A 144179-nucleotide genomic window follows, 5' to 3' on the forward strand; every position below is an offset into this window, starting at 1 on the left:
AATGCCAGGGTAGTACAAGGCAACGGAGGAGGCTAGCGGTGATTTAGAACAGCCAGGGGGGTGCCAATCACGAATTGGGGGGCGCCATTTCAATTTTCACCTCAGGCAGCATGGTGTCTAGTATTGTAGATTAGTTGTAGCCCACCCTAGTCAATTGAATAGGACAGAGTTGCAAGACAGACATCACATGGACAAGGGTGGCACGGTCTTAAAATCTTTGTGATTGGTTGGGGTTCCAGTGGTTGACATGTTTAAGTACAGAACCCCTTTACATCTGCTCTGTATTTCATCAGAGCAGACATTGGGGGCAATAGATCTAGGCATTCATGTGTTTGTTACATTTGGGATATCCAGGGAAGAATACATACACAATATTCCACATCATTCGCTTTCCAAGGACGCCCTTTAAAACAATCACACACAATTTCAATACCACAAACCTTACTCATTTAGGTATTTGAAAGTTTATTATATAAATGTCTGCATTTTCTTTAGATGATTACAAAACTGATTAAGAGAAATGTACAAGCAATAATTACCATTAAGAATCGATCATAGTGGATACATGTTAACGGTTAAATTTACTTCAAGGAAGGTGGCGAGAGATATTCTTACATTACTTGTACTATCACATTGTATTCTAGTTTACGGCAATGGAAGCATTGATAATCATCTTCCAAAAATGTATGGATGGCAAAGGGGGAAATTTAGAACTTATACTTCAAGTATTTCCTATTGTACTGACATGCCATGCGTAGTCTAATATAAAGAATGATTGTACATAACTGTAGAAAAATATTCTCTATGATTTGTATTAAAAAAAAAGTTACACTGCCCCTCCCAGAGATACAGTAACTGCAAAATAATTACATCCCTTTGTGTACAATGTCCCTTTATTCTGTGTTGGAGTAAAGTCATAATGCACATTATTTTCATGAGAGAAAACAAATTCGTTATACAACGCAGGCTAATCACGATCATCTCCTCCCAAGACTTTTGCTTTTCAGTGATTATAAGGAGAACATAATGTAAATGCCAAAGAGAGAAAAAGAAAAGAAAAAAAATCACATATTGGCGCGTCAGTTAAAAAAATAATAATATAGCTATATGAAGTCCAAAAATGGATGGTTGGGGGGGGGGGGGGGTAATGAAAAAAATAATAAGTGGAAAAGAGCAATAGGAGGAAATCTTTCACCACTGCAATTGATTTAATCTAGTTGAAGCAGCCGTGCTTAAGTATGTTGTTGAAATAAGTTCGGTTATATCTCGGTATATCATCTACCGACAGCTTCCCTGCCATACAACCAGACCACAGTACATTTATTACCCATTCTAAAGGCTTAGTTAGATCAGCAACTTTCATCATAAAAAAAATCTCAACGAATGCTTACTTGTTCTATTGCTTACTTATCGTACTACACAGAGGTGCAGTAATATAACAGAACTTGTCTCTCTCCGCTACTTCCCACAATGGGGTAGAAAATCTGAGGTCACCCTGCACACTCAGTGGATAAAATATGAGCGGTTCCTATTGAACTCATTTGAATAGCATCATTGCTCATATATACAGAAGAAGTGGTGGGTTATCTGTATGGCAGGCTGCACAGGAATTCTCACATCACAGATGCTGCAGATAACTTACAAGAAACTCCAAGATCGGCTTTTATCATCCCTGCTTACACAACGGAGGCAAGGCATGGTTGATTTGAATGTCGTCTATGCAATTTGCATAACAGCTAATGTTTGGACTACGTTTTAGAATAAATACATAGCTTTTAAGTGGCTATGTTGAGCCAAAAGCTTCAAGACATTTAAACCCAACATGTACAAATATAGTATACTATAAAAAAAGGCAGTAAAGCATGAACCTAGCAGGATAATGACATAGGCTGTACATGATATCTTAAGTATTGCTGCTGTAATCATTTGTGGTAATTCGTAGCACGCAGACCGATCAATATCATTGACTGCCATTTCTCTGGAGGAACAGGCTCATATTCTCCAGTAAGTGTTGGGTCATATTACATTCAGATGCAATGACATCGCTGCACTAATTTATTAAAGTACACACAGCCAATAGTGGACCGATGCACCGTCCCGAAACGTACTGGACTACATTTTGAAACCAATACAAGGCATGTGAACAAATCAATAGAAAAAGAAATAATAGAGGTATATTGGAGCACAATAAGAAAACAGGCAACAAATGAAACGGCCATGACCTAAACAAACGTTTGCATGGCACAGAGTACGGGGATTTAAGGAACACCGCTTTGAAATCAAGTAAGTGCTCAAAATAAAGAGTGCATATCTACCACTCGCTGAGATGGGCGACTAAAAACTCTCCCTATATAAAAAAAATATTGGTTGCCATTGTTTCAGTGTATTCTTCATGCTAGGAAGGAGAAAAGTCTTATTGCTCCGCTCTGATGGAGGACCAGCCTTTCACTTGTATAATATTAGACTGGTCATTCGAGTCAGTAAGGTAGAAGGGTTGCCATCAACAATGTTAAGAGAGAACAGACAAAAAGCAGCAGCATTGATGGTGAGCCGGCAGCGAGCAGGTGCCTGCCGGAGTGTCTCTTTTTGATATGTGCTATCTCTGTTGGCTTGGTTTCGTCAGCTCGTGCACTCTGTAGACATACGAGTTCACATTCACAGGGCGGTGGAGGTAATCTTCTTTATACCTCTTCTTTGAGCGAGGGTGGAACGGCCAACAGGTTCCAGCACAGGAGACAATGGATTGAGGTTTAAAGCAGAGTATGTTGCTGCCATAGCTCCCTATAGTGGAACAAAGGATATATCAGTATAGACACAAGAACGACAAGACACTTCATACACAAGGTGCCCATACATCGAATGTATTGTCAGTACGACCAAAAAAAGATGATCAGTAACCATTATCCTTATGTATATGTTGCTAAATCAATCAATTTTGATTGGTGGACAAAACCTGTGTGTAAGCCTAGCCCAATGCATCATGATTACTAGAATGTGGGTGTCCCGATTATTTATAGAACATGGAACATACAGCAAAACGCTTCAACATAAGAGCAAAATTATTACATTAGATGTAAAAAAAAATAAAAAATTAATGTTGACCTGTTGAAAAAGTTTGTTAACAACACCTCCTCACTGCTAATTTATTACCAATAAGAGACGCCATTGGCAAGAAATTATCTTATATTAGAAAGGACAGACCGGATTAAAAAACTACCAGGGTACATAGAAGAGGGGATGGCCCAATAGCAAAGCTCTAGATTGGCCCCCATTATGGTGCAGTGTTTTTCCACCCAGGACGGTAGGGTCTGGCGTTTCATTTCCTCTCCTTTACCTTTCCAGGACACTTGGGCCAATTTGGCAAACAATGCAGTTCCTCTGGAAAGAGGAGTTCTGCACAGGTTATTTCCACGCAGTATCATAGTGGATTGAACTATGGCTGGGCTCCATTTATCCAAGTGCCCCATAGCAGCCGAATAGCCTGCCCGTACGGTATTTAAATTCTTGGTGGAGACAAAAACTAAATGAGAGATTCAGAATTAAAAATATTTTGTAAACAAACACATGTTAATTGTATCATGTTATAAACCGGAACTAATTTGTAGCCAGATTGCGCTAGAGATAAAAATGTTTCCAGCAAGGAGTCTTCTTCACATTACTTATTTACGATGGTATTTAACCCCTTAATGACCGGGCCATTTTGCACGTTAATGACCAAGGATTATTTTTTGTTTTTCCACGGTCGCATTCCAAGAGTCGTAACTCTTTTTTTATTCCGTCGACATAGCCGTATAAGGGCTTGTTTTTTCCGGGACGAGTTGTATTTTGTAATTGTACCATTTTTAGATGCTTATAACATATTGATTAACTTTTATTAACTTTATTTTAGGAGAGAATTGAAAATAAGCAGCTATTCCAGCATTAATTTTCACGTTATAAATTTACGCCGTTTACTATGCAGCGTAAATAACATGTTACCTTTATTCTATGGGTCGGCACGATTACGGGGATACCAAATGTGTAAAGGTTTTATATGTTTTTTCTACGTTTGCACAATAAAAACCCTTTTAGAAAAAAATTACTTGTTTTTGCATCGCCGCGTTCCAAGAGGCGTAATTTTTTTATTTTTCCGTCGATGTGGCCGTACGTGGGATTGATTTTTGCGGGACAATGTGTAGTTTTCATTAGTACTATTTTGGGGTACATAGGACTTATAGATGAACTTTTATTTTATTTTTTATGGGGGGAATGGGAGGAGAGAATTTTGCCGTTGTTTTTTGCGTTTTCTTTGGACGCCGTTCATCCGGCGGTTTAATTAATGTGTTCATTTTATTGGTCAAGTTGTTACGATCGCGGGGATACCATATATGTGTATGTGTGATTTGTTTTGACCGTTTTATTAAATAAAACCACTTTTTGGGGCAAAAAAGTAGTTTTATTTGACTTTGACTGTAATTTTTTTTTTTTTTTTTTTCACAAACTTTATTTAACGGTTTTACTTTTTTTTTTTTAGTCCCACCAGGGGACTTCACTATGCGATATGCCGATCGCATATATAATGCTTTGGTATACTTCGTATACCAAAGCATTATTGCCTGTCAGTGTAAAACTGACAGGCAACCTGTTAGGTCATGCCTCTGGCATCGCCTAACAGGCAGATGCTGAAGACAGACCTGGGGGTCTTTATTAGACCCCCGGCTGTCATGGAAACCCGACGGCGACCCGCGATTTGTTTGCGGGGGCGCCGATCGGGAGACAGAGGGAGTTCCCCCCTCTGTCAAACACATTAAATGCCGCTGTCACTGTTGACAGCGGCATTTAATGGGTTAAACTGCCGGAATCGGCGCGTGCTTCGATTCCGGCAGTTGCAGCAGGAGCCAGGCTGTGTATAACAGCCGTGCTCCTGCCGCTGATCGCGTGGGTAAACTGTCAGTACCCGCGCGATCACAGGACGGATATATCCGTCCTCCTGCGCGAACTAGCAGCTGCTGAGGACGGATATATCCGTCCTTCGGCGTTAAGGGGTTAATACACAGACGTCAGAACACATACGACATATATACATGACCAATGGTAGCATGAGAGTGATACCAGTGGTTCATTTGGACAAGAATCTGCACGGCAGTGTATTTTGTCCTGTTCATCGCACCAGGACGACAGTGCAGGTAGTGCTTCTGCCTTTACGTTTCAAAGAAAACTCAGCTACTTATCCTCACTTCAGGAGAAGCTACTTCTAGCTGGTAGATATATAAAAAGTGAATCTGATGAAAGTAACAACGTTTTTGTGCAAGTGTCACAAAAAACATCCGTTCTGTTTAGATCATCTGTAAGGGGGGTGACCGCTGTAAACAATCCCGCTTTACTAGAAGGGTCTCCCCAGAATAAACTTGTCACAGGGTGCTCTTGTTGCTGGGACCCCCCTACAGCTGTAATTTGAGGGTGAACCCAGCAGAGTGTTCAATTTCCTTGCAGCGTTAACACTGGGGAAATTACGTGGATAGCCCATTGATTTCTGTCTAAAGCGTAATGTACAAACATGCCAGGACCTCCAGAAAGAGAGGACCTGTTTGAAGTTACTCCCCCACTCTGGCTAATAGATGATGGTTCTGAGTTTATTAAATTTAGTCTACACAGCGCTATTGGCCACAACACAGGTCGTGCAGCCAAAGATCTGCATCGCAGGCAATGAAAGGCAATGTGGTCGCTTTGCAACCTGAAAATTACCGCGACCCCAGTCTCGCAGAAAATCCAAACCCAATTCACTTCTTACGACTGTGGTGCTGCAGCAAATTTTCGGGTCGCAAAGCATCCACTGTGAACGCAGCGATCTTTGGACACGCAGCCTGTGTCATGGCCATGGTCACTGCAGAGCGTCCTAACCTTACTCAGAAAGCTTTAATAGGGAATTAGCGTTAATGAAAAGTAAGAACGGCTCCTATCCCTATATATACCATTCACCCCAGTGTAAGTATTACATAAATAGAAAGATAAATGGTCTCCGTTACCTTAACTAGGTGAGGCGCATCCTGCCGGTTGAGCTGGAACTGAGGCAGCTGGTCACAGTGTACTATCCAGGGATGCTTTAGTACCTGGGCTGCTGTTAATCTTTGATGTGGATCCACGTGAAGCATTTTTGACACTAAATCCTATAAAAGAATAAAACAATCTTCCAGTTCATGGTTCACATTTGGGATAAATACAGGAATGGAAACAGATAATCACAGACAAACGTCTTCACATGAACATCACATTTTATTTCAATAAAAACACATGACAAAGCTGAAAGTTGAACATTTGTGTTATTAACTATAGACTTCTGGGAGTGATGTTACAAATGTTTATATGGTACCTAGGGTATCTTAAAAAAACTAAACTCTGAATAGTGTCACCAGCCTGAGAGATGGGGCTCTCAAATTCCTTGAAGTGCTGTCAGCTGCTATAATCCCCTACAAACTGGATGCAGATTACGACTGTAGTAAGAAAATCTACTACTTGCAGGAAAGACATAGAAAATGTAAAATTCCCTGCCTTCCGGCTGCTAATGGACGAATTCATGTTACTAACCATTTATAAGAGACTCTTGTATAAACAATTTCCTAATCTAGTTCGAAAGGCTGAGGTACATTTTAATAGTCTATTCACTGAAAGCACTCCATTATACTAGATTAATTTTCAGACAAAGCATTTCATGTTTTTTTTTCTTATTTCAAAACTGCGGTATTGGAGAAGGCCAGGAGTAGGGGACCCAGCAGGGAAATTATCGACTAGTGTCCTTGGACCCCAAAAAAACAGGAAAGACGGAAAGGAATATATTTACTAAGCAGAACATATCGATCAATAAAGGAGGGAAGAAAAGACAACAGACCTTAGCAATATCGGAAACTGAATTCCAGTAACCACCACTTAGAGAGAATTTTCCGCTACCTATTCTTGCTAATATTTCTTCGGGAGTATCATCAGGTCCATTTGCGAATGGTGTATATCTGTGAATCAATACATAGAGTACATTTGAGCTTGTTAAGGTTAAGATGGGAAAGAACAAATTAATACAAATCTTATAAAGAGAAGCACATGGTTGGTCTCTAATATACCAAAGCATTTATGTAAACTACTGATACATATTCTGGATGAAAGACCCTTTATGTACAGAAATATCATTAGACATCTTTTATACATACACTCACCCAGTAAGCATAGTATAGAGGAGAACACCCAGGCTCCAAATATCACATGCAGCATCATAACCCTGACGCTTTAAAACCTGAAAACACAAAAAAGTATAAATATCTCATTAGCAATCATTTAGTCATTTTACATATGGATTTAACTAGTAATTGCTTCATCTGAGGAGGAAAAACAACAAAGCCAAAAATAAAGCAATTCAATTTCTCCCTTGAGGAGACTGTGCAATATGGCCCCTAAACCAAAAGGGAAGCGCTTGCACTGGATTTCACCAAATAATGTAATAAGCATTTTCAAGCAATTCAAACAAGTGTTTTATGGAAGTCAAAAATGGACATGAAGAATTCAGAGTTCCCCATGGTTAGTTTTATTGACTGCAGATCTCAACTTCAAGCGGAATTGAGCAAAAGGTAAGAAAACAACATAACGGCAGATGAGAAACGTATCCACCTCAGACAACTATAGTAGGGTAGACAAAATCTAACCATGTGAATTGACAAGTTAACCAAGACATTGGAGTCCAACACTAAAAGCTACGGTGAACTATTCTAGTTGACATGCTGCTGCAGATTGGTGCCTGAACGGAGAGCTCCGGGATTAAATCGAAATACAGTGTTTATTTAGCATGGCAACCTTCATATTGAAGGAGTTTTCCAGGATATAACATTGATGGTCTATCGTTAGGATAGGCCATCAATATATGATCGGTGGAGATCTAACCCCGGTACTCCAGCCGATCAGCAGAACATGGGGGCATGGAATGACATGGCCCCTTCAGTATCCGGCACAGTGACGTCTAACAATAGTGTGGCTGTGCCTGGTACTGCAGATCAGCTCATTCAAGTGAATGGGGCTAAACATGGTTCATGTGTTGTACCAGGCACTGCATTTCCATTCAGTAAAGGGGAGGTGGTACTCCCACCTCTCAGACATTGATAGGTCATAAGTGGTATATCTGGAAAACCCATTTAACCTTTATCGCTAACAAATCTCTGACCAAGATGCCCTTTGTGGTTATCCATATCCAGTAAAAACAACGATATAAGGGCTATGGTTTGTACATGATACACTGATCAAATGACTATGGAGAAGACCAGAAACAAACATGAACCCTTTGTAAAGTAATAGGTACTAGACAGTTACCTCAGGAGCAACAAAGTTCGCAGTATAACAAGGAGTCATTAGCAAACCATTCTCCGCTCGGAGTTGCTTTGCAAACCCAAAGTCACAGATTCGAATAGACTCCGGATTTCCAGACTCGTCCACATAAAGAATATTGCTGGGTTTTAAATCTCTGTGGACCACCTGAAAAAAACAAAACGGTATTGGTTGAACTAACAATCACCAAGTCTATAACTTAAAAGACTGTTCATTAATCAGATACAACTAAACAAATACGCTCATTTGGTATGCATTTAAGAAGTTTGTTGGTGTATGACTACACCGCATAATGCTAAATAATCCCTCACTCGGTGGTGTAATCTTGTTACCAGCATCTTTCTATGGGTCTGTAAGACCATCATAAGTAGTGATACACGTCACAATAATGTGACCGCTTAGTTACTCCCCTCCCCCGAACAGATATTTTGTTGGGACAAATGGTGAAGTACATTGATAAATATGGATAACATTTCGAGTGCCATATTTGCAACATAAACCTTGCAGACGTATTGATACATGAGCCCTGTATTTACTTGAGTATGGTTAAAGCGGCACAATTCTCCCACTTTATTCTAACTCTTCATACTGAGCATGCTATACATCTCTACCCTGCCTTACAAATGATCATAAAAATATTAGGTCTGCTTGAACGGAGAAACAATAAAGAAGCTAATGGTTAAAAGCAATGTCTGACCTGCCTTGAAGAAAGACTCCAATTATTTATCTACTCCTTACCCATTGTGAATGGAGGTATTCTACGGTTTTGGTTATAGTGTGCAGCACGGCGCTTGCTTCCCTTTCTGAGAAGAACTTCTGCCGAAGGATTTTGTCTAATAGTTCCCCTCCTTTCATTAGTTCTGTTACTAAGTATACGTACTTTCCATCATCATAAACCTGAAAAATATGACACACGTATAGGAGTACGTTTCTCAATCAGAGTTGACATGCAAACACGGTTTCCAGGAAATAAGGGTAAAAGCAGAATACTTTTTGTAAGCAGTCACCTTCATCCAGTCATAGACAGCCTTAGATTGATTGTCATTGAGACATTTGCCCACCATCTGAACTCCTGCTGTAAAGTCGATCTTTTGGCGATTAACTATTAAGCTACCCATACCCATTTGACATTGGATGTAGATGAAGGCATCCAGTCTGGGCCGAGCGTGTATGTTTAAGTGGAGGTCGGGGGATCTTATGTTTACGGCCAGCTTTAGGGTAGAATGGAAATCCACACAACAAACTCGCCGCCATTCCACAACGTCTGAACATACCCGAAGTGCTTTTAATTGTCGGAAACTAATTAGGATCAGATTAAACCAGGGAAGAACCTTGGCTTTTCTTTCACTAGGGGTAAAGACAAAGTTCTGCCCCTTTCTCACAAATTACATACAAATCCCTGTATGCGAACATGTATGCATTGGTCTGTAGTTAAGCGTACCGCCTGCTCTGTCCCGGAACTGCAGCTGCTGGGTGGCGATTATCAGTCTGATCATTGGATCAGGTAGAAAAATTTAGGACAATTTATGGCCAGCTTTACACATGGTTTACCGCATTCACTCGACAACCTATATTATACTTATCAAGCAGCACGATAAGATGTATGCATTTACAAGTCGGAGATAATGGGGCAAATTGTGCCAAAAGTTTCAGAATGGTGCAAAGGGCATCTCGCTAGGCATGTTAGGGTACATTCACACCACCGTAGCCCACCCACGACGTAAAACTGCCGTTTACCAAGGTGGACCCGTGCGGGACACGTTGTCACAGATCCCCCCCAGACTACAGTTTATGGAGGAATGCGTGACACGCAGGAAAATAGGAGTGTTGTTTTAACGGCAGTCACACGGACGAGATTCACGTTCGTGTGAATGAGCCCTAGGGCACATTCGTCTTCCTTATGTCAAGTTTTGGTCAATGTAAATATACAACAAATATGTGTCAAAAAATGGTATGCAGCTATAATAAATGACACACACTTTACGGCTATTTCCAGTCCACCCTGTTTCTGAACACTTTTCAAAACGGTCAGGGGATAGCGTGTCTAATACACAATAAATTTAGCGCAATTTTGGACAGTATTTGGTCTCATTTTGCCAAGCATATCTTCCCCATTATCTCTTTTCTTCAGGCACCAGCAATCTCAATACTTTTCCCACATCTATCCTTATGGTTCTCTTCAATATACATCCAAATGATACAATTTGATGGTTGAAAATCTCAAAAAATAAATTTGTTACTGAAATCTTTGTCTGGATCATATTAAAGAGGCTCTGTCACCAGATTTTCAAACCCCTATCTCGTATTGCAGCAGATCGGCGCTGCAATGTAGATTACAGTAATGTTTTTTTGTTTTTTTTTTTAAAACGAGCATTTTTGGCCAAGTTATGACCATTTTTATATTTATGCAAATGAGCCTTTCTTAAGTACAACTGGGCGTGTTTAAAGTTAAGTCCAAGTGGGCGTGTATTGTGTATGCACATCGGGGCGTTTTTACTTGTTTTACTAGCTGGGCGTTGTGAATGGAAGTGTATGATGATGACGAATCAGCATCATCCACTTCTCTTCGTTAACACCCAGCTTCTGGCAGTGCACAGACACACAGCGTGTTCTCCAGAGATCACGCTGTGACGTCACTTCCTGCCCCAGGTCCTGCATCGTGTCGGACGATGCAAAAAACCATTACTGTAATCTCCATTGCAGCGCCGATCTGCTGCAATACGAGATAGGGGTCTGAAAATCTGGTGACAGAGCCTCTTTAAGCTTCAGAACAAATATTAATATAAATGCATTTTTCACCCAGCAATACACCATAGTTTGCGTTGGTGAAATATAAATATAAATATATATATATGAAAAAGAGCGCACATTTGTATAAACACAATCCCACTGCAATTCACTTACATCTTTCAATGTTATAATGTTTGGATGCTGTCCATAACGTAGCAAAATCTCAATTTCTTCTGTTGGATCTCGCTTACCCTTATCAATTATCTTTAAGAGAAAAAATAAAATGAAATAATGTAACAATATTAAAAAAGGTTTGTAGTAAACCATAATGTTATGAGATTTTATAAACATGTACCGTAAGGGGATAATTCCAGCTAAAAAATGTATGGCACACCCACGGGAGGTGCGCTAAATGTCTGATATATGCGGCTCGGAGACCCACACCTATCACAAGAATGGTGGTGACCTGACCACCATCCCACAGTATGGAAAGGTGGCTTACTCCATTCATTTCTGCGGGAGTTATAGAAACAGCCAACGTGCATCTAAGGCTGGGTTCACACAACCTATTTTCAGGCGTAAACGAGGCGTATTATGCCTCGATTTACGCCTGAAAATACGGCTACAATACGTCGGCAAACATCTGCCCATTCATTTGAATGGGTTTGCCGACGTACTGTGCCGACGACCTGTCATTTACGCGTCGTCGTTTGACAGCTGTCAAACGCCGACGCGTAGAATGACTGCCTCGTCAAAGAAGTGCAGGACACTTTTTTGGACGTAATTTGAGCCGTTCTTCATTGAATTCAATGAAGAACAGCTCAAATTTTCGGCCGTCAAAGACGCCTCGCATAATACGAGGAGGAGCAATTACATCTGAAACGATGGAGCTGTTTTCTCCTGAAAACAGTCTGTCTTTTCAGACGTAAAAGCCAGCTAGCGTGTGCACATACCCTAACAGACATTTATGACAGCCTGTGAAAATGCCTTCAATTGTTCAAGTTGGGAATACCCCTTTTAGTAGAAAACTTACTAGCAGAAGACAAAAGCAGGTAAAGATTTTAGTTTTAAAGGTAACAGTTGCAACTGGGCTTTATCCTTGGGCCACTGACAGACCCGCTGTCACTGTACCCCTGTACGTGGTTGGATGGATACATGCTGACATATAAGGATAATTGTATCATGCGCCACATAGCCATCTCAGCAGCAGAATTGTTAAGTCATCACCAGTTAGGTGCTGGGAGCAGGTATGGGCTCTGCACTGGGGCACAAGTACATCTAGTTACACCCGCTTACATCTCAGATAGAAAACCAATATGTATCAGTTTCACATCTGATTCAATACATGTCAATGGGATCCATTAATGATCACGCAGGGGAAGGGATTAGAACCGTAACTTGCTGATAAGGTCAAAGACCTAGAAATAGATACCAACTGAGATACACAAAAAAAAAAAAAAAAATCCCTCTGAAGACCATTAAAATGAATGGGCTGCTCCAACTTATGCACTTATCTGTTTTGTTTTTTTTTACATAAAAAGAAAAACACAGGTGGGAATATATCCTTACACAGCAAGAAACTGGAGGTGGTAATGTTGCTACAACATCCCAAGTCCAATGTTTAGTCAGACAAAGGCAAAGCAGCTTTATTTGGCGGTAATAAAATCAGTTTCCTTCGCGGTTTATACATTTCTTCTTCTTTTAAAGATGTTTGTGTTTATGTTTCAGCTAAGCACAGGAACTGCTTAAAAGGAACGGCTTATCAAATACAAAAAAAGCCAACTATACCCCATATACCATCAGGACAAAAATTTTAGTTGGATGGAGAAACATTACCTTTACTGCATACTCCATATTGGTGGCCTTGTGAATGCACCTTTTACAGATGGAATAGGAGCCAACCCCAATATCTTCCTTCAAGTCATAACCGTCCGTAAACTGGATGCTATTTCTGTGAAGCTGAAACATATATATGGCTATTAGTAATTCTTAAAACAATTGGAAAGAAACACAAGCGCTCTATAAGGGAACATGACGATGACTGCTTGCCCCATAGAAAATCATAGAACTATAGAGAACCAGTTCTAACCACTTCAAAAAAGTCACAGTAAGGCCTCATGCACACGACCGTAGCCATGTGCATGGACGTGATTTTCGAGTCGGCCGGCCGCGGAGTGTGACCTACCCACAAATTGCGGGCCGTGCACAAGGCCGCGTCCATTATTTTCTGTGAGCCTGGACCGCAGAACACGGCTGTATTAAGACATGTCCGTTCTTTCTGCGTTCCAGGCTCGTGGGGAAATGCACGGAGCGTGGAAACCACGGTCGTGTGCATGGGCCCATAGAAATGAATGGGGCCGCAATTCTCACGTGTGTGTGCATGGGGTCTAAGACTTACCAGGCTAATTAGCCTTCGTTTCTGTACTATGGAGCAACGATCTTCATTTCCCCCACACTACGTTTAATAAAATCTAAAGTCCGATACGGGTAAATGGTTTACAGCTACAACGGACATAAAAAATCATAAAGATAAATGAACACCAATGATTTGGAGACCAGAAAATAAGGCTCAGTTTACATTTGCATTGGAGTCTCCGTTGCAAATTCTGACACATTTTGGGGAAAGAATAGTGCTAAATGCAGTGCTACCCTTGGCGACCAAACAACAACTTTTCTGACAGACCCCATTATAGATCAACGGGGATCATTGAGCACTTGTGGTATCTATTGTAGGACAGATCTGGCACTACCTTGTGGCTTTAGTTATCAATACACACTTAAAAGGGGTTGTCCAGCAAAATAAATTGAATGGCCTATACCCAGGATTCGGCCATTAATATTTGATTGGTGGGGGCCCGACTCTCTGCGCACCCACAAACCAGCTGTTTCACTGGGCAGCGGTGCTATGGCAAGAGCAGCTTTACTTTTATTGCGTACACAGCTCCACACTGTGCAACACTGACATATTCGTAGCGGCGGAGCACATTATTACAGCTTTCTCCCATTTCCTTGAATAGAAGGAAGCTGTAAGACTGCTCTGCCACTACAAGTGTGTCGATGTTGGACAGTATGTGTAAGAAGTTATACAGTTAGGGCCAGAATTATTTGGACAGTGACACAATCTTCATGATTTGGGCTCTGCTGCCATCACATTGGATTTGAAATGAAACAACTGAGATGCAATTGAAGTGTAGACTTTCAGGTTTAATTCAAGGGGTTGAACAAAAATATCCTGGGAAACGTTCAGGAATTACAACCATTTTTCTACACAGCCTCCTCATTTCAGGGGCTCAAAAGTAATTGGACAAATTATCATTACCTTAAATAAAATGTTTTATTTTAATACTTTGTAGAGAATTCTTTGCAGATAATGACTGCCTGAAGTCTGGAACCCATGGACATCACTAAACGCTGGGTTTCCTCCTTTGCCCGGCCTTTACTGCAGCTGTCTTCAGTTGTTGCTTGTTTGTGGGTCTTTCTGCCTTAAGTTTTGTCTTCGATCGCGCTGAGATCTGGTGATTGACTTGGCCATTGCAGAATATTCCACTTCTTTGACCCAAAACATACTGCAAAAGCAACCCAGGAGTTTTTTTTAAGACATTGTACATCTGTACTGTGAAGCGACGTCCAATCAACCTTGCTGCATTTGGTTGTATCTGAGCAGAAAGTAAATCCCTGAACACTTCAGAATTCATCCGGCTGCTTCTGTCTTCAGTCACATCATCAATAAACACTAGTGACCCAGTGCCTTTGGCAGCCATGCATGCCCATGCCATCACACTGCCTCCACCATGTTTTACAGAGGATGTGGTGTGCTTTGGATTATGAGCCGTGCCAAGCCTTCTCCATACTTTCTTTCTCCCATCATTCTGGTACAGGTTGATCTTCGTTTCACACTGTTCCAGAACTGGACTGGTTTCTTTAGATGTTGTTTGGCAAAGTCTAATCTGGCCTTTCTATTTTTGGGGCTGATGAATGATTTTCACCTTGTGGTGAACTCTCTGTATTTGTGCTCATGAAGTCTTCTCTTTATGGTAAACTTAGATACTGATACACCTACTTCCAGGAGAGTGTCCTTCACTTGGGTAGATGTTGTGAAGGGGTTTTTCTTCACCATGGAAAGGATTTTTTTTTTTCAAGCATGTACCAAACTGTTGATTTGGCCACTCCTAACCTTTGTGCTCTCTCTCTGATGGATTTCTTCATTTTTTCAGCCTAACGATGGTCTGTTTCACTTGAATTGAGAGCTCCTTTGACCACATGTTGTGGGTTCACAGCAACAGCTTCCAAATGCCAATGCCACACCTGGAATAAACTCCAGACCTTTTAGCTGCTTAATTGATGATAGATTAAATGAGGGAATAGCCCATACAGCCCATTAATTACCTTTAGAGATAATTGTCCAATTAGCTTTGGTCCCTTGAAAAAGAGTCAGCTACATATTAAAGAGCCGTAATTCCTAAACTCTTCCTCAAATTAGGATGTGAATACCCTCAAATTATAACTGAGAGTCTGCACTTTAAGCCCATATTAATTATATAACTGCATATTCAATATGTTATGGTAAACAGCTAAAATGCCAAAACTTGTGTCACTGTCCAAATAATTCTGGACCTAACTGTACATTTCATATACATTTTATAGACTTTAAAATACATTTTGATCTTGGGTAGTTGAGAGCAGGTCTAGACAAATCCCAGTATCTTTTAAATTATAAAATTCCAACTGCCTGCAGCCTACACTAGGGGGAGCTGTATAAATAAGTACACCATTATTCTTACCTTGCAATGGCTGCAGATAGAATATTGTCATAACTTTATGGCTGTGTGAAGAGAAGCAGGGGATTTGGAGCGGTGTATTACATTAAAAAAAAGCTCTGACCCCTTAAATAAATATTCTAAAGCCACTGTGCTGGTATTACTGTATATTTGGGGGAGGGGGTGTGGCTCTGCTGGCTTGTTTATGTGCGGCACATTGCTGGCACTATTGTTCATGGAGTGGCGGAAGGGGTTCTGTTGTACAATGCATATGAATCGGGTTATACAAAAAAACAAAACACAGCATGCCCTAGTCGGAAGATTTCCAGTGGAATTGCCACATATTTCATGAACTGTATTGAAGCCGGTGTTAAAATGCACATGTAAAGGTCTGCCTGTACTAAGAATCCATAGGGTGTGAACATGCTCGAATACATGAATTAAAAAATAATGCAGTAGTTCAGCCCTTGAGACCGGACCCTTTATAACTGGCTCCTAGATCTCAGTGGCCTGGTATAGAGGTAAACTAGAGGCTTGCCATACTCAAAATCTATTTCCAATTAGTTTTTTCCAGTGGAAAATCTGACATCTGTTAGTTCTAGGAACATTTGCTTATGCTTCACATCAACACACATATGCAGCTATTTTTCCTGCTGACATAACACATTGATTCTGCTGTTGTAAAGATGCAGATTAATTTATATTTGGTATATTTCATATTACAACAGCAATAACCTGCCCAGGATAAGATTGTAGATAACGGGTGTATTCAGGATATATATATATATATATATATATATATATATATATATATATACACACACACACACACACACACAATCTAGATTTTTTTTTCAACACGTTGGGTGATTTTCGATTTGAATCCCGGTTTCTTTAACAGTAATATGAAAAGCTAATTTAATACATTTTCTTTAGATAAATAACTTAACATATATATTGTACGTAACTTCACAACTTTGTAACCTCTGCAAATACTTTTTTTTAAAATTATAAATACAATTTTAAAAAATGTCTATCTAATTGACTATAACTTCTGTGTTCCCTGGCAGGGAACAGGTTAACAGAATCTATAATCAATTATACACCGCATGCACTAACATCCAACCTCTGCCAGTCACCCCCTTAGCCGGTCTCCGACATTGCAGATGAGCAGTTTAAATTGCAGCAGAGCCAGACAGATAGCACCGAACGGGCACTCTGGGGCAAGGTTATATCATCGTGTCTGAAGTGTGAGCAGGACCGTGTGCTGTACCAGCCCCACGATGGGGTTTTAAATAAATTACATTAAGGCCGGATTTCCCAGCCCGACCACGGTACATGTGAATGGGACTCCTGGCATCAGTCATTACAGCCACACAACAGTGACAAAAAGATGGCCATTAAAAACTCATCAATTGTCAGTTTTTCATGTCCATTTTGTGTCTCTCCAAATTCTCATCCATTTCCAGTCCGTCTGTCATGGCCGCTGAAATTAATCTTTTTTTTTTTTTTTTTTTATCAGGGTTTTTTTTTTTGTCCCAATCCCCTGAAAACACCACAGTGCCCATGTAGATAGTGCTGCAATGTCCCTGTAGATAGTGCCACAGCGCCCACATGCAGTGCCACAGCGCCCACATGCAGTGCCACAGCGCCCACATGCAGTGCCACAGCGCCCACATGCAGTGCCACAGCGCCCACATGCAGTGCCACAGCGCCCACATGCAGTGCCACAGCGCCCACATGCAGTGCCACAGCGCCCACATGCAGTGCCACAGCGCCCACATGCAGTGCCACAGCGCCCACATGCAGTGCCACAGCGCCCACATGCAGTGCCACAGCGCCCACATGCAGTGCCACAGCGCCCACATGCAGTGCCACAGCGCCCACATGCAGTGCCACAGCGCCCACATGCAGTGCCACAGCGCCCACATGCAATGACCGTGCCAGTGTCCACATGCAATGACAGTGCCAACAAAGTGCCACCCCCCCAATAGTGCCACAGTGCCCATGTAAATAGTGTCACACCCCTCTTGTAGATCGCAACCCCCCTCCCCCCTCCGAAGTTTCACTATGCGGCCATCATTACTGATTATTTCACACAGATCCCTGCGAAAAACTCTTCCATGATGCTTGTATCATGAAAATATCTGCCACCTAAATCTGAACCACGAGTGAGTGCAGACTGTGCATGGTCCCAAAGAGGGACATCTAATGAATGCTACAGTCATACAAGTGATTGATGTCTCTGATCTTTGCTCATCTATATTCACAAAATGTTGCAAACAAAAAAAATGACAAGATGTTTTCCAAACTGACAGAAGTACCAAGATATCTGACAAAACATAGCGCAGTAACTTAAGCCAGTGTAATGTAACACAGGAATAAGTGGAGAAGATCCTGATCGTCAGAGAAAACTAAAGTACAAGCAGTCCAGGAACTTATGAATGTGGTAAAAAGGACATAGCGGAACTTAAATATATTTAGAAAAAGAGACAGATGCAAGTTTTAGGAACAGAAAGGAGGAAATACATATTTACCAGTGTAAAACATTTCAGCACATAGAGTGTTATCGCAATAAAGGGTTACTCCAACTGTAAACATTTAACCACAAAGAGTTTTGAAAGGAACAACCAAGAACACCTCATAAATATAAAATGGCCGGAGTAGGTAAATATAAAGAGTGCCCGGTCCCCTTTAAAAGCAATAAAAAAAGGCTCAACTTTACCGCTCGGATTGCCAGTAATGCAAAATAAACTTTCTATTTGAAGACGCACCATCACCATCACCATTAGCAGTAGGTTAAAAAAAAAAATAAAAAAAAAAAAGCTATGGATAATATGGAAGCTGCTCCTAGCAGGTATAACTGGATTCCTTTTATTATTTCCCCCAGAACATTTTTTGCGTGATCCTCTCTGTTGAGCCAGAACCTGAAAGTGTGTTAAAGGGAATGTGTCGCTAGAATTATTTTTTTTTTTAGTTAAACAATTATTATTTAAGCGATTACACGTTCTTTTAATTTTATTTTATTTTTCACAAGTCAGGAAATATTATAAAATTAGATTCTAATTTATAACATATCCATGTGCTGAGCACTTCGCTTCCTTGAACATATGGCCGGAAGCCGCGGCCAGAAGTCGTCATCTTACTGTCTGGCAGCGGCTTCCGGCCCACATGAAAATGGCGCCAGATTTCGCTCTGCGGACGAGCTTCATTTTGGTCTGTGTGGAAGCGTACGCTTCAGAAAATGGAACGGCTCCCGTTCGCATTCTCTATGGGGTTGTATGTGCCGCATTCCATCTCTGTATGTGTCGTTAATCGACACATAAAGAGATAAAAAAAAAAAATGGCTGGCAGCCCCCATAGAGAAGTAAAAGTAAGAAAAAAGTAGAACATGAGAACACAAATAAATAAAATGTATGTTAATATCATATTAAAGGCAATATGATAAAAAAATAATAATTTCATGACACCTTCCCTTTAAAAACAGAGGAGCACCGTAGGGATAGAGTTAAGAGTCTTATTTATACTCACAAGAGTGTAAAAACCACAAGCGTCTCAATATAAAAACATGCAGCACACCAGCTCCTTGCCGGACGGGGCTCCGGAAATAACCGGTTAGGGGGAACCCAGGGTCAGGCAAGGGACTGGCGTGCTGCATGTTTTTATATTGAGATGCTTGTGATTTTTACACTCTGATGAGTATAATTAGTCGTTTTTATTTAACGCTATCCCTACAATGCAGCTTTGTGTTTTTAACACTTTTTAGGGTGCTTGTTCAACAGAGTGGATCCCGCAAAAGGTGTTCTTGAGAAGGAAACACAAAATCCAGTTCTACTGGCTGGGTTTACCCTTCATATTACCCATAGCATTTTTAACTTCTACTACATGGTGTGGAGAGGAGGAGTGTATCCAGCAGAAAGTTCGGTTTGCATTACTGGCAGTCTGAGTCCATTTACATTTACCCAGGAGACAGGTGATAAATGTTAGATCGGGGGGGGGGGGGGGGGGGGGGGGGGCAACTGCTGGGACTTTCACCGATTGTTAGTCTCCCATCTAACCCCACTATAATGTGAGGTTTAGCTTGAGAAAAGGATTGTATAAGGGGAATTTAGTCATTTATACTTGCTGAATATTTGTTTATTTTTTTAATTTTCAAATGTTTTTGTTAATTCATTCATAGAAAAAGGAATTGCCCTCCACAGAAGGGAGTATGAGAATAGTAGATGCACCACCATCCATGGGTGTCACAGTGAGATAACGGCATATGGCTCTTTGAACAATTCCCGAAAGAGTGGGTTTTGTTTAGGTCTAGTCTAGGTGTCAGGCCCAAAAGTTAGAAGCCAGCCAAAACACACCATAGACTCATGATCACACAAACACTTTGGGGGGAAAAAACCCCATAGAAAACTATGTGATAACAGAATGGCACCCCCTTTCCATCAAGCAGTCAGAACAGGGCCCCCCTCTTCACCCAGTAGTCACAGCAGTGCCTCTTTCCTAGATAGTCACAGCAGGATGGCTTCTTTCCCCCAGTAATCACAGCAGGGCTCCTCTCTTTCCACCCAACAGTGCTTCCCCCAAGTGCTCAACTTCCACTATATGCCCTCTTGCTGGTAGGAAGCTATACGTGAGAAGCCTATTCTAGCTGCTGCCTGTAGTTGCCTATTCCTGCATCAATCTCTGCTAACACAACGAGCGACAGCATAAAACGTATGTAACTGCAGGGAGAAATACCTGGAATAGTGACTGGGTTTTGTAGAGCCCCGGTTTTGCCTGAAGATAAAAATAACTGAATTAATTACCATGGGGCACATTTATAAAAAGTATCATTGTGGTGTCATTTTTCAATCAGTAAAAAACGCTATTGAACGTGTGCCATATTCTTGAAAACAAGACAAGAACTATTACAAGTACTATATCACATCACACCAAGAATCATTCACTGAAGTAGGCCACACAGCAATGCCATAAAGGGGCAGATCTAATGCCATAAAGGGGCAGATCTAATGCCATAAAGGGGCAGATCTAATGCCATAAAAGGGCAGATCTAATGCCATAAAGGGGCAGATCTAATGCCATAAAGGGGCAGATCTAATGCCATAAAGGGGCAGATCTAATGCCATAAAGGGGCAGATCTAATGCCATAAAGGGGCAGATCTATCATGCCAGCTATGACATTTCACCTCTTATGAAAAACTTTGGCTGTACACCAGGTTTATCCCGGCATTAGCAGACCAAAGGTTTTTGGAGCAGAAAATACTGCTGTCCCTTTATAAACTTCCACACACTCAAACAAATAAATGTTGGCCATGAGAATAAAGGGGAAACCCGTTTAGATGCTATATGAATATGGCACACATACTTGCACCATATTTTACTCCAAAATACCCTCTGCACCAATTTTTATAAATGTTTTCCCTCTTCCTACATTGCAGTGGAGGGTAATGCTCAGAAGGTATTAGGAGAGCAAGATAAAGTGTGTCAGCTGGCAGAATTCATGACTTGTTGGAAATGTTCCAGAACAGAGACGTCTCTATGTAATATAGGTGTAATTCTAGAACGATGAGATTTATATGCGCAAATACAAAATTTACACTCCGCTACGTTTAGGAAGTGCATCTAAAACCAGTTACAGGATGAGTTAAGCCTGATCTATGCAGACAGCTTTTCAAAGCACATGCTTACCGGAACAATGCCGTGAACTCCAACTGTTTGTATAGCCTGGTTTTCTTCCTCCGAAGAAATAGCCACAAAGCTAAACCCACGGAAGAGCTGGTGTGCATTGGCACTTGCTGGAATACCAGGAGAGTCTATAAACAAAAGACAAAGAATAAAGCCAACGATGAAAAACACAGACATTGTATATAAGCAGAGACATATTAGGCATACTTTAAATATTTTAATAACCAGAAAAATTCTAAGGAGCAAAAAGAAAAAAAAATCCTCCTTTAGAGTTGCTTACTTTAAATGAAAGTTCTGCTTTTATGCAGATTAATCATTGCATAATGAAAAATTCTGTAACTTTCTAAAATATTTTATCCTTCAATTTCTCTGTATTTTTAAAATCTCCGCTTGTAGTCACTGAATTGATATGATTATTCAGAAGTGGACAACCCACCCTGACTTCTCACAGCTGAGGGTTTGTTACCGTACATAAACAGAGATAATCCTCTCAGAAGTAAACACAGCAGTACACCTCTAGCAACAATTTAGCGAGTCGTTGGCATTGGAAAGATGGTCTATTACACAGGACAATAATTGCTAATGATTTTCTCTGTTCAGTCGTCACTGCCATCATCCATACAGCAATTACATAGAAAGATTATTGATCTTGTAGGTAAAGTGCACAGGACTGATCCAATAATGACTGGAAGATTTCTGATTAGACCAGAGTAGATGTGGCAGCGACAAAGTCTTCCACCCAGGCAGATGCGGCCGATCCACGGAAATTAAGCCATTTATCGTTCGTTGTACCATCGTTGCACACTATTAAAAATCTCTTACATTTCAACGATTAGACGAAAACTCATATGATAATTGCTTTGCCCAATAGGGCCTTTACTGATACATAGTACCAAACTTATAGGTGTGAGTGATCAGCACAATGTCAGCGGCTGCATGCAGACAACGAACGTTTAATATACCTTCGTAAAGGTAAGGAATTGTAGCACAAAGAATATTAGAAACTTACATAACTTTTCATTATGCATAAAGACTGGATAATCTTATTAAAGTTGGCTATTAAGTAAAAACATCCACAAATTGCGCACTCAAACTTTAGAAAACAAAGTCGGTTCTCTTGGATAAAAGAACATGACCATTTATTGGCTAGAAACCAGGAGAAACAGTCGTATGTTTCAGCCAACAATTACTCATCTTCGCTCAACTTCTGCTTGTGGTGCGATGTTGTAATATGAACGGTTTTGTAGCCCAAGGATTAATCTGGCCAACATGGCTGGTACTCTGCTATGCCAACAATGGACAGCTGATAGGGTTTGTCAGTACCAATACACATTAGATTGTGGGAAGATCCTGTTGAAAACTCAGAGCTACATCAACACTTCTGTATATGAGTAGATTTGAGGGCATGAAAACAGTTCAACTCATCAATGTTACTTACTTGGATCTCTTGCCAGAGCTACCAAACACTGCTTTGTTGATTCAATAAAAAAATATTAGTCTCCCACCATGTTAGAAGCATCATAACGGTTATCATCCCACACTTTTAAAAGTTAGGGGCTTTTGAATGGATTGCAAACCTCTAACCCAGTGATTCTCTAACTTATTACCACAAAGACATCTCTGAAAAGTTGTCACTCCCAAGAAACTCTACTCTCTATCCTATCTAAGGCCCCATGCACACGACCGTAAAAATCGTCCGTAATTGCGGACTGCAATTACGGACCCATTCACTTCAACTGTCCACAGACATCTTCCCGTTTATTTACGGGAAGGTGCCCGGGCCGTAGAAGCGTACTGCAAAAGACAGGACATGTTTTATGGGCCGTGTAACCATACTTTGTATGGGCGCACGGGCCGAAAATGGGAGCACGGCTGTCCGTGGCCGTCCGTGCCTGCAATCGCGGCCTATGATTACAGGCACGGCCGTGTGAATGGGGCCTTAAAACATTCTTGGCGTAGGGGGAGGTAATGCATTCTACAATTCTTGACTAGCTATGGTTATGGTCTAGATTTGTGAACTGCTTATCTAAGCATCTTTGAGCAGGCTGAAATGAGTCCATGCTCTACTGTTAGGGTATGTTCAGACGCAGTGACCAAAAACATCTGAAAATACGGAGCTGTTTTCAGGCGGAAACAGCTCCTGATTTTCAGACTTTTTGGAGCAACTCGCGCTTTTCGCGGCGTATTTTACAGACGTTATTGGAGCGGTTTTTCTTTTTCGCGGACGCCTTTTTACGCGCCATATTTTGACAGCAACGCGTAAAATTACACCTCGTGGGAACAGAACACCGTAAAACCCATTGAAAGCAATGGGCAGATGTTTGTAGGCGTAATAGAGCCGTTTTTTCAGGCGTAATTCGAGGCGTAAAAAGCCAGAATTACGTCTGAAAACACTGTGTGTGAACAAACCTCAAAAAGGGACCGGTCTTCCTTCTGCTTTTCTCTGTGGAACCCCTGATCAGATTTCAAGGAACCATGGTTCTTAAATGGAGAAAAATCTTTAAAAATGGGATTGTTCTTGCGAAGAACCATTAGGAAATAACCGCATTCACTAATAGGGATGCACGATGCATCGAAACTCTGATACGGTTTCGATACCGTGCACCCTGAAACGGTTCAATACCGTTATTTTCATGTATTTCGATACTAAGCTGTGCGGCCGTACAGCTAAGTAATACATAAATGTTGTTAGAGCGGGGCTGCCGCTGTGTAATACAACCATTACCCTGCTCCAGAGTCCTGGCAAGTGCGCGCGTGGTCAGCATTAGGTGATGCGACCAGCGCTGCACTAATGAGCGACGGCACTGAAGGCAGAACATGCCGGGCGCCCTACAAAACACCCCTATGTTCTGTCCTCTGTGTCGGCGCCGCCGATCATTAGTGCGGCACCGGTCGCATCACCTCATGCTGACAGCACGCGCGCACTTCTTGTCAGGAGCGGGGCAATGGCTGTATTACACAGCCACAGCCGCAGCCCCGCTCTAACGGCGGAGATCAGAGAATCCTCTCATCTCCGCAGAATGCTGCGATCAAAGTTGACCGCAGCATTCAAGGGGTAAATGAGAAGGGGGGATGCCCTTTGGATCTCGTCACGGGGAATCCCTGTGACGCGATCGAGGGACATACCATATACGGGTAGACAGCCCAGGGTCCATTGAAGGACCCCAAAGCTGTCTGACCATATTTCCTGTTAGGGCATACTTCGGTATGTCCGAACAACTGCCTCTGTACTATCTGTAAAAAAAAAAAATAGATAACGTTAAATATTTTTTTTTTTTACAATAAACATTAAAATAAGTCTCAATACATAAAATATACACATTCGGTATCGGCACAGCCGTAAATAAAAAAGAAAATTATAGCGTCATTCATGTTTACGCGGCTATAAAATAAAAAACTTTTTTTTTCACTTATTAATGTGAGGTACGAGCTATTATGAAGTTTGAACCTCCATGTGCCTCACATTAATATTAATGAATCCCATCATGTACCTCACACATTAACCCAATGCTGTCCATTAAGGAACATGATGGGGTTCATTACTATTAATGTGAGGCATATGGAGGTTCAAAATTCATCACACCTCGTGCCTCAAATTAGTAAATAGAAGAATCTTTTTTTAAATTATTTTTGGCAAAGTATCGTTTTGGTATCGAGTATTGCAATACTACACAAAGTATCAGTATCGAAGTCCAAATTCTGGTATCGTGACAACCCTATTCACTGGTATAAAGAACAATTGTTGGTTTATTTTGGCGTACACTGGCTTTGTGTTTTATGGCTGGGCAAGTTCCCCCCCCCCCCCCCACCACCACTTGGTTTTGGAACGCTGCTCTAACAAGATGAATGTAGACTGATAAGACGTAGCCAAGTTTAGATAGAGAAAATATTTAAAACAAAAAAAAATCTGTTTTTTTTTTAAATTTTATTTAATTTAGCTAGTCAGAAAATACAGTAAATATATTATAGTGCTGGCACCATCTCAATCCAAGGCTTTCTTTACGTTGTCACTTGTAAAGTGAAAGATATTCAGTGAAAAGGAGTCCCTCTTTTTGCAGTTACACATTGCAGAATGAAAAAAAAAGGAAAGAAAAGCATCTCACCTTTGGGTGTTTTTGCAGTGAACTCTGGATCGAAATAAAATGTGTCTTCAGGACCACCCGTGGCTGGCTTAAATGGAGGCTGGATTTCTCTTCTATACAATTTCTACAAAAAGAGAAAAAAGATATATGTAGGTTGGCAAACCAGAAAACAAAAGAGACACCTAAAAAGTAGCAAGACCCTGACCAAGTGATCAAATGGGAACTATTTTACATAGATTTAATATTTCAATCCAAAAACCTAATGTACTTACATTCCAATCTATTGTTGAAAAGAAAGGATGCCTTTTAATTTCTTCAACTCCGTCTGGTCCAGCTCCTGTACAATAATAAGTGGGAGGTAAAATTACAGTTGGTAGTTCATTCTCTAATACCCTTATATGAAGAGCATGCAGGACTGGTGGAAAAGTTAAAGCATGTCCAGTTGTGAGCTAAAAAAAGGGGGGTGTGCGATCTTCAAGGAAGGGGGGGGGGGGGTGCGATCTACTGGGGATGTGGGGTGCTATCTGCTAGGGGTGTGGAAATATCTACATGGGCACTGTGGCACTATATTGGGGGGGGTGGCACTGATGTGTGCACTGTAGGTAGGCACTGTGGCACTGCATGTGGGCACTGTAGGTACGCACTGCATGTTGGCACTATATGTGGGCAGTGTGGCACTGTCACTATATGAGGGTACTATGTGGGCACTATCTACATGGGCATTGGTGTTTTCAGGGGATTGGGACAAATGATCCGTTTTTAATGGCCATCTTTTTTCACTGTCATGTGCCTAAATGACCATGATGCCAGGAGTCCCTTTCACATGTGCCGTGGTCAGGCTTACACACAGACGCCTTAATGTCATTTAAAACCCCATTGTGGGGCTGGGTACTGCATAGGGTGCTGCTCAGACACTATAATGTAATCTCACCCCAGAGTGCCCACTCTGCGCCATCTGCAATTTACACTGCTCTCACTGCAATGTCGGAGACCAGCTGACGTGGTGATGGGCAGAGAGGGATGTTAGTGCACGCAGCGCAGCATCGATTCTAGATTCTGTTACCCTGTTCCCAGCCAGGGAACACAGAAGTTATAATCAATTAGATACATTTTTCCAATTGTATTTCTGATGAAGTATTTGCAGAGGTTAAAAGTTGTGAAGTGACGTACAATAATTATAGAAATATAGCAATAATGATAGCAATAGGTGTTAAAAAGTTATTTATATAAAGAAAATGTATTAAATTATCTACTGGTATTACTGATAAGTAAAACAGAAAAAAAATAAGAAAGTCGAGATTCAAAATCGAAAATCGCCAAAAGTGTTGAAAAAAAATATATAGATTTTATTTTTTGGCAAAATCGCATAGCCCTAACACCAGGGCATAAAATGTGGTTGCGCACAAAACCTTAAACCGCAGCACAGCTTATTCACATTGAACATGCATGTGTGTATATATATATATATATATATATATATATATATATATATATACACACACACACACAGACCCTCACCAAGCAGATTTTCATTACTGCAGAGGTAAAATGATTAAAAACTACAGCAAACAGAAAATCAAAATCAGCCTCAATAAGAATAACATAGCTCACCTAATCTGTTTGTGGGGTTTCTCTTAAAAAGCATCCGGAGGAGAGACTGAGCTTCCGAAGTAAGAAACTGTGGCATCCCAAGCTTGGCCCTAAATGGTTGAAACAAAGCACAAATAAGAAAACTTGTGACAGCCACAGAACTGTCATGACATTTCAAATATCACTAGATATGTAAATCACTAGACCATAGTGCACTTCTACAGGACTAAAAAAATCTGTCACACCGATAATACTGAGAAACCTACACCACACAACTACTTAGAATCATGGCCGCGAAGCTACTCACTTCAGAATCATGGCCGCGACGCTACTCACTTCAGAATCATGGCCGCGACGCTACTCACTTCAGAATCATGGCCGCGACGCTACTCACTTCAGAATCATGGCCGCGACGCTACTCACTTCAGAATCATGGCCGCGACGCTACTCACTTCAGAATCATGGCCGCGACGCTACTCACTTCAGAATCATGGCCGCGACGCTACTCACTTCAGAATCATGGCCGCGACGCTACTCACTTCAGAATCATGGTTATGACACTACTCACTTCAGAATCATGGCCGCGACGCTACTCACTTCAGAATCATGGTTATGACACTACTCACTTCAGAATCATGGTCATAGTTTCTTTTCTGTCCTTCCCTTGAAATGGCAAAGTACCCGTCAGCATCTCAAACTGTGGGCAAACAGACAAAATGCATTAGAGGATTGGAATACTTGTATTGGTAGAACTAAAATGCCCCATGCAGCAGTGGAAAAACATGTTCCCTCCTCAATGTATTTAGGTAGGACAATTTTATGTTACTTTCCGAGACGGACAATCTGCTCCATGCGCTCCGATTTAATCAGTGCCTGCTCACTGCACATTTACTAGAGTTATTTTTATTTTATATCTTCTGGGAAGGCAAGATAAGGAGGTGCAGGCAGCTTTTACAGAGCGCAGCAATGGATACAAAAGGACACTTGTCCACAAAGGGTCACATGAATGAAATAAATCGTGCATGACTATAATTTATATCTTAGATCTTATAACCTTGAGGATTAGTACAATAAAGTAGTCAAGTCAGCAATTGAGGGGAACGGGACCTTTTCGGGCACATGACACATTAACGGACGAGCATAGTTGCAATTATTTCATGTTTTGATCAAGATCTACATTACAGTCCATTAGCTTTTCATGGAATGATTTTTGCATAGTCTCCGTCACATGATGTACGAGGTAAACTACACTGCAAATAACAGAGCCCAGCCCTCTGCTTTATGGAGAAAGAGGCTGCATACAACATAAATCTTTATGTTGGGGGATTCCACATAAAGTGGTAGGAGATCAAACGTGAACTTGCTAATAAGTAAAGCGGTCCATAGCGTCAGTCGAACGATTGCTCAGCCAACAGCTCTCTCTCAATCAACTTAGATTTGGATTTAGGTATTCGGGTTAGATTGTGTGTCAGAACACGGGAGCCGCTGTCAGCCGAGCCGTCAGTCCAGCTCACTGACAGATTTGGCTTAGTGGCGTTATGCAGCCATAACTTTTTACACTTTTCAGTTGGCATAACTCATCTTGCAAATGAAAAAAAAATGCTTTATGATGGCTTATTTTTTTGAGGGGCACAATTTTGGGGTACATATAATTTGGGGGATGGAAAAAAAAATCTGCGATGGTTTTTTGCGTTTTCAATTTACGCAGTTCACCGTGTAGTATAAATAAGGTAATATCTTTATTCTATGGGTCAGTAAGATATTGGCGATACCAAATACGTAGGTTTTTAACTTACTACTTTTGCACAATAAAAACACTTTTAAACAAAAATTGTTTGTGCATCGCTGAATTCCAAGAGCAATAACTTTTTTTATTTCTCCATCGATGTTGCCTTATGTGGGGTTGTGTTTTGCAGGCCAAAATATAAATTTTCATTAGTACCATTTTGGGGTGCATGGGGCTTATTGATTAACTTTTAGTCAATTTTTTTGGGGGGAATGAAAGAATAATGTGGTAACTGTTCGGGTATTTACGATTGCAGCAATGCCATATATGTGTGTTATTAAAAAAAAAAAAATTTTATGGAATATTTTTTTTTCCTTTTTACTTTATTTCACTTGTTTTAATTCCTTTTTTTTAGTCCCACTAGGAGACCTTCTGATCGCTGATATGTTTTGGTAGACTTACTATATTAAAGCATTACTGACTGTCAGTGTAAAACGGACCCCGCGATGAGTGAAAGATCCCCATCTTTCTCAGTATACCACCTAGATGCCGTGGTCGATACCGACCGTGACTTCTAAAGATTTAATCGGTCGGGATGGGAGATTCCTCCAATCCCAGACTAATCCCAGCACAGGCGCCCCTCCCCCTTGTCAGTGCGCCGTAAAAAGGTGTATACATAGGAATAGGGGGTTATTGGGAATAAGGCTTATTGGTGGTAACCAATGGGTGAAACTTTGGTGCACTGATTTTTGTTTTAAGTTAGAATTTCACAATTTTATTTAAAAAAAATCAAAAACGATAAAACAATAATAAAATACACTGAAAATCAAGAGAAAAGATCATGAATAAATCATTAATCGTAAAAACGAATCTCAAAGGCAACATATACTTTGCTCCTAACTACTACACCTGCGTAGGGAATTCGTTTTTGTGTTCCATCATAGGATCAGAAAAACGGAATTCAATCTGTGACGGATCAGTCACACTACCGACACCAACGGGGCCCGACTGATCCCATTGACTTATAATGGCGTCCGTCAGGTTCTTTAGCCAGAAAAAATAGCGATGCATGCTGTGCTATTTTTTCTGGCAAATATGACGGCATTTGGGACGGAGACACCTAATATAATAAAGGGTTTGTTCTATGTATTTATTTTTGTGCTGGTTAAAGTAAGAGAAATACCAAGTCCAAAGAACTCATTCCAACCTTATTAGCAATGTATAGTGCAACCCAAAGTAGATACTGGTGCCATCCTACATAAATAGTGGATGTAATTCATAAAAAAAAAAGCTCAACAACATACGGTACCCATGTTACTATTTTAGCATGTTTAGCAACTTTACTTTTTATGTCATTTAGGTTTTTTTTTTGTAAGCAAGCAGTAAATTTTAAAGACGAACCAATGATAAACATTGGTTTGGCAAGTTCTTCAGACCATTTCTAACTCCATGTAATATAAGCAGATGGTCGACACCTGCGTCTATATTCGAGGATTCAGGCTCATTTCCCCACATACTGTTAAAGCCATCTGTAAGTACTTTAAAAAGAGTAGGAAACGTGTACTTCAAACATACAACGTGTAGCTCAATTCAACCATTGACCCCATCGCTAAAATCACGGTATGGGAAACATATTGCAGAAACTCACAACAACTCTTATACTGGCCGCAGACATAAGATCTTTGTCAGCAGGTTCCACAGATCTAGGGCGGATCCTCCAACAATCTAATGTGTATGAGGCCTGGCAGACCCTCTACTGCGATGGGAGAAACCAGGACAGATATGCCCTGTCCAATGGGTTTGATTTTTCCCACAGATAAGCGGTACCAGAGGTGTCAGGGAGCCACTTATCCCCCAATGAAATAAGGTTCATGTCCAGCTGTCTGTCTGAACAAAAAGAACTTGTTGCTGAACTTATTCTTCTGATACAAGGTTCATGATTTTGTCCTGACCAACAAATCATAATAATAACAACACTTCATACTGGCAAAACTAGTGCAGAACAGGCGAATACAGATAAAAAATAAAAAAACAACCTATAAAAGGAATTATGAACAAAAACACCTACCATGAGAACACCAAAAGACCACCAGTCGGCACTCTGTGTGTGGCCCCGCCTATTTACCACCTCTGGAGCCATGTACTCCACTGTCCCGCAGAAAGAGTATGCTTTCTTCTCATGATCAATAGACTCTTTACTAAGACCAAAATCTAACAAGATTTAAAGACAAAGTTAAAACATTTTTTTGCAGTTCCACCACTTTAGTATAAAAATTCACTGAAATCATCAAATTAAAACGTGTGTTTTGTAAGGCAAACTACGACATTTTCACGGATCATAAAATAATGTACCCTGCCGAACAACATATTTGGGCGGGCTCATCCCATAAAGCGTTAATAAGGAATTGATAAGTTATTTCCACAATAACCCCCCCAACAGATGATAAATGCCAGAAGCAAATGATCTTCACTATATTATGGTTTGCTTACAGACAGTTACTCATTGCTGGACTTCATTATCATATCACAGCCTCGAGCATCATCTGTTGGGCCAGTCCAACGCCGACTATAGGCTCTTTTACATGGGCTGCTGATCGGGTGAACGAGTGTTCATACGAACGGTCAGTTATGATCATCGACCCATGTAAATATGGCAGAAATCCACCAACCAACCAGCAAACGCTCGTTTGTCAGCCGATCGGATATTTTATGCGGCCATAAAAATGGTCGTGTACACGGAGAGACGTGCTGCAGACAACAGGAAAACTTTATAAGAACGAATGTTCGTATTGATTGTTCGGCCTCATATAGCCACGATCATTGCTGCATCGTCGTGTCATTATCGTCAATTGGTGATCGTTAACAGGCAGGGTATCGTCCAAAAGATTACTGAGACTTCTGCCCATTATAAGCTCACCTTACAATACGAGGGAATATTTAGACATGTATGCTCTTTCAAAGATGTGGCAGACTGTCTACAGTAATGCACAAAAGTTTTGAGACGGACACATTTTGTTTTTCACAAAGTTTGCTGCTTCAGTGTTTTTAGATCTTTTAGTCAGAAGTTTCTATGGTATATTGAAGTACAATTATTAGCATTTCATTTGTTTTTTAACTTTTATTGACAAATACATCAAGTTTATGCAAAGACTCAATATTTACAGTGTTGACCCTTCTGTTTTTCAAGACTTCTGAAACTCGCCCTGGCATGCTGGATATCAGCTTCTGGGCCAAATCCGGACTGATAGCAACTCATTCTTGCCTAATCAGTGCTTGGAGTTTATCACAATGTCTGTGTTTTTCAAGGATTGACCACAGCTGCTCAATGGGATTGAGATCTGGGAAGTTTCCTGGCCATGGACCCAAAATTGCAATGTTTTGGTCACCGAGCCGCTTAGTTATGACTTTTGCCTTGTGACATGGTGCTCCATCATGCTGGAAAAAGAATTGTTCATCACCAAATTGCTCCTGGATCGTTGGGAGAAGTTGCTCTTGGAGGATGTTTAGATATTATTCTTTATTCATGGAAGTGTTCTTAGGCAAACTCCTGAGTGAGCCCCCTCCCTTGTACGAAAAAGCAACCCCACACATGAATGGTCTCAGGATGCTTTACTGTTGGCATGACACAGGACTCATGGTAGCGCTCACCTTTTTTTCTCCGGACAATCATTCTTCCAGATGTCCTAAACAGTCTGAAGGGGGCTTCATCAGAGAAAATAACTCTAACCCAGTCCTCTGCAGTCCAATCCCTGTACTTCCTGCTGAATGTCAGTCTGTCCTTGATGGGGTTTTTTTTGTAGAGAAGTGTCTACTTTGCTGCCCTTCTTAACACGAGCCCAGCCTCCAAAAGCCTTTGCCTCACTGTTCATGCAGAAGCACTCACACCTGCCTGATGCCATTCCCGAGCAAGATCTGCACTGGTGTTGAACCGATCCTGTAGCCGAATCTTCTTTAGGAGACGGTCCTGGCACTTGCTGGACTCTTGGGCGCCCTGAAGCCTTCTTCACAGCAATTAAACCTCTCTCCTTGAAGTTGTTGATGATTCGATAAGTGGGTGATTTATGGGCAATCTTACAAGCAGTGATGAGGAGTGCAAGTGTTTCCTTGGAGGTAACTATGGTTAACAGAAGACCATGATTTCACGCACCATCCCCCTTTTAAAGCAACCAGTCTGCTCTTATAATTCAATCAGCGTGACAGAGTGATATCAGCTGCCTTGTCCTCGTTAACACTTTCTCCTGAGCTAACGGGAAGATCACTGAAATGGTGCTAGCAGGTCATTGTGTGGCAGGGCTGAAATGCAGTGGATTGCAGTGTGATTAGGTTCATTTTCATGGCAAGGAATAACATTGCAATTCATCTGAACCCTCTTCATAATCTAAAGTTCATGCATATTGACAATATAAAAACTGTAGCAGCAAACTTTGTGAAAACCAAAATGTGTCAGTCTCAAAACTTTTGGCCAGGGCTATACATGATTATGGCTAGCCCTACATGTTTAATTTGTAATACTGTGGTGATACAGTCTCCTTATGCTTCAAATTATTACTCAGAGAAGTAAACAAAACTTAAATACATATACAGCGCATTGAAAGCAAAATGATTAAATATCTGGTTTGGAACAGTTTATAGTAGCCTGCATACTGTCAATCCATTGCAGGCTGTTGTAACCCAATGATACAAAACCCCAAAAATACTTTAAAGGGGTTATCAGGAACTTGTCAAAATCAGCAGCAAAGCAGGGGGTGGCATAACATAATATATATTAACAGATACTCAGGCCCCTGAAGTGCAACCTGCTCCGGTACCGGAATCTCCTGAAGCGGTCATGTGCCGTTCATCGGTGACAAGCCACTGTAGCCTATCGCTGGCCTCAGCGGTTACGGGCAATTTATGGCATCACCGCTGATGCCAGATTGCTGATGGCCTCAACCAAGATTACAACTTTAATATATTTATAACAAAAAATACTTTAAAAGTAATTTGTACCCACCTGTTAACTTTATGTGACCCTCCTCATCCAGCAATATACTAGAAACAAAATGTGGAATGAGTAAGCTTTTGATTTCCTGAAAATAAAACATTACTTAGCTAAACTTTATTTTTTTTGTTAATGAAACATATGCACCTATATTTGTAAATCATTCGAATATTAATTATGTTCAGCATCTAAGGCCTCATGCAAACTTCCATCACCGTTTTCTCAGCCGTTTTTGACGGATCCGTGTGTCTGTTTTGGTATCCGTGTGTACTCAGTGTCCGTTCCGTGTTTCAGTTTTAAACGGACGTGGTGCTTCCGTTTCGCTTCAGTGTTTCAGTTAATAAAACGGACGGTATTGAACTTTATTTGAGCCATAACGTTTATATTTTGGGGTGAGGGCTTATATTTTTCAAGACGAGCTGTAGTTTTTATTGCCACCATTTTTTGGTACATATGATTTTTTTGATCACTTTATTTCATTTGTTTTTAGCACTAAGGTGACCAAAAAAACAACGATATTGTCGGTTCACTGATTTAAATAATGGTATATTGTAATAGTTTGGACTTTTACAGATGAGCGATTAACGTTTAATATTTTTTTTTATACTCTTGAAAATGTATTTGACTTTTTTTTCCCCACACATTTCGTTAGATCGCTGGTATAATATACTGCAATACAAATGTATTGCAGTATATTGTCATTTTTACAGGCTTCTGCTTAGCAGAGGCAGACAGAAGGCAGATCTGGGGGCTTTCATTCCCCCTCGGGTTTTCCCATGCAGGACAATTATGACATATCCACAGGATAGGTCATAAATGTCAGATAGATGCAGGTTCCACCTCTGGGACCCGCACCTATCTCTAGAATGGGGCCCCCTAAACTCCGTTCTAGCATTTTGTGTTCTCCCGGCCACTTAATGATTACACAGTCGAGTTACGGAAACAGCGTATCTTGTGGTTTCCGTAACTACTTTTCAGTTCTACGGGAGTTACGGAAACAGTGTAGCATACTCTGTTTCTGTAACTCATCCATTTAATTATTAAGTGGCCGGCAGAGCACAAAAAGCTAGAAAGGGGTTTAGGGGGCCCCATTCTAGAGATACGTGCGGGTCCCAGTGGTTTGACCTGCATCTATCTGACATTTATGAAATATCCTGTGGATGTGTCAAATCTCCTTCATGGGAAAACTGCTGCATTTAACTAGTTTCAAACATCACTTGCACGTCATAGGTCGGGAAGGGATTAATTGAGGAAGCGGTCAGGTCTCTTGACTGCCGACTAGAAGACGCAGGCAGTTTTTAGCAAGATTTTTTTCTTGCTAAAAACGGCGTCTTATTGTCCGAAAAATACGGTACTTTTAAGGCATAGTGGCATATCAGGTTTCTTATTTCCATACTGGCAAACTTCAGGTGAAAAAAAGTCTCTCTCAAAGTATCTATTATGTGAAGCATTTGATCAGCCATATAAAAAGATGAAGAATGTGTCAAGTCATATGTACTTGGTACTCACTTTTCTGGCTTAAGGTCCCGATATATTATACCAAGTGTATGAAGATGGTCTAAAGCAAGTGCCAATTCTGCCAGGTAGTATTTCACATCTTCTTCAGTGAACATTACCTATCATGAAAAAAAAAAAAATGTCTATCAGCAAATATATTTAAAGCAACATTTATACAGTATGTATGGGATTATAAACTTCAGCCTTGCAGCAGAAAAAAAATTGTTAAAATGTTTGTATGCCTAATAGTCTCGATAGGATAGCAGGCTTTTCATTAGTTTTATTCATCAGAAAGGGAAAAGTTATTAAATAGAGTGGAGAAGAGTAGTGGAAAGATTGCCGACCAGTTAATGTAGCTCACATAGACTTTAATATAGAGAGTGATGCAGGAACATCTAGAATTCGTCTCCTCCAATAAATGCACTCCGAAATATCAGCCATTTATGGCATGTTCTATGGATAGGCCATAAATATTTTGTGAAAATACCTCTCAGGCCTCATGCACACGACCATAGCCATGTGCACGGCCGTGATTTTTGGGTCGGCCGGCTGCGGACTGTCATTATTTTCAATGAGCCCGGACCGCAGAAGACGGCCGTAATAAGACGGGTCCGTTCCTTCTGCGGTGCGGGCTCCCGGGCCATGCACGGACCGTAAAAACTACGGTCGTGTGCACGGCCCCATAGAAATGAATGGGGCCGCAATTCTCCCGTGGATTTTCGGGGGAATTGCGGCCGCAAAAGCACGTTCGTGTGCATGGGGCCTTAAAGTGGATTTTCACACAAAAACAAATGCTGTGGAAATTTAGGGTAGATAGACGTCATAGAAGCAGGTGCCCTGATCAGAACCTCTTTCTAGGAGTCAGAGCGCCTAGCAAACCTCCATTCATTTGAACAGCTGCATGCAATACTACATCTTTTCTGAAGTGGTTGCAGAAGGGGAAATGGAAAGCCAACAAAAACGGCCCCCCCCCACCCCCCAAGGCAATATCAGCGGTTGGCCGGTGTGCTAGTAACTCCTTTTAGGCTGGGTTTACAGGTGGCAGTAGAGAATACAATTGGCAATAATATCCGTCAAACTCAATTTATAAGTTTAGTACAAAATGCTTTATATAGTCTTATGTGCAAAACCACATATAGAAAATTTGTGTCAATAGAATTCCTTCCCATTGCACACAAGGCGAACAAAAAAGTAATTTTTAAGGATAATGCAAATAATGAGAAAATACTCCAGTTATTTGAAGGGGTTATCTAGGGTTTTATATATTACATCGGTGGTGATCCTACTCTGGGCACCCCCACTGCGGTTTGAAGGGGCTGCAGCATTTGTACGAGCTCTGCAGTCTCTTCACGGTTTACATCAGATGCTTACTTGTTTGTACTTGCACACACGGTTACTTTCGTATAGGCGGTGCAGGGTATTGCAGCATTATCCCATTCACAACTAAGGTTAGGCCATCAATTTTAAAATCCTAGATAAGCCCGTCAATTATTTTTTTATTGTTGCCGGAGAAAAGAAAATATTTGATAAATGTTAAAAAGAAGGAAAAATTACCTCTTTGGATAAGCGTGTAAACAAATCCCCACCCCTGAGAAAGTCCAAAATTAGGTACAGTTTGCCTTCTGTTTGGAAAGCTGAAATGAGAAGAAAAATTATTAAAAAACTTTTACAGGCTGTGCTCATCCGTCACTAGTTTATTTCAGTGTCATTTTTTCTCAAAAACGTTTATTTGCAAAGTTGTGTGCATTTTTCTAAATATGCTAATTTGGCTATACTTGACAAATGGGAGGTTACTCTTTCCTTTTCACCCTGGGCGGTGTAATGTTTTCTGTATGACTCTGTCCAATCAGTGTCATACAGTTCTACTTTTCCCAGCCAAGCAACACAGCGTGATGGTATATTATACAGCTTCCATTCCCGACTGTTTTCAACCGGTGATACCTCCAGTTGTTTCACAGCTAGAATCTCATCTTTCATATGCCACCAGAACCTCTGTTCTAGGTGGTCCACAGCCCGAGATATGGCTGTTTGAAGTGATCCTCCTTCTCTTCAGCCTCAGTCTCACACTGTGTGAAGCAGCTTCATGCTGATAGGACAGCGTCAGAGGCTGTGAGGTAGCTCCACCTCAGGAGGATTGCTGGTGTTGACACCCACTTGTCAAAGTATTGTCTCATTTGCATATTTAGAAAAAAAAAAATAACTTAAAATAAACTTTTTGAGACCATTTTCACTAGCACTCACTATCAGTGTGACAGCGCCTATTAGATTAGTTAGGAGGTTGGTCATTACTAAACTAGTGACAGATCCTCTTTAAGAGCATCTAAATGATTTATGTGTTTTTTTAATAAATAATTTTAGAATGATAGACTTAATATATTTTCTACTATGTTAGGATTACCAATTATGCTTAATGTGTTTTTTTTTTTATTATTAAATCACAATATTATTTTAGGGCAAAAATGGAAAAAGTTTTTTTTTTTCCCAATCCCACTAAGGGACTTTATCAATAGAGCGTGTACACAATACTTATTTTTGTAATTGTAGGCATTGCAGTGTAAGTTAATTATCTGGATTTCTGCATTGCTTACTACTTGCAGAGCAACATTCAAAGCCAATGTATTGTACGGGACATTCAAAGTTTAATAAAATGACTGATGCTTGATAAAAATAAAAAAAAGCCTATACTTCTAAATCTCAAGCAGACAGAACATGTTCCTGTGGGTTAATAGTTGATCATTTTAACATTTGCATAGAGCGTAACTGTTAACAAGAAGCAGAGGAATTACGTGAGAGCAAGATATGACATTCTACCAGCTGGTGCGATTCTATCGTCAGTCAGAAATCTATTACTCACCATAGTGCAATTTGACAATAAACGGATGATTAACTTCAACCAAAATATCACGCTCCATTTTTGTTCGGACACGATCGCGAACTGAATAAAAAAAAAAACACAAAACCGTTTGATTGCCACCTCCACAATTCCACCTAGAAATTTTCTCCATCTAATAATACATGTCCTCTAGTAGTACTCCAATACATCTTATTCTGTATGATCCAATGCTTTGGCAGGTCAAGTGTGCAAGTGAATGATGAGCCGCCACCCACCCCATTTTCTTTGCGTAGGGGTTATTGTCAGAAAGGGACTAACACAGAATGAGTAAAAAAAAAAAGTTAATAGTTATGAGTAGCGAAAAAAAATATTAAAAAAGTTAAAAAAACCTCCCCTTTTCCCATTTTTTCCTCTAAAGTAATTAAAAAACAAAGTTGTATTGCTGCGTCCGTAAAAGTCCTAACTATTAGAATAAACCATTATTTAACTCGGACGGTGAAGGCCGTAAAAATAAAACATTTAAACCGCCAAAACCGCTGTTTTTTGGTCAACTTAATGGTCAAAAAAAATTAAATAAAAAGTGATCAAAAAGTGTTATGTACCAAATAATGGTACCAATAAAAACTACAGCTCGTCCGGCAAAAAATAAGCCCACGCATCACTCAATCTACGAAAAAAAAAAAAAATTAGGACTCAGAATGTGGTGAAACAAAATAGTTTAAAATAAAAGAAAAAAAAAGGAAAATATAATTAAAAAAAAAAAACCTATATAACTTTGGTATCCCCATAATCGCATTGAGCCACAGAACAGAATAAAAAGTTAATTTGGAGCAACTGAGGAATCTGCTTTTTTTCCAATTTCAGACTGCAAAGAATTTTTTTTTCAGTTTACCAGGACATTATATGGTACTTTAAATGGTGCCAATGGAAACTACAACACCACCCGCAAAAAATTAGCCCTTACACCACTCTATTGATGAAAAAATAAAAAAAAGTTATGGCTCTTGGAAGGCATGGAGTGAAAACCTAAAATGAAAAGGCAAAACATGGCTCCGTCCTGAAGGAGTGAAGACCTTGGACTGTGTGGAATGTTTGGGACAGTTGACACAAATTTAGGTCATCCATGAGCAATCAGACCACCTACATGGACAAAAAGAGTAGAGGTACTCATTCTGATGTTTGGCCAAGGCAGCCAAGTGCAAATATGCTTTTGCAAGATGTAACTAATTTTTAGTCTTTAGCAAAGATTGTGGCACCTTTTTAAGAGCCAAATGACCAATTCCAATTAAAGGGGTTTTCCAATACCTTTTTTTTTTTTTTTTTTTTAAATCACTGCAACGCTTCTCAATTTATGTATTAATGTTTTATTTTTGTATTTCCCATTATCCACTTGTGTCCCGGCATGCACCGCGGCGGCAGCAGGGACTCATCACGCCTACTACACCCAGCTATAAACATTTTCTAATCTCCGTTGCCATTTTACTGCTCTCATTAGATCAGTGAGAGAGAACGTGAAACATATTAGTGCCGTACCAAACAACACTATCTTACATAATGGTAAAAAACAAAACAACTTCATTTGACCCCAGAACCGGAGTCCCAGAGCAGAGCGCTAGTATAGACTTTGCTCCAGGACTCTGTCTATATATGGACAGTGTTGTCAGGGGCTTCCCCAGATCCTGAGTCCGGAGCAAAACGATAGTATAGGCTCTGCTGCGGGACACTGTTGAATCCGCTGACCCCAGGGCTGGAGTCCTTGTCAGAGCGCTACTAGCAACTAGCTACTGGCTCCGAACATAATTTCTTCTGCACCTCCGCGTCATTTTCTCTACCCTAGCAGCAGACTGGAAAATATCGAAAGGGAGTATCTGGTCCACCACTTCCTTCAGTGTACAGTGACGTCAGAAATTATGTACCCGTACATTGAGACAGCCGGAAAACGGAAATCAGATCATGGACGGGCTAGCGCCGAAAGGATATTGCTACTGGAGACGCATCATGTGACCAGAGCTGGAATAGGGTGTTAGAAGATTAAATCAAAACGTAAGTATATTAAAAATTACATTTTTATATGTCCAGTGAAATAGAAATTAGTTAATTGGTTCCGTAAAACCCCATTAAACTAAGTCGCTCTACGAAGCAGCAATATCGGAGTAATCTCTTTAGCTGCATTTAATCCATTACAGGCTACATAGCATACAAAGTTATTTTATTGACAATGTGTTATCATTGAAGATGACAATTTTTTTGGTATTACCTTAAAGAGGCTCTGTCACCACATTATAAAAGTGTCCTATCTCCTACATAAGTAGATCGGCGCTATAATGTAGGTGACAGCAGTGATTTTTATTTAAAAAAACAATCTGTTTTCACCACTTTATTAGCGATTTTAGATTTATGCTAATGAGTTGCTTAATGCCCAACTGGGCATGTTTTTACTTTAGACCAAGTGGGCGTTGTACAGGGGAGTGTATGACGCTGACCAATCCGTGACCAATCAGCGTCATGCACTCCTCTCCATTCATTTAGTCAGCACATAGGGATCCTGCTAGATCCTTATGTGCTGTCTTATACTAAGACAGCTGTCTGTGGTAGTTACAGCAGAGGAAGCGTAATCTTACAACGAGATTACGCTTCCTCTGCTGTAACTACCACAGACAGAGTAACGAAGTGCAGAGATTGTGAATAGACATCCCTTGGAATGTCTAATCACTGTCTAAACACTTCAGTATTATTAATGTGTTAGTATAAGAGAGCACATAGCGATCTAAAAGGATACCTATGCGCTGCCTAAATGAATGGAGAGGAGTGCAGGACGCTGATTAGACCAAGTGGGCGTTGTACAGAGGAGTGTATGACGCCGACCAAAGTAAAAACACGCCCACTTGGGCATTAAGCAACTCATTAGCATAAATCTAAAACAGCTAATAAAGTGGTGAAAACAGATAGTTTTTTTAAAATAAAAAGCACTGCTGTCACCTACATTATAGCGCCGATCTCCTTATGTATGAGATAGGCCACTTATAATGTGGTGACAGAGTCTCTTTAAGGGTGATAAAGCTGAAATTACGCACCAACGAGTGCAAGTCTAGGATCAGACACTCAAAATTACATTTTGACGATGGCATTCCTTCAAACGGAATACTGTTTTGAATATTTTATCCATGAATCATATTAGAGTTAGATATTTTGGAGTCCATCCTGGAGATGACGACTGATATGTGAAGTTCCACCCAAAGACATGAAAACACACCACACAGAAACCAAATTACTATATGCAACATTTACCGGCATTGATTGGGAACTTGGGATTTATGTTCTCAAATTTACCAGTACACTCTATATCAGAGCTGCTCAAACTTAGAGGTAGGCCTCACTAGACGGAACACACACACACACACACACACACACACACACACACACACACACACACACACACACACACACACACACACACTCGGGATAACACATCTTTGTGGCTATTGGGTAAGGCGAGTATGTTGGTGTGGGCGGTCATTGTACTGGGGTCCATTTGCCCCCACTGTTTAATATACAGTATTAGGTGTTGTGACTTGATTGCCAAGTTCTGATTCTAAGCATTACGGCTACAGGCGAGGTTGCGCTTGTTTACATGAAATTCATCCATCCGTAGAGACCTCATACAAATGCAGCTGTTGAACATTGCTAAGGAATAAAACGACAAAAATATGATATTTGATTTACCTTTAAGTGTGGCTTTTTTTAATACTTTCATTGCATATAGTTGCCCAGCATCAGATTCTGAGACTTTTCGCACAAGGAATACCTGTATCAAAAGATATAATACTGTGGTTATTAAAAGCAAATAGAAAAGCACAAGGGTTTATTTTCTAATGTTACAAGGCCGAGACAATGGTCCTTAGGGGAGAAGCAGCGCAGTAGTTCGACTTATTTTATTTCATTTCAGTCATGCTTCTTCTGTAGACATGTAAACACAGGCCTACCGGATAGGTCACATACTCGCTTTTATATATTTTCTTGCCATGCATTACTAGAGCTTATTTTATTTCTCATAGTGGCAAAGGTCAACTTGTTCTGTGAATGCCTGCAATTACCAAAGTGATATACTGGGAATAGATGAAATACTAAACTAGACCATAATTGATTATAAAAAAAACAAAAACTATCTATATGTCCTGTTATGGCAAATAAAGAAAAAGGGGATCCCTTGCTTGGGACCCCCTTCTATCAGCACCAATGGAGAAGCGCTGCAAACCGTGCTTCCTCTCTGGGAGATCAAGCTAGTTCATGAAAGACGAAGATGGTCCATCGATTTCAATGGGCACTGTGCAATGCTTAATTTCCAAAAGAAGCACGTACTGTCCACATTTACTGGTAACACCTGATCACTGGGGTCCTGAAATCGTGACACAGAGCCTAAGGGATACTATGAATATGTTGCAGCTCAACTGCAATGTGTAAATCAGGCCTACACCTAAAAAGAGGGATTGGAACAAGTGCGGAGTAGAGGTGGCGTCACATATAACAATTACAATATTGGCTAATTCCCAGGGAAATTAAAACAAACTTCAAACATTACCACCTTCCATTAACAAGTTATTGGAATTGTCCCCGTTAGACACAGCTAAGGAAAGGTCATTTCTACCATGTCTTTCCGAACTGCTGACTATAGACATGTGAGAGGAGGGCGGCTGGCTAACTGCTTTTTGGGAGTGTGCTAGCTGCCACTCATTGAAATATTATGTATGGCTTACAGGAATATTCCCATCTAAGATATTTATGGCATATTCATGAGATATGCCATAATGTAGGATAGACACGGGTCTAAGCTATTCGATCCGCACCTATCTCCAGAACAGGGGTCATCTGACCCCCCCTCCCTGAATAGTGGGGCGGCTGCTCTACCCAGGTGGGGAATCAATGGAGACCGGTACTGCACCTGTGCTCAGCCTTCTCCATTGATTTCTATGTGAACTACGTTAACAGCCAAGCCCGCTTGCTCGGCTGTTTTTGTAACTCCCATAGGAGTCAATGAAGAGAGTTGCGCAAATGCGTGGCCATCTCTCAATTAATTCTTTGCATGGACAGGGGTAAGGTGATCCCCCTTTCTGGAGACAGGTGCAGGTCCCAGAGCGACCAGACATTAAAGGCATAATCTCTGATGGGAATACTATGTTCTCTACTATTAGCCCAAACACTGCAAAAAATATATATTGTGCCATTTGGCGAATAGGAGCTATAAAAGAATACAGCTGACTCCTGGCTATGATTCTCCTGTATTCAATAGGGGACAGTTTCCTTCTCTCCCAGCAGTGATTGACGGGCTGCTCTTTATCTGCATACACAGCACGCGGCATCAATTCTTTGACAGTTCCCATTAGCCAAACGGCATTTTGTGCTGTTTTAGCCAATAGGAGAGCAGTCCCTATACCGTGCTGCTCTTACATAGAGCAGCGTAGTCTGATGACAGATCCACATTAGAAGGCTAGATGAAACTTCACACTCACCTTTCCAAATGAGCCTTGTCCAAGTACCTTGAGGAGCTCAAACTGTGAGGGGTCAGCTTTCTCATGTCCTTCCTTAACATGGTGCGTAATTGCAATTTCATTTATACTTCCTTCATCCTGTGGACATTAAAAAACACAATCATCATAAGAAAGCAAATTTAGATACATAAAAAGTGGCATGCCTTGTGCGCATGGCTATTCTATGTATAATGCTTGAAAGTACCAGCGATGCATCGTATCACCCAAATGATCATTAACAATATATTAAAACATTGGGTCAGGGATGCAATAAATTGAGGCTTTTCGAAAATTTTCCTCAGAAGTAACCGTGGAACACAGCAGCTTCACGACTCCCATATAGTGTAATAACCTTTGGTCAATTTTTTTAAATATATTTAACAATTTATTTGGAAGATATTGAATGGCAGGTGCTCACACAAGGGCAACCAGGTGACCCAACTCTCCATTACATTCAGCTGGCAATAACACGTTTTATACACCACAGATTTTTACCAGTAAAATTTGGTCTTCTTAATATACTAGATACAAGTGTGAAAACTGGGATACGTTTCTCTTAATCTATATTCTTTAGTTAAGCATTGGAACTAGTGTACAAAGAAAAAGAATCTTCTTTGGTTACCAATAATAAAATTGATGACCCATAAAGTTTTACCAGCTAAATCACGCGCCCATTCGTCACCCATGTGAGCGTGGTTTTACCCACCTGCGGCTGCTGTACTGAGCGTTCTAACCTTTAAACTGTGCTATTACTGGCATAATCACATCACAAATCGCCACCAAATGAGGACATGGTCACGGACAACACGTGGGTTCTAATCTTCACAACGACTGCACTGCTGTTTACTCACATCAGGAGGTTAAAACGATTCTAAAAAACGGGCTTTCCGATCATGGATATTTACATGGTCTCTGTAACCGCTCCAGGCTTTTTAATATTCACACAATAAGGTTTTGTGGCAAAATACTGTGGCTATTACTACAAAATCACAGTGAAAACGCAGCATTCATGCATAAACCGAACATGTTTTTGCCACAATTTTGCGATAATCACGGCAAAAAAACACAAAATCTGCTCGTGACACTTCATCCCTAGGCCCCTTGTACACGGAATGGAAATGCTGCAGATTTTACATCTGAAAATTCTGCAGCATATTAGAGAAGCAGCAAAGTGGATGACATTTTAACAAATCTCGTCCACATGCTGCAGAAAAAAAACCACAGAAAATGTGCAGAAATCGACCTGTTGTGGTATTCCGTCCCATGTGCAGGAGGGGGGCCTTAGGCTGGATTCACGCATCACGTACTTGTTGCAGATTTTTGAGCGAAAGCCAGAAGTGGTGTCAAAAGGAATGGGAAAACGTATACTACTCCTTCCTCCTGGAACCACTTCTGGCTTTGGCTCAAAAATCTGCATCAAAATCTGCAACAAATATGCAATGTGTGAACACAGCCAAAGGCTGGAACACACATGCAGTTTATGTAGTGTGTAGTAGTGGGTAGTATAAAGTATAAAAGGAACGACTGATACTTCCCTCTTTTGTATGCACTCCTGTGTTTGGCGCAACAAAAACGACATAAAATACTGCCACCAAAAACTGAATGCGTGATTTCACTCGAATAGTGGCAGTGATGTGTGTATATATTTATATATGTGTTAACAGTGATGTAGACGGTGATTTAGACCCACACTGTGTTCTTGTGAGAACACTGTACATGACAAAATCCAGAACAGGAAAACAGCAGCTGCAGGTTTTTCGCTGTGACATCTGATAAGTTATTGAACTGGATTTGTTCACATTGTTTACATGCACATTTGAGGGCCTTATACACAGCCGAGTCACATTATTATGACCACCTCCTACTTTCGACATCTGCAGCGTGTAGCCCATGAAGGAAGTGATGTGCCATGGGCTGGCTTGGTTGGTATATAAGGTGAACGATAGGCGGTCTGAACACATCACTCGTTGCTGCCGAGGGTAAAAGGGGCGATCAGAGTTGCAAAAAGGGATGATTCTTGGCTCTCGGGCCAAGGGTGGCAGGATTTCTAAAACAGCGCAGTTCTGCTGTGGTGAAAGCGTATCATGAGTGGACAAATGGCACCATTGGAAATAACCGATGTGGAAACTGCGAAGCACCACGTGCCATCGATGTGAGAGGAGAAAGTCGCCTACGAAGGTGCGCGAGGGCTGAATGGGACGCTACAGTGGAGAAGCTCACCGTGAAAATCAACCAGGGGGCTACCACACGGATGTCTGAAACAGTTCAGCAAATCCTACTGCGTATGGCGCTCCGAAGCAGACAGATGGTCACTGCTCCTATGCTAACAAAGGTGCAACGGAAAAAAAAGGCTTCTATTTGCAAGATTGGAATTGGATCACCAATGATTGGCAAAGGGTTGCCTTCTCCGATGGGTCACGTTTTCCGCTTCATTTAACGGATGGACGTTGGCGTGTCAGGCGAGAAACATCAGAGAACAAACATCCTGCAACCAGTGCTGGAAGAACACAAGCTGGTGGCAGCAGCGTCATGGTCTGGGAATTTTTTTCATGGCATTCTCTGGGCCCACTCATCCATGTGGAAGGCACTCTTAACTGATTAGCGAAGGAATCCATTGTTGCAAATCACGTCCACCCATACATGCGGTTTGTCTTGGGGCACACGGCTAGAAACGTCCGACAGTGGTTGGAAGACCACGACCAAGACTTCCAATTACTTCCCTAGACCACCTCGATCGTCTTGTTCGCTGTATGGATCCCCCCCACGCACCCTCCAGCAAATGTGGGATGCACTGCAGTCAGCATGGCTCCAGATACCGGAGACAACCTACCAGCACCTTATTGAGTCACTCCCAGCCTGTCTAGCTGCTGTCCGTGCTGCACACGGCGGTTACTGTGAATATTAGCTGGTGGTCATAATAATGTGACTCGACTGTGTATATGCACTGCAAAAAGAAATTCACAAATATTAATGCCATTGATTTGTCATAGCAGACACGGAGGAATTTTACTGCAGCAACTAGATACGTCAGTGTGAATGGGATTTTTACAAATTTACTAAGACCCACGGCTGTGCATTTTCTGACATGCTCTGGATTCTCTTGCACCCTCCCTTACAACAGCGTGCCGTATCCCTGGTGCTTGACAGCTATGAGACCTGCATCCAAACATTATCACATTTTACCATGAGCAACTGTAGAGAAATTAATTCCTAGAACGGATTCTTAATGAATGAAAATACAATTGTGATTGCAGCTAAGCAATGTCAACAACTTCACATATCACACATTTACACCACTACAACAAACTGTGTATATGGCATAATATAAATACTGAGACAGTGTGCACGAAAAACTGCACCAACCTACAGAGGACATATCCAGACTGATCAGACATACAGTGGATATAAAGAGTCTACACACCCCTGTTGAAATGACAGTTTTTGTCATGTTAGGCCTCATCCCCACTTCAGTCTTTTCCTTCAGGGTGCTAGCCGTTTTTGTGACGGATAGCACCCTGACCCATTCATTTCAATGGGGCAATGCACGCTTCACTTTTTTGGACGGTCCCGTTGCTCCGTTCCGATCCAAAAGTAGAGCATGTCCTACTTTGGTCCGAGATTCCGTGACCGTGAGGTCCGTGCTAGTCAATGGGGCCGTCAAAAAAACTGAAGGCACATGGAAGGCATCCGTGTGCCGTCCGTGTGTGAAGGAGCCGTTGCCATAGTAACGGCTGGGTGAGCCAAAGTTCATAGACTCACAGGTCTACAGTACACATTAATTCCTGTGGAGGGACTCCTAGCATTGGTGCATGATCACCCAGAACTGTGGGATACGCGGGCAGAATGCTACCACGACCGCTATAAAAAGGATGCCGCGTGGGAGGAACTTGCCAAAGAGCTATTGACGCACAGATGTCAGCAGGGAACTAGTGTCCAGCATCAAAAAATAAGTAAATGCACACATTTCACTCCAAAAATAAAAACAAAACAAAGCAAGCCAAGCAGAGTAATCTCAAACTGTTCTCTATGCTCTGAAAGCTACAGAAAACAGCACCAAAAACTTATTGTAACCTTTCTATGGGTGTTTCCTGGGACATGTGACAAGTTCAAATTAAGTTTGCCTTCCGTTTTTTAAACGGAAGGCAAACGGAGGCACAATGTCTGTGTAAAACGGAAACACGTTACGGAAAAAGGAGTGCACACGGAAACCACACGTAAACAAAAACGGACACACGGTTCCGTTAAAAACGGCCGATAAAACGGTGATGGAAGTGTGCATGAGGCCTTACAGTCAGTACGACATGAATAATTTCAGAACTTTTTCCACCTATGTGACCCATAATCTGTACAATTCCATTGAAAAACAAACTTAAATCTTTTAGAGGGGAAAAATAAAAACCAAAAATGATGTGGTTGCATAAGTGTGAACACCCTCTTATAATTGGGGATGAGGTTGTTTTCAGAATTAGCCAATCACATTTAAACTCATGTTAAATAGTAATCAATACACAGCTGCCACTATTCAAAGTGATTCTGAGTAACCCCATATAAAGTTCAGCTGTTCTATTAGGATTTTCCTGACATTTTCTTTGTTGCATGTGACAGCAAAAGCCATGGTATGTAAAGAGCTTACAACACATCAAAGGGATCGGATCGTTGAAAGGCAGTCAGGAGAAGGGTACCAAAGAATTTCCAAGGCATTAGATATACCATGTAACACGGTGAAGACGGTCATCAAGAAGTGGATTACATTTGGCACAACAGTGACATTACCAAGAACTGGATGTCCCTCAAAACTTGATAAAAAAAGACAAGAAAATATGTCCAGGAGGCTACCAAAAAGCTTACAGCAACATTAAAGGAGCTGCAGGACTTTCTGGCAGGTACTGGTTGTGTAGTGCATGGGACAACATTCTCCCGTATTCTTCATATGTCTAGGCTGTGGGGTAGGGTGGCAAGCCAGAAGCCTTTTCTAACAAAGAAAAACATCCAAGCCCGGCTATGTTTTGCAAAGACCTACATCAAGTCTGCCAAAAGAATGTGGGAAAACGTGTTATGGTCTGATGAGACCAAGGTTGAACTTTTTGGCCATAATTCCAAAAGGTATTTTTGTCGCACAGCCAACACTGCACATCACCAAAAGAACACCATGCCCACAGTGGAGCATGGTGGAGGCAGCATTATGGAGCATGGTGGAGGCAGCATTATGGAGCATGGTGGAGGCAGCATTATGGAGCATGGTGGAGGCAGCATTATGGAGCATGGTGGAGGCAGCATTATGGAGCATGGTGGAGGCAGCATTATGGAGCATGGTGGAGGCAGCATTATGGAGCATGGTGGCGGCAGCATTATGGAGCATGGTGGCGGCAGCATTATGGAGCATGGTGGCGGCAGCATTATGGAGCATGGTGGCGGCAGCATTATGGAGCATGGTGGCGGCAGCATTATGGAGCATGGTGGCGGCAGCATTATGGAGCATGGTGGCGGCAGCATTATGGAGCATGGTGGAGGCAGCATTATGGAGCATGGTGGCGGCAGCATTATGGAGCATGGTGGAGGCAGCATTATGGAGCATGGTGGAGGCAGCATTATGGAGCATGGTGGAGGCAGCATTATGGAGCATGGTGGAGGCAGCATTATGGAGCATGGTGGAGGCAGCATTATGGAGCATGGTGGAGGCAGCATTATGGAGCATGGTGGAGGCAGCATTATGGAGCATGGTGGAGGCAGCATTATGGAGCATGGTGGAGGCAGCATTATGGAGCATGGTGGAGGCAGCATTATGGAGCATGGTGGAGGCAGCATTATGGAGCATGGTGGAGGCAGCATTATGGAGCATGGTGGAGGCAGCATTATGGAGCATGGTGGAGGCAGCATTATGGAGCATGGTGGAGGCAGCATTATGGAGCATGGTGGAGGCAGCATTATGGAGCATGGTGGAGGCAGCATTATGGAGCATGGTGGAGGCAGCATTATGGAGCATGGTGGAGGCAGCATTATGGAGCATGGTGGAGGCAGCATTATGGAGCATGGTGGAGGCAGCATTATGGAGCATGGTGGAGGCAGCATTATGGAGCATGGTGGAGGCAGCATTATGGAGCATGGTGGAGGCAGCATTATGGAGCATGGTGGAGGCAGCATTATGGAGCATGGTGGAGGCAGCATTATGGAGCATGGTGGAGGCAGCATTATGGAGCATGGTGGAGGCAGCATTATGGAGCATGGTGGAGGCAGCATTATGGAGCATGGTGGAGGCAGCATTATGGAGCATGGTGGAGGCAGCATTATGCTTTGGAGCTGTTTTTCTGCAGCTGGAACTGGGGCTTTAGTCAAGGTGGAGGGAATTATGAACAGTTCCAAATATCAGGCAATATTGGCACAAAACCTGCAGGCCTCTGCTAAAAAGCTGAAGATGAAGAGGAATTTCACTTTTCAGCATGACAACGACCCAAAGCAGAACCTCCAAATCCGCAAGAGAATGGCTTCACCAGAAGAAGATCAGAGTTTAGGTATGGCCCAGCCAGAGCCTGGACCTGAATCCCATTGAAAATCTGTGGGGGTGATCTGAAGAGGGCTGTACACAGGAGATGCCCTCACAATCTGACAGATTTGGAGTGTATTTGCAAGGAAGAATGGGCAACAAGTGCCAAGTCAAGATGTGCCATGCTGATAGACTTCTACCCAAAAAGACTGAACGCTGTCATAAAGTCAAAGGGTAAATCAACAAAGTATTCGTTTAAGGGTGTGCATATTTATGCAACCACATTATGTTTGTTTTCTATTTTTCCACCCTAAAAGATTTCAGTTGTTTTTTCAATGGAACTGTATAGATTATAGGTGATATTAAAAAGTTGGAAACATTTCTGAAATGATTAATCTTGGACTGATTTTGTAACATGACAAAAACCTGGCATTTTAACAGGGGTGTGTAGACCTTTTATATCCACTGTACTGTACGTGTGATCTTGTATTTGTAGGCAAAATGGAGCTCAATAGTTTGTGGCTCTTATGACAGAATGTAAAAGAACAAAAAAATTATGGTTTATATTCATAATGGAGCCATGACCGATCAGTTTTAAACAGATACCAAGGAATTCTTCCCTACACCGTCTTACACAGTCTTATCAATCAGTTCTGACAGCATAAAACAGTGGGGTTAAAACCAGTATTGACAAGGGGAAGGAATATTCTGAATTGTCCATTATTTCATACATTTCCAGGAGGAATAACCAATGAATGGCACAAAGCATAGTTATTTCAAGGGGAATACAAGTATTTACTAAAACAGACATGTCAGCAGAGTTGACAGGCCCTCTCTAAAAGGGTATTAAAACGGAAACGTAATAGGCTAATCTGAAAACACACACTAAAAGTACAAAGTAATGTTTACACAGTAAAGGCAAAGTCTTTCATATTTCTCTCATTCATACCGACCTTCAAAATGTATGGCGTTACAATACACCATCTGTCAGCAGAAGAATAAAAAAATCATAGCAAAAATATCATTTGCTGGGTGTGATTTACTAAACACGCCACATTTGTGCCATAGGTTCATATAGTACGTCCAAATATCTCCCGAAGTACACGATAAACGTGTCCATAGTGCTCCATAAGCCCGACGGAGACCAAAAGAGTGTCCTTTTGATCTCTTGTGGGCTGTTATTTGTCGATATCTTTCCTTTGAAAGAAGGAATAGCATAGTAGACTACGCTATTCCATCCGGAGGTTTCCCGCAAAAAACGTATACCGCACGATAAAGGTTTTTTTTCTTTAAACATGAGCCAATGGATGACAGATGCCACTGTATGACATCCGTCATAGGTATACAATAAGCCGTTCGCGCTCCATGACGGAATAATACGTCACAGGAGGAACGGTCATTTCGTGACAGCAGTTGCCGCAGCTCCTACAGCGGGGACCGATTGCGGTGTCCCCGCTGATTAACCCTTTAGAAACCGCTATTGCTGATTAATTCTTTAGAAACCGCGTTCAATAGCGATCGCGGCTTCTTAGGGGTTAAACCACCATCGACGGCCCGCTACATGATAGCGGCCGGTAATGGTGACTATGGCAACCAGACGCCTAATAATGGCGTCCGGCTAGGCCATCTACGGAAGCCTAGTGGGTCCTCACAAAGTCAGGACCCACTATGCTTGCGGTCAGCGAATAGCTGACAGCTCTAATACACTGCCCTACGCATGTAGTGCAGTGTATTAGAATAGCGATCAGGGCCTCCTACCCTCAAGTTCCATAAGGGACAAAGTAAAAAAGTGTAAAAAAAAGAAAGTTGTGTAAAAATGAGAAAATAAAAGTTTTAAAAGGCTGGGTTCACACAGAGTTTTTTGACGCGGAAGCCGCGACAAAAAACTTGTCAAAAACGGCCTGGAAAAAAAACCACCTCGCGGGAAAAAGAAGCGACATGCCCTATCTTCGGGAGTTTACGCCTCTGACCTCCCATTGACTTCAATGGGAGGCAGAGAAAGCGTATTTCACGGCGTTTTATGCCTGCGGCGCTCAATGGGAGCGTGCAGGGAGAGGAAAATCTGCCTCCAACTTCCAAACGGAATTTTGAGGCAGTAATTCCACCTGCAAAAAAAACTGTGTGAACATAGCCTTATAATCCCCCTTTTGCCCTCATCAGTCCTTTATTATTAATAAAAAATAGATAAATAAATAAACTATACGTAATTGGTATCGCCGCGTCCGTAACGGCCTGAACAACAAAAGTATTTAGTTATCTAACTCGCGCGGTGAACACCATAAAAGAAAATAATAATAAACCGTACCACAATCACAATTGTTTGGTCACTTCACCTCCCAAAAAATGGAATAAGGAGAGATCAAAAAGTCCCATGTACCTAAAAATGGTGCTGATCGAAACTACGGTTTGTTACGCAAAAAACAAGAACTCGCATGGCTTTCTTGATGGAAAAATAAAAAAAGTTATGGCTCTTAGAATAAGGCAACACAAAAAGTTAATTATTTTTTTTATAAAAAGTATCTTATTGTGCAAATGGCATAAGACAAAAAAAACTATAAAGCATATGGTATCGCCGTAATAAAGTGAATATGTCATTTATAGCGCAGGATGAACACTGTAAAAAAAATAAAAAATAAAAAAGGGCGATAAAAAAACAATAGTAGAATTGCTGTTTTTTAGTCACCACGCCTCTTAAAAATAGAATTAAAAACTGATCAAAAAGTCGCATGCACGCCATGAAAATTACAATGAATTCCACAAGGGGTTTAGTTTCCAAAATGGGGTAACTTTTAAGGGGTTTCCCCTGTTCTGGTACCTCAGAAGCTCTTAATGCGACATGGCACCCAGAAACCAATCCAACAAAATCTACATGGAGCCCTGCGGTTTGTCCAACCTGCAGTGTATGACCACATGTGGGGTATCGCCGTAATCGGGAGAAATTGCTTTACAAATGTTGGGGTGCTTTTTCTCCTTTATTCCTTGTCCAAATTAAAAATTCGGACCTTTTATCGGAAAAATTAGATTTTCAATTGCACAGCCTAATTCCACAAATTGCAGCAGAAAACCTGTGGGATCTAAATGCCCTCTATACCCCTCAATAAGTTCCTTGAGGGGTGTAGTTTGCCAAATAGGGTCACTTTTGGGGGGTTTGCACTGTTTTCGCACCACAAGACCTCTTCAAACCGGACATGGTGCGTAATAAAAAGGAGGGCTCAAAATCCCTTAGGTGCTCCTTTGCTTCGGAGGCCGGTGCTTCAGTCCATTACTACACTAGGGCCACATGTGGGATATTTCTGAAAAACTGCAGAATCTGGGCAATACGTATTGAGTTGCGTTTCTCTGGTACAACCTTCTGTTACCGAAAAAATGGAATAGAAAGGATTTTCTGACAAAAAAAAAAATTACATTTGTAAATTTCACCTCTACATTGCTTTAAATTCCTGTGAAACACCTAAAGGGTTAATAAACTTTATAAATGCTGTTTTGAATACTTTGAGGGGTCTAGTTTCTAAAATGGGGTGCTTTATGTGGGTTTTTAATATATGGGCCCCTTCAGAACTGAACTGGTACCTAAAAAAAAGGCTTTTGAAATTTTATTCAAAAATATGAGAAATTGCTGCCTATGTTCTAAGCCGTGTAACGTCTTAGAAAAAAAAAAAAGAATGTTCACATTTTCCATATGTCTACTATATGTTGGCATCATTTTTTTAACTAGTCACTATTTTGTGTAGTATTCCGATCTGTCTTACAAGCAGATGCATTTACATTCAGAAAAATGCTATTTTTTTTCACATTTTCTCTAAAATGTGCTATTTTTCACAAATACACACTGAATATATCGACCAAATTTGACCACTATCAAAGCCCAATGTGGCATGAGAAAACAATCTCAGAACCGCTTGGATAGGTTTAAGCATTCCGAAGTTGTTACCACATAAAGTGAAATATGTCAGATTTGAAAACTAGGCTCTGAGCCTTAAGGCCCAAACTTGGTTGCGTCCTTAAGGGGTTAAGCCTATACGTTGGGAAACTCTCGACATCACTGTTCATTTATTGACAGTGACATCAGTGACTCTTCCAGAGCCAGAGTCCCTGACCATAGCGCTTCCGACGCTCTGGTCGGGAACTCCCTCATTGTAGCTCCCGACATCACTGTCCATATACGAATAGGGTTGTCAGGAGCATCTCTGGGCACAACCCTCCAGGTAACGTTCTGCCTTGGGCGTTCGGGCAACATATCTAACTGTATGCCTACGATTTTTGCCATGATGGATGCGGTCTTGGAATATTTTGTATGCCTATATGGTGTGATAACTTGCAGCCTTTTGTTTAGGGTAGACGTCACAAGTCCTACTGACGTATACCTCAGGCGGAATACAAAAACGTGATGTGCACAGGCCCCTAGTTGTAGCCTGTATGTAAGTGCATAAGGACAGATGATATAAACTGTAAGCAGCATTGTTTTCCTGCGTCCTATACACAGCAAGGTGAAGCTACCACAGAAGATACGGATTTGTTTGTCAGTATAAAGCAGCTTTTGATTATTTCTCTCGCCTGGTGATTTCAATGTCAGGAATGGCTGGTCTTTGGTCACAGTGTCCAGCTCCATATTGTCTTTGGAGAGTCGTGTTTCCCACAATGATATAGCTTTTTGAATTTAATGAAACATGGAAACCCTGCAGAGCACCAGTTTCATCTGAAGGGTAATCCTGGCAATAGGAACGCAGATCACAGAATGGATCAAAATCCAAAATGTTAAATTGTACATGGGGCCTGTGGTGGCCTTTACATTGGCAATTTTTTTTTATTTCAATAGATCGTAATTATGGCCACAAACATTCCAGACAACTTGACATATCATTTTATATAAAAGATATGCACGTCAGATAGACGTGCTACAAACACTTCATACTTTGCAAATGTGGTTTTCAAATTTATTTCCTCTACCACGCCAGAATATTTTATTCATCCTAGATGCAAGCCTTTTACAGTCAGCAGCTAAATGGACCTACAGTAATAGTCACTAGATGCCCATTCATACAATACACCTTATTACTCGGAGAATGATTCAGGACACAAGTTACTATGCCGACCTTTATTATTCTTTTCATGGAGGCATTGAGTTCAGATTTTCATTATATTCTCGCATTACCCCCATGGTGGCCAACGCCTATCAGCATTTGCCACTTCAGATTTCTTACAAATGTTGCTCAACATGCACTTAGACCTTATGTTGAAGTACCATTTTTGGTGAGATTTCATCCCCACTATCTCTGATAGGGCCTATATATTCCACAGCTCTTTTCAAAGATTTGGATATCCAACATCCGTCCCTGTTCCCAATGAGGCTCATAATCTAACTTCCCTTTTAGGGTGGAATCCGACAAGAGGTAATTTAATGCCACAGACTTGACCACCGCTAATCGGCTGCAAAATCTGCATGTTTTACATGCGGATTTGTTGTGGATTTGCCATGGACTGCTGAGAATTTCACCCAATGCAATGCAAAGGGTGAAAGCCGTAGGAATTCCTCAGCAAATCTGCAACAAAATAACACGCGTAATTTACGGCGGCTTCATTGAAGTCAAATCCAGGGTGTTAAATTAGGCCATGTGTGAATTCACCCTAAGATCATGTTCCCACGAGTCAAATACGCTGCAGAAAAGTCTGAAGCATATCCGACCAGGAACCTGCAGGGAATTTCGGTCAAAAAGTCTGCACCAAATTGTGCTTAATTTGGTTAAGATTTTCAGACGGAATGACCGCAGCAAGAGCAGAGGCAAAAAAGTCCATGCCCACCTCCTGTGGTATTGCTATAGAAAGGTTACCCTGCTCCTCACATCTGGTCTCAGCAGCCGGCCTCTTGTGATGACACTACGTCCCACATGACCGCTGCCGCAGTCACACGGGAAGCAGCGTCATCACAGGAAATTGACAGCACAAAGAACAACGTAGTGACAAGGTGTCGTCGCTATGAAGTTTTTGATGTGGATCTGCAGCAAAAACCGTAACATATGCAATTTGTTGAAGATTTTTCATTTCCCAGCTGCAAGAAAAATGCAAATCCGCACAGCAGATCAATTTATAAACGTTTTCTCTGTGGATTTTGTTTTGTAGGGTGTGGATGAGATTTGGTAAAATCTCATCCACTTTGCTGCTTCCGTAATATGCTGCAGATTTTCCGTCCACACATCTCAAAAGAAAATCTGCAGCAAACCCGCTACATGTAAACATAGAAAACTGGCTGAATATTCACACCATCCCTGCAGTCTGATTGGCTGAAGGCTTGCATACGTGATGAAATGTTATAACAGGTTGGCCGCCATGACAGAGCAGCCGGAAGAGCAGGGACACATTGCCATTACAGCACCACAAGAGGTTAGTATGGGTTTTATTTTATTCGTTTAACCTGCAGGATTTGCTGTGAATACGCAGCGTAATCGCAGCACGTTCCGCAAACAACTGCATTTGACTTCCCCAGCAAATCCACAGTATGAATTGAAATGTTGAGGATTTAAAATCCGCACCGCAGGATAATTTTTGCACATATGCTGTGCAGAATTATCCCACAGCGTGTGGATGAGATTTGTCAAAATAGATAGATCCCAGTGCTGAAGACCTGGCCACTTTTCACAATTTTAAAATTGATAACATCCGGCATATCTCCCAGTGCCCTAGTAGCATCGATCCCCTTCCCTCCCACACTCGTCTCTTCTTTTCACACTACTACCTGCATTAGCGATCATTTTCCCTCGCACATGGTCCAGTCTCCCTCTCCGGCTGACACTAGTCATCTAATTAAAATATTTAAAAGAGGATCTGTCACCAGATTTCACAAAACAAACTGCTGACATTATTAACCCCTTCCCGACATTTGAAGTATCCATACGCCAAAGTCGGGTAGGGGAAGTATGGAGCGGGCTCACGCAGTGAGCTGGTTCCATACGATGCCGGTGCCGGCTGTATGTTATAGCCGAAACTTCAGAGTAACTTGCGGCATCGCGCTCGAGCGCGATCCCGCTAGTTTAACTTGTCAATACAGACCACAGCATTTAAATCCTCAGAAAAGAGGAGGGCGACCACCTCTAACAGTTAATCGCGCCCCCCGCAACGCAATCGCGGGGGGGGGGGGGGGGGGGGGGGGTGATGGTTGCTATGGCTGCCTGGGGGCTTAATGAACGCCCCCAGGTCCTCCATCTTTGTACACCTATTAAGCCCTGCCTCAGATGATAATAGATGACTGTCAGAATCACGATATACTGCAATACATTAGTATTGCAGTATATCGTGCAAGCGATCTAACGATCGCTGGTTGAAGTCCCCTAGGGGGACTAATAAAAAAAAAAGTAAAAATGAGTTAAAGTTTTTTTTTTGTGTAAAAAAAAAAAAATAAAAAAAAAAATTCAAAGTTAAAAAAACCCCCCTTTTGCCATTTTCCCCCTAGAGCATATTAAAAAAATAAATAAACATAATTGGTATCGCCGCGTCCGTAAAAGTCGGAACTATTACAATATATCATTATTTAACCCGCACCGTGAACGCCGTAAAAAAAATAAAATTGTAAACGCCAGCATGTCTATTTTTTGGTCACCTAATCTCCCGCAAAAAATGAAATAAAAAGCGATCAAACCGTCGCATTTACACAAAAATGGTACTATTAAAAACGACAGCTTATCCCGCAAAAAATAAGCCCTCATACCACTTAAATCGACGGAAATCTTTTTTACACTTCGGTTTTTACTTGTAAAAGTAGTAAAATATAGAAAAAACGATACATATTTGGTATCGCCGTAATCGTATTGACCCGCAGAATAAAGTTAACATGTTGTTTTAATTGAACAGTGAATTCCGTAAAAACCGTGGGTGAAAAACCATGGAGCAAATCGCTGTTTTTTTCCATTTTCTACCCCACAAATAATTTTTTGCACGTTTCCTAGTACATTATACGGCAAAATAAATGGTGCTACGAAAAACTACAACTCGTCCCGCAAAAATCAAGCCCTCCTAGTACTATATCGACTGAAAAATAAAGACGCTATGGCTTCTGGAATGTGGGGAGGAAGAAACTAAAATGAAAATCTGAAAAAGGGCTGCGGAGGGAAGGGGTTAACTAGATCTTAGAGACCTGATGAAGCGGATGTACTTCTTTTGAAAATCCATGTAAGAATGGCTGTACAATCCCCTCTCCAAATTTTCCTGCCTCTAGCTATGAGAGATCTTTTTAAGAACGTATGCAATTTGCATTTTGAAATCTGGTGACTGATCGTCTTTAACTTCTCTTTTTCTGGGATCTTTCCCCCCACTTTTAAACATGCCTTAATGTCTCCATTACTAAACAAACACATCTTTACCCGTCCTGCGCTGCCAACTACTGACCTGTTTCTAATCTTCTAATTTCTAAACTGTTGGAACGCTTGGTCAACTCTTGCCTGATCCGCTAGCTCTCTGCTAACTCTTCTTGACCCCTTAGAATCTGGTTTCCGCGCTCTCCACTCCACAGAAACTGCCCTTACGAAGATCTCCCGACGGCTAAATCTAGAAGCAACTACTCAATTGATTCTTCTGGATCTTTCTGCAGTATTCGACAATGTAGACCACCAACTCCTCCACCATATGCTCAACTCTATTTGCCTTGAGGACACTGCTCTTGAATTTCTTCCCTTCTCTCTGACCGCTCGTTCAGAGTATCATTTGAGGTTTCTACTTGCTCTCCTCAAACTCGATGTTGAGGATGCTCAGTCCTTGGTCCTCATCTCTACGCTGAGGACACTCAATTATATACCTCTTCCCATTCTCATGGCATAACCCCCTGCTCGAATACTAAACATCAGTGATTGTCTGTCCGCTGTCTCTAACATCATGTCCTCTATCAAACTAAGGCCTCCGGCACACGACCGTATTTTTTCCCACCCGTAAATACTGGCGTAAATACGGGTCCGGTGTCACACGTATTCCACCAGTATTTACGGACCCGTGCCCGTAAATACGGTTCCGGTGTCACCCGTATTCCACCCGTATTTACGGGCACGTGTTCAATGCAAAATTGCACTGCACTAATCGGCAGCCCCTTCTCTCTATCAGTGCAGGATAGAGAGAAGGGGCAGCCCTTTCCGAGGTAAAAGTAAAAGAAATTCATACTTACCCGGCCGTTGCCTTGGTGACGCGTCCCTCTCTTGACATCCAGCCCGACATCCCTTGATGACGCGGCAGTCCATGCAGCATGTGATGTCGGGCCGGATGTCGAGAGGGACGCGTCACCAAGGCAACGGCCGGGAGGCCGGACTGGAGGAAGAAGCAGGAAGTTCTCGGTAAGTATGAACGTCTTTTTTTTTTTTTTACAGGTTGCTCTATATTGTGATCGGAATTCACTGTCCAGGGTGCTGAAAGAGTTACTGCCGATCAGTTAACTCTTTCAGCACCCTGGACAGTGACTATTTACGGACGTCGCCTAGCAACGCTGCCGTAATGACGGGTGCACACACGTAGCCACCCGTCATTACGGGAGCTCCATAGACTTCTATGGGCTGCCCGTGCCGTTATTACGGCCTGAAATAGGACATGTTCTATCTTTTTCAACGGCACGGGCACCTTCCCATAAGAAAACGGGAAGGTACCCGTGGCCAATAGAAGTTTACGAGCCCGTTATTACGGGTCGTAATTACGACCCGTAATAACGGGTGTTTTTACGGTCGTGTGCATGAGGCCTAAATCTTTCAAATGACAGAACACCTTGTGTTTCTACAATCTACTAACCTCCCTAAACATGAAGTCTCCATCTCAGTGTGTGGTACTACCATAACTCCTAGGCAGCACTCCCGCTTTCTTGGGGGTATATTTGACTTCGATCTGGACTTTACTCCTTATTAGGGCTGGGCGATGAATCAAATTAATTTGATCGTTGAATCAATTCCCTAACGGCGCCATCGCACCGAGCAACAGGAGGAAGCTACTCTTGTCACCTACCTGTGCGTAGCTTGCTGGCATAGAGCGGAAGTTGGTGGAATTAAGCGAGCTATGAGCTTCAGCGAGCAGTTAACCTGGTGATGCCGTTCGGACCGGTAGAGTTGGGAGGGAATAGCGGTCTTTGAGAAGGAGAGCTGGTAACTATCATTCTATGTAGTGGTGAATGGCAGCGGTCACATCATGTCACATTACCTCTATCCAGGGACCCTCGCATCTACAACATATGTTACCACAAGCCCCTCCCTCTTGTTACAACCAGGGCTCAGTAGTTACATAACACCATGTAAGTAATGGGGTAAGTGACATGTGGGACCAACTATGCCATCCAAAATTATTCAACCAATCAGTGTTATACGTTGAATAGCACAACGTACTGCAGTCGTTAAATGGCTCCCAAAACGTGTAAATTAAGCTGCTTTTGTTATTACATTGTGTCTTGGTATTTATTTCAGTTTATTTAAAAAAAAAAAAAAAAAAAAAAAAAAAAAAGTTGAAATTCAAATATAAAATAGTCTATACTATAGACTATTTTATATTTGAATTTCAACTTTTTTTTTTTTTTAGTTTTTTTTAACCCTATAGACTCTATAGGGTTAAAAAAAAAAAAAAAAAAAAAAAAAAAAAAAAAAAAAAAAAAAAATAGAGATTACATTTTTGGGCAAAATCGCCCAGTGCTACTCCTTATATACAATTACTTGCACGCTCATGTCCCCTGCACCTCAATATCATCTCCAGATTCCGCCCTTTTCTTACTGTGGAAACGCATTACTAAATCGGCCTTCCCCTCACTAAACTCTCCCCTCCCCAATCGGTCCTAAATGCAGCAGCCAGCTTAATCTTTCTGACCAACGGCTACATTGACGCCTCTACCCTTTGCCAGTCCATGCACTGGTTGCCCATTACCTTTAGAATTTAATTTAAACAGGTTACTCATCCACAAAGCTCTCCACAGTGCTGCACCGTCTTACATCTCCTCCCTCATCTCTGTCTACCACCCTAACCGTGCTCTACGTTCTGCCAACAATCTAAGATTCATATTCTTCATAATCCGAACCTCTCACTTCCGTCTCAAAGATTTTTCTCATGCTGCACTAGTTTTCTGGAACGCACTACCCCAGGCAATCAGACTAGCTCCCAACATTTACAGTTTTAAGCGTGCTCTGAAAATACATCTTTTTAGACAGGTCTATAACATTCCCTAATCTAACTCCTTTCCTTTAGCCCCCCCTTCCCTCGATTACACTAGTCCTCACAACCTGATCCCTTTATTCAGCAATATCCCGCACACTCCTTGCACCCCAATACACTTCATACACAGATATTTGCTGGTGACCGGCTCATGCAGCTTTATGTTACTACCGCATATGTATAAAAGATGGCTGCAGCATTGGACTTAAGCACTTTTTCCATTTTTGGGTCTCCCTTAGGCCTCATGTACATGACCGTATTTTTTCCCACCCGTAAATACGGTTCCGGTGTCACCAGTATTCCACCCGTATTTACGGGCACGTTTTCGATGCAAAATTGCACTGCACTAATCGTTAGCCCCTTTTCTCTATCAGTGTAGGATAGAGAGAAGGGGCAGCCCTTTCCGAGGTAAAAGTAAAAGAAATTCATATTTACCCGGCCGTTGCCTTGGTGACGCGTCCCTCTCTTCACATCCAGCCCGACATCCCTGGATGACGCGGCCGTCCATGTGACCGCTGCAGCATGTGATTGGCTGCAGCGGTCACATGGGCTGAAACGTCATCCAGGGATGTCGGGACGGATGTCGAGAGAGACGCGTCACCAAGGCAACGGCCGGGAGACCGGACTGGAGGAAGCAGGAAGTTCTCGGTAAGTATGAACGGGTTTTTTTTTTTTTTACAGGTTGCTCTATATTCTGATCGGAATTCACTGTCCAGGGTGCTGAAAGAGTTACTGCCGATCAGTTAACTCTTTCAGCACTCTGGACAGTGACTATTTACTGACGTCGCCTAGTAATGCTGCCGTAATGACGGGTGCAGACACGTAGCCACCCGTCATTACGGGAGCTCCATAAACTTCTATGGGCTGCCCGTGCCGTTATTACGCCCTGAAATACGACATGTTCTATCTTTTTCAACGGCACGAGCACCTTCCCATAAGAAAACGGGAAGGTACCCGTGGCCAATAGAAGTCTATGAGCCCGTTATTAGTGTCGGGTGCATGAGGCCTTACTTCCTCATAGATTGTAAGCTCTTGCAAGCAGGGTTGCGTCACTATGTAATGTCCGATTTTGTAATGTCTGTACCCTCTGAATTGTCAAGTGTTATATAATATTTACATAGCGCCAATATATTCTAACATTTCATCCACTTTGCTGCTACTCTAATATGCTACAAATTTTCCACCCACAATTCCAGACTGAAAAACTGCAGCGCATATGCTACATGTCAACATACCCTTAAAGTCACACTCGCAGAACGATTTAGTAGCAATACAATTAACCAGAATGCGTGTGAATGTGAGAGAGAACCCGTAGGAACCCATATAAAACACCAGAAAAAAATCAGACAACTCCACGCAGTGGTTGGATTCAACCGCAGGACCCTAGTACTGCAAGATGATAGCGTTAACTACTGAGCAACTATACTAAAACACAGAAAAAACGAAAAAAGAAACAAAAACAAGGAATGACCTACAATGCTTTTAGTTTTCCACCATTTACCTATAAGACCCTTTAAAGTGTCCTTTTTACTTAGCCACCTTTGAAGTCAACGTCCAACTTGTATTAGCCAACTAGCAATTCCCATGTTGGGACAGATCTCTTTCCTCAGTACAGAGCAGCGTTCACACACTGCATTTTGCTGAGGTTTTTCGGCAGTTTTTATTCACCGTGGAAAAAGCAGCCAGATGTTACATTGTGGTAAATTACATTTTATCAAATTTCATTTACACACTGCACTTGACAAGTATTTTTTTAAAGGACTTGTGTTTATTCAAAACCACAGAATGGCCTATCCGCTGCTGCTGTTTTTCCCTACGGACATGAAAGGCAGTATAAAACAACGCATGTAAAATCCAAAGCCGGATCCCTACGTTTTACATGCCTAAGTAACTGGACAGAAATAATAACAGTACATGGATAACACGGAGGACTTCGGAAAGGTTTATTGTGCATAGTGAGGTCATAGCATGCGAATAATGCGATATCACTGTACAGGATGATGCCACAAAATAGGAACAAACAAAGATGTCACAGCACACGGATAACAGAATTATAATAAAAGGGTAATGCACAGAGTGATGTCACACAACAGAGATAATAAATACTATTCATACCATTTGTGACATAGTTTTCACTCAGTCGTTCCACAACTCCATGTATGAACCTAGCCTAACATTGTAAAGTTTTACAGGATTAGAAAAACATTACTGCTTTCGTCTAGAAACAGTGCCACACCTGTTCATGGGTTGTGGTTGGTATTGCAGCTCAGGTGTGGCACTGTTTTTGGAAGGCAGCGGACATTTTTTTAAATCCTGTACAAGCTCTTTAGCAAGAACTAGAAGTTCACATCTGTGTAAATCCACTGTCTTAAAAGCCGTTTTACAGGCCTATACCAAACATTACACAACAAGATCGCTCTCTACAATGTAAACCTTGGAGAAGAATTTACAGGAAGACAAAGACAATAAGATCTAGATCTATCCTTCCACTTTACAACATACATTTAAAAGTCAGAATATAATTGATCAAGCAGGGGAGATATCACTTACAAAGTCTAATATAAAACATTAAAAAAAAAAACCACTGCATTCATGAGGACACAGCATAGCTCACCCATGCGTGAAGTCATTCTGATGATGTAAAAGCCACAAGGATTGGTGTGTATGGCTCATATTTACATAACCACAAGAAATGACAGCTATGTGCGGGAAAAAAAAAATCTCTTTCTTAAGCAGTTACATTTTTACTCGGACTTCAAACTAGCGATGATGACAGACCATGTGACTCTTGACCATGTGGGTCTTGTGACAGCACTTCCTTCTCTTAACACTGAACCTTTGTCCTAGATTGAAATAGTCACGTGTTACCCAAAACTATTTCATTTAGTATTGCGATTCTCGATACCAAAACGATGCTCGAGGACAATCATTTCTTGGGTTTGTTTTTCCTCTTTGCATCCCGGCTTTCATAAGGCCCTGTTCACACCGAGTTTTTTTAACTTTTTTTGGCGCGGAAACTGCCTCCCATTGATTTCAATGGGAGTTGGACGGTTTTATTTCCTCCTGCAAAAAAATGTGTGTGAACACAGCCGAACTCTTATTTTTTGCTCGATGTAGCTGCATGAGACTTTGTTCTTTGCAGGACGAGTTGTATTTTATGAAGGTGGTATGTTCACACGTAGCTTTTTCAGGCGTATCTCAGAGTAGACCCCCTTAAAATACGCCTGGAAAATCACTAGCAAAACACCTACATGTAGCTTCCCATTGAATTCAATGGGTAATACACGGTGCTCTTCACGTGGTGTATTTTTACGCTGCGGAATTTAAAAAAAATGGCTCCTATAAAGTAGAAGCATGTGACTTCTTGAGACGTTTTTAGAGCGGATTTCCCACTGACACTATGAAAAACACCTAAAAAAAAACCCTCAAAAGCAGCTTCAAATGAAAATAAACTTAGCTTTCAGCTTCCAAAAAACGCCTTGAAATCAGTCTGTTTTCCCTTGAAAACCGCTCCGTAATTGTCAGCCCCTTCTTTTTGTATGTGTGAACATACCCTTACATTATTGTTTACTATATATACACATTTTTGTGTTGGCAAAAATGCTGACAAAAACGCAGTGTTTCATTTTGTTTTCTGTTTTAGAGCACATACCGATCATCATAAATGACGCTATAAATTTGTTGTGCAGGTTGATTTGGTGGCGACGTTACCTAATATTTGGATATTATTTTATAAATTGTGACTTCTATTTTAATGTTTATTGTATAAAATAAAAAAAAACATGATTGTGTATTTTATTTAATACTTTTTTTAAAATTCATGTGTCTTTTTTATATATCTATATGACAATACATCAGTGAAAACGGGCTGTAGCGGGACAACAGGAGGGCCAAAAAAAAGTTCATCTTACAGCACTGGAACGGAGAGGACGCCAGGAATAATGGAAGGTATGTAGTTTAAAAAAACAAAACCGCGACGGGTCTTCCTTGAGGCTTAATAGTAGAGCACAGATCAAGGCAATACACAAGTATTGCAATGTATTTCATGAGCGATCTAATATTACATGGTAAGTTCCCCGAAGTACTTTAAAAAAAAAAGTGTAAGAAAATTTGTAAAGCTAAAGTAAACATAATTGGTATTGTGGTGTTCATCACAGTTTGAACTAGTAAAATATCACATTATTTAACCCCCCGGGTGAACGGCGTAGGAAAAAAAAAAAAAATATCACAAAGCAGTCAGACGTTTTTTGGTCACCCTGCTTCCCCAAAAAACTGAATAAATTGTGATCAAAAAGTCATATGTATTAATTTTTTTTTAAATAGTTTTTTTGTTTGTAAAAGTAGTTTATCATGAAAAAAACACAATAAAAATTGGGTATTGCAGTCTTCGTATTAACCTACAGAACTATGTGAACATGCTGTTTTTACAGCACGGTGAACAGTAAAAATGAGACTCAAAGAACAAAGAATTCGTTTTTGGCTTCCTAGTACAATATATGGCACATAAAGTGGTACCGCTATAAACTAAAATTTGTCTAGCAAATTACAAGTCCCCATACGGCTATGTCTACGGGAAAAAAAAAAAGTTATGGCTGTTGGAATGCAATGATAGAACGAAAAAAAAATAAAAAAAATTGTCTGTCTCCAAGGAGTTCACCATAAATCATAACCAAATCAACCTTGACATTTCTCCACTAGACAAAGTTGTACTGACCAGTTAGCCCTAGAATAATTCTGGAGGTCAGAACCTGCATAGAATACAGCAGTGCGGAAGTGTTTTACTAGCGTCTAGCTACACTCTCCTATGCACGTACTTCATTTTATGCTAATATTCATTTACAGGCTGGGATCCCACGTAGCGTAAATGCTGCAACGGAATTCTGTGCGGAAATTCCGCAGCATTTACAGTAGCAGCAAAGTGAATGAGATTTAGAAAATCTTATGCCCACGCTGCGAAAAACAAAAAACGCCCAAAAATCGTGCAAAAAGTGTTCTGCGGTGCGACTTTCAATTCCGCAGCACGTCAATTAATGCTTTGTGTTCTGTGCGGCGTTGATGCATGTTTGGCCCATACACTTCAATGGGGAGCATAAATTCGGCAACAGATTTGTTTTGTTGAAGTTTTAACAGTGTTTTACACAGCGGAAACACCGTAAATACTGCAGGTGCACATATACTTTGCTATAATCAATGTCTAACACTAAATCCGCTGCGGAAAAAAACTGCACACTATTTGCTGTGGATTTCTGTAAAAGATAATCCTGCGGGTTTTTTATAGATTCTGCTGCGGATTTTCTGTTGCAGAAAATCCACAGCTTATCCCGTGTGTGGGAACATACCCCAACACTAGAAATTGTGTTTTAGCGTTTTTTAATCCCATTAATTCTTATCTTTAAGGCCCTGTTCACACGGAGTTTTTTGACACGTTTTTTGACGCGGAAAACGCGTCGGAAAACGCGCCAAAAACGACCCAAAATGACTCCCATTGATTTCAATGGGAGACGGAGGCGTTTTTTACCGCGAGTAAAAAAAACGCCTCGCGGCAAAAAGGGACATGACCCTTCTTGATGCGGTTTCCGCGTCCAAAACCGCATTGAAAGCAATGGGGACACGTCAAAAAACACCTCGAACTAGTGAGGTGTTTTCTGACGAGTATATTGCCGAGAGTTTTGGAGGAGTTTCTTGCAGTCTCCTGCTGCTAGTCCAGCCCAGAAAGGGGCTGTCATTTCCTGTCTGCTCGTGGAGGCTGAAAAACAAAAAACATCGTGGACAGAACTCAGGGATACAGAAAACCGAAGTCCTGCATCCAAATACAAGTAAGTGCACTTGCTCCTATGTTCCATACATGCTATACATGTATGGAGCTGTGCATTTTTTTTTTTCGAATTTTTTTTAAAAAAAATTTTTCTGATTTTTTTTTTAGATTTTTTTTTTCAATTTTTTTTATTTTTAATTTTTTAATTTTGTTATGCAGTTGTTCATGTATGTCATCTTTTTTTTATTTTTTTTTAACATTTCAGGAACAGAAATGACGACAGCAGAGGTGTACCACCGAATGGACATTGATGTTGGGAAATTGATTCAAGAAGTAAGTATACTTTTTTTTTTTTTAATGTGGGCCTGTTCACATCAGCGTGGTTTCCGCTGAGGGGTTCCGTCGGTGCTTTCAGTCAGGGGAACCCCTCAACGGAAAGGCAAGTGTGAAGTGGTGACAGATCCGTTGCTAATTGTTTCTGTTTGTCCCCGTTGTGCAAAGGGTTCTGTCGTTTCGACGGAACCAATACCGCAGTGTAGGGAATCCCATTAGCAACGGATCCATCAGCATTGAAGTCAATGATGATGCAAACAGAAAACAATGTTTTTTTTAATGTGGGCCTGTTCACATCAGCGTGGTTTCTGCTCAGGGGTTCCGTCGGTGCTTTCAGTCAGGGGAACCCCTCAACGGAAAGGCAAGTGTGAAGTAAGTTCCGTTTGCATCACCATTCATTTCAATGGTGACAGATCCGTTGACAGAAGGATGTCAGGCTGGGTTCACACGACCATGTTACATCCGTAATGTACGGAACGTATTTCAGCCGGAAGACCCGGACCGAAGACAGTGCAGGGAGCCGGGCTCCTAGCATCATAGTGATGTACGACGCTAGGAGTCCCTGCCTCGCTGCAGGACAACTGTCCCGTACTGTAATCATGATTACAGTACGGGACAGTAGTTCCACGCAGAGGCAGGGACTCCTAGTGTCGTACATCACTATGATGCTAGGAGCCCGGCTCCCTGCACTGTCTTCGGTCCGGGTCTTCCGGCCGAAATACGTTCCGTACATTATGGACGTAACATGGTTGTGTGAACCCAGCCTCATGCGTGTGAAAACCTCGGCAAAAACAGCCTGAAAAACCGCCTGGAAAACCGCCTCAAAAACCACGTCAAAAACCACATCAAACATGAAAACCTCCAGGGTCAGTTTTTACAGGAGGAATTTTCCTCCTGCAAAAAACTCCGTGTGAACAGGGCCTTAAAGACACTATGTTTCCACTTGCAAAGACAGCTTCTTCTAAAACGGACAATGGTGCGTGGGGTCACTTTGGAATAGATAAAACCATACTTTATGACTGGTAATACTGGTATCTACTTGCACTGATTAGAGAGAATTATACATCAACAATGCAACTGCGACCAAATGATCCGGAAATGCGGAAACCAATAAAAATGTAATAGCTCGCCAACTTTATATGGCATGTAGACTTTCCTGCTCGGCGGCATTCTAGAACTAACCTTTGCACTAGACGTAAAAGACGGTCTAGCTATATTGTTTGAATAGAAAACCAAGAAGGGCTCATATGTGGGTATGAAGTATGAGCTACATACACCATTGGAAACACCCATGGGGTGTCCTGATGATTTGATGCCGCCATCAGTAAAATTCTGTGGATGACAAACCCCGATCCACATGCTTATTGCCGCTAAGACACGGATGGTGAACAGATGGGGACAGACCAAGCCGCCCTGAGGTAGGGGGCGTAATATGACAGATATAGTTCTGCTTTAACACTACAACAATCTAAAATAATTCAAGGAAATGATTGCAGACAATTATTATCCAGCAGGAACCAGTATTACTATACATATTCAACGTCGTATTGAAGAGCCAAAGACATTATGCGGTACACTGAACCTCGCTATCACATCTAGTGAGTGCGCAACATGATCGGATTAAGCGTTTTCACAGATTACAAAGGATTTTTCCCAACACAGACAGATGTGTCAACACATTCATTGCACACATCCTTCTTAAATGGGCGAGATACTTATATGTACTCCCAGATCATTTATGTTCAAGCTGACAAGTGTGCGACGCTGCTGCGGGTGTATAATGCGTTCTAGTATCTTTACAACTCAGGCAAGTAAAATAGCAGTAATTTTGCTTCACGTCACACGGCTCTGTTACAACATTGCAGACTACTCAGCTCCTGTTAATAGTGACATACGAAAACGGTTATCTACGGGGCCGTGCTGAACATGCATTGCCCCTACCACGTCACAAAGCTAGGCCCGACCTTATTTCTGCCAGTGCTCCTCTGGGGTTTTGTAACCTCCGCGTTCACTAGGCGGCGGTACTGAGCAGCCCATTGAGTCATTGTAAGGCCTTATTCACACGACCACGTTCGGTCCGTGATATACGGTCTGTATGTCGGCAGTATTTCCTGGGCCGAACACAGTGCTGGGACGAATGCCAAGAGCATCATAGTTATGTACGATGCCAGGAGTCCCTGCCTTGCCACGGAAAAACGGTCCCGTACTGTAATCATGTTTTCACCACGGGACAGTAGTTCCGCGGGGAGGCAGGGACTCCTGGCATCATACATAACTATGATGCTAGGAGCCCGGCTCCCTGACCTGTGTTAGGTCCGGGAAATGCAGCCGACATACGGTCCGTACATCACGGACCGAACACGGTCGTGTGAATGAGGCCTAACATCTATAATCGATCCATTTCTAGGTATAGTATAGGTATTGAGCTGCTGATATGGGTAAGGCCTCATGCCCACGACCGTAGCCATGTGCACGGCCGTGATTTTCAGGTCGGCCGGCAGCGGATTGTCAGCCGCAAGCTGCCTGCAAATCGCAGGCAATGCACATGACAGCGGCCATTATTTTCAATGAGCCCGGACCGCAAAACACGGCCGTAATAAGACATGTCCGTTCTTTCTGCGGTGCGGGCTCCTGGGCCATGCATAGACCGTACAAAATACGGTAGTGTGCATGGCCCCATAGAAATGAATGGGGCCGCAATTCTCCCGTGGATTTTTGGGGGAATTGCGGCCGCAAAAGCATGTTCGTGTGCATGGGGCCTTAGGCTTTGAAAAATTAGACCCATGCAAAACCCAAAAATTAGTGCAATGACAATATTTCTCTCGTCTTAAACATTCAGGTCAGTTTTCAGTTACAGAAAACAGCTTTTAAGGTGGCAAAGGAGCATCACTGCGGTGCCGGAAAAAAAGCTGTGGCAGTCAAATTACATTTATTTTTCTCTGCAGTGGGGAGGAAACCACAGCGGCATAAAAAAAAAAAACATACAAACTGTATACTGATACAATCCTTTACCATTATCATACCAACATATTTGTAAAGGATTCATGCAGAAAACATGCCATTAGTAAATGCAATACTAGCTTAACACCAAGGGGTTTTTCAGTCCCTGAAAATGTATGACCTATCCTCCGGATAGGCCATCAATAGCTGATCGGTCAGCTGTTTTGAAGGGGGTGCAGCTCTCGTACGAGCCTTCAAAACAGCTGATCGGCGGGAGTCCGGGAATCGGACCGTGACCGATCAGCTATTGATGGCCTATCCGGAGGATAGGTCATACATTTTTAGGGACTGGAAAACCCCTTAAATACCCAAGCATTATTTTTCATTTTTTAGTCGCATTCTGTAATGTCCGTGGCTGCGGGCTGTCAGCTCCAACCTCCCCCTGACAGCCGTAGCCACGAGTCGGCAAGCCCTGGCCCCACCTCTGCCGGATCCCATAGGGTGCGCGCACGCTCGTGCCCGCTCTTAAATCGGGCAGCGCGCACGCACCGGACCTCATGGATGAACTTTGACCCATGAGTACCCTGGACTATAAGAGGGGTCCAGCCCCCTAGTTCTATGCCTGAGCATTGTTGTGTTCCCTATAGTTTGTCTATGTGATGGCTTCCTAGTGTGTTCCCTGTTCCAGTCCCTGTACTTGTTTCCAGTTCCTGTTTCTAGCAATCCATACCTTCCTGGTCTAGCACGGAGCGGTGACAAAGTCGTTCTGCGCTACAGCCACGTCTGACGTCCGCCTGCTACCAAAGTCTGTCTGAGCTGCCACAGGTACCTATAGAACTATAGACAATAACCTGCTCCCTGTTGGCCAGCTGCCTTACCGCCAAGGCGGTACGGCCCAGTGGGTCCACAGACCCTTCGTGACACATTCCAAGAGTCATAACTTAAATTTTTCCGTCTGCTTATTTTATGCCAAACGACTTTTTTTTAGAACATATAAATACTTTTTTTTGGAAAGGGGTGATGGGCAGAATTACTTTTTTCTTGTTCATAGTTTTTGGAGGTTTTTATGTACGCCGTTTATCCTGCAGTTGAAATGATTTGTTAACTTTATTGTTTTAGTCGTTCCGATACCATATAGGTTTATCTTTTTGTTTTGTTACAATTTTACAAAATCAAACCACTTTTTTTTTTTTATGATTGGCACTCAGGACCCACCTGTTATCGACCACATATAAATTATGAACTTAGATGTGATTGGTAACAGCTCGACACCCTGCGTGTCAGCTGACAATGAACCAGTCAGTCCCGCGAACCTGACGGGTACAGGATTCAGTGAACGATGCAGCTGCCCTGTATACAGAATACAAAGCAGCTGTATCTCAAAAAGTACATTTTTTTTTAACAATCAGTAATTACAAACTTGTTCCTATCACACCGATACACATTTTTATAAAAAAAACAAAAAACGTTTTACATAAACTTTCAATTGAAGCTCCATCGTCTATTAACTTTGGATATATCAGAAAACAAATTCTAGCATTTCTGTTAGGCTGGATTCACACATCATGTATGCGCTGCAGATTTTGTTGCAGTTTTTTTGAGCCAAAGCAAGAAGTAGTTTCAAAAGGAATAGGAAATATAAAAGAAAAACTTATACTTATTCTTTCTCCTGGATTCATATTTCCTATTCCTTTTGAAACTACTTCTGGCTTTGGCTAAAAAAAAACTGCAACAAAATCTGCAACAAATATGCGCTGTGTGAATCCAGCCTAACAGAAATGCTAGACTTTACGTTTGCCGATTATAGAGCCAAGTTATAGATGATGGAGCTTCACTTTAACCTCTTTTCACAAATTCGCCTATGTGTAAATGAAGGGTAGGGTCCCCTTCTCGCTTCTGACGGGCATGTTCGTGATCGCACGGGAGCAAAGCCCCAGGTGCTCCATTTGTCAATATATAGGCTGTGTGCAATTGGCTTTGACGTGTGTCTTGTTCTCATTTTCTAAAATGAGACATTAACTTTGATTGGTGACTTTGGGCAAGAAGTCCAGTTTTCCTATAGACCGTTTTGACTTTTTAATATACTAAAACTAATAGTTGTGTTCACAAAAATGTCAGAACTTAAGGCTAGATTCACACAGGCGTTGCGCATCTCGGACGTGAAAAACGGCCGTATTTCACGCCCGAGGTGCCTCCGTGCTCTGCGCTGTGGGATGTGATATCACGCATTCCCCATAGACTAGTCTATAGAGGGATGCGTGAAGCGTAAAAAAATAGGACATGCCCTATTTTCTGACTGACCCTTCAAACGATCCGTTGAAACAACGACAACATTGATTTATATAGGTCTGTGTGACGGCCGTTTCAACGGCTGTCACACATACGTTTAACACGTTTGTGTGAACAAGGCCTAAGGCCTTATTCACACGAGCGCATTTCATGTCCGTGTTACGCGCGATAAACCGGACGTCACACGGACCTACGCAATTCAATGAAGACATTCACTGTCCGCGCTGCGTAAAACTCACTGCATGTCCTATTCTTGTGCAGTTTTTGAGCACCACGCACCCATTGAAGTCTATGGGTGCTTAAAAAACAAAAACCTGACAGCACACGGATGTCATACATGTGCTGTGCGTGATTCACGCAACAGTTGCTAAAGAAATGATGAGGAAAAAAAAAAACTTAATTTTATTTTGCAGACGTGAAAAACACGTGACATTCAGATGACATATGTGCGTAAAAACCGCAGACACGCACTGTACACGGATGTCACACGGAACTGCAACGCAGGAAAAACGCAGTGTTTTTTTACGTGCGCAAAACGGACATGTTCGTGTGAATAAGGCCTAAGGATGACAAAAAGCTAATTTACTTCCCTCAAATGTCAGGATAACACACCATAGATGCAAGCAGTGTTACATTACAGCTTCAGCCATAGGGTCTCCCCTCAGATTTTTTTTTTTCTGTACCATACAAATCCAATAAACCTGTAAAGAACCAGCCGCATCAGGTCTATGTGAAAAAAATCTCCTTGAAATTAAAATCATAGCCTGACCACACACTGCATACATACATACACATACTATACAGTTACCATTGCCCTGACAGTAGACACCACAATACATCAGAGCGTACAAAACAATCAAATAAACACAACGGAAACAACTATTGAAGTAGCTGCAGAAACTTTACAGGGTTTTACTCAGCAACATATGAAATGCTCATGACAGCCATTCCTGACATGTAGGACAAGCAGAAACATGTCACCGTATGACAACCCACTTCTACTAGTCACACTACACGGAGGTGAGGAGGGATTCATGAGAACGACAAAACAAAATCTTACCCGTAAAGAACGTATCCGTAGACCCCAGAACTTTAACATGGCCAGAAAACCATAATGTTAAGACTGTCCCGCGTAGACATCTGACAAGTTAAAGAGGAAGGCCAAACCCCTCCAGTTCTTGCTGCCACCAGCTGTTCCGGCAATTAGAAAATTTCCTGTGAGGGGAGAGTCAGAGATTGCTAGCACAGGACTCTTGATCCTTTTCCTCTGACAAAAGGGGAAAAAAAAAAGCTCAGTGCACAAACTGAGAGATTGCAGGACACGAGATCCAGGCAGGAAACCTGAATCTTACAATGGTTGACAGCGATACCATCCCACAGATGCGGCTTCTCGGTGGTTTGCAGAGACACGTAAGACACCTGACTGTAAAGCAAGGTTGAGGGCAAACAAACAAGACGTCTTACTTTTAATCACTAGCAAAAGCAAGGAATGAATATACATGTTCCTAAAAGGGTTGGTGAAAGAATACACTCCAAGCCCATCTGTATCACAATCCTTGCTCACGTCAAGTCAGAAAAGAACTTCTGTTCCTAAGCTAAAAAAGGGTCATGGTCCAAAATCAAACCCTTGCCAGTCTGCTCCACCAAGTGTAATATCCCACACAGACGGCTTGTAAAGATATATTGAAACTACATCGAATATTTTCATCCTCTAGATATATCAAGCGTATGGTCTACGTGATTTTTTTTCTTTACTCCACCACTATCACAAAGTGCATAAAAGACAACTCAAAATCCGCAAGTCAGACCACTGCTGGCACAAGTCTCTGCTGGGAGCGATTACACACTAAGTAGGGGGTATGAAGTCGTGTATCCTTCAAGATCTTAAAGCACAAAACGTTAAAATTAAAGAGACAGAAAATGCGCTTACAAATTTAGACCGACACACCCTGACACTGAAGCAGGACGCACACAATGACATTACAAAATTCCTGAAAACTAATTGATTTATACAACAAATATGATATGATCGCATAGTTTCCACCAGACCTGCCTAAAACTAAAGATGAAAACTCCGTGCCAAATGAAATCAGCTTCCCGTCATAATACTACGTCAGACACCTTGCATTTACATAGAAGTTATTTAAAAGAACAAGTGCATGGGATTTAAAAGGCTACCAACAATTTTAAGAGAGTTCGTACAAAGTGTCATATGGACAACAGGTATATAAAGCACCTCCTAGGAATACCTTATTGACTTTCCAAAGACATCACCAGTAATACAATCCAGAACATATATACATGTGATAAACACAGACAATCCTCCTCTACTATAGAATAAATGGGACCGGACTGTTTCTAAACAAGCAAATATTAGATTATTGGACTGTCTTTAAGGGAGGACATCAAGAAAGTCAGCCCAAAATAAAAGAAATAATCTTCTGCTCTTAAGAGATTTCCTCTATATTAGAGATGCATTATTACCACTGAATTAAAAGCTGCCAATATGCCCTTTAAAGAGGACCTGTCACCTCTCCTGACATGTCTGTATTGGTATATAATTGTATTCCCCATTAAATAACAATTCCGGAGAATCTTTTCTTAGAACTCTACGTTGTGCCATTCCTCTGTTATTTCTCCTAGAAGTTTATAAATAAATTGATAACTGGGAGTAACCAGTTGGGGGTGAGTCCCTGCACAGAGTGTCAATTTCCTATCAGTGCTGATAGCGTCAGACTGTGTAGGGACACCGCCCTTTGAAAGGAGAATAACACCCAGGTATCTATTTATTCATACGTTTCTAGAAGGATCACAGAGAAATGGCAAATAGGAGTTCTAAGAAATGATGTTCTAGAATTGTTATTTCATGGGAAATGTGGTACACTGATGTATGGCAGTTACACCACGATATTGAATCACCAAAACAATATTGGAAATTTCAAATATTGCTGTATTTTATCCTCAAATCCTCCTTCCCAGAAAAAACACCCTCCCTGATTGGACAGTCAGGAAGAGGCTATTCATGCACTTCACGTGTAGTTGTTTCCCTGTGTGAATAGTCCACAGCTCCAGTGAAAGCCTGCAGGCCAGTGCACGGAGGCCGTATGTCTAGTACGGTGCAGCATGGCCTTTGTGTGCTGCTGCACAGGCTCCGTCAAGTGCCGTATGTATGGAGAGGTTTTCTTCTCAGGGTATGTGCACACACAAAAACTCAAAAACGTCTGAAAATACGGAGCTGTATTCAAGGGAAAACAGCCCCTGATTTTCATACGTTTTTTAAGCCACTCGTGATTTTCGCGGCTTTTGTTAGGGCCCTTTTTGGAGCTATTTTTCTATAGAGTCTATGAAAAACGGCTCCAAAGACGGCTGAAGAAGCGACATGCGTTTCATTCTCGCAGCTGGTTTTTACGCGGCTCTTTTGAAGAACGGCCACAAATAAACGCCCCGTCGGAACAGAACGCCGTTTTTCCCATTTAAATCAATGGGCAGATGTTTGGAGGCGTTCTGCTTCCGATTTTTCAGCCGAAAAAACTCCATGTGAACATACCCTGAAAATCAATGCGTGGAATTTTAGATAGTATGCCACAATTATTTTTTTCTGGTCAGATCCATAGGGAATCCGATCAAAAAAAAAAGCTTTGTATGAAATTGGAGGCATTCGGAAGTGCGGTAAGGACCCATACACTGGAATGGGCGCTGGAGTACATTTCTGTACAGCTTTTGTATGGAACGGTTATATAGCCGTTTGCATGAGCTCTCGCCTATCTATATTGTTCCCACTCTTCATGGCAGTGTTCATGGAATTTTGCAATACAGAGGGTATATTTACAAATTTTACAGGATTATGTTTTTATGATATTGCCAAAGCCTACATGAGACTGCAATAATCATTACAGAACAGAAGGCCATTTACAGAATTGCAGTAGTCTCAAATGTCGCACATGGTTGCTAAATATGGTGCACGACAGTTTACACGACTCTCTTAAGCCACATTATAGAATGAGTAGAGGTCCATTCCACCTTTGATCTAGGAGCAAGAAGCTGTGGTGCTGTGCTACGCACCATGCCGTAGGCACATTTCAGGTTATGATTCAAGTCAATGGCGAGCCTGTCACCTTAGCTCAGAGATACAGAAATCGTGGCTCATTTACCCAGCCTATTAATCCTGAACGATGATCTGATCTGAAGAAGAAGCATCACCTTTTCCTTAAAAACGAGCCGACTTCTTTATACAAGTATTTTATTTTTTTTGTCTGGCAGGTGGCTCCCCATTCCTGACCAGAAAACTTGTAGCACTACAATCCCAGTTTATCGTTCACACAGAGGGGAAAAAAAAGTGAACACTATTCTCTGTGGACACAGCCTTGACAACTCAATATTTACAACAGGATGTCAGGAGATTTATTTAGAGACTCATTACAAGATGCAGGATACATAGGTTTCCTTCTTAAAAATAAGACACTGCGTGATGTCCTCACTTAAAAAGGGAAGCAAGAGCACTGAATGCCGAATCAGCAGCTTGGAAACAGGCCTATTTCTAGCGCTGTCCTAATGGACTGAGCCGTCGTCTGCTGAACGCTTAATGGCCCCGTATTGATCTATACAGATGCAGTAAGTAGTTTGCATTAGCCACCAATGAGGAGCTTCTTGTAGGTCTAAACTAAGCTTCAAATACCCACAATATGAAGCTACCAAACTAAGGCCCCCTGCACACGTTGCAGATTTTATTGCAGAAATTTCTGCGACTTAAAATCAGGTCCATTTATCTGAAAGGGTTGTTTCTGCAGTAATCACATGGATTTCTGCAAGCTCCATGCAAATGTATGGGAACGGATATACAGTCGCCAAAATTTCTGCAACAAAATCTGCCGCATGTGACTGCACCCTTATGACCTCATTCTATTGAGCTCACAGAAAACCGGATGGAAGACACTTTTCTGAAAACAGCCAAAAGCAAAAACAGTAATTCTATCGTAGCGTTGCTAAAAGTCATAAGGAAAATTACAGCTAGAACAGGATAATTTGCTATGGGGGTGACATCACATTTTTCTTTTGGCCAATTTGTTAATATTTATCTGCATCTTTTACACAAGAACTAAACCATATTATTGAAGTTCAATGAATATGAAAATATTTGCCTTTGTAATATGTGACTTGCTCTCCTAGAATCCTGAACAGGAAACATGCCTAGTTATCTAGTGACAGAGGAGCAGGGGGAAATGTGTACATAGGGACCAGAGAGGGAGATTTACTAAGCAAAATGCGTAAAAAAAAAACAAAACACTGATGTACATGCCGTGTGCCAAACCTATATGCATTGTAGACATTTTTATACCTTCCTAGACAGTTTTGAAAAGTATCTCGAAAAAGGGGGGCAATGAAGTTCCTGTGGGAGGAAGTGAGAGATGTCACAGCGTGATCTCGCGAGGACACGCTGTGTGTCTGAACTGCCAGAAGCTGGGTGGTAACGAAGAGAAGTGGATGATGCTGATTCGTCAGCATCATACACTCCCATTCACAACGCCCAGCTAGTAAAACAAGTAAACACACGTAGATGTAACGAACACAATACACGCCCAGTTGTCCATTAGAAAGGCTCATTTGCATAAATATAAAAACGCTCATAACTTGGCCAAAAATGCTCGTTTTTGAAAAAGAAAAACGTTACTGTTATCTACATTGCAGCGCCGATCTGCTGCAATATGAGATAGGGATTTGAAAATCTGATGACAGAGCCTCTAAGTTCACGTCTCGTTTTGTGCACGTTAGTGGTATACGTTTTTAAAGCTACAAAAACGTATGCACTTGTAACATATGCTTTTCTTGTGGTATACGTCGTATACGTTTTTATACGTTTGTGCCCGTTCTTACTTATAAAAACGTATACTTTTTTTGTCCTTTAGCTAAATCAAACACTGTAAAGTCAAAATTTCCCATATAAGGTTACAAAAAAAATATATGTTTTACGTATGCAAACGTAGGGCTTAATTTTGCATAGGTCGTCCATACATCGCCATGGACTTCAATATAAAAACATATAAGTTTTGGAAAAGTACTGAAAAAGCATAGTAGACTACGCTTTTCAAGACATGGAAAAAAAAAAAAAAGGATACAACGTAAGCATACTTTTTAAAACGTAAGCGCAAATGACACCATTAGGACCTCCGTCCTGACCATAGAAATCAATGTGCACGTTGTGGTACATGTTAGGACACAGTTTTCTCATGTCAAAACGTGCACATCAGACGGGATGTAAAAACGAGATGTGAACTTAGCCTAAGAGTAAAATGCACCAGATTTATTACAAAGCGCTGATAGCAAAAATTAGACCCTTCAACTGCGGGCTGTGATGAAACTCACATAAAACTTACTTAATCATTCTGTAAAGGAATGTACAAGTAACATTCATCGTCAAGACAGAGATCAGGCAGCAGGAAGAGATGTCTTCATACAAAGATAAGCAGTATTCTGGTGTAACTTGTGTCTTTCACGCTGAAATGCAATACTTCGCTTCTATTATTTTATTCAGAGTATTTCTGCATCTAAAGGACACCCACTGGTCAAAAAAGTGATTCTATTAGTCGATCACAACTACAATACATATGCACATTGTCACGTCTTAAAGGGGCATGCCTACAACAAATCATACAGGGTTAAATGGAACAAGCACGAATAGTAGTACAAAATACAAGCATATTAACCCCTTAATGGCCAGGCCTTTTTGGGCGGTAATCACCAAGCACGGTTCTTCATTTTTTCCCTGCACTATTTCTGTGTTACACATAGTATATGGATTAACTTTTTTTTTGGGAGGGAATTGTAAAATTGTTTTTTTATGTTAAACTACGTATGCAGGCTAAAACCCCTTTTAAAAAGAATGTATTTGTTTTTGCATCACTACATCTCCAGAGCCGTAACTTTTATTTTTTCCGTTGATGTAGCCATATTTGGGTTTGTTATTTGCGGGACAACGTGTAGTTTTCATCGCTACTACTTTGGGGTACATGGGAGTTATTTAACTTTTATTTGATTTTTTGGGGGGAGGAATTGAAAGAAAAAAAAAGGAATTTTGATGTTTTTTTGAACGCCATTCACCCGGCAGTTTTTTTTTTTTTTAAATATCCTTTTTATTGTCAGTTTTCACATTTTCTTACAAACATTTCACGTAATAGTTACATCATGAGTGCGCAGCACTCAACTGTCATGGGATTAACTTTTAAATTAAATTCAACATAACATATAAACACACCAACATAGAAACATGGCATAATTGTCGATCTTCAGATGGACCAAACAAACATGACTCCCCCAACTCCAACACCACCTAGATCATCAATGAGTTTCCACTCATCCTTTCTCCCCCAGCTGGTTCACAATTGCATCCTCCCTAAAACGCCTGCCAAGAGCTGCGTGCAGTACCACTTTGTGTACTGGAAAGGCCTAACAATTTCCGCTATTTCGGCTGTTGTACATTGCGTTTCTATAAATACTTGCCACTTATCAAATAGCTTCTTGGTTCCCGTTTCCTTCCGCCTTTCCACCTCCACCCTCTCAAGAACCAATAACTGTTTCAGCCGTGACACAATCAATTCTAACCCCGGCATGTCTGCCTCTAACCAGTGACTCAGGAGGCATCTCAAAGCTACCAGTAAAATCGTGTGCACCAACACGGGAGGTGATCTCACTCCTCGAGCACCCTCTTCCTCTGGCGGCCGCGCCTGATGGAATAGTAGCGCTTGAGGCGTCATTGGGAGATTCGTTTTCCAATGGTCCTTAATATATTTCTGTACCATCCCCCAAAATCTTTTCGTATGCACACACCCCCACACTCCATGCCACAAATTCGTCAGTGGTGTATTGCACTTGGGACAACTTGTAATGCGATCAGGGAAAGATTGTGAGGGCAAGATATTAAAGCCATATATAGCTGCATGAATCAACTTAAAATAGGTTTCCCTCCAGCTCTCATTTATCACACTCTTCCGTACCGTCTCCCAACCCCCCAGTATGGTCTCTCCTATATCTGGATCCTGAGTCCACCGTTCCCAGCTTTTAAAACTAATCCTTAATTGCGGACTAACAAAACCCTCTCTCAATGCTCTATACATTCCTGTAATGGTCGCCCGCCCAGTTGTTGGACCTATGACCTCATCCAGAGTGTGCGTAGTAGCTTCCTTACTCAAATCCCTGAGCCTGGAGGTACAAAATGTTCGTACCTGAAGTACTTGCAAAAAATTGACTATCTACTATGGGTCTGAGTTTAGCGGTGATTTCCTCCCCAGTTAACCACCTCTTTTCCTCTGTATGCATAAGATCCCCTGCGCTACCAATGCCTACACCCGGCAGTTTAATCAGTGTGTTAACTTTATTGCTTAAGTCGTAACGATTGCAGCAATACCATAAATGTGTATTTTTTTATTTTTGTTTTACACAATAAACCATTTATATGGGAAATAGTGGTTTTATTGTATTTTTACTGTACTATTTGTTTATTTTTTTATAAACTAAGTTTTTTTTTAAAAAACAGAAAATATATTTTTTAGTCCCACTATGGGACTTCACAATGCAATGTTCTGATCACAAATTGCCTGTCAGTGTAAGGGTATGTTCACATAGCCTATTTTCGGTCCTTTTTTGGGCCGTAAGCGCCCAAAAAACGGCCGAGAAATCGGAAGCAGAACGCCTCCAAACATCTGCCCATTGGTTTCCGACGGAACGTTTTTTGCGGCGTTTTTTTACGCGTAAAAAAAACGTACGTGAAAAATAAGTGCAGGACACTTCTTGGGACGTTTTTGGATCCGTTTTCCATAGACTATTGAAAAAAGCTCCAAAAACGGGCATAAAAAAACGCAGCGAAAATCGCGAGTGGCACAAAAAACGTCTGAAAATCAAGCTCCGTATTTTGAGACGTTTTTAACTCTGTGTGTGAACAAACTGCCTGTCAGTTTTAGGGTATATTAGGCCATCTCTCCAGGAGGTTACTGATGGCAGACCCGTGGGCCTTTCTTGCTATGGAAACCCATCAGCGCGTCACAAGTGTGCCCATGGGGTGACAGAGGGAGATCTCTCCCTCTCTCAAACACCAGCGATGCCGCAGTCAGTATTGACCGCGGCATCTCCGGGATTAAACTGCTGGAAACGGACTACTCTTCGTTTCCAGCAGTTGCGGCAGGAGCCTGGCTGTGTATAACAGTACCCACAAGATACGAGCGACTGATATACGAGTCACGATGAGGAACTTAAACCCGCCCGTGACAGATATATCAGTCGTTCATCGTTAAGGGGTTAAATCAGATATTCCCATCACAGAGATTTATGGCATATACACAGGATATGCCATAAATGTCTGAAAGGTGTGGTTCCCACCCTCTAGGACCCATACCTATGTCCACAATGGGACAAACTCCTGCATGTGTGAACAGCCCCATTGTCAGAGTGCACTGGACCTTATACCGGACAATGGGTACATTCTACATGTTACTTAAAATACATAGAGAAGGCAATCCAGGAAGACCAATTATTTCTGGTGTTGGGACTTTAACGGAGAATATTTCTGGCTGGGTGAAGAATCTAAAACCCTTGGTGAGGCGCACCCCCAGTTATGTCCAGGACACCACAGACGTCCTCTGCAAGCTCTCATTCCTAGGTCCACTACCAGAGGGATCAATATTGGCAACTATGAATGTGGAGTCTCTGTATTCGAACATCTCCCATGAGGATGGTGTAGCCGCATGCCAACACTTTCTTCAGAAGAACAATCTAGCAACAGAGCCAGCCCTACAACTCATCAGGTTCGTACTCCATCACAATTAATTTTTCATTTGACAAAGACATATCTGCAGTGTATGGGAAGCGCAATGGGTAGCAAAATGTCACCGCAATACGCTGACCTGTTCATGGCCAAACTAGAGGAGGAGTTTTTATCAACCTGCACAACCATCTTTCCATAAAAACTTTAACAACTTCCATCCTACTATCAAACTCACTCTCAACTACTCTACATCTCAAATACATTTCCTGGACATGAGACAATACCATACAAATAACAATCTATCATAAACCTACAGGCCGTCCAGCATATCTGAGATGGAAGACACAAAGAAATCCATCATCTACAGCCAGACTCTGCGGTACATACAGATCTGTTCAGACAGTGAAGACCGAAAACAACACCTGCTATCACTGAGGAATACCTTCCTACAACAGGGGTACCATCCACGTATTATAGATAATCAGATCTAGAGAGCAACAAGAACTCCAAGGAGCAATCTTCTGGAGTACAAAGAGAAGGAAGACAACAGCAGGGTGCCCCTAGTGGTCATATAAAACCCCCAAATGAACATCTTGAGAAAAATTGCTGCTGATCTCCAACCTATATTTCACAAAGACCATAAACTAAAGGAAATATTCCCGGATTTGCCTCAAACAGACAGACACCAAACCTAAGGCCTCATTCCCACGACAGGGTTTCCCGGCCGGGTGCCGGCCGTTCATTAATCGGCCGGCACCCGGCTGCATTAGGAATAATAGACCCCTAATGGGACTATTCACACGACCGATTTTTTGACGGCCTGGAAAACCGGCCGTCAAAAAATAGGACATGCTCTATCTTCGGCCGGGTACCCGGCCCCCATAGAAGTCTATGGGGCCGGGTAATACACGGCCATCCCCGGGATGTGTCCCGAGTGATGGCCGGGTTTTCCGGCGCTTGCGCTCTATCTCCTCCTCCTCACAGCGCAGAGTGCATGTGAGGAGGAGGAGTTGATGCCATTCTGACGAATGGCTGTGCGCTGTACACTGTGTGGCAGGGCCGGGGTGTACAGCAGGTGGAGGGAGCACCGCGCTGGCTCTCTTCCCCTGCTTGTTTTAAAAGCGCCCTGGCCCGGCGACACCTTCCATGGCACCGCTAGCAGCTGCTGCGGCTGCTACTACAGTAGCGACGCCACTATAGCAGAGCAGGGAGGTATCTCCCCGCTCTGCTATGTGCTAGCCGCACTTAAGCTCCTTGAAGGAGCGGAATCCCCGTGTTTTCGGGGATTCCGCTCCTGGACAGAGCGCTTGATGTCTCTGTCCATATCTGGGCAGTGACATCAGGGGAAACTCCTGAAGCGGAATCCCCGAACACATGGGGATTCCCCTTCAGGAGTTGCCGCTGATGTCACTGGCCCGGCACGGATGCTAAACTTTATGCAAACCGTCCGGGCAAAATGGCCGATTTTACCGGCCGGCACTCGGGCGGGACCCGGTCGTGTGAATCCCGCCTAAGGAATCTCCTGGTCAGAAGCACATCTCATCACCATCAGAGACTGGCACTTTTCCTTGCAACAGTAGAAAATGCAAGACCTGGACCAACATCTTGTCATCAAACACCATCCACATACCAAACACGCAACAGGACTAGAAAATCACTGGTTCAAGGTGCATCAGTAAAGGAATCTACATTGGAAAAACAAAATCTACACAGACCTACAATAAAACAGGAGCTGGATACACCCGTGGGAAAACACTTCTCTGGACCAGACCACAGTTTGGCAAATTTAAAAGTCCAAATACTGAAGGGTAATTTTAGGAACGACCGAGAAAGAAAACTTGGGGAATTCAAGCCGATGATAACATTCCAGTCATTGACACAAGGCCTCAATCTAACACCTGGATTTATGAGCCACTACATGGACACATCACATCCCCCATTAGACTGACTCCAGATCCCTTAAAGGGGTTGACCACCTGCTGACAACTGATGACCTATCCACCGGATAGGTCATCAGTATATCATCGGTGCAGGTACGACAACTGGACAGCGCACCGATAAGCCGCTCCGGTGGCCTGCGGGCTTATCGCACAATGCTATGTACGGAGCGCGGAAGCAGTTGGCCGTGCTGTACAACTGCAGGTCCGCTCCAATTCACTTGAATAGGAGCAGAGCTGCAGTACTGCAGCTCGGCCGCTATTCCCTGGCCGGATATAAGTGCTTCCGGCATGTACGTCCAGTGCACAGAGGAACCGGACCAGCTGATCTGTGTGGCATTCGGGTGTCAGACCCAAACAGATCATGAACTGATGACCTATCCAGTGGATAGTTCATCAGTTGTCAGGAGTTAAATGGGTTTTCCACCTTCTAAGTCATCTCCCCTATAACCTCAGTTTTATTACCCCGGCTTATTTTAATGATGTATCACCTCAAGTACTAAATGTTTTTGTGTAACATCTTGGGCTTTGTTCACATCAGCATCTGGGTTCCGTTCATGGGTTCCGTCAGGGGAACCCATGAACAGAAACCGTAGTTTTCCGTTTGCATTATCATTGATTTCAGCTTCCATTGCTAATGGTTTCCGTTTGTCTCCATCCTGTAAGGTTTCAGTTTTTTTAGCGGAATCAATACCGTAGTCGACTGTAATTTTATCATTGTCGGCAGCACAACTCCCTGTGTAAACAGGGAGAGGTGCTGCAGACTGGATGGAAAGGTATGGAGACAAGTGATCGTAGTAACAGTAGTAAAGAAAATTTTTAGCAATTCCAACAAAAAAATTCATTTATGACGAGTTTTGCCCTTTATTTGGCAATTTGAAATTGTATCCTATGGAATAGATATTCTTATGGCATATCCTATAGGGCACACAACATCTCAAAGCCATGGAGGAGCATAAATTCAGATTCAGGTGCTATTTTATTACATGTTAACATTTACATCATGGCCGTTTTAAAATCAGAAGCCATAATCCAAACTGTGCCAGACGAACTCCATTAACTTATAACCAGAGAACAAAAAAATTTTTTTTTCTAATCCGTTTTTATTTTTTGATTGTAGCTTATTTTATTTTCTGTACATGATTATAGGGGGCAGCAATCTTGTCTGAGCTGCTTTTAACAGCATTTAGAGATATTTCTCACAGCAGCCACATGGACCATATAGGAACCTGCGAACAGGAGGGGCCCCCTTGACATCTATGGGAGAGTCCTCTAGGCATGCTCTGTGACCTGTGCAGAAGTCATTGTGCAGGAAGAGACAGGAGGGGAACTGTGTCACACACATTATATATATATATATATATATATATATATATATATATATATATATATATATACACATACATATATATACATATAGTGTTACCTTTCATTGTAATTCTGCCTGTGATGATAAAGCGATGACTGCTGAGAAGGGATCTCTACAGAACAGGAAGAGTGAGTAATATACATATTAAGAGAAAAATAACCAAAAGTTCTTGAAAAATGTTTCAACATAAAAACTTGATTTAAAAGGGTTTCTCCGAGATCCCCCAAAAAAACAAACAAAAGAAAAAACATAAAAAAAAACCAAAACCTGTTTCTGTACTGCAGCTGACCTAATGACATTAACCCTACAAATTGGTACATACTACTCGCGGTCCCGGCACGCACTGTTTGTTGACATGACTTGCGGCCTGTGTTTGTTTACTCTGCTTTCTACTGAGACTTAAAGGGGTTTTCCCACTAACACATGTATCACCCATCCACAGGATAGGGGATACATGTGTGATCGCTGAGGGTCTGACCGCTGGGACACCCAGCAATGAGAAGAACGAAAGTCTCCCAAAGTGCTCCATGAGAAAGAAGCACTGGTGCGCATGCCCGGCCAGCACTCCATTCATTTCTAATGAGAAGCCAGAAGCTTTGTACTCATTAACGAGTAGAGCATGCGCTGATTAATCCCTTCCCGACATTTGCCGTATGGGTACGCCATGGAAAGCATTGACTTCCCGCATTTTGCCGTACCCATACGCCGAATGTTTGCCACCGGCTCAGAAGCTGAGCCGGTGCCATCATCAAACGCGATCGCTGCATTTAAGGTGTTTGCAGCTAATCGGAACCCCAGCAATGAAATTGCCGGGGTTCCGGTGGCTGCAATGGCAACCGGAGGCCTAATACTAGCCTCCCGGTCTGCCTAGCACGGAAGCCGGTCAAGATCCGCCCGGCGGCGGAGCCTGATCGGCTTCCGTAGCCGCCGGCAAGATGGCGCCGGGACAGGAGCTGATCTGGCGTCATCAGCGGTGGAAGTCAGCTGTATGTTACAGCTGACATCCACCTGTAACGGCAGGAACCGGAGCTAGCTCCGATCCCTGCCATTAACCCCTTCGATGCAGAAATCGAAAGCAATTGCTACATCGTAGCGGTTACTAGCAGATCGCCAGCCCCGATAGGCAATCGGGACTGGCGACTGCTGCTACGGCAACAGGAGACACAATGGTCTCCTGCTCTAGCATTACGGAAGTCGATTAGGCTCCGCCGGGAGGCGAAGCCTAATCGGCTTGCTGTCAGTGAATAACTGACAGATCTAATACATTGCACTACGTAGGTAGTGCAATGCATTAGAAAAAAAATAAAAAAAGTGTACAAAAGGTGTACCAAAAAGTGTACCAAAAAGTGTACCAAAAAGTGTACCAAAAAGTGTACCAAAAAGTGTACCAAAAAGTGTACCAAAAAGTGTACCAAAAAGTGTACCAAAAAGTGTACCAAAAAGTGTACCAAAAAGTGTACCAAAAAGTGTACCAAAAAATGTACCAAAAAGTGTACCAAAAAGTGTAAAAAAAAGTGTAAAAAAAGTGTAAAAAAAGTGTAAAAAAAGTGTAAAAAAAGTGTAAAAAAAGTGTAAAAAAGTGTAAAAAAAAAGTGAAATAAATAAAAGTTTGAAAACAATAAAAGTTTCAAGTAATAAAATAAAACACAATCCCCTTTTACTCTTATCAAGTCCTTTTATTATTGAAAAAAAAATAATAAACCATACGTATTTGGTATCGCCGCGACCGTAACGATCTGAGGTATAAAAATATTATATTATTTATTGCACTCGGTGAACAGTGTAAAAAAAAACGTAAAAAAACTATACCAGAGTTTGTTTTTTGGTCACTTTGCCCTTTAAATATAGGATTAAAAAGTGATCAAAAAGTCGCACGTATCCAAAAATGGTACCTATAAAAACTATAGCTCGTCTCACAAAAAACAAGCCCTCATACAGCTCCGTCGTCAAAAAAAAAGTTATGGTTCTCACAACTTGGCGACAGAAAAAATACATTATTTTTACAAAAGTAGTTTTATTGTGCAAAAAGTTGGAAAACATAAAAAAGTCCTATAAAATAGGTATCGCCGGAATCGTACTGACCCGCAGAATAAAGTTAACATGTAATTTATAACGCATGGTGAACGCTGTATAAGAAAAACTAAATAAGACTATGGCAGAATTGCGTTTTTTTTGTTTACCTGGCCTCCCAAAAAATAGGATAAAAGGTGATCATAAAGTCGCATGTACCCCAAAATGGTACCAATAATAACTACAGCTTGTCCCGCAAAAAACAGCCCTCATACCACTACGTCTATGAAAAAATAAAATTAGTTATGGCTCCAATAAGTCAGGAAATAAAAAAATATGCAGTTGTGCCCGAGGGGAACATTTCTTCTGTTTGAAGAGGCGATTTATCAAGGACCTAAAATTAGGGAACCAGGAAAGGGAGGGCCCGAAACATATCCGCTGGAAGCGACGGTGCCCGTATTATACCAGGACAACACTTCCCAGCAAAATTCCCCAAACTGCAAAGGCGCGGAGTGTGGACCAAAAGGGGGATAAGAAAGGACGCCATATATCAGTGCGACACCGGCCTGTGCAGAAAGGATTGCTTCACAGCGCAACAGACATCTATGGATCATTTTATTGTTTTTTTTTACCCCATTATTATAACACCTGACTATGCCCCTTATATACTCCGCCCGGCTTACATGTGTGAAAACACTACTCAAACAAATCTACTACCAAGCAAAATCCGCTCTCCAAAAGCCAAATGGCGTTTCCTCCCATCTGAACCCTACAGCGTGCCCAAACAGCAGTTTCCTTCCACATATATGGCATCGTCATAACCGGGAGAACCCTTTTAGCAATTTTTGGGGTGTGTCTCCCCAGTGGCATAAGCTGGGCACGACATATTTGCCACTCAAATGGCATATCTAGGGAAAAATATAAATTTTTAATTTGCACCATCCGCAGTGCAATCATTTATGGAAAAGACCTGTGGGGTGAAATGCTCACTACACCCCTTAACAAATGCCTTGAGGGGTGTAGTTTCAAAATGGGGTCACTTCTCAGGGGTTTCTTTTTATTATTTCACATCTGAGCCTCTGCAGTTGTGAACCAATACTTTGTAAATCGCCAAATTAGGCCTCAATTTGACATGGTACGCTTTCACTCCTGAGCCTGGTCGAATGTCCAGGCAAAAGATTAGTGCCCGATGTAGGGTGTTTCTAAAACCAGGAAACCCAGCATAATAATTAGAGAGATGTCTTGTTATGGTGGCACAAGCCGGGCACCACATATTGGCATATCTATGGAAAAAAATCCCATTTTCACTCTGCAACATCGAGTTCACACTAATTTCTACAAAACACCTGCAGGGTTAAAATGCTTACTACACCCCTAGGTAAATGCATTGAGGGGTGTAGTTTCCAAAATTGGGTCACTTCTGGGGGGTTTCCACTGTTTTTGGCCCACAGGCGCCCAGAAACCAATCCAGCAACATCTGCACGCCAAATGGCGGTCCTTCTCTTCTGAGCCCTGCCGTGTGCCCAAACAGCAGTTTATGACCACATATGGGGTATTGCCGTACTCGGGAGAAATTGCTTTACAAATGTTGGTTTCTTTTTTTTCCTTTATTTGTTGCAAAAAAGAAAAAATGTGCGCTAAAGCACTGCCCAATTCTAATAAATTCTATGAAACATCTGTGGGGTCAAAATGCTCACTACACCCCTAGATGAATTCCTCAAGAGGTGTAGTTTCCTAAATGGTGTCACTTTTTCGGCGTTTTCATTGTTTTTTCCCCTCAGGGGCTTTGCAAATGTGACATGGCCTCCGCAAACCATTCCTGCTAAATGTGATCTCCAAAAGCCAAATGGCACTCCATCCCTTCTAAGCCCTGCCGTGTGTCCAAACAGCCGTTTATTACCACATGTGGGGTATTATTTTACTCGGGAGAAATTGCTTTACAAATTTTACGGTGCTTTTTCTCCTTCAGTCCTTGTGGAAATTAGAAAAAATTAGCTAAACCTACATTTTCTTAGAACCTAAACCTAGATTTTTATTTTCAGGGCCTACTTCCAATAATTTATGCAAAAAACCTGTGGGGTCAAAACGCTCACTATACCCCTAGATAATTTCCTCAATGGGTTTAGTTTCCAAAATGGGGTCACTTGGGGGTTTCCACTGTTTTGTCCCCTCAGGGGCTTTGTAAATGTGACATGGCCTCCGCAAACCATTCCTTCTAAACTTCAGCTCCAAAAGCCAAATAGCGCTCTTTCACTTCTAAGCCTCGCCGTGTGTCCAAACAGCTGTTTATTACCACATGTGGGGTATTGTTTTACTCGGGAGAAATTGCTTTATAAATTTTGCGCTGCTTTTTCTCCTTTAGTCCTTGTGGAAATGAGGAAAAAAAAAAAATCGCTAAACCTACATTTTCTTTGAAAAAACGTCAATTTTAATTTTCACGGCCTACTTCCAATAATTTCTGTAAAAAACCTGTGCGGTCAAAATGCTCACTATACCCCTAGATAATTTCCTTGAGGTGTGTAGTTTCCCAGATGGGGTCACTTTTGGGGGATTTTCACTGTTTTGGCACCGCAAGAGCCCTTCAAACCTGACATGGTGCCTAAAATATATTCTAACAAAAATAAGGCCCCAAAATCCACTAGGTGCTCCTTTGCTTCTGAAGCTGGTGCTTCAGTCCAGTAGCCCGCTAGGGCCACATGTGGGATATTTCCTAAAACTGCAGAAACTGGGCAACGAATATTGAGTTGCATTTCTCTGGTAAAACCTTCTGTGTTATAAAAAAAATTGTATTAAAAAAAAATTTCTGCAAAAAAATATTAAATTTGTAAATTTCACCTCTACTTTGCTTTAATTCCTGTGAAATGTTTAAAGGGTTTAGACATTTTCTAAATGCTGTTTTTAATACTTTGAGGGGTGAAATTTTTAAAATGGGGTGACTTTTTGGGGGTTTCTAATATATAAGACCCTCAAAGCCACTTCACAACTGAACTGGCCCCTGTAAAAATGGCCTTTTGAAATTTTCTTGAAAATGTGAGAAATTGCTGTTAAAGTTCTAAGCCTTGTGATGTCATAGAAAAATAAAAGGATGTTCAAAAAGCAATGCCAATCTAAAGTAGACATACGGGGGATGTTAATTAGCAACAATTTTGTGTGGTATAACTGCCTGTCTTACAAGCAGATACATTTAAATTGAGAAAAATGATAATTTTTCGCTAAGTTTTGGTGTTTTTCACAATTAAATACTGAACATATCGAGCAAATTTTGCCAGTAACTTAAAGTCCAATGTGTCACGAGAAAATCTCAGAATCGCTTGGATAGGTGAAAGCATTCCGGAGTTATTACCACATAGAGTGACACGTCAGATTTGAAAAATGAGGCTCGGTCAGGAAGGTCAAAAGTGGCTAAAGAGCGAAGGGGTTAATATGTGTGTGTACAGCGGAGACCATACATGCACGATGCCCACTGTGATAATACATGCCCCCTAAACTAAACGTCACTAGTGACATGCCGTATACTTTTAAAAAAAGTAAGTACATTACAATGTTAGAGTGCAGAAGACCTTGGGTAAATCGACATTACATTTTTTTTCTCAGAAAACCCATTTAAACAGTTAATTTACTGACGACATTCCCTTTAAGCGGATCTTGCATATATTTATTCTGTCCTGTCACTTAGTAATGTCACAGTTTTCATGTATTGTGACTTTATATTACGGTGCATGCAAAATATATATATATATATATTTTCATATTCATCTATGCCCCTCCCCCGCTGATTTATATTTTACTCTATATGCACAGTAATAAGGAGAACAGGGAACGTGGTATAGAATAGAATAGAAAAACACTTGCAGCACCCTCATGGTGGTAAAACATGTGCTTTGTGATTTGACCACCAATGTTGTACAATGCAATAATAGATAGCAAAAATATTGCAAACGTGTATATATGTACATATGAAAATAGTGATCACAGTTCCAGGTCAAACATTCTGTAATTTCTTTTTATAGCAATAATAGTGCAGCCTGCAGAGCTAGTCCTGCTGTCAAATACCAGAACCCCGACGAACCCCATTAAAGTCAATCTATTTGAAAAAGGAGCTGACACAGTCATCTCTCTGTTCTAAAGGAAAGCCATGAGGGGAGTGTGAACAGGACTTATAATCTGGTGACAGAGCCTCTTTAAGTGCCCTATCTCCTACATAATGTGATTGGCACTGTAATGTAGGTCACAGCAGTGGTTTTTATTTTGAAAAATGATCAATTTTGACGGAGTTCTGACCTATTTTTAGATTTATGCTAATGACTTTCTTAATAGACAACTGGGCGTATTTTAAGTTTTGACCAAGTGGGCGTTGTGGAGAGAAGTGTATGACGCTGACCAATCAGTGACCAATCGGCGTCATACACTTCCCTCCATTCATGTACTCAGCACATAGTGATCTTGCGAGATCACGATGTGCTGTCACTTCCTCACACATTAACGTTACCGTTACCGAAGTGTCTTGAGACTGAATAGACATCGCTTCCAGCCGGGACACGATGTCCATTCACAATCCCGACACTTCGGTAACGTTTGTGTAAGTGTCATACACTTCTCTTTACAACTCCCACTTGGTCAAAAAGTAAAAACACGTCCAGTTGTCCATTAAGAAAGTCATTAGAATAAATCTAAAATAGGTCATAACTCTGTCAAAATTGATTGTTTTTCGAAATAAAAACCACTTCTGTGATCTACATTACGTAGGAGATGGGAAACTTATAATGTGGTGACAGCCTCTTTAATCTCATCAAATGAAGATTTATATTTGGTTATGCAATGCATTCCATTGACAGCAAAAATTAAAGTCACGTGATGTCAAGTGACAACCTTTAAAAATCAACGTGATAATATATTTGGGCACACCTGCAAAAAAACAAGCTAAATTTTATCACAACGTAAATTGATGGTGCTTAGGCGCTGATAATCTGTCTAATAATAATAATAATAATAATAATAATAATAATAATAAATCAGGCAACGTCTGGCACTTGCAGGAATCCTGCAGATTCCAGACATGCGATTTTGTCTTTCCGTGCCGTTTCTGCTTAGCATTCCAAATTTCAAAGATTACAGAAGACCTTGGCTTGATACCAAGCACTAGAAACTTCCCCAGGACATTCATTACCGAATGCAAAGCCCGAACATCCCCATTCACAATACAACAGGTGAACAACATAATGAACAGCAAAATCATCCTAGATATAACAGATAGATTTTTTTTTCCCTTGCAGTCTGCCAATATCTCAACTAAAGCAAACACAAGTTATCTAATAAAAAAAGGGAGACTGTTGACACAATCTATAAAGAACAATAGAACATGATGTACAAAATAAGACTGGAACGATTTCATCAGTTCATAAGTATATCCAATAAGGGTGAATCAAAGTTTACTTGAGATATATACACACATACATGCACGGTATTGAAATTAGACAGGTGTCCTGGCGCGCAGCATAAAATCAAGTGAGCGTGTTTTCCGTGTATGGACGTTTGAACATTAGGACTTACCTAAGCATTGTGGCCGAGCAAGATCATCCCTTCGTGGCAGCTGTTTACCCTGTGGCAGAAGGATACTTTTAGGCTATGTTCACACGGAGTATTTTGGGGGAGGAATATCTGCCTCAAAATTCCGTTTGGAACTTTGAGGCAGATTTTCGCGCCGTTTTGCGCCCGCGGCCATTGAGCGCCGCGGGCATAAAACAGCGCGAAATACGCTTTCTCTGCCTCCCATTGAAGTCAATGGGAGGTCACAGGCGGAAGCGCCCGAAGATAGGGCATGTCGCTTCTTTTTCCCGCGATCCAGTTTTACTTAGATTTCAATGGGAGGCGTTCTCGGGCCGTTTTTGCCGAGTTTTGCGACGCGGTTTCCGCGTCAAAAAAACTCGGCAAAATACTCTGTGTAAACATAGCCTTACAGCAACTGTGAGAAGGTATCCTGTCCAGATTGGCAAACATTCTTGTAGAACGATTTCAGGACCTAGTAGAATCTATGCCAAGACGAATTGCTGCAGTTCTGAAAGCCATAGGAGCTCCAACGCACTACTAAATGGGTGTCTCTAATAAAGTGGCCATTCAGTGTATATATCTTGTGCTATGGCCAGGGACGTAGCTGTTGCACGCAAACCCAGGAACCTCTGAGGGTTCATTGAGCGAGACCGACCATTGGACACCTAAACCCAGATTGAGCAGAGGTTTAAATTAAATTACAAGTTATACACAATCTTTTACCACAAAACTATATATTAATCTGCTTAGCTCCTCTTACTCTATAACATGCATACTGCAGATTGGGCTGCATTTTCAATTTGACAGGTTCCCTTTAAAGACTGAAAAGGGTTATCCATTACCGGACAACTGAAGACCTATCCACCAGATAGGTCATCTGTATATGATCGGTGGGGGTCAGACACCCGGACCGATCAGCTGCTCCGGCTGCCTCCAGGCACCGCACGTCTATGCCAGAAGCAGATGGCTCTGGTCACAGAATAGCGGTTGAGTTGCAGCTCTGCTCCTATTCAAGTGACCGCAGGGACTCACACAATCACCATAACGGGCGATCCCCCGTTAACCCAATCAGAAAGGAAACAAAAATCTAGTTCTTAGAAAGAACAGCCAGCATTCCACTGATGAATCTATGGGGACTCTATGGCCATTTGTTCTAAACACTTTAGAATCAAGGTGAAAGTGAAACAATATGTGTAGGACGATAGCGGGAACTTCTCATTTTACAAAACCTTAGCAGTTCTGTACGAGGAAAGGTTTCCGCGCCAAGGTTAACATCAAACTGCTGGCTTTGGATAAAAATGGAATAATTTATTTCATAATAAGAAGTGGTGTAAAGTCTTCGAAAAAAGTCTATCACAAATATATGGAGATCCGAGCGGACCAGAAATACAATTTTCACTGCCGAGCCCTCTGATTGGCTGCAGTGGTCACATGCTACTAGCATGTAAACAATCACCAGGAGTACCGCTGGAGCACCAGGGGAAAGGATAGGAGAGTACTGCTCCTTTTGTTAATTTACCTCATTTTCAGCTATTAGCAATACATTTTCAGAAACTGAATAACACCTTTAAAGAGAACCTTTCACCTGCCCATACATGTGCAGCATGTAATGGGGAGGGCTGCACAAACCCTGGGGCACCTTACATTTTTTAACTACCCTCCTCCTTTATTTAGATATCAGTGCCGTTATATTTGGCACCCGATATTTAAATAACTCCCTGAACGGTCGATGGGGCGTGTAACGGCAAGGGTGCCAGTCACATGGCTGTGACACTGTCCAATCAGCTATGGACAGTATCACAGCAAGAGCTGGAGACAGGAGAGCGTGTGCGCACACACGCTCTCACACTTCAGCTCTCGGCAGACAAGGACAAGACTGATCTCTCGTGAGAGATCAGTCTTGTCCTTGTCTGCCGAACTGGAAAGGGGGCAAATAATGGAAAGAGGGCGAATCACTGATGCGGACTGTGCAAGAGCTGGAGAGAGGAGAGCGTGCATGCGAGCGCACGCTCTCACTCTTCAGCTCTCAGCAGACAAGGACAAGACTGATCTCTTGCGAGAGATCACAGTCTTGTACGCCGAACTGTCAAGGGGGCGTATCACTGCTACGGACAGTGTAAGAGCTGGAGGAGAGCACGCATGCTCTCACTTCAGCTCTCGGCAGACAAGGGCAAGACTGATCTCTTGCGAGGGATCAGTCTTGTGCTGGTCTGCCGAACTGGCAAGGGGGCGTGTCACTGCTACGAACAGTGTAAGAGCTGGAGAGGGGAGAGCACGCATGTGCGCACACACGCTCTCCTCTCTCCAGCTCTTGCTGTGATGCTGTCCGCAGGGGATTGGGCAGTGTCCCAACCATGTTACATGCCCCCTTGCCATTACATGCCCCATTGACAGTTCAGGGAGTTCTTTAAATATTGGGCGCCAAATAGAACGGCACCGATATCTACAGAACGGAGGAGGATAGAATTTTTTTTAAAGTGCCTCAGGGTTTGTGCAGCCCTGCCCGTTACATGCTGCACATGTATGGGCAGGTGAAAGGTTCTCTATGTGATCTACTGTTCTAAACACCTGCATAGTAAAAGACCAGGGTTGAGGAAGTGCTGCTCTATTCCTATGCAGATATGCATGGACCTGAAAAGACATTCATAGGAGATCAGAAGGATACTTGCAAGTGAATTTTTAGTCTTCCATATAAAAGACCAGCCCCTTTTAAGTAGTTAATATAAGATTGTAACCATATAGCACGATACTCATACAAAATCATTCAAAATTATGTTGTTACACTAAGGCCTCATGCACACGACCGCAGTGGTTTTGCGAGCTGCAAAACCCCGGACCTGTTGCGGTCCATTTGACTGCAAAAAAACGTTTGTTGTACATCAGTGTATCAGGGTTCATGGATCCGCAACAAAAAAAAATAATAAATTGACGTCACCAGTTTGTCAAGCTGCAAATTCGGACCATAAAATGACTTGTCCTGAGTTCGTGCGGGCCGGATTTGCGGCCCCAGATCGGACACAAAAGCACGGTCACGTGCATGAGGCTTAAACACGTATAACAAGAAATATATCAATATAGTGTTCATTATGCCACATCGTCTACTTTAAAATCTACATAGATAAATGTAATATATGATTTACTACACAATTTTTAGTGCGGGTGAAATTGTTTTTTTTTTTTTGTTTTTTTTATTCCAATATCCAAAGAAAACTTACATTGTTCTCATTGTCTTCTTCACACATTGATTCCTCTGCAAACTGCTGTCCATTCTGTAATTTAGATAAGAGAAATATTCAATATTCAGTGTGTTTACACTTTGAAAAATGTACATTTAAAAAATATTATTTAAGTTAACCGAGCTTTATACTCAAAATTTTCTTTGAAAAAAAAAGAACCCACAACAACAGTAGTGCAAGGTTGGCCAAATTCCTGGAGCTAAGAAATGTGCTGCTTGCTGAGCACTTTTGGATGTTTTCACTTGATGTCATAGGACGTTCTTTCTCCGTTGCTACTAAAAATAAAATCAAACTGGCTCCTGGAGTGGGCTACTCCTAGTCCAGATTAATTTGTTCTTTCATTAGTCATCAACCCTACAAACATTAACTTACAAGAAATATCCCAGCAGAGACCTCATCCCTGCTTCACACTCTTGCCTGGCTAAAAACATCTTCTCCAAGGTTCAGCAACCTTTTTTAAAATTGAAGAGATTTCTTATCCACGCCTACAGTTTTAGGTGTCACAACCAACATAAAAGTTGCACATTTTTCTTTTAGCCCATTGCTTTCTCATGGATTCGGGAGATACAACTTAATATATTGCTATGGACACGAACTTCTGCGAGATAAATTGGAGCTGTTGCCCTACAAAACTAAAATAAAATCTTTGTCCAGCCCCAGCCTGCCCTCAATGTTAAAACCAGCATTAACCGTAATAAACCTATATTAAAGAGGCTCTGTCACCAGATTATAAGTGCCCTGTCTCCTACATAATGTGATTGGCGCTGTAATGTAGATAAAACATCATTTTTTTATTTTGAAAAACGATCATTTTTGAGGAAGTTATGAGCAATTTTAGATTTATGCTAATTACTTTCTTAATGCCCAACTGGGCTTTGAGAGCCGCAGAATACACCCCGCACTGTAGATAGTGCCACCCACAACACCCTGTAGGCAGCACAAAACCCTCTGTAGATAGCGCCACCTAAGCTCCCTCCAGTGCTCTGGCAGAGGATTCACCTCCTAGAGGGAGCCCCCGGTCGTCTCTCCATCCCCACTGTAGATAGTGCCACCCCCCCTGTGCAGATAGCTGTAGATAGCATCGCAACCCCCACTGTAGATAGCGCAACCTGAACTGCCTCTAGGAGGGAGTGGAATCCCTGGTGTCAGATCGCACTGGCCGGGGATTCCGCTTCTAGAGAGAGCCCCTGACGTCACTGCACAGACAGTGACGTTAGTGGCTCTCTCTAGGAGCGGAATCCCCGGTCGACACTCAGGCCTGGGATTCCGCTACTGAGAAGCCCATGGTGTCACTATCCATATATGGTCAATGACATCAGCAGCGCTCTCTAGGAGCGGAATCCCCGGTGTCAGATCGCTCTGTGTCGAGGATTCCGCTACTGAAGTCCCTAATGTCACTGTCCATATATGGACAGGGACGTCAGGGGCTACTCCTGGAGCGGAATCCCCTTTCTGGCAGGGGATTCCGCTTTTAGAGTTAACCCCTGACGTCACTGTCCATATATGGAGACACACATCAGGGGCTTCCTGTAGGAGCAGAATTTTCGGCGAGAGGGATTTCGCTCCTACAGGGAGCTACAGTGGTGATATTTACAAGAAGGGGGTGCCATTTACGAGAGGTGGCGCTATCTGCAGGGAAATATTGCTATCTACAGGGTGGTGGCACTATTTACAGGGGGTTGTAGTGCGGCACTATCTACATGGGCACTGTGGCATTATATTGGCACTACCTACATGGGACACTGTGGCGCTATCTACATGGGCACTGTGTGGCACTATGTGGGCATTATCTACAGGGAGAACTGTGGCACTATGTGGCACTATCTATAGTGGTATTGCGGCACTATCTACATGGGCACTGTGGTGTTTTCAGGGGGCTGGAACAAAAAGCCTAATAAAATTCATCCATTTTTTATTTATTTATTTTTTTTAACGTCCATGAAAAACGGATGGCAAATGCCGGTTAAAAACGGTCAGACAGCCGGGAAATGGATTAAGATTTTGAGACACATTGATGCAAAACAGCCATGAAAAACCCACAGTTGATCATTTCTTGACTGCCGTTTTTTTTACTGTCGCGTGTATATAGCCCTCATCACTCTCCCCTCACAGCGATCCAGGCTGACGGCGAGAGAAGAGGACTAATTGTTACAGAGCTCTAAAGTGTGTGTGTGTGTGCATATATATATATATAATGTATTTAGATCATATTCTTTTGGTCTTTTGCTGCTTCTCACTTTTACATTCATTAATTTTTATAGGTTTATTTACCTTCTTTGATACGGATCCAGGACATTCTTGAAAAAAAAAAAAAATAATTATATATATATATATATATATATATATATATATATATATATATATATATATACACACACACACATATACACCCGTATTAGGGCCTTTTTATTTCATTCTTCTATCCTATGAGGGTTCAATTAGATTGAGCTTGTTCGCAATCTATATATATACTAAGTTCCTAAACACTAATGATGTATTTCTCGTTGCTTGTAGCCTGGCAACGATTAGTTGATGCCGCTTTCGGCTCTCGTCCGCTCGGCGCACGCGTGCTGAGGGTTGGTGACGCTTGCGTACCAGCACTAGGTATCCTAGTGACTGATTACACTCGTCACTTCCGGTTTTCGTCAGTACGCGCTGGAGGGACATGGACGCAATGAACAGTGAGCACTATTTAAATATATGAATTACCTACCATGGTCTCAAATGGTTAATGGTCCTACATGGTTAATATATGACACAGCTTTTTGAATATTTGATTGTCAAATAATTATGTCTGTATTATGTCTTTCTCATATTTATTATTATTTTAATTGTTGAATATGTCACTTTACACTTTTGTATCAATGTTGGACTGTTTTGATACAATAAAACATGATTTTACACTTAGCTACATGCTTTATATATTTTTCTAATTATTTAAATTATTCTAATGAGATTGATTGCCTTGTTTTTTGCACATGCTTTATAGACCTTGGATTGTGTATGTATCACCATGCTTGAAAAAAGTCCTAATGTTGGACTGAAACGTCGCACTTTTTCTATGTTGGCTTGAATAAGAAACCACAGTTTTTCATCTATTCTATCGGAGTGCTGCAAGATTTATTTATTTGGGAGATTATATATATATATATATATATATATATATATATATATATATATAGCTCTATGGTAAATATTAAAAAAAAGTGTTGTTTTTTTTAACATTTTCTGTGATTTGTCTGCTCATAATAAAAATTCAAAGACACCAAATTAATTTAACTAATCTAGAAAATGAAAGCCTTATAAGTCTTGTAAAAAAAAAAAAAAAAAAAAAAAAAAAGTAAAAATAGTTGGGCTATTCAAAGCGGTTCCAAAGATATTAACGTTGAAACCCCTTTCAAATCTGACATGTGTCACTTTATGTGGTAATAACTCCGGAATGCTTTAACCTATCCAAGCGATTCAGAGATAGTTTTCTCGTGACATATTGTACTAGGTTAGTGGCCAAATTTGGCCGATAAATTCAATATTTGTTAAAAACTTCAAATTTTAGCAAAAATTAGCATTTTTCTAAATTTAAATGTATTTGGTTGTAAAACAGATAGTAATACCACACAAAATAGTTACTAATTAAGGCAAAGTAGAGGTAAAATTTACAAATTTAATTTTTTGGGCAGAAATTCATTTGTAATAAAAAAAAACTGTAACACAGAAGGTTTTACCAGAGAAACGCAACTCAATATTTATTGCCCAGATTCTGCAGTTTTTAGAAATATCCAATATGTGGCCCTAGTGTCATAATGGACTGAAGCACCGGCCTCAGAAGCAAAGGAGCACCTAGTGGATTTTGGGGCCTCCTTTTTTTAGGAATATATTTTAGGCACCATGTCAGGTTTGAAGAGGTCTTGTGTTATCTAAACAGTCGAAACCCCTCCCCCCCCCAAAAGTGACCCCATTTTGGAAACTACACCGCTCAAGGCATTTTTCTAGGGGTATAGTGAACATTTTGACCCCACAGTTTTTTTGCAGATTTTAGTGGAATTAGTCTGTGAAGATGAAAATCACCTTTTTTTCTGTGGAAATATAGAATTTTTTCATTTTTACGAGGAATAAAGGAGAAAAAGCAACCCAACATTTGTAAAGCAATTGTTCCCGATTACCCCATATGTGGTAATAAACTGCTGTTTGTTCCCACTGCAGGGCTCAGAAGGGAAGGAGCGCCTTTTAGATTTTGGAGCGCAGATTTTGATGGATTGGTTTTCAGTGCCATGTCGAGTTTGCAACACCCCGGAGGGACCAAAACAGTGGAAACCCCCCAAAAGTTACCCTATTTTGGAAACTACACCCCTCAAGGAATTTTTCTAGGGGTATAGTGAACATTTTGACCCCACAGGTTTTTTGTAGAATTTAGTGGAAGTAGGCCGTGAAAATGAATATCAACATTTTAAACGTTGAATTTTTTAATTTTCACAAGGGATAGAAGAGGAAAAGCACCCCAGCATTTGTAAAGCAATTTCTCCCAATTACGGCAATACCCCATATGTGGTCATAAATGTTTTTTCATTAGAAATTAATTAACCCTTTCAGGACTGATCCTTTTTCATTTTCGTTTTTCACTCCCCGCCTTCCAAGAGCCATCATTTTTTTTATTTTTCAGTCAGTAGAGCTGCGTGAGGGCTTATTTTTTGTGGGAAGAGTTGTAGTTTCTATGAACACCATTTAAAGTACAATAAAATGTACTGTGAAACTGAAAAAAATAATTTGCGGGCTGAAATTGGAAAAAACTTATTCCTCCATTGTTTTGGGGGTTTTGTGTTAAAGTCTTTCACCGTGTGGTAAAACCGTCAACTTTAGTTTTATTCTGCGTCTCAATATAAGTTTGGTATCACTGTAATCGTATTGTTATTTTTATATTTTACTACTTTTACAAAGAAAAGACTATTTGCGATTTTGGCGTTTTAAAGTCTTAAAGTCTATTTCTTACAGCGTTCACTGTGCGCAATAAATTAAGTTTTACTTTATTCTGCGGGTCGGTATGATTACGGCGATACAATATGTATATAGGTTTTTTTAAGTTTTGCAGCGTTTGCACAATAAAATTAAGTTTCTATAAAATAATTTATTTTCTGAGACACCATATTCTGAGCCGTAACTTTTTTAATCAAAAAAGCTGTGGGAGGTCTTGTTTTTTTGTGGAACGGGTTGTAGTTTTTATTGGTACTATTTTGGGATAAATGCGACTTTTTGATCACATTTTATTCTATATCTTGGGAGGGGTGGTGACCAAAAAATAGTGATGCTGACATAATTTTCCGTTTATTTTGTTTGCGGCGTTCACCGTGCGGAAAAAATAACAGTTTCATAGTTTGGGTCATTACGAACACAGTGAAACCAAATAGGCGTACTTTTTTTTTAACGTTTTAATTTTTTCCCTATAATAAATGACTTATTATAGGAAAAGAACAACTTATTTTTACACTTTAAAAAAAATATTAATAAAAATTTTTATAACTTTTTACACTTAATTTTTTTTACCTGCAATTTGATCGCTGCTAGAATACATTACACAACCTAAGTAGTGTAATGTATTCCAACGGTCAGTGTGACGTCACAGTCATTCTGACAGTAAGGCTGGATTCACACGAGCACATTACGTCCGTAAGGCTGGTTCTCATAGGATTCCATACATGGCAGACCCGGAGGCCGTTGCCTGGCCTCCGGATGCCAGCAGAAGCATCAGCAACCACCACAATTGCATGGGGGCTGCTGATGTGCTACAAACCCCCTAAATGTGGTGATCGCAATCGAGCACCACATTTAACGGTTTAATTGCCAAAATCAGCGGCGACGAGCCGCTGATCGGCAACACTGGGGTATTCTTAAAGGACAGGTGTCGCGGAAAAAAAAAAAGGTTATATAAATTTGCTTTTAGGCCTCATGCACACGACCGTATTTTTTCCCACCCGTAAATACGGGTCCGGTGTCACACGTATTCGACTCGTTTTGCACCAGTATTTATGGACCCGTGCACTGCACTAATCGGCAGCCCCTTCTCTCTATCAGTGCAGGATAGAGAGAAGGGGCAGCCCTTTCCGAGGTAAAAGTAAAAGAAATTCATACTTACCCGGCCGTTGTCTTGGTGACGCGTCCCTCTCTTGACATCCAGCCCGACATCCCTGGATGACACGGCAGTCCATGTGACCGCTGCAGCATGTGATTGGCCTGTGATTGGCTGCAGCGGTCACATGGGCTGAAACGTCATCCAGGGATGTCGGGCCGGATGTCGAGAGGGACGCGTCACCAAGGCAACGGCCGGGAGACCGGACTGGAGGAAGCAGGAAGTTCTCGGTAAGTATGAACTTTTTTTTTTTTTTTTACAGCTTGCTCTATATTCTGATCGGAATTCACTGTCCAGGGTGCTGAAAGAGTTACTGCCGATCAGTTAACTCTTTCAGCACCCTGGACAGTGACTATTTACGGACGTCGCCTAGCAACGCTGCCGTAATGACGGGTGCACACATGTAGCCACCCGTCATTACGGGAGCTCCATAGACTTCTATGGGCTGCCCGTGCCGTTATTACGGCCTGAAATAGGACATGTTCTATCTTTTTCAACGGCACGGGCACCTTCCCGTAAGAAAACAGGAAGGTACCCGTGGCCAATAAAGTCTAATTACGACCCGTAATAACGGGAGTTTTTACGGTCGTGTGCATGAGGCCTAAGTGTGTTATTAAAATATATTTTATTTATTTGTGTTTTTGTGTTTTACTTTTTTCTTACTTTTACTTCCCTATGGGGGCTGGCATTTTTTTTTTTCATCTCTGTATGTGTCGGTTAACGACACATACAGAGATGGAATACGGCACATACATCCCCATAGAGAATGCAAACCGGAGCCGTTCCATTCACTATGGTGAACGCCGTCTGTGTGGGAACGGCGCATGCGCCGCTCCCACACAGTCCAAAAAGAAGGTCTTCGGCCGAGCGACATCCGGCGCCATTTTCATGTGGACCGGAAGATGACTACTTCCGGTCGCGGCTTCCGGACATATGTTCAGAAGCAAGGACTAGGAGCGGAGGTAGCGGCAAGAGCAGGTAAGTTATGTTTGCGTATGTTTGTGTTTTACTGTGATTACCACTGTATGTAAGCCTACTACACTGTGCATTCGCTCAAAAAATGGCAGCACACAGTGTAGGAGGTTTGAACATTCAACCCCCTCCTTTCTTCTGGCACTAGCCAGGATAAAGGAGGGGGATTAATTGAGCACACTAGAGCGAGTGTGTCTTCTCCAATTTTGCAGTATAAAGCAATGAGGTTGCTTTACCACATGCCAATGCTGCAATTTTGGGAATCTCTCCCTCTAGTGACCAGCACATAGAAATGTTATAAATTAGAATTTAATTTATAATATTTCCTGACTTGTTAAAAAAAATTAGAACAATGTGTAATCATGTATATACTAACTGTTTAGCTAAAAAAACATTCCCTTTAAAGCAGACCCAGATGTGTGTAACCTTGTTGGGGACAGCCCTCTGATATTCCGACATCTTCTGAACAAAATCTATTATAGACCAATACATAGCCATCTTGAGGGTGAGAAAAACACCACCTGGTTACCAACAAACCTCAAGGGGACGTTTCGTTGTGGCATGTGTAAAGCATGCAGCTCTATTTGTAATACTAAGACCTTCAGGAGTAGGACCACAGGAGAAGCTTTCCATACGAGATCCTTTATCAACCACTTGACTAAAGGGGTGGAGTATCTAATTACTTGTGTATGTGAGATGCAATATGTGGGGAAGACCAAAAGAGAGTTTAGGCGGAGAATTAGGGACCACGTATGTGACATTATTAGAAAGGAAGATACCTCTGGTCTCCAGGAATGTATGGGAATGCCATACAGGGGACCCTATGGTCCTTAAATTTCATGGGATGGAACATATCAAACCACCTGTTAGAAGGGGAGATTGGGACAGGAGGATTATGCAGGAGGCGGCCCAGTGGATCTTCATGGTGCAAACCATCAGACCACTGGGACTTAATGAACAAATATCCTATTTGTCCTTTCTCTAAATTTGGCAACTTTGAATATGTGCCGACTTCCCGGTCCTCTCTCACTCTCTCTTTGGGCATCACAATCACAGCAAGGTTGGTTGTGATTGATTTTTTTTTTTGTCGCCCCACATACAAATAATCAATCCCCTGCAATTTATATGGAGGAATATGACCAGAGGTATCTTATTACCTACATTTAGTATGTCTATATTTTTAGTATGGAGGCACTACAACATGTAGTGTGACCATCTTATTCTCATTCGTAAAGAGGTCCTTGATGTCATCTTTTAAATTAGGTCCAACACTTTTGAGCGCTTACTTCGCATTCAGTTTCCTTGTGTGTTGTTTATTAGCGGCGTTTGATTCCGGCCGCCTGAAGCTCCCCTGGTGACCACGGATGCTGTATGCATCGACTATTGGCCGTGGCGTTACCAAGGGGCTGTCCCATACGGTGGACGTCATTCCGACATAATACACACCTATTGGTGTAGGTCCCAGGGACGCGACCAGAGTAGGTGGGGCTAAGCCTCATTAGGCTCTAGGGTTTCCCCAGCGCGCGCTAGACCAGTCATCAGTGTCTATCAGAGTGCACGCCGGAAAACAAAGAGCATAATATGTGCTGACCTGCATTTAGAACTCTTTAGGCAATTTGTACCCATGAGGACGCTCCTCTGATAGGGGTGCCGAAACGCGTAGGGAATTTTGCTTCTTAATGGCAAACAGACCAGCATTACATTTGTTACTGCCTCTCTACAGTGTATGAATACTGAACTATTATACTTCAGACACTTTATCAAAGGCGTATGTGTTGCCAATGCCTGTACTCAGATACTTTTTGGCATTAGTGCCCACTTCTTTAGATTAATCAAATTTTAAAAAAATAAAAAAAACTTATTTTAAACGTTTATCCAGGAAAATAATTTCTACTTATAGATTCCTTAGCAACTACCTGTGTATCTAACTATACACAGGGCAACAAAAAATAAAAATCAATAAGAAATCCCATTAGGAGAGAAAATAAAAATTCTGTATTTTCCACATCTTACATATGTACCCCAAAATGGTGCCCTAATAAAGTACAACTTGTCTCACAAAAACACTTACACAGCCATGTCGGAGTAAATAAAGAACAAAAAGTTTATTGAGCTGAGCAGACTACAATAAATTTGTGTGTGAAAACAATTAGTATAATCTGTTTTTCATCCATGTAAAGCCCTGCTCATTCTGGCGAATGAGTCCAGTGGGCGGTACTACTCATTGATTGACAGCTATCTCTCTATGGACACTTGTGATGGGAAGGCTAAGGAGTAGGACTGAGTGAACAGAGATTTATAGCAAATTGTAAATTATACTGAATTTTTGCCCACAAAACGTTACAATCTGTGCAGTTCCCTCTGTTCTATAACATGCAGACAGGACAATGTCCAGCAGGACACACTTGCTTTCAGGCATGCATTTTATAGAAGACAATCCTCAACTTTGTGCTTATGAATCAAGTGATACTATTACAAATATTACACTAAATAGGTCACTATAGAACAAAAAACTAGTCTGCCTCACAGAAAGAGAATCTTCTGTTACACCAAACCTAAAAATTTAGTTTGCTTAAGCCCTTGGCGACATACGAAATACTTACTGAAATGTCGGCAAGGGGAAGTATGGACCGCGCTTACGATCTGAGCGCGCTCCATACTCGGCGGGTGACGGCTGTGTTACACAGCAGACACCTCACTCCAGCGGGTGTAATCAAAGTGACCGCGGCTTGTTACAATCAGGGTGCGCCCCCTCAAACACACCACCCCGTCCACCCGCGGCGCGATCGACCGTTTATAATGGTCATGGCAGCCTGGGGGCCTAATAAACAACCCCATGTCTGCCATCTTTGTACTCCTTTGAAGATCTACCTCTGGCAGGGCTTCAAAGGAGACGGTCAGAATCACGATATACTGCAATACATTAGTATTGCAGTATTTTATGCAAGCGATCCAACGATTTCTGGTTATAGTCTTCTAGGGGGACAAATAAAAAAAAAGTTAAAAAAAAAAGTTAAATAAAAGACTTTTGTTTTTCAAAAAAAAAAAAAAAGTATTAAAAGTTCTAAAACCCCCCCTTTTTCCATTTTTCCCCGTAAAGTAATGTTAAAAAAAGTTCCCAGTATATTATGCGATACAATAAACGGTGTCATGAAATACTACGACTTGTCCATGCAAAAACCAAGCCCTCATACGGCTATGACGACAAAAAAAGCAAAGAAGTTATGGCTTTTGGAATGCAGGGAGGAAAAAACAAAAACGAAAAAAAAACAAAAACTGAGATTGGCCGTGTCTCCCAGGGGTTAAAGAAGACCTGCCACCTCTCCTGACATGCCTTTTTTAGTAAATACTTGTATTCCCCATGAAATAATTTTGGAACATACTTTAGTACAACTCTACATTGTACCGTTCCTGTTATTTCTCCTATAAATAGCCAACTGGATGTTATTCTCCTGGTCTGTGTCCCTACACGGTCCCATTCGGGCAGCACTGATTGGACAGTGTCAGTCTATGTAGATCCCCCCTAAATTGACAACTGGGAGTTACCAGTTATTCCTAAATATCTACAAGGAATAACAGACGAACGGCACAACATCAAGTTCTGAGAAAAGATCCTCCAGAATTGTCAATTCATGGGGAATATAATTATTTACTAAAACAGATATGTCAGGAGAGGTGGCAGGTCCTCTTTAAACCCGTATCTTCCCAAATAGCAAACATAAAACACACAAAAAACACTCAAGTATAAACACTTTGAGAGATAAATTTAGGTGAAATCCAAAAAAGTTGACATTCAAGAGCACAGTATTTGACAAAACCTGCTCATAAGAGGTCTCCAAAGAACATCTATGAAACCTTAGACTTGCATTTATAAGAGATCTTACAATGATATACCGATGGTATCCTAAACACACTGAACAGGTTGAGAATTTCACAACCGCAAATCTGCTACATACTCACCAGTCTTTCATGAAAAAATCCGTGGTACAACATTTTTAGGAACTTCCCTTTTCTGTGAAAGCATGTGCTGCACCGAATCTCCTCTATACGTGGGCCAAACACCAACTCACATGCTCAGCCTATATGCAGACTAAATAGCCAAAGTGATGCAAGAGCTTGTACAATAACGAAGATGCATATTGATATAGTGGAGGGTAAAGGATCATCTGTTTCCATGGTAGCCTTCGGGAAGAAAGAATAGTTGAAAATAGACGTATTTCCTGGACGTTTCCCCATGGCAGTAGGAGGTATGAGATATACCATTGCAATACAAGATAAAAGATGGCATGTAGTTACAAGGTTTGGTACTTCTAAAGAAACCATCAAATAGTTTTGTAATGAAAGACTAAAATATAATGCGTCCCTGATGGGGTTTGAAATGCCTTAACAGACTTTTTATGTCACTAATGTATTGCCTTCTATCTCATTTTTCTTCGCTAGAAGCGGCTAATATCACTACAGCCATACAATAAAGTATAAAAGGCATTGGGATCAAATGTTCAGATGCCCCCTCTAAACAGATGGGCAGCCAGGTAATCAGTGTGGCACTTTGAGAACTGGATTTACATGAGTGTCCTGCTATTACCCATAATCAGGTTTGCCTTCCAACGGATCAAACCATACAATTTTTGTTTCTGTAAATCAGATAACGATCAGATCTGAACATATATATTTGTTGTTCCTCTAGAATGTTCGGTTGGTTGTTCTGTTTTCCGGTCCTCCATCTCGTACGGCCAAATGGCTTGTCAGTTTTTCTTCACGTTAAAGGAGCTCATCATTGTGGGCATATTTCTAGGAACAACCGATTATTGTCAATGGCCATCATAAAAATGTATCACCTATCATAGAGATGCACCAGATGACGGGTGCTGGCCTGTCTAATAACAGCCGGGCTACCGCTCTAACAGCCAGGATCTGAGTTACCTTCGAACGCAGCCGTTTCACCCCTTAGATGATGCGCTTTATAGCGACCGTGGTATCTAAATGGTCTTAAAAGGTAGGTGGCTATATTGGTTACCCCTGGGAGGCGATCGCAGGGTGCCGATGGTTTCTATCTTTCTCCAGTGCTGCTTTTTCAATGATAGATATTTTCAGTGTCCAGAGGTTAAATAAATATAATGATAGCACGCAGTCTTATTCTATTAGTTTGCCAACTCAGAATGAACCAGATATTTCCTGTAATTTATTTTTAACTTTCTCCTCTCCAGTCCATAACTTTCGTAGGGCGATGCAGTCCGAGGGTTTCCGGCAATCAATGAAGCACACACAGACTTCTTGCATCCCTCTCTTTTGGTTATCTAAATTCAGTCTGACCAGATGGTAATTCACCATGAATATTTTTGAATATGAAGTTTTTTCTATTACACTTTTAAGACTGTTCACATCAAGTTTTGGCCATACCCTTAGGCCTCGTGCACACGTCAGTATTCTGGTCAGTATTTTGCATCCGTATTTGGAAGCCAAAACCAAGAGTGGGTCCAATACACGGAAGAGGTGCAAATCTTTCCATTATAGGTTTTCCCTGTTTATGTTCCACTACTGGTTTTGGCTTCCAAATACTGAAGTAAAATACTGACGTGTGCATGAGGCCTTAGCCTGTACGTCAGGAAAGCTCCATTGTCAGACAGGGGCCAAAAGAGTGTGTCCCTTTCAACCTTCCTTTTTGCAGTATATCGCAAAAAAAAAAAAAAAAAAAATAAGACTGGAATAGTGTAATAGACTTCATTATTCCATTCCAGAGTCCAGGAAAAAGTTGAATGTTTAAGCATATTTGTCAAACATGTCATGTGAAAAGGACATAACGCTTACTATTTTCAAAATCGGCTTCCTAGAGTGAATGAGAATATTCTTAAGGCCCTTTTACTCAGGTAAAAAACGCCTTTACGTTCCATGATTGTTACTCTGATCGCTCATCCCCGTACATTTTCAGCATGTCGGCAGCGCATCTCCCTGATTACAGCGGGAGATGTGCTGCCGACGACGATTATATTTAATTCTGCATAAAAGAGCAGATCAGCTGATGAACGAGTGTTTGCTCCTTCATCGGCTGATCGTTGCCCTGATTACACAGCGCAATGATCGGGAACGTGCCCTCATATGAACGCACATTTGTCCAATGATTTGGCCCGTGTAATAGGGCCTTTAGAATAGGCCATCAATCTTCGATTGGTAGGGGGTCCAACTCTCGGCACCCCCACCAATCATCTGTTTGAAAGGTGCTGCCCCTTCATTGTTTAAACAGTTTAAATCTGGTTCGAACTTACGCGGTTACTTTTGTAGCGACCGTGCCTGGTATTGCAGCATTGTCCCATTTACTTTATTTACGGGTGGAAAATCTGCAGCGTATTACAGTAGCAGCAAAGTGGATGATATTAAAAATCTCACCCAAAGGCTGCAGAACATCTCTATGCAGAAATGTATCCGTGGTGAAGATTTTATAACCGCAGCATGTCAATTTAGGGTCAATTTAGGGTGTATTCACGCACAACAGATTTTGTCCCAAAAACTTCTGTGACTGAAAATCAGTTCAAATGGGGTTGTTTCTGCAGCAGGTGCATGAATTTTTGCAAGTTCCATTCAGATTAATGAAACAGATTTTCAGCTGCAGAAATTTTTGCAACAAAATCTGCCACATGGCACACGGGGTGGATTAGCTGCGGATTATTCGTAATAGATTTAATTGCGGAAAATATACAGTATTACAGCAGCAGCAAAGTGGATGAGATTTCAACAAATCTCGTCCACGCACTGTGGAAAACAGAAGCACAAAAAAAGAAGTGCGGAAATTGAATTGCGGTGCGGATTCGCAACCTGCAGCACATCAATTTCTCTTGCAAAAATGCTATGGAACATCTGCACAGAAAATGGTCGGAAATTCTGCAGTGTTTATACTGCGTGTGGACGTACCCTTATGCTGCGGAATGGTTGCGGATTTTCCAAATGGAGTTTAAATGTGGAAGTAAAATTCCACAATAAATAGCAAACGTTGTGATTTTTGCTGTGGAAAAGCTGCGAATTTGCAAGTAGAGAAAAACCAAAACAGTCCATTCTCACCATCCATGGCGTTACCCATAGTGATTGGTCAAGCCTTCCCCACCTGGTCTCCTGGGATGACATTTCATCCCATGTGACCGCTGCAGCCAATCACAGGCTGCAACGGTCACATGGGAGAAAACGTCATTCCCAGGAGGCAGGCACAATGGAGACCAGCCCTGGGAGTAGTGACATGTCGCTATGTGAGACCAGGGGGAGGGGAGTATGGACTTTATTTTTTTAATCCCCTCATGTGGGGTTCACAGCTGCAAACCCAGGCAGAAGTCTGCATGAAAGTCAACACCAAATAAGGCAGGATTTGGTGTTGACTTTCATGCAGAATTCCCTGGCCTAAGCACTCTACTGCAATGTGGAAATGCCCAGGACAAGTTAACGTATTGCACCTAAATTCCTGTACCTACATTCTACATTGACAGCATGCCTGTGCCCTCAATAGGTCCTTTATCTAAAAAGCAGGTTCGAGTTGCTCCTTAACTCAGCACAATTCTCCACATTCCTGACAAACTTGTAGTCTGTAGATTTCGATGTTCCCACGAGTCGCCTAGGGTATTAGAACCTACTGCTGGCTCATCCACACAAATACGTGTTGACTACAGCTGCCGTAAACAATTTCACATCCTGCAGTTAGACGTTGTTCACACATCAAATCATGTCATGCACAGCATTCTCTGCAGATAAGCTGGTGTTGGCTTTGCTGTGAACACTGCATGACATAGATACGTATCACCTGTCCCAAAGAATATGTTAGAGCCAAAGTCATTTCCGCTGATCATTTCCGTTTTCCATCACAGCGATTACAAGAAAAAAAAAAAAAAAAAAAAGTCAGGCTGAAAAGTCTATTTACCCCTGAAATGACATTAAGTCGGACCACAGGAGCAGAAGCTTCGTCAGATTTGGTCACTTCTTTTTGTCGGTCAAAAAATGGATGCTAGAGTTTGTATTTTCACATCTGTTTACAGGCCATTAAAATTAAATGGGAGCCACTGATTTTTATTTTTTTAACCCGTTAATGACAGGTCTTAAAAGGCCTTAACGGGGTCTTCTGAACAAAAAAAAAAACCCTGAAATTACATTTGCACTTGATAATAAATATGTTCCGCATCTAGAAACGGGACACAGTTCTAATAGTAAATTACAACGTTTATCTTGGATCCGAGAAACGTTTCTGCTGATATTGAGCTTATCTCAGAAAACCCCTTTCACGACCAGCTAATTTTTTCATTTTACTTCTCTACTTTTCAGCATCCATAACTTTTTTATTTTTGCATTGACGTCGTGTAAGGCCTTGTTTTATGTGGAGGAAATTGTATTTTTCTGTGCGTTATGGGGTACAAATAAGTTACAGTGCATCTTATATTTTATTTTTGTGATGTAAATATAGTAAAAAAAAAAAAAAAAAGCAGGCAGTGGGTTTTTTTGGGCTACATTTTTTATACACCTTGTAAAGGAAGACCGGGAGTATATATTAATCTATCATTGCACATTTTGCTTCTGCCTAACATTTTCTGTATACCCCTCCTTCCAATCTTATCAATGCATTCATGCTAGAAACAAACACTGTTTTAGTGTGCTCCCTCCAGCCCACATGTAGGGCAACTGGAACCATTTCAAAGCCCTATTTTTTGTAGAAATATGAGTTTTAAACACCCATTGGAAACAAATGGGCACAACCTACAAGCGGCACACAGCGATTAGGTGGGAATAGTTTCCAAAGCTTCTGCCCATTGCTCCTCTTTATGGTGTCCCAAACCACTAAGGCGTCATGCACACGACCGTAGCCATGTGCACGGCGTGATTTTCGGGTCGGCCGGCCGCAGAGTGACACCCGCGAGTCGCCCGTAAATCGCGGGCCGTGCACATGGCCGCGTGCATTATTTCCTATGAGCCTGGACTGCAGAACACGGCTGTAATAAGACACATCCGTTCTTTCTGCGGTCCAGGCTCCTGGGCCATGCACGTACCGTGGAAACCACGGTCGTGTGCATGCCCCATAGGAATGAATGAAGCCGCAATTCTCCTGTGGATTATCGGGTGAATTGCGGCCACAAAAGCACGTTCATGTGCATGGGGACTTAATGAGCCCTTACAGTCAATATTTGATAATATTGATACAGCAAGTGAGACTGGGAGATAACCCTCTTGGTGCCACAAGAGGAAGACAATAACCAGTCTAATTGGTTTTAACATGTAATTTTTTTCTCCACTAGTCAAAATCAGAAGTAGACTATACAGAGGACAAGCATGATCAAGTGCGGGTTTTGGTTATAGGCCTCAGGCACACAACCGTATTTTTGCTGCCGCAATTTAACAGCACTTTTGTGGACCCGTCCTTTTCTATGGCCCTATGCACACGACCGCGATTTACATGGATCGGTGCAGGGATGCAAATCCCGACCGCAAAAACTCAAGTCATTTTAAGCTCCATATATGCGGATTCACCAATACTGGTGAACACAAGGGTGTTTTGCGGTTGACGGACTGCAACAGACCCGTGGTTTTGCGGACCACAAAACCAATACAGTCGTGTGCATAAGGCCTAAAGAAGGCCTCAAACTGCTAACACGGATATGCCGGGTGGGGGAAAGCATTGTAAACATACCTTTTGTCTCAGGAATGAAAGTTGCATGACTAAGGCCTTATTCACACGAACGTGTCCATTTTTTGCATGTAAAAAATGCAGCGTTTTTCCTGTGTTGCAATTCCATATGGCATCAGTGTACAGTGTGCGTCTGCGTTTCTTTACGCGCGTATGTCAAGCGTATCTCACGCTTTTTTTACATCAGCAAAAAAAACAAAAAAACTGAAGGAGGTGCTGTCTGATTTTCACGCACTCATTGACTTAAACTCACAATTATAGGACATGCAGTGAGCTTCACGCAGCGGACACACCCTGCGTGAAAAACACCGAATGTCTGAATGGCCCCATTGAATTGCATAGGTCCGTCTGACGTCCATTGTTTTATGCGCGTAACAGGGACGAGAAATATGCTTGTGTGAATAAGGCAAAGAAACAAATGTTTAATTCCCCAATGCAGCGGTCGCAAGTGCCACTCTCTTCTCTGAGTAATATCTCTAGCAGCCAAGCGGGGGACCGCTAGAGCCGTCATTCAGAACAGAGGGGCAGTCCAGGCGCACTTAGACATCAAGTGCCCCGCCTTAGTGGCACTTGCGAACGTGGAGTCAGGGGAATTAGGCCCCCTGCACACGGCTGTAGACGTACGTACAGTCCGTGATTACGGCACATACAGGCTGTGTACTGTCATTTGCGGGCCGTGCTTACAAGAATAAGTATAGGATCATGGTCCGGAAATGCAAAAAAATAGGACATGTCTACGGCCTCGACACTTACCCGTAAACAAACGGGTAAAATGTCCGTGGCCCATAGAAATGAATGGATCAGTATTTTTATCCGCAATTACGGATCCGTAATTGTGGATAAAAATTACGGTCGTGTGCATGAGGCCTTAGGCATTGTGATTTGTAAGTGCTCCTGCACTGCCCGCTGCCCCGTCCCTCTGCTCTGAGTGACAACTCTAGCAGCCTCCTTATTGGCCACAAGAGCTGTCACTCGGAGCAGAGAGGGGCACATGTGACTGCCGTGCCGGGGGAAATCAAACATTGGTTGTATGATCTAAATAAGGTATGCTTACAATGCCCTCTCCCCTGTATCATTTTGCCAGCAGTTTTGAAATCAATGGGAGGCGGTTTTCGGGTGTTTTTTGGTGCCGATTCCGACGCAGTTTCCACATCAAAATCAGCGCCAAAAAACGCATTGTGAACAGGGCCTAATAAATGCATTAAAAAAAAAAAACACATGGAACCTGCAGTGTAGGGATATGTTCACACGCTTAACAAAATACGGCTGTAAATACGGAGCCATTTTCAAGAGAAAACAGCCCGATATTCAGACATTTAAACAACTTGCGTTTTCTACGTCCGTTTTTTGGAGCGGTTTTTCAATTGAGTCAATGAAAAACGGCTCCAAAAACTGTTTAAGAAGTGACATGCACTCCTTTTTCACTGGGTGTTTTTTTTACGGCCCGAAAACTGCTGAAAATAAGCAGTGTGAACATAGCCGAAAGGTCTTAGCACTTATTAGTTTAACCCTTTGAGTATGAAGGGCTAAATGAATGTTTGTCTTGTGACTAAGAAAGAATCCCTCTCTTTTAATGTAATTGGAGTTAGAAAAATATTTTTGTCAAAAATCTATGAGCAGACGTAGATTTGGGATATAATTAATGCAAGATTCGGGCGTAAAATATAGTAAATCCGTGGGTGTGTTGGTGGGCTCCCCCTCCTGGATAACTCCGCCTACTCTTCTTGTCACTTTTGAAGTAAAAAAAAAAAAAAAGTCAAAAATATGGCATGTACAAAAACTGCAACTTTTTTAAGTCACAAAAGAAGCATCAAACTATTAATAAATTCACCCCAAAGTGCTTTAAAAATATTTCTTTAAAGTAGACACAAATGCTTAGAAATAAAACGCCTACACGGAGGTCACGTTATACATACACAGTCGAGTATAAACACTAATGCAGAATGTCTTTTTTTTTTTTTACGCATTTGCTTTTCAAACTTAAATATAAACAGGAAGACCTTGTCAAACAAGCTAAATAGCGATCATGCCAGCAGCGGAGGGCCGGGGAGACCCACAACTTACCGTATCACAGCTCCACGCAACCTCCGAGCAGTACAAAGCCACAACACGTATATGGGGTCTACTGTACTTCCGATTTCATGCAGTGACTTATTTTCTGTCACAAACAAACGTGTCATACTCCAATCCATGATGTAGAGATATTCTCTCCAAGCAGAATTGCTTCTACGGGAGAATATCTCTGACATCCTACAAGCCGTTCTGGTAATAATTTGAGGTCTCTTAATTATTAAACTGGGACATGTCTCCTGATAAATGTCACGGAGGCTGGGGTCCCATGTAGAGTAAGGCTGGGTTCACACACACTATTTATGGACGTAATTCGGGCGTTTTAGCCCCGAATTACGTCCGAAAATGCGGCTCAATAGCGTCGGCAAACATCTGCCCATTCATTTGAATGGGTCTTATGATGTTCTGTTCCGACGGTCATTTTTTTACGCCCCGCTGTCAAAAGGCGGGGCGTAAAAAAGACGCCCGCGTCAAATAAGTGCCTGTCACTTCTTCAGAAGTAAATGTGGCCCTTTTCCTTTGACTCCATGGAAAAACAGCTCCATTTACGTCCGTAATGGACGGAGCGAAAAGCGCCTCAACATGCCATTGCGGCTGAAATTACGGAGCGGTTTTCTCCTGAAAACAGCCCCGTAATTTCAGCTGTAACGGACGCTGCCGTGTGAACATACCCTAAAAGCTCCAGAATAGCCGCAACAGAATTCTGTGCAGAATTTCTGCAGCATTTACAGTTGCAGCAAAGTGGCTGAAATTTAGAAAATCTCATGCCCACCCTGCGGAAAAAAAGCCACAGCATAGACATCAACTGACCTTTGAAATTTAAACCTGCATCATGTCAATTTATGCTGCGTTTTAGTTGATTTTCCATTGCGGATTTTCCCCATTGAATTCAATGGGGATGCAAATCCCGCATCAGAAAGCGAAGTGTTGCGACTTTTGCAGAGTAGTCGCAGTGATTACGCCGCAAAAAAACCAACAACATAGTTACCCAGAAGTCTGTTTCTTCGTCCAGTCCGGCCTCCTGGGATGACGTTGCATCCCATTTGACCACTGCAGCGGTCACATGGGCTGCAGAGTCTTCCAGGGAGGCTGGACCGTACTGCACTGGAGGGACGCGTTGCCGTAACGGCCTAGGTAAGTATGAGCGTTCTTTACCGCTGCTTTCCATAGCAGAAAATCCGTCCGAAAAAACGCACAACAATGTAGTGTGACTTTTCGGACGGAATGTACTGCGGGTTCCATGTCGGACACGCTGCATGATTTCTACATAGCGTATCCGACCCGTGGGAACCCTTAGGCCACTTTCACAGGTGACGGAGCACCACAAATCTGCAGCAGTTTACAGTACACTTCATTGTTGATGAACAGATCGATAAACTTGTTCTACAGTGGGGACTAACAAAGCCATGCCCTCCACACCCCTGGTATGCCCCTTTTTAAAAGACCCAAAAGTTTCTCAGGTGTCCTATTAAGTGTTGTAGCGACTATGACACAATGAAACATCTGCCCCATGCGCTAAACACTGATAAAATGGAAGATGGTTTTCACCACTCTGATAGGATCCCAACAACTCTTGGGGCAGGGCTACACCTAGACTTTCTGTAGCGCTACTGATTGATTTTAACTATTGACTGACAGCTGCCGGCCACAGGACTGCATGAAACTCCATGTATTCATCTGAACTGCTGCTGTAGCTCAAGAGTTAAAATCAATCAGTAGTGTCACAAAAATCTAGGTGTAGCCCTGGTCTTCCCAGCTCGTTTTTCCCACTTTGGTCAAGTGTCCGAACGTCGGCGGGATCATGCAGCAAAACATTACGACTATAAGCACGTTTATTTTCATTAACTAAATGACGATGGACTGGAAGAAAAAGAGAATTCCAGCTATTTATAATTTATAGTTACATATTTAGTACGGTTGAAAAAAAAAACAAAAAAAAACACATGTCCATCAAGTTCACTGAAGGGATAGTAAAAAGGGAAGGGATTTATAGATTTATTTATTTTTAATTGGATTCATAGAAAATAAAACACAATACCCTTGTGTCAAAATATAATAATCAGAACAAAAAAAATGTACATGACAATTATGCAAACCCCTAAAATACTAAAATGTTTTCAATGAAGCCAGTCTCATTTTTTTAATTTGGTTATTTTGTGTGATTTTCTAAGTTCTGCGGAGATATGTTTGACAGGGCGGCGAATGGCACGGTATCACATCTGTCACTACGAGGTTACATTGTCAGCAGCAGAAATTCATGATGATCTCCCAGGAGGAGACTTCATTATCAAGGGCACACAGTTAGCAGCGCAGAACACCAGCAGGCACCACCAAGAATAGTGCCAACATCCTGGACACTCGCCATCCTTCCCGCACACTCATTACCACCCACAGATGATGTAGCAAGATCACAGGAGAATCTGACTAACGTTGCCATGTCACAATTAGACGACCCTGCAACCGCACCCTGCTGACATAGGATGACATGAGCGAGGGATTTAGACACAAGGCTACACTTCTGTCATTGGCTTTGCAGCAGACGGAGATGGACCTGGATTCAACCTCCTGTCTGGTGGTGACAAGGAGAACAAAAGGAGGCCAAACACCTCACTGCAGCACTTGTGCCTCTTCCTCCCGGAATATGAGATGAGAAATGTATGAGCCTGGAGGTCTCCAACCTCATAAATAATCCACCGCCTCTCCCTGCCAGACTGACTTGTTTTAGGGGAGATGAAGGCTAGAATGGTCCTCAAGTTACAGAAGAGCAAGGAGTGAAATGACAGCAGTGGGGAATCTGCTTTCTGGCTCTACTCCATAGCTTTCTAATGCCCAATTACTCAGCCAGGTTTAAAGGGTGAAAAGGATGTTTAACAGTGGGCACAGCAGAACAGATCCTTACCCCACAAAAGATTCCTGGTGAAGCAAAGGAGAGCAATTCCCATACAACATCTGTTAGATCTACACAGGGCACAGAAGCCAAGAACAACACACAGTTCATGCTTCACGTGAAGGATACTTAGTAATGCTATAAGAGCAATAGAGCGTCCGAAAATAAGTCTGATCAGCAGAGTCTAGAACAAGACCCCACATAAGGACAATAGGGTCATTATATGGTTACGTTGATCTAATATAGAAGGAATTACTTCTTTATTCATTATTTCCGATAGTAGGTTTGAAAGAAGAAGTTCATTGAGTGATAAACGGGAACCTTAGTTAACCCCGGTAGATCCAGAATTAGATACAAAACACAGGTTTAATTCTACTTAACCCTTTATAATCACAGATTCATCCATAAAAAACAACGTCTGTCCTGGATTATAGCAAAATTCCAATATAATATAACATTGTTATAAGAGGTAATAAGGACATAGACACTGTAAATAAGTTTGCCCTACAAAGCAGAGGATCTATGAACTTTGCTGAATGTAAGTAGACCGTACACAACGGATGGGCATTCTCCATACTTCTCCTGGCATTCCAATACTCCATACAAGTCATTACTTAGCCATGTGCTGCCAGCTTTGTGGTCAGATTTTCAATCATTTCTATGAATGAATATAAAATCCAGAGAGAGGGGAGACATATAATGATTTGTACTGGGCTGCGACCAGAAGGAATGAACTTGATCATCCATTATCACTGATGGCCGTAGTATGGAGATCAGAATTGTTTTTCTTAGTCACCTTGACAAGATTCTGATTGAGGACAAATGTGTGTGAACTCTGCCTTAGGGATTGTGACGGTCAGTAAATTTACTGACAACTGTAAAGAAGTGCACCCTGCGCCAGTCACCTGCAGTCTCTTGTGTGGTCACCTTTGCTCTCCTTCCTGACACTGCCCTGTGTAGCGCACCTGTAGTAGCCGGGCACAGCCTGCCACATGACATGGCACAGTCCCTGGGTATACAGCAGCACCATATATAGTAACTGGCTGCACTACCCGGACTGTATACAAAGTTCTACAAGATCCATCACATCACTTTCTTTATCTCTGCTCGTTTCCTGCCACTCCGTAACTGGCAAGAACTAACATGCCCGCACCCTCCTCCCTCTCCTTCCCCTGGCTCACCTCGCTCTGCACTTTCTGCACCGGCAATTTCTGCCACGGGTCTGCCAGCTGCGCCAGCGGCATCTTCCCCGGCGCCGAACGAGCAGCACTGTGCCCCGGGGCTTCCCGTACAGATTTCAAAGGAGCTGCAAAAGGACCCGACTCCCTCAGCTGGCTGCCCGCTTTACTGTTAGCTCCGTTGTCGATTGTCCGGTAGCGGGCGAACGTGTACCGCTCCAGCGCAGCTCCTCTCCCTTCACACTCACTCACACACTCTGATTTCCACTTCCTCTCACAACATGGCGTCCCCAGCAGTACCTGCCGTTTGCAGCTAGGATTCCCAACGTCACGGTGACGTCATCGGGTAGGCGTTGTATTCTCCGCCTTCGGTCTGGGGCAACAGGTGACAGCGGGCTGAAGAATTGGGTGGAGCTGTATGGCGGATAGTTGATGGGGAACGTCCAGTCGGCCATCTTGCTTGTGGCAGGGCGCGCTTGGGTTTCGAAAAAGTTGTAGTCCAGAGCGTAAACACGTTTAGTAGCAGAACTTTATATTATCGACTTGCTATAATATATTACCGCAAATGTAACAATACTATAACATATACCTTTTCACAAAGGATAAATTAGATATCTTATTTTACTCGAATTGATGAAAATTGCGCACACTATATAATCCATGTGCTGAAAATCACGGTTTACTAGACACATGTTAGGCTTTGTACACACAAGTGTGGTGCTATTCTTCCTGTCAGACAGGCAAACACTATGTGGGGTAATTTATCAACCTTTCTAAAATAGTTACAGGGGTTGTCCGGGCACGGGACGGTTTTTCAGTCGACTCCGCTATTGATTCCGTCGTTAAAACGGAAACCTGCCGGATTGGTGACGAACGGAAACCATTAGCAATGTTTCCGTCACCATTGATATCAATAGTGACGGAAACGGAAGCTGTGGTTTCAGTTTGACTTTCCGTTGCGGGGTTCACCCGACGGAAACCTCCGACGGATCCCCGGAACGGAAAGCCAACGCTGATGTGAACAGGCCCTAAATATTAGACTTCAGCACAGTTTCTTCTAGGCTTTATTCAATGAATGTACGTACTGTCCATTTAAATAACGGACAGCACACTGTCTAATGAAATTCAATGGGACTATTCGCACATCCGTGTTATCTCACAGAGCGTTTTTCCGTTGCGTGAAACTCAGCGCATTGCCTATTCTAGTCCGTTTTTGTACATCATACTCGCCTATTGAAGTCTATGAATGCCACACACACACACACGTCCCTGTAGATATTGCCGCAGTGCCCTCTGTATATAATACCACAGTACCCCCTGTAGATAATGTCACACAGCACCCCCTGTAGATGTAGCCACACAGAGCCCATGTAGATTGTTCCACATAGTGCCCCATGTAGATTGTGCCACATAGCACGCCCCTGTAGATAGCGCCACCCCCACTGTATAATGTGCTACCCCCCTTCCCCTGTAGATAGCGAAACTGAAGGTCCTTCTAGCAGAGGAATCCCAAGCCAGAGCATTGGGGACGCTGTGGCCGGGGATTCCCTCTTGGAGGACCCCCTGGCGCCACTGTCTATACATGGAGAGTGATGTCAAGGGCTTCCCCGAGCACAGCGCTTAAAGTAGCCATGTGCCCGGGGAATTATTGGCGAGCGGAGGAGCTCCCTCTGCTCCTCCGCTCTGAACTCATTCTGAAGCAGGGACCTGATCGTTCCCTGCTTCAGTATTAAGTCCAATGTGTAATCCGTGTAAGAAACACATGCTGTTTTTACGCAGTTTAAATTGTACACACATATTTTACTTGTTTTTTCGCTGTTTTTTTAGTCTGATTTTTTAATCAATGGGGAAATTTGTTGCATGTTTGAAGCGGAAAACACTCAAAGAATTGACGTGACTCTTTTTTTAATCAGACGTGTAATTTAATTGCGTCTACGCACAAAATTCCCTTGAAGTGAATTGGAAGTTTTAAAGAGTAACTGGACTTTCAGAAAACTTTTGACATGTCATAGAGACATGTCAAAAGTTTTGATCGGTCGGGGTCTAGATACTGAGACCACTACCAATCGCTTAAACAATGGAATATCTAGAAGACAAAAAAGAGATACACGCATGGTGCAGGTCACCAATCAGTTTGTTGGGAAAAGGCAGAAATGTAGCAGATGCGCTCACCTGATGAGGTTGTGCAACCTCAGACACAACCCTGGTGTCGGCAGAAACAATAGAGGGATCAGCTGCAGCTCAGTCCTGACCGTTAGACAGTAGCGTTACTGCTAGATGGATAGGCAATGTTGAGGTAGGAAACAGGAATCCATGCAAAGCGCTGCTGACATCAGCCATAAACCAGGTAGTAATAATGAAAGAAGACTTTATTCAGGCAACACGTTTCGATGCTGAACCAGCATCTTCATCAGGCCGTTAAGTGACTTAATGGCCTGATGAAGATGCTGGTTGAGCATCGAAACGCGTAGTCTGAATAAAGTCTTCTTGCATTACTACCTGACTTATGTCTGATGTGATAACACCTACTATGATACAGGGGCCAATAAACACATATAGGAACCTTTACTGCTCTGTGTGATGAACACCTATACAAGAATCACACAGAAACTTTTCACTAGTAAAAGTAACAATCCTTTTGTAAAGGATCTGCCAGGCACAACTTCTGTGTATACGCCCATGGGTAATCAGTCTGCACCTGGTTCTATGTTTCTGAGACTGACTCCATCTTCCACCACTCAGGATGGCAGGCTTAGGAGTGGGAGAGCCTATCGCAGCCTGGCCAGACGGAGCTAGCTCCCGCCCTCTGTCTATTTATACCTGCCTTTCCTGTTCCTCCTTTGCTTGTGATTCTTCTCGTGTGGTTTCCTGGCCTTGCTGCAGCTCCTAGCTATTTGACCTTGCTTCATACTGACCCCAGCTTACTGACTACTCTCCTGCTCTGCGTTTGGTACCTCGTACATTCCTGGTTTTACTCGGCTCGTTCACCTCTCTTGTTGCTCACGGTGTTGCCGTGGGCAACTGCCCCATTTCCCTTTGCTTGTGTTCCCTTGTCTGTTTATCTGTCGTGCACCTACCGTCGCCCAGTTGTACCCTGTCGCCTAGAGCGGGTCGTTGCAAGTAGGCAGGGACTGAGTGGTGGGTAAATTAGGGCTCACTGTCTGTTTCCCTACCCCCCTGTCATTACATAATCACAAGCCCATATACCTAGGCTACCCTGGTCCCTCACTCTATTATGGACCCCCTTGAGACCCTGGCTCAGCAAATGCAGGGTCTCTCCGTACAGGTCCAGGCCCTGGCTCAGAGGGTCAACCAGCCTGACGCTGCCATGGTAGTACCCCTCATCTCACCTTTTGAACCCCACCTCAAGTTGCCTGACCGGTTCTCAGGGGATCGGAGGACTTTTCTCTCCTTTCGGGAGAGTTGTAAGCTCTACTTTCGCTTAAAGCCCCACTCCTCAGGTTCTGAGAGCCAGCGGGTGGGTATAATTATGTCCCAGCTCCAGGAAGGGCCCCAAGAATGGGCCTTCTCCCTGGCTCCTGACGCCCCTGAACTTTCCTCCGTTGACCGTTTCTTTTCTGCTCTCGGACTCATTAATGAAGAGACTGACAGGACTGCCTTTGCCGAGAGTCAGCTGGTGACCTTACGTCAGGGTAAGAGACCTGTGGAGGAGTATTGCTCTGACTTTAGGAAGTGGTGCGTAGCTTCTCGGTGGAATGACCCTGCCTTAAGGTGCCAGTTTAGGTTGGGTCTGTCGAACGCCCTGAAAGACCTGCTAGTTAGCTATCCCTGTTCTGACTCCTTAGACCAGGTTATGGCTTTAACGGTACGACTTGACCGACGTCTCAGGGAACGACAACTTGAACGGTTTTGTGTTTTCCCCTCTGACTCCCCCATGATGCCTCCCGAGGTCCCGTTACTTCGCTCTTCCACGGAAGACTCGGAGGTACCTATGCAACTCGGGGCCTCCGTGTCCCCCCGACAACGTAGAGAGTTCCGCAGGAAGAATGGTCTCTGCTTCTATTGTGGGGATGACAAGCATCAAGTGAACCCCTGTCCTAGGCGTAAGAATAAGCAGCCGGAAAACTTCCGCGCCTAAGTGATCATCTGGGAGGTCACTTGGGCGCACAGGTATTTCCCGTAAATATGAAACGTAATAAAATCTTGCTTCCCTTTCAGGTCTCTTTTGGTGGTAGGTCTGCTACCGGCAGTGCCTTCGTGGATTCAGGGTCTTCTGCTAATATCATGTCTGTGGAATTGTCTCTAGCTATGCCTTTGATTGATTTGCTTAAACCTGTCCCGGTAGTGGGTATCGACTCCACTCCTCTTGCTAATGGTTATTTTACTCAGCATACCCCTGTTTTTGAACTCCTTGTTGGCTCCATGCATTTGGAGCAGTGCTCTGTACTGTTGATGCAGGGATTATCGTCCGATTTGGTTTTAGGCCTTCCCGGGTTGCAGTTGCATAATCCCACGTTTGACTGGAATACTGGGGAGCTTACCAAATGGGGTAATGAATGCTTGACGTCATGTTTTTCTGTTAATTCTATTTCTCCCCATGATGAGGTGAACACGCTACCTGAGTTTGTTCAGGACTTCGCCGATGTTTTCTCTAAGGAGGCCTCCGAAGTGTTACCTCCTCATAGAGAATACGATTGCGCTATCGATTTGGTACCAGGAGCTAAGCTCCCTAAGGGTAGGATATTTAACCTTTCTTGTCCCGAACGTGAAGCCATGAGAGAGTATATCCAGGAATGCCTGGCCAAGGGTTGCATTCACCCCTCTACTTCTCCGGTAGGTGCTGGCTTCTTCTTCGTAGGGAAGAAGGATGGTGGTCTTAGGCCATGCATTGACTACCGTAACTTGAATAAGGTCACTGTAGGGACCAGTATCCCCTTCCTTTGATTCCTGATCTCTTTAATCAAGTCCAGGGGGCCCAATGGTTCTCTAAGTTTGATCTACGGGGGGCGTATAACCTTATCCGCATCAAAGAGGGGGATGAGTGGAAGACTGCGTTTAACACGCCTGAAGGTCATTTCGAATACCTCGTCATGCCCTTTGGGTTGTGTAATGCCCCCGCGGTCTTCCAGAATTTCATAAATGAGATTTTAAGAGATTACCTGGGGGTATTTCTTGAAGTGTACCTTGATGACATACTTGTGTTTTCCAAGGACTTGTCCTCCCACATTGAGCATGTCAGGAAGGTGCTCCAGGTCCTTCTGGAAAACAGACTGTTTGCTAAGACCGAAAAATGTGTGTTTGGGGTGCAAGAGATACCATTTTTGGGTCAAATCCTCACTCCTCATGAATTCCGCATGCACCCCGCCAAGGTCCAGGCTGTGGCGGAATGGGTCCAACCTGCCTCCCTGAAGGCGTTACAGTGTTTCTTGGGGTTCGCTAATTATTACAGGAGATTTATTGCTAACTTCTCGGTCATCGCTAAGCCTCTTACGGACCTCACTCGCAAAGGTGCTGATCTCCTCCACTGGCCCCCTGAGGCTGTCCAGGCTTTTGAGGTCCTTAAGAAATGCTTTATCTCGGCCCCGGTGCTGGTCCAGCCCAACCAAATGGAGCCATTTATCGTGGAGGTTGACGCATCCGAGGTGGGAGTGGGGGCTGTCTTGTCCCAGGGTACCAGGTCCCTCACCCATCTCCGTGCCTGTGCCTACTTCTCCAGGAAGTTTTCGCCCACTGAGAGTAACTATGATATTGGCAACCGCAAACTCTTAGCCATTAAATGGGCATTTGAAGAGTGGCACCACTTCTTGGAGGGGGCTAGGCACCGGGTAACGGCCCTTACCGACCACAAGAATCTGGTCTTCCTAGAATCTGGCGTTTTTTACCAGATTCAATTTTGTGGTCACCTATAGGGCTGGGTCTAAAAATATTAAAGCTGATGCACTGTCGCATAGCTTCATGGCCAGCCCTCCTTCGGAGGAAGATCCTGCTTGTATTTTGCTTACTTGTATAGTCGTTTCTTCTATTGATTCTGATTTAGTCTCTGAAATTGCGGCTGATCAAGGTTCAGCTCCCGGGAACCTTCCTGAGAACAAGCTGTTTGTTCCCCTGCAACTCCGGCTAAGGGTACTTAGGGAAAATCATGACTCCGCACTATCTGGTCATCCAGGCATCCTGGGTACCAAACACCTCATTGCCAGAAACTATTGGTGGCCTGGGTTGCCTAAAGACGTTAAGGCCTACGTCGCCGCTTGTGAGGTTTGTGCCAGGTCCAAGACTCCCAGGTCCCGACCAGCGGGCTTACTACGTTCTTTGCCCATTCCCCAGAGACCTTGGACCCATATCTCCATGGATTTTATCACCGATTTGCCTCCATCTCAAGGCAAGTCGGTGGTGTGGGTGGTAGTAGATCGCTTCAGTAAGATGTGCCACTTTGTGCCCCTCAAGAAACTACCCAATGCTAAGACGTTAGCTACCTTGTTTGTCAAACACATCCTGCGTCTCCATGGGGTCCCTGTCAATATTGTTTCGGACAGAGGGGTACAATTTGTTTCATTGTTTTGGAGAGCCTTCTGTAAAAAGTTGGAGATTGATCTGTCCTTCTCCTCTGCCTTCCATCCTGAAACTAATGGCCAAACTGAGAGGACTAATCAGTCTCTAGAACAATATTTAAGGTGTTTTATCTCTGACTGTCAATATGATTGGGTCTCATTCATTCCCCTCGCCGAATTTTCCCTTAATAACCGGGTCAGTAACTCGTCAGGGGTCTCCTCCTTTTTCTGTAATTTTGGGTTTAATCCACGGTTCTCCGTTTCACCTGGTAGTTCCAACAATCCCGAGGTAGAGGTCATTCATCGGGAACTGTGCACAGTCTGGGCCCAGGTTCAGAAGAACCTAGAGGCGTCCCAGAGTATACAAAAAACTCAGGCTGATAGTAGACGTTCTGCTAACCCCTTGTTTATGGTCGGGGATCTGGTGTGGTTATCGTCTAAGAACTTGCGCCTTAAGGTCCCGTCCAAGAAGTTTGCTCCCCGGTTTATAGGGCCGTATAAGGTCATTGAAGTCCTCAATCTTGTCTCCTTCCGACTGGAGTTGCCCCCATCTTTTCGTATACACGACGTGTTTCATGCCTCCCTCCTTAAACGCTGCTCCCCGTCCTGGGCTCCATCGAGGAAACCTCCTGTTCCCGTTCTCACCCCTGAGGGGGTGGAATTCGAGGTGGCCAAGATTGTGGACAGTAAGATAGTCCAAGGCTCCCTCCAGTACCTGGTCCATTGGAGAGGATAAGGGCCTGAGGAGAAGACTTGGGTACCCGCCCGGGATGTTCACGCTGGGGTATTGGTCAGGAAGTTCCACCTTCGTTTCCCCAATAAACCAGGTCCACTTAGAAAGGGTCCGGTGGCCCCTCATAAAAGGGGGGGTACTGTAAAGGATCTGCCAGGCACAATTTCTGTGTATACGCCCATGGGTAATCAGTCTGCACCTGGTTCTATGTCTCTGAGACTGACTCCATCTTCCACCACTCAGGATGGCAGGCTTAGGAGTGGGAGAGCCTATCGCAGCCTGGCCAGACGGAGCTAGCTCCCACCCTCTGTCTATTTATACCTGCCTTTCCTGTTCCTCCTTTGCTTGTGATTCTTCTCGTGTGGTTTCCTGGCCTCGCTGCAGCTCCTAGCTATTTGACCTTGCTTCATACTGACCACGGCTTACTGACTACTCTCCTGCTCTGCGTTTGGTACCTCGTACATTCCTGGTTTGACTCGGCTCGTTCACCTCTCTTGTTGCTCACGGTGTTGCCGTGGGCAACTGCCCCATTTCCCATTGCTTGTGTTCCCTTGTCTGTTTGTCTGTCGTGCACCTACTGAGCATAGGGACCGTCGCCCAGTTGTACCCCGTCGCCTAGGGCGGGTCGTTGCAAGTAGGCAGGGACTGAGTGGTGGGTAGATTAGGGCTCACTGTCTGTTTCCCTACCCCCCTGTCATTACACCTTTATTAGAAATACATATCTAAAAACAGGTAAAATAGTGCACATTACCCACAAAGATCGGTCCCTTCATGGACGGGTATAATAAAGTGAAAATAGTGCCAAGAAGAGACTGGTAAGCTATAACTTCAAAATAAAACCTGGGCAGAAATGCCCAGGGCATGAAAGAGTATAGACAATGACCAAGTCATATGAAGTGAGGAATACAGACAAGGGCTATGGGTGGATCCAAACCCCGTATAGCATGCTTTCTTAGAATGAAAGCTACAAATATAAACATAAAGCAATTGTATATTGTGTTCATACCACACAATATATACATATAATTTTGATAATGCCAGTCATTGGGCAACAATTTCTACTGTATGACATACTCTTGCATACTCAGGGCTATACATTCAACGTATAAGATGCATGAATACAGGTGATCAGTGCTACAGAACTTAGTTTGGAGTATTTGTCTATGAAAAAGTTGGCGGTAGAAGGCTTGAGTACAAATAGAGGGTTGCAAGAATACTGGCTCGCTCAAAACACTGGTCTAGTAATACACTGGGCAGGCTGTAACCTGTACAATTCTCCTCAGAATGTCAGTATGAAATCCTTTCATAGCTCTCCTCCTGAGTTTGCCAGAAACCTATTATTGTGGGGACTTGTCTACTTGTTGTGGCACATAATGCTATGTACAGAGCCCAGAAGCAGTTGGCTCCGTACATAGCCTAGCGGCTGTGCTGCAGAACTGCAGGTCTGCTCCTATTCACTTGAATAGGAGCAGAGCTGCAGTACTGCAGCTCGGCCGCTATTCCGTGGCTGGAGCCAACTGCTTCCGGCTTGTACGTCTGGTGCACGGAGGCACCGGATCAGCTGATCTGTGCGGGGGCCCGGGTGTCGGACCCCCGCAGATCATGTACTGATGGCCTATCCGGTGGATAGGTTATCAGTTGTGAGAAGCTGGAAAACCCCTTTAAGTAGTACTGTAAGTAATGCTGTAAAATTGGCAGGCTGCAATGATGGATTTTTTGTGTGTATAAGGCCCAGGCTACTGATGACTCACGGATATAAATGGGTTGCTGTAAAATTGCGAAGGTCATGGATGTGACCTTGCAAAGGTCGTAAAACTTCAGTGGAAAACACTGAATAATTTCTTTCATTTTAGGGCTGGCAGACGGCTGAGGGGCCAGGGCTAAGCAAAGGGGGCCAGTTTAAAGGGGGTGTCTCATTGTAAGAATGTGGGGTTAAATCCCATTTATAAAAGCTGATTTGTATATGTGGAATTATAGTGTTCTTTATCTTTGCACTGTGCCTTTGCACTGTGGCTTAAATTTGTATGTAACATATGCAAAATCTGAGGAACTTGCTGTGTGAAGAATTGCTGTGAAACATAATCTGCTGTTTGTGTTGTGTGGGGACCCTGAGTCTGAAGAGGGTCCAGGAGCATTGACAGGTGACATACTGGAGCTTCTACGTGTGTTGTCAGTGACCCGCAGTGTGTTGTGGGTAATGTGCAAGAACCTCCCCGCGGAGTGTGGCAGAGTAGTGGAGTAGCCTGCTGAGCCCTAGAATCTTTGAGGATGTACCCAGTATCAGGGAGGAGTGCCCTTGACTCTGTTCTACAAGAAACCTGTATTAAGAGACTGTGCATCTCAACTGCTGAGAAATATGAGGGTATGTTTATACGGCTAATTTTCGGACGAAATAGAAGTGCATGTCACTTCTTGAGACGTTTTTGGAGCCGTTTTTCATTGACACTATAGAAAAACAGCTCCAAAAACGGCTTTAAAAAACGCTGCGAAAAACGTGAGTTTGCTTTAAAAACATCTGAAAATCAGGAGCTGTTTTCCCTTCAAAACAGCTCCGTATTTTCAGACTGGGCAATTATCGGGCAAATGATCATTCATAGAACGCTCATTGCCGATAATTGCCCTGCGTAAAACAGGGCAATGATCAGCAGATGAATGAGCAAACGCTCGTTCATCTGCTGATCGTATCGTTTTAAAAAAGTTAAATATTATCGTTGTCGGCAGCGCATCTCCCTGTGTAAACAGAGATACGCGCTGCCAACATTATAATATTGTATGGGGTCGAGCGATTGTAGTAACGACCTCTCGTCCCCATTCAGAGCTCCTTTTGACAGGGGCAAACGAGCTCTGATCAACGAGCTGTCTCTTTGATCGGCGCTCGCTGCACCCGACAAAATTGGCCAGTGTAATAGGGCCTTTAGTTCTGTTACTGTGACCGGGTGGCAGTAACAGCCAGACACAGGATTGTGACAAGGAGGAGGGGGAATTTGGCTGATCTCTCAGGATACATATGGAAGAATTCTTTTTATAATTCTCAGTTTTAAAATATGAGAAAAATAAGAACAAAGGAGAGGAAATAATAAAGGAAGAATAGCTGCAAAAATGTTTTGTGTATTTTCCATGTCTACTGGTCTTATACTCACATAATACATCTAAATACAAACAAAAGCATCCTCATTTAGCTTGTTAAAACAAATGTCCATTTTTTAAGACCATGTCCTTTTTAGGTCCAACCTTTTGTGATGATTAATTTTAAAATATATCTTTAGGGATAAGAGCCCTATTTCTCTGTGAGGTCTATCACACAGAGATAGGCCATATTCAGAAGATGCTTTTTGACACAGTTAAAAATGACCACCTCCAAAATTTGATTGGTACTTCTCAGGTGGGGTTTGTCAAAGGCATAGCAGCTGTCAGAAATACACACAAAGATCTTACAGTTCTTATTGGGGTCCAGAATCATCCTCGGCCATGGACAAATCCTACTCTACTGGTGCTCGATTCAGTCAAAGTCTTTGATAATGTCAGATGGGACTAGGTGGGGATGGTCCTCGACAAAATGGGAATCAAGGGCAACTTTTAGAGTTTACTAAGGGCAACTTTTATAGCCTAATTCAGGGATTCAACAGCATGGATCCACACTCAAGAATTTCTCTCAGAACCTTTTAAGTTGATAAAGCATACATAACAACGTTTGTCCTTTGTCACCTCTTTTATTGGACATTACCTTGGAACCTCTATCAAGATATCTTGAGGATTCAGATCTATTTCATGGTATTGGATCCCAGGACTCATTTGATAAAGGTCTTGCAGACCATTGAACATTATGGCTCTTTCTTGGGTTATCGTATAAATGTTAGCAAAAGTGAGATCATGGATTTGGAAGAACATTACCCGCAAACTTTTTGGAAGAACCTGGATAGACCGAGACATTCTACTCGACCCCATATAACTTATCTGGAAATAAAAATCTTTAAAACCCCTGACGGTCTATACAAACGAAAGTATTCACCCATTTTTACCAAAATATGTGAGGAACTGAATAACTGGCAAAATTTTGAGTTTCTGGACAGTTGTCACATCTCTATCCTCCTGCAAACTATCCCAGTTCTTCTGAAACACCCAAACGATTCCTCGTTGAATTCTGCCTTCAATAGATTTATTTGGACCAGAAGAAAATTCTGGATTGCTCTCCAAAAACTCATATTAAGCAAAACAGATGGCAGGTTCAATATCCCAAATGTTAGGGGTTATAAACTGGCGTGCCAATTTAGACATGTAATTAATTGGTTGAATACTACCGCTCATTATTCAAACCTTAATTGGAGGGAGAGTTGGCTTATCCCTGGAGTCTAAACTCTCTGCTCTACACCAGATAAAGCAAGTTGCCCAAAGCTGTAAAATCATCTGTTATGTTAAGGGAGTGAATTCAGACACACAATCTTGTTCCTGTACTGGTCCCTTCGTGATCAATTCCTCTCCATACATCCCCAAAAATTCTAGGACAGTGGGGACGGATCCTCCAGGAACAAGAAACACACTTAGAGATCTTGGAGGAGTGGTCTAAGGTCACAAAGGACGTAGTTAATGAAAGGTGGAAGGGAACACAATTTAAATTAATAGGTTTTGTCCAACTCACCCACACTCCAAATATAGTCCAATAGAAGTCGGCAACAGTACACAACAGCCAAACTCAATGATAAAAAAGTGTAATTTTTACTCCAGCAATATGCAACTTTTTGGCTACTCAGAGTCAGAGCCTTTATCAAGCATAGCTATACGTGACATGTATAGCTATGCTCAATAAATGCACTGAGTAGCTGAAACGTTGCATATTGTTGGAGTAAAAATTACACTTTCCCATCATTGAGTTTGGCTCCTTGGTACTGTTGCTGACTTCTATTGGACTATATTTGGAGTGCTGGTGAGTGGGATGAATCCTACGAGGTGACGGGCACCAGAAACATAAGCATTGAGTGCTGCTTGAAACAAGAGAAGTACTTTAAATTATTACATCGGGATTTACTGTATATGGTTTTCATTTTCCCATATAAGTAGTTCACCCTGACAGACTGATAGCTTGTCCTAAATGTCAAGTTCCGTCCACGGACTTATGGCATGGTATCTGGCTTTCCCCAATATAGAAATATATTAGGTCATAGACTTCATTACTTTCTCATAACAGTTTATCGTAATATGTGACCCCATTATCCTACTCCTTCATTTTGATCTGGAAGGATCGACAGTTAAGAAAGTTCCTACATTGCACAGATGTAATATTACTAGTGGCCTTGAGAGGGATATTTCTTAATTGGTTATCCCCAGGTTTGCCTATGATATCTGAACTTATAACCCTGTCCCAGAAATAGGAGCCGCACTGTAAAAGGCTTGTATGGTGGGTGCTAGCCTCAGTGTAAAGGATCTGCCAGGCACAGTTTCGGGGTTAACACCCATAGATAATCAGTCTGCACCTGCTTCTATGTCTGTGAGACTGACTCCATCTTCCACCACTCAGGGTGGCAGGCTTAGGAGTGGGAGAACCTATCACAGCCTGGCCAGACGGAGCTAGCTCCCGCCCTCTGTCTATTTATACCTGCCTTTCCTGTTCCTCCTTTGCTTGTGATTCTTCTCGTTTGGTTTCCTGGCCCTGCTGCAGCTTCTTGTACCATTGTCCTTGCTTCATATTGACCCCGGCTTGCTGACTACTCTCCTGCTCTGCGTTTGGTACCTCGTACACTCCTGTTTTGACTCGGCTTGTTTACTACTCTTCTGCTCTGCGTTTGGCACCTCGTACTCTCCTGGTTTGACTCGGCTTGTTCACTTCTCTTGTTGCTCACGGTGTTGCCGTGGGCAACTGCCCCTTTCTCCCCCTTGCTCTGTGTACCCTTGTCTGTTTGTCTGTCGTGCACTTATTGAGCGTAGGGACCGTCGCCCAGTTGTACCCCGTCGCCTAGGGCGGGTCGTTGCAAGTAGGCAGGGACTGAGTGGTGGGTAGATTAGGGCTCACTTGTCTGTCTCCCCACCCCCATCATTACACTCAGGGCATTTGAATCTCTCCCCTTCAATATCTACAAAAGTACTCCAATAAGTTGAAGCATCACTCCAAATTAAATTCAAAATCTGCTGTAATAACCCAGTGTTCATAGCAACATTTCCCCTCCTCATTGAAGGAATTTTCAACTGATTGGATTGGAGAGGATAGGACATGGCATAAAGAAACGCAAGATGAGAAAGTTCTTTGATAAATGGAAACCCTTTATCATCAAACGCTGTTCGAGAGTAGAAATAACACTACTGATGACGGCATTTCAATACCTGAAATAGTACGTTAGGGGTAATATTAGAGAGAATTTGGGTGCTCTTCTTCTTGATCGAAATCCAAATGACACCGCTAATCTATATACATGATCATTACTAAGATTCTGAGTGATTCCCACAGACTCTGGTTGTGGCAATAGATTAATATGCTAGACGTGATCGAGATAGGTGACCTGGATTCAGAGTGGACTGGTTGGTCTATTGCTGGACATATCTGATCAGTCCATTATGTTCGCACACCGGCCAAATATGTATGTACCCAAATAGAAGTATAAACAAGTTAGAATCTGTCAGTTAGATGAAAGCTTTGGATACATTGTAGTTATGATATAATTTATTGTACTGTACTGATTCTTTGACTTGCCTATTGTTATATGTTCTGTTATCTACATGCTTGTGTACATTGCTGTTATATGTACTTTGACGTGGATTTCAATATCACTGTGCTTTGAAGTTTGTTATAACAAAAATAATTCAAAAACTATTTCTAATATGATGTTTGGAAAAAAAAATTACAGTAAAAAGGGTGATAAGATAAAACAAGTAAAGTAAGTGCATTCAACTTTCATTGTGCTAGGGCCTTGAACGGTTACACTGCAAGGAAAATGTGAAAAATTGTCTTCCAAGACAAAACTCTTAAAGAAATAAAGCACCTGATATATGTTAAATGCACTTCCTTGACAAATTGTATCAATAATTTATTCCCACTTTCACTTAAAGAGAACCTTTCACCTGCCCATACATGTGCAGCTGAGTGCAGCATGTAATGGGCAGGGCTGCACAAACCCTGGGGCACTTTACATCCCTCCTCCGTTATTTAGATATCGGTGCCGTTATATTTGGTGCCCGATATTTAAATAACCCCCTGAATAGTCAATGGGGCCTGTAATGGCAAAGGGGCGTGTAACATCGCTGTGACACTGTCCAATCAGCTACGGACAGCGTCACAGCAAGAGCTGGAGAGAGGAGAGCGTGTGCGCTCGCACGCTCTCACTCTTCAGCTCTCGGCAGACAAGGACAAGACTGATCTCTCGCGAGAGATCACACAGTCTTGTACTTGTCTGCCGAACTGGCAAGGGGGCGTGTAATGCCAAGGGGGTGTGTTACTGCTACGGACAGTGCAAGAGCTGTAGAGTGGAGGGTGTGTGCGCGCGCTCACTCACTCTTCAGCTCTCGGCAGACAAGGGCAAGACTGTGATCTCTCACCAGCTCTTGCACTGTCCTTAGAAGTGACACGCTCCCTTGCCAGTTCGGCAGACAAGTACAAGACTGTATGATCTCTAGCGAGAGATCAGCCTTGTCTGCTGAGAGCTGAAGAGTGAGAGCGTGCGCGCGCATATGTTCTCTCTCCAGCTCTTGCTGTGGCGTTGTCCGTAGCTGATTGGACAGCGTCATAGCCATAGTTACACGCCCCCTTACCATTATACGCCCCATTGACAGTTCAGAGGGTTATTTAAATATCGGGTGCCAAATATAACGTCACCGATATCTAAATAACGGAGGAGGGTAAGAAAAAATGTAAGGTGCCCCAGGGTTTGTGCAGCCCTCCCCATTACATGCTGCACTCAGCTGCACATGTATGGGCAGGTGAAAGGTTCTCTTTAAACAAGGTAAATCAGTACAAAATATATATTAGCTTGCCTATACTTAGTTTACTTATACAGTAGATTTACATTTTGGTCATATATTACTGACATCCACCATACACCAATCAAACTACGATGTGTATAGTCATCGCTTCTCATGAAACAACAATTGTTAGGAGGAAATCACACACTTTGATGTGAATTCCGTTTTTTTCTTCCGTCATAGGAGCAGAGAAACTAATTTAAGCTGTGATGGATCCGTCGCACGATGGACTCCAATGTTGCACTCGTTTTGATGGGAAGAATATTGCTGCATGCTGCTCTATTTTTCCTGTCAAATATAACTGAATCTGCAATTGAGGCTCCAGATTGAGCCTGCAATGCATGTATGAACAGAACCTTACTTTCATGACTTTATAGTAATGTGATCATGGTTAGGCTGGGTTCACATCAGCGTTGCTTTCCATTGAAGGGTTCCGTCTGAGCTTTCCGTTTCTCACCGTTGTGAAAGGGTTCAATTTTTTTGATGGAATCAATAGTGCAGTCAACCATTAGCAAAGTATCCGTCACCATTGAAATCAATGATGATGCAAACGGAAGCTAAGGTTTCCGTTTGCCTTTCCGCTGAGGGTGTCCCCCGATGGAAAACTCAGATGGAACCCCCTCAACAGAAAGCAACGCTGATGTGAACAGGCCCTTAAAGAGCATCTGTCATCACCTTTTTTCTGCTCTCACGGAGGACACAATAAGATAGTGTAGAGATGCTGATTTCAGCATTAATAGGGTTCTCCACTACCGGACAACTGATGACCTATCCACTGGATAGTTGTAAGAAAAGGTATCCACAGCACTCACTGCATCAGGAACTTCCCACACAGAGAAAGAAAGGGATGCAAATTCCAAATCCAGAAATCCCATCCAGATATCAACTAGTAAAGAAACTTGAGGACAGCTTCCATGTGGCAAAATAGTAGTGGTGTTTATTCACACATCCCAGATATACAGAAACAAAAGCTAAGTTTCGACCTCGCTGGAGTCTTTTTCAAGCATGATAAAGACTCCAGCGGGGTCGAAATGTAGCTTTTGTTTCTGTGTATCTGGGATGTGTTAATATAATAAACACCACTATTATTTTGCTACACAGATGCTGTTCTCAGTTTTCTTTACTATCCATTGGATAGGTCATCAGTATATCATTGGTGCTGGTCCGACACCCGGATCCCGCACCGATCAGCTGCTCCAGTTGCCTGAGGGAACCAGATGTCATTGCATAGTATGCAATGTACGGAGCCGGAAGCAGTTGGCTCTGTACATTGCATAGCGACTGTGCTGCCGAACTGCAGCTCTGCTCCTATTCACTTGAACAGTACTGCAGCTCAGTCGCTATTTTATGACCGGAGCAAACTGCTTCAGGCATGGAAGGCCGGTGCTCACAGGCAGCTGGAGCGGCTGATCGGTGTGGGGTCCGGGTGTCGGACCCCCACAGATCATGTACTGATGACCTATCCGGTGGACAGCTCATCAATTGTCCGGTAGTGGATAACCCTTTAAAGGGTTCCCATGAGGAACATTTATGACATATCCACAAGATATGTCATAAATGTCACATAGATGCGGGTCCTACCTCGGGGTCTGGGTCCCCTAAACCCCATTCTAGCTTTTTGAGCTGACGCTGACTCCTGGCCTCTTCCTGATTACGTGGTCGGGACATGGTCGGAAGTTATGGAAACAGTGTAACTCGCTGAGCTACGCTGTTTCCGGAACCCCCATAGTAGTGAATGGCAGTTACGGTAGCAACGTAGCATGTGAGCTAAGCTGTTTCTGTAACTACTATTCAGTTCAATGGGAGTTACGGAAACAGCGTAGCTCAGCGCGTTACGCTGTTTCCGTAACTCCATGTAATCAGTAAGTGGCCGGTAGGCAGTGTAAGCACAAAAAGCTAAAATGGGGTTTAGGGGACCTCGTTCTAGGGATTGATGCGGGTCCCAGAGGAGGGACACGCATCTATCTGACATTTTTGACAGATCCTGTTGATCTGTCATAAATGTCTCCGATGGGAAAACCCCTTTAAGTGTTGGTGAAGTGTAATTTTTGTAAAACTTACATTTTAATTGGTGCGATGTGAGGAAGTCTCTGTCGTATTCATGAGGTGCCGATAACCTGCCTTCCCACCACTGATTGAGTTTTTTCCTTATGAGTAGTAATAGAGGGAAAACTGTCAATAAGCTGGAGGGCAGGGTTATTGCCACCTTAACTAATACATCAGTCTCTTCCTTGCAGCATGAAGCGAGCGCTGCAACAGTTAAAATGTAAGTTTTACATGAAGTGCACCTTCCCGCCACAGAAAACAAAATAAAAAGATGTTACATATAAAAACACTGGTGTTGTTACATGCAGTTTAAAACGCTAGACAAATATTGTGAAAACATGGCTACTTTCTATCAGAAATGGCGCCAATCCTCTCCATGGGTTATGTCTGGTATTGCAACTGATCTCCTTCGAAGTCAAAATGGGCTGAGCTGCAATACCACACACAACCTGTGTTTTTGGAAGAAAGCAGCCATGTTTTTCTAATCCTGTACAACCCCTTTAAGCATCTCCTGTTTAGCAAAGGCAGCGTGAAGCTAACATGCAGCTTTGTCAAAAGAAGGTGACTCGTACCGCTGAATTTTCTTTTTTATTCTTTTGTAAGCAGTTTCTATGTCGTACACACAAAGATTTCTCTAGACTTTGAAACCAAGTTTATTCTTCCTGATATCAGCTAATTAATGAAAAGAGCAGGGGAAAGATTTTGTGAAGTCAGAAACAGCTGATGCTACAACTAGCGCAATGTCAGTTGGATGTTTAGCTAACAGCCCATTATGCCCTACTTAAATAAGTTGGAAATTGTATGACACAATAGGGGATCAGCTGCATTCAATTGAGTGTGAATGATATAGTTTCCAGCAGGGTGAAACATATTTTTTTAACTACTTAGAGTGTAGCTCAGGGCATATTCAAGACTGCAGTTGGCGCTTATACTTACTTTTTAGGCTATAACTTAGCAAATACATAATACTACTCTTTGTTAGTCAAGCAGTTATTGCCTAGGACAATGAGGTCAATGATACATCTCAGCACATAAGAACTGAGTAAGAACCTACTCATATATATTAGGAAATTGCATAAATAATTTCCTGATATGTACCTATTATCGAAACAGCCCATTTTAGAAGTGAGAGTAATCCAATGTCAGTGCAGAGAAGCTGTGGATAGTTCAAATGTTTATTTTCTGCAGACCTGAGAAACTTATTACTGGGTGAACCCCACTTCTAAATAGAGCACATCCAAAAAAAGGATACTGGTATTGACTCAAAAGTTGAGCCTACACTTTAAATACTCTTATACGCAATGAGGCTTATTTTTTTTTTTATCATTTTAGCGTTAGGCTTCATGTACATAACTGTATTATGGATCCATATAGCCTTTGAGTTGTACAGAGCCATAATACGGCACCAATAGACTATGAAGCCCTACTAAGGCCTCATGCCCACTTCAGTTTTTTCTTTCAGGGTGCTATCCGTTTTTGTCACTGATAGCACCCTGAACCCATTCATTTCAATGGGCCCATGCACACTTCCGTTAATTTGACTGATCCGTTGTTCTGTTCCGTCAAAAGTAGGGCATGTTCTACTTTGGTCAGTGATTCCGTGAACGTTGCGCCCATAGAAGTCAATGGGTCCATCAAAAAAACGCACTGAAGGCTTCCGTGTGCCGTCCGTTTTTGACGGATCCGTTGCCCTAGCAACGGCAGGGCGTGCAAAATTCACAGACTGGGACATGTGACAAGTTCAAATAAAGTTCAATACCTTCTGTTTTTTTAATGGAAACACGGAAGCCAAACGGAAGCACAAGATCCGTTTGAAACAGAAACACGGAACGGACACGGAGTACACACGGAAACCACACGGATACCATAACGGACACACGGATTCGTGAGAAACGGCCGTGAAAATGGTGATGGAAGTGTGCATGAGGCCTAAACCGTATGCTCAGTGGCATAACTACAGGAGTCGCGGCAGTCGCAAATGTGACCGGGCCCCGAAGCCAGGGGGCCCGCGGCCCCCAGCACCACATCAATGAAAAGTTACTATAGTAACTGCGACCTATGTAATAAACTACATGGTCCCCCGTTACTATAGTAACAGACAGTACTTACATTCCTTCCGGAGCGCAGCGGCGGTCCTGACGTCACAACGCTATGCACTGCGCACAATATCCAGACCCTGGATGGAGTCAGGACCTCCGCTTTGGCGAAAGAGGAGGGTAAGATTAATACCACTGTCTGCTGGAGCTGATAGGTCGGTGTTCGATTCTGGAAACCCTCGCCAATCAGCTGTTTTGAAGGGGGTGCAGCACTCGTACGAGCGCTACATCCCCTTCATTACGGTCACTTTCTCACACTGTGAATCGCCGACACCAACGTTTCAGCGATTCACAGTGGGAGCAAGTAAGGGAAATGAAGGGGAAGTAGCGCTCCTACGAGCACTGCACCCCCTTCAAAACAGCTGATTGTCGGGGGTCCCGGGAGTCGGACTCGACCCATCAGCTATTGATGGCCTATTGTGAGGATAGGCCATCAATGTTTAAGTACTGGACAGCCCCTTTTAAGCCCACATGTGGTAGGCTTAGATACAAGGCCCCAGCAGACAGTAATCTTGTACTGTATAAGTTTACTGTCTGCTGGACCCTGTATCTAAGCCTACCTTAGGCTTAGATACAGGGTCCAACAAACAGTATCACACATGCACATGGGCCCTGTATCTAAGCCTACCATATGTGTTTGGCTGTGTTCACATCACCATTGCCCTTCCGTTGAGGGGTTCCGTCTGAGGTTTCTGTTGGGTAACCCCTCAACAGAACGGCAAACTGAAACCTCAGCCAATAATTGGAAAGAACGATGTGGGTTTCCCCCATTTTTATAACCAGCCAGATACAACATAGCAGCAGCAGGCTACAATGGGAAAGGCCAATGTTTTTGGGCTATCCCAGACTAATGATACCAGCCTGCGGCCGCGCCACTACCCATCCGTCACTACAGATTGTCAGGTACTGGATCGTACCCGACTCTTCCAGGTAGCTCTGGTGGCGGTGGGTGCCGGGGTAATAATAGTGGTTAGTGTTAGCCTCTTCATGTCTAACACTAAGCTCCGCCTTAGTAATGGACGTTGTCAATCAGCCAGCAGCTATTAGTAAGGCGGTAGTAATAAAGTTTAGAAAAATACAGACATCGCCATTATCGAAGTAGTCCTCGAATCCGAAGTACAACAACCGAACTTGTAAAAAAATACAAACAAACAAAAATGATTAGTAACACATAAAAAAGCAAAACAATTATTATACTTACCTTTCCTGGGTCCAGTGCTGGAGCCGCAATGTCAGCGAGCCACTGTATCTAATCCCATCATGTGTGAAACTGTCTGCTCGGCCTTATATCTAATCCTATCATGTGTGATACTGTCTGCTGAGCCACTGTATCTAATCCTATCCATAGCTATAGGGTCGTAGTGCTATAGATATGCTGTCTCCTATATACAAATAGAGCTGATATAAAAAGTCTACACACCCCTGTTAAAATGCCAGGTTTTTGTCATGTTACAAAGTCAGTACAAGATGAATCATTTCAGAACTTTTTACACCTTTAATGTCACCTATAATCTGTACAATCCAATTGAGAAACAAACTGAAATCTTTTAGGGTGGAAAACGAAAAAAAATAAAATAATGTGGTTGCATGAATATGCACACCCTTAAACTAATACTTTGTTGCATTACCCTTTGACTTTATGACAGCATTCAGTCTTTTTCGGTAGAAGTCTATCAGCATGGCACATCTTGACTTGGCAATTGTTGGCCACTCTTCCTTGCAAAAGCGCTCCAAATCTGTCAGATTGTGAGGGCATCTCCTGTGTACAGCCCTCTTCAGGGTCACCCCACAGATTTTGAATGGGATTTAGGTCTGGGCTCTGGCTGGGCCATTCCATAACTTTGATCTTCTTCTGGTGAAGCCATTCTTCTGTTGATTTGGAGGTATGCTTTGGGTGGTTGTCGTGCTGAAAGGTGAAACTCCTCTTCATCTTCAGCTTTTTAGCAGAGGCCTGCAGGTTTTGTTCCAATATTGACTGATATTTGGATCTGTTCATAATTCCTTTCACCTTGACTAAAGCCCCAGTTCCAGCTGCAGTAAAACAGCCCCAAAGCATAATGCTGCCTCCACCATGCTTCACTGTGGGTATGGTGTTCTTTTGGTGATGTGCAGTGTTGGCTTTGCGACAAACATGCCTTTTGGAATTATGGCCAAAAAGTTAAACCTTGGTCTCATGAGACCATAACACGTTTTCCCACATGCTTTTGACAGACGTGATGTAGGTTTTTGCAAACCATAGCCGGGCTTGGATGCTTTTCTTTGTTAGAAAAGGCCACTGTAATGACGGGGTAGGGAGACAGACAGGTGAACCCTAATCTACCCGCCAATCAGTCCCTGCCTACTTGCAACGGCCCGTCCTAGGCGACGGCGTACAACTGGGCGACGGTCCCTACTCTCACTATGTGCACGACAGACAGACAGACAAGGGTACAAAGAAGCTAAGGGAAAGGGGGCAGATGCCCACGGCAACACCGTGAGCTACAAGAGTAGTGAACGAGCCGAGTCAAGCCAGGAGTGTACGAGGTACCAAACGCAGAGCAAGAGAGTAGTCAGTAAAGCCAGGGTCAATATGAAGCAGAGGACATATAGTACAAGCAGCAGCAGCAGAGCCAGGAAACAAGCAGAATCACAGGCAAAGGAGAAGCAGGAAATTAAGGTATAAATAGACAGAGGGCGAGAACTAGCTCCGTCTGGCCAGGCTGTGATAGGCTCTCCCACTCCTCAGTGTAGAAGGAGTCACTCTATCAGACTTAGGAGCAGATGCAGACTGAGTAACCACGGGCGTCGACACAGAAGCTGTGTCTGGCAGATCCTTTACAGCCACATTGCCACCCTACCCCACAGCCCAGACATATTTAGAATACAGGGGATTGTTGTCACATGCACTACACGACCAGTACCTGCCAGAAAGTCCTACAGCTCCTTTAATGATGCTGTAGGCCTCTTGGTAGCCTTCCAGACCAATTTTCGTCTTGTCTTTTCATCAAGTTTTGAGGGACGTCCAGCTCTTGGTAATATCACTGTTGTGCCAAATGTAATCCACTTCCTGATGACCGTCTTCACTGTGTTCCATGGTAGATCTAATGCCTTGGATATTCTTTGGTACCCTTCTCCTGACTGATGCCTTTCAACAATCAGATCCCTTTGATGTGTTGTACGCGCTTTATGGACCATGGCTTTTGCTGTCACATGCAACAAAAAAATGTCAGGAAAATCCTATTAGAACAGCTGAACTTTATATGGGGTTACACAGAATCACTTTAAAGAGGCTCTGTCACCACATTATAAGTGCCCTATCTCCTACATAAGGAGATGTGCGCTGTAATGTAGGTGACAGTAATGCTTTTTATTTTAAAAAACGATCTTTTTTCACAACGTTAGGAGCGATTTTGGTTTATGCTAGTGAGCTTTCTTAATGCCCAAGTGGGCGTACTTTTACTTTCGACCAAGTGGGCGTTGTACAGAGGAGTGCATGGCGCTGACCAATCGTCATCATGCACTCCTCTCCATTCATTTACACTGCACTAGCGATATAGTTATATCACTATATGCAGCTACATACACAAGCCCTAACATTACTACAGTGTCCTGATAATGAATACACATGACCATCCAGCCTGGACGTCATGTGTACTCAGAATCCTGACACTTCTGACTCTTTTTTTGTGAGATTCCGGCAAGTGAAACCAAATCTCGCGAGATTACGGAGCTAAACGAGATTTGGTTTCACTTGCCGGAATCTCACAAAAAAAGAGTCAGAAGTGTCAGGATTCTGAGTACACATGACGTCCAGGCTGGATGGTCATGTGTATTCATTATCAGGACACTGTAGTAATGTTAGGGCTTGTGTATGTAGCTGCATATAGTGATATAACTATATCGCTAGTGCAGTGTAAATGAATGGAGAGGAGTGCATGATGACGATTGGTCAGCGCCATGCACTCCTCTGTACAACGCCCACTTGGTCGAAAGTAAAAGTACGCCCACTTGGGCATTAAGAAAGCTCATTAGCATAAACCAAAATCGCTCCTAATGTTGTGAAAAAAAGATCGTTTTTTTAAATAAAAAGCATTACTGTCACCTACATTACAGCGCCCATCTCCTTATGTAGGAGATAGGGCACTTATAATATGGTGACAGAGCCTCTTTAAATAATGGCAGCTGTGTACTGACTGCTACTTAACACGAGTTTGAATGTGATTGGCTAATTCTGAACACAACCATATCCACAATTATAAGATGGTGTTCACTCTTATGCAACCACATTATATTTTTTATTTTTCCCCTCTAAATGATTTGAGTTTGTTTTCAATGGAATTGCACAGATTATGGGTCACATTAAAGGTGGAAAAAGTTCTGAAATTATTCATCTTGTACTGACTTTGTAACATGACATTATGTATTGGGGCTATTTACCCTGGCGTTTCAAGACCTTAGTGACGTCCCTGGCTGCTGGTGCTGCATCGTTGGGTCACTTAGGAATGAGAAGTTGGGGGGGGGGGGGGCCCAAGAAGAACCTTTGCATCGCGGCCCATGAGCCTTTAGCTATACCCCTGCATATGCCTCTGATTTCATATGTAAGCATACAGAGGTTTTTCTGTCTATTTCGTATGAATCCAACAAGGAAAGATTCTTTGCATGTTTCATCCGATGTTATATTGTTATATATCAGATGAGATCATCTCCGCTAGAAGTATTTGTTCCTGAGGAGTATTTGTTCCCCATGATAAAGCTCCGAATCAGAGCATCATAAGATGGCACACAAAGTTCCAACGACTCTGACCCAAGATGTCTTAGTGTGCTACCATACAGCTTTCTACATATGGCTTTGCTGTCTGCGTGAAGCCTGCAGCCAATTCCCACTTGGCTGATGTACCTGGTTCTGCCAAAGCCAGATGAATGTTTTTCAAATGTTTACATGTCCTATCAATAACAATTATGTGACAATTGCTCTTAGAGTAGAATAACGCCATAATATGGCACCACACAGAGCACCATACAGAGTTGCTTCGTCACCATAGTATGGAGCCACAGCGACCCCGACTCAGTGTGCTGCCATACAGCTTCTTGCACAATGATATGTCGTGGGCATGAGACCTGCAGCCAAATCACACTTGGGTTATGTACCTGGTTCTGCCACAGCCAGATGAATGTCTTTGAATTTGCAACATTCTCTATTCATGACATTTATGTGGCAATATACTCATTAACCCTTTCCCTGCCAAGGACATATCTCATACGTCCTGGCAAGAAGGCACTTCAGTAGCCAAGGGTGTATCTAATACGTCCTTGCTATTAACAGTTGTAAATCAGGCTGGATCTTAGCTAGAGCTGCGATCCAGGGCTTGTTGGAAAGCTAAGAATGTATAATACTACCGCCAGAAATGGTGCAAATCATTTCATTTTCTGACTTTAGGACAGTCCAAAATCTGCAA

The 144179-nt window shown here is 42.4% G+C and overlaps 1 protein-coding gene across 3 annotated transcripts; it reads right to left on the reverse strand.

Annotated features, from left to right (window-relative positions):
* Positions 1 to 875: 875 nt before the first annotated feature.
* Positions 876 to 119739, reverse strand: RPS6KA3 (ribosomal protein S6 kinase A3). 3 transcript variants are annotated; one of them, XM_075854039.1, is made up of 23 exons: positions 119717 to 119739; positions 96522 to 96575; positions 43726 to 43842; positions 41942 to 42023; positions 38240 to 38320; positions 36940 to 37019; positions 35398 to 35504; positions 33901 to 33938; positions 30976 to 31118; positions 27808 to 27878; positions 27203 to 27291; positions 25864 to 25928; positions 25613 to 25715; positions 21513 to 21637; positions 20562 to 20600; positions 12907 to 13029; positions 11245 to 11334; positions 9079 to 9237; positions 8326 to 8487; positions 7185 to 7261; positions 6866 to 6983; positions 6006 to 6146; positions 876 to 2781 (listed from the first exon to the last, which is right to left on the reverse strand). In XM_075854039.1, the coding sequence occupies exons 2-23, from the start codon at positions 96546 to 96548 to the stop codon at positions 2656 to 2658; spliced, it is 2163 nt and encodes a 720-aa protein (XP_075710154.1). In that variant the 5' UTR covers positions 96549 to 96575; positions 119717 to 119739; the 3' UTR covers positions 876 to 2655. The 3 variants fall into 3 exon arrangements, with proteins under 3 accessions (XP_075710154.1, XP_075710157.1, XP_075710156.1); XM_075854042.1 differs by lacking the exon at positions 119717 to 119739 and adding an exon at positions 119420 to 119706; XM_075854041.1 differs by lacking the exons at positions 20562 to 20600; positions 119717 to 119739 and adding an exon at positions 119420 to 119687.
* Between the last annotated feature and the right edge of the window lie 24440 nt (positions 119740 to 144179).

This window comes from Rhinoderma darwinii, chromosome 2 (assembly GCF_050947455.1).
Source record: "Rhinoderma darwinii isolate aRhiDar2 chromosome 2, aRhiDar2.hap1, whole genome shotgun sequence".
Taxonomy (NCBI): Eukaryota; Metazoa; Chordata; class Amphibia; order Anura; family Rhinodermatidae; genus Rhinoderma; species Rhinoderma darwinii.

Bases quoted from the DNA above. Each gene is read 5' to 3' on its own strand.
- RPS6KA3 (XM_075854042.1), bottom strand. From the start codon at position 119,482: ATGCCGCTGGCGCAGCTGGCAGACCCGTGGCAGAAATTGCCGGTGCAG. The intron at 38,321-41,941 runs GTAAATCAAATA...TTTTTTATTCAG, and splicing joins AAAAAAAGCCACACTTAAAG to TTCGCGATCGTGTCCGAACA. The intron at 27,292-27,807 runs GTGAGTAGTGTC...TCAACCATTTAG, and splicing joins ACTATGACCATGATTCTGAA to GGCCAAGCTTGGGATGCCAC.